This window comes from Magnolia sinica, chromosome 4, assembly GCF_029962835.1.
Source record: "Magnolia sinica isolate HGM2019 chromosome 4, MsV1, whole genome shotgun sequence".
Lineage (NCBI taxonomy): Eukaryota > Viridiplantae > Streptophyta > Magnoliopsida > Magnoliales > Magnoliaceae > Magnolia > Magnolia sinica.
The window spans coordinates 64,709,932-64,834,257 of record NC_080576.1 but is presented as its reverse complement, the minus strand read 5'-3'; the positions used below and the strand labels follow the sequence as shown (position 1 = coordinate 64,834,257).

The following is a 124,326-nucleotide window of genomic DNA, read 5'->3' as shown; positions in this document are numbered from 1 at the left end:
GATGCATGATTGTTCATCACCTCGTCTCATCGACTGCGCATAAACATCAAATCATGGTACAATCCTAAGGTCCACTCTAGACGGCATTTCCTGAAAATTGCATTGATTGCATGATGGGTGGTCTAAATTCAGTGAATTAATTTCAAAATATTAGTCAAATGGGGTCTATGCCCCACAATGAGGCCTGCAGTTTACACACTGTAGATTGTAGTAAATGTATGGATAACTTAAAAAATGTGATCAGCTGTCACCAGTGTCCAGTATCATGTTCAATTCATTCACCCCATGATTAAGGTCATTCAGCTAGTGGGACTTATTTTTTTGGATTTTAAAACTTTCAAAATTACTTTATTTTCAAAATGTTATTATCTTTTATAAATATTATTTTTATTCTTCTCACAAACGGTTCTTGCCTTGGTCTCTAGGCTTCTTAGTTGCCTTAGCTCTCACAAACTCAACTATGACTATCCCCCATATTTGTAAGTATCATTGAGAATAGGAAGACAAGTAAGATTTTTATTCTCTTTCCATCCATTTGGCACATTTGTTTTTTAAGGTGTTCGGGGTTGTTCTTCAATGATGCAAATTGTCACACAACAACAATCATCAACTGGACCCAAATTATCCTGGAAGCAGAATTGGCAGATCTCTTTTGTAATATGGAGTCGGCATGGGGTGATTTATTGTCGTTAAGGATGTCATCATCCCTGATTCAGGAAAGATTTTTGTCTCCTACGAACTCAATTTCTGAACAATTTAAGATGGTAAATCATTATAAGCATGACCTGTTCGATGAACCAAGAGCTCATTTGCCTAGACCTCTTTTATATGATACGATGAACTTCAAAACGCTTGAAAAAAATGGGTCTATTTTGTTTTGACAGTGATGAAGGTTGTGCATCCATCCCAAGAGAAAATAATGCAATGGCGGAGGTTTGACACAGAAAGAAGTGACAATAAAATATTTTCTGTTGCAATCACACTTTGAATGTGCTACGAGACTTTCCCTTCAACCTCTATTGTCTCTGTCTGGGCTCCAACAGCAAAGGCGTAGTGGAAAGCTTTAGAAAACACGTGAATATCTATTTTTTTTTTTAATGGTTGATTTTATATATATATATATATATATATATATATATATATATATATATATATATATATATATATATCAATGATCAAGAACATAGGATGCAAATTATTGTCAATCCATTGTGGCAAATGGAACCACTTTAGACAATTTTCTACAGTATTCGGTAATTTTAAAATTACTGCCATCTTGGAAAGATCACTGCAAGGCACTTAAATGTTGATCGAGTGCATTTAATCTAGTGCAACTTTCTTTCTTGATTAAACCAAGGTATGTTTTGGTCGACCATTCGACCATTGCACGTTGTGATGTGTTCGGTTAATCAAAGGTCCAGTTAGGTTGACCAAAGCACATGTTTTCTTTCTTGGTTCAACCGAGGTATGTTTCGATCGACAGTTGCAAGCTATGATGTGTTCAGTCAACCGAAGGTCCAATTGGGTTGATTGAAGCACATTGTGAAGTTTTCAGTCAATCGAAGGTCTAGTTGGGTCTACCGAACGTGCGCGTAAGTTTTTAGGTAAGTGTGTTTTATTTCATAGTTCTGCAAGGTAGTATATAAGTATGTTCGTAGACGCGATTAAGGTAATGCTAGATACGTTCCAGGGCAAAAATAAAAATAAATAAATAAATAAATAAATAAAATACGTTCCAGAGGCTAGCACGGATTTTCTAGGCTTTAAATAAGAAAGTTAGGGTTTTTACTGTAAGTTGTTTCATCTCTTGTATTTTTCTTATTACAGTAGATTGATCATCGCTTTGTGCCGTGATTTTTTCCTGCAAGGGTTTTTCACGTAAAATCTTTGTGCTCTATGTGTTTGCTTTTTTCTTTATTTCTCTATTGCGTGTTTGATTTTGTCTGAGGCTGCTTCCACGCCCATTAAGAGGTATCAAAACGTAGGTTCGGTTATAAGATTGAATCTGAAAACATGACATCAAGTAAATCGAATGTGAAGTGCGAGACAGAGAAGTTCGTAGAAAAAAATAATTTTGAATTATGGATATTAAAGATGAAAATTGTCCTACTTTAGCAAAGGCTGCATCATGCACTCCTTGGGAAAGTAAAACATCAAGAATCTATAAAGGAAGAGGGTTGGGATGAACTTGATCAGAGGGCGAATAGCACAATCCAATTGTACTTGGTCAATGAAATCATGTATAATGTCATTGATGAAACAACTACCACAAGTTTATTGGCAAAGTTGAAGAACATGTACATGATTAAATTGCTCACCTATCGTCTATATTTGAAGAGATAGTTCTATATTCCGAGGATGGCGGAAGGGTCGGATCTCTCTAAGCACATTAACATCTTCAATAAATTGATTTAGAAGTTGACATGCGTGGAGGCGAAGATCGATGAATAAAATAATGCCCTGATTTTGTTAATGTCTCTCTCAAAGTCGTACGAGTATCTTGTTGATACTTTATACTATGATAGGGATACCGTAATGTCCTAAATTTTAGGGGTCGAGTACACATTCGATCCCCAACATTCCAGTTGTCACTTTCATCCTATGGAAGAGTGGTTTCGTATTACAATCAAAATAACATCGAATCAGTTGTAAGGAGCCAAACAAAAGAGTGTATAAAAAGTCTAAAAGTAAAGTGAAATCACAGCAATCACACAAATATACATATAGTTAATCTAACAATAGAGTCCACTCAGTTGGGGACTCAATATACATGTCCAAAAGGTACAAAAAGTCTAATATCCCTATACAAATACTCCACCGATAGTACTACAGTGGGAACATGCCAGCCTACGCCTGCTCATTGGAGATCTGGAAATATGACATTTCCTCTATGGGATCCAAGTAAGCCTTGTCTAAGACGACGACCTCAATGGTACCTGCATCAATGATGTCTGGTTGGTGTTTTAAAACATCATTCTAGGAGAGTGAGTGATTAACTCAGCGTTCTCATTCTCCTAAGTTATACATAATATCAATACAATCAAGTTTAGGTAATGATTGCACAACATAGCAAAAAAGTTTCTAAACTAGTTAATTAGATGCATGTATGTTATGATATGTAAATACATGTTCTGGGAATAAAATAAGGGTCATTCGAACAATACTCCTATCTTTAACAGTTAACCAGGCACCCGATAATGCCCACACAATAAAATGAGGGTCGTTAGAATAGTACATTAGTCTTTAACAGACAACCAGGCACCCGATAATGCCCATGTCATATATGCATGCTTAACCCAACCTTTATTAGTCCATTTACATATAGTTGTATTGGCAAAGTTAGGATATATAACATTATATCACAAGTCAAATAGACCGAATCACGTTGCTCGTCGCCAGTGTACCTTACTCTAAATTAGGGTTTGTCATCCAAATATCAAATGTGAATAATCCTTCCAAAGGTACGGACTCGTCGCCCAAAGATATCAATATGGTAAGGGCTCGTCACCTCCATTGGTGCTCATTAGACACTATTTGGGGGGGGGGGGGGGGGGGGCTCGGCACCCAACATAGGTTGACAACTCGAACATAGTATCCCATAAAACCATGCCCAACCCATAAGACGAATTTTGCTAATGATTATAATTGTGACTTCAATTAAATATACATTATGGTATCCCAGATTCTATAGCATGTGGTACAACAATCAATGCATGAACGATCAGCTTCGTATTAGACTGATCCAATCGACCACAGGGAACTCCGGTAAAATCGACATTGGGTGTAAAAAAAAAAACCCGTGTAGTTCCATCTATTATCGATCATCCATGTTCCACCTTGGTTGACCGAATAAGCTTGTGATATCCAAACAAAGGCAGACCATCTACTTACTCAAACAATTTTCAGAGCTTAATTCACAACAATATTGATACACAACATCAAGTATATGGTTTCAAGCATAGAGAAGTTTAATATCACATCATAGTAAGTCAATTAGATATATGTGCAAACAACTTTATGAACAATCCAATCCAATCCATTTCACATAAATGCAACGTACAAGCAACATAGAAGGATTCCATATCAGAATTTTTTGTTATTCAAACATTTCAGTATGCATGTTATCAACCCAATAGCAATTAACATAAGAGTTATGATAATAAAGCAATTCTAGCATTTGTAACATATACAATCTCAACAAAATCATGAATTCACTAATTGAGGCAATCGATGGTTGATAAAAGGACACTTAGAAAGAATAGTCATCACCTTAGAAAGAGATTACTTGGTCTAATTGCACCTAGAGTTATGGATTTGGGAGAAGCCTAAATTCTCTAATTCAATTTTAAGAAATTTCAAGTAAGAATCAGAGAACTCATTAATTACTTCTTAATTGTAACATAAGATGAAAGCTTTCTTCTAATTTCTGATAGGAACTGAATAGATGAAGAATTAGATGACCCTAATGGTGTATGTCAACAAATCCTTCTCCTAGAACAAGAGCTCCCAATTTCAGCTCTCTCTCTCTCTCTTTCTCTCTCTCTCTCTCTCTCTCTCTCTCTCTCTCTCAATTAGGGTAAATTCGTATGGGGAGGGATTGCCTAAAGAAGGGTATTTATAGGCTCATTTTGGTATTTGGTGGCCCAAGAAACAAGGCTCAGGGTTAGTTAATACATAGGCGAGTTGATTTTTTACTCTACAAGCCTACTTTGGAGTATGCGGGTTGATCCATGCCATGGAACGGTTGCCCTAAGTGATGATCTACGCAAAGCTATGCTCGCCCCACAATTTGGGCACGTTGATCAACGGATATGGTTAAGAGATAGTTCGACAGTTGTTGATTGTCAATTAAGGTCACGGTTATAGGGATGTTCGTAGAATGGTAGTCAAGGTTGTTGCCCTTAATTTGATTGCAGACTAACAGTTTAAATGCCTCAACATTAGATAAATTCGGATGAGTGTACTAACTTTTTGACAATTTTTAGGAAACTTCTTATTTTCTTTTAAGGTTCTTCACATGACCCATGTGCTCACTAGTGGCTCCACGTTAAATGATTCGGCACGCTGTCTCAATTGTTTGGTCCACGTGGGATGTCAAGCCCACTAGGATAGATGTCTTTCTATAGCTTCAAGTTCAATAGCCACTAACGAGCAATATAGAGCTTGTTTGGTTAATTCGGTCATTTCTCAAGTGATTCGAGCGGTGAGATTACTTGTGCACATTGGGTAGGGTTTGGATTATCTAGGTTCACTGTTTGGCCTTTACGGGATTAGTGGAAATGATGATTGGGCCCTAATTACCCTAAACCATTGATGCTTATGCCAAAAGAGTAACTTGATTAATTTGATTTATATAAATGGAATAATCAATATATGATCCTTAACTATCTTAGTCTTACATAGATTTTCACTAAGTTATGGTTATCTTGATTACTCAGCAGTGGGTGGTCTAGATGTGGCCTTTAGATGATCAGATCATAATATTAAGCTCAAGATTTAAGTGATCGGTCATTTTTTATAGCTTCTTAAAGAAAATTAATTGAACTTGTAACAGTAACACCCGCGTATATGCTAGGATTAAGTATGGTGAATTTTACCGGGTGTTACAATCTTCCATTATATTTTCCATCCAACATGTTGAGAACGTCAACCAAATCTAAATGGATGGAAAATACAGAGATCAGCTTGATCCAAAACTTTTATGGCCCACAAGAAGTTCATAATGGTCATTCACCACTATTTCCATTAGTGTGGTCCACATGAAATTTGTATCTTCTTAGGTTTTTGAGATTTTTGGGATCACATCCTAAAATGATTTGAGAAAACAGATGGACGGCGTAGATATATAACAAATTCATTAATTTTCTAAACAAGAGGACTTAAATAGATGGATTGAGAAAACAAAGCTCATAAAAGGGATGTTTGGTAGTATCAAAAGACCAATTTTGGACTGGTCAATTTGGCACTAAGAACCCATTCATGGTTTATTAGAAATTGGTTTTCAAAAAATTTAAAAAGATAACAATAGCACATATATGCCATAAGTACCGTTATAAATGTTAACTTATTTGAGATAAACAACTATACAAACACAAACACATCAAAATGTGTAAACTAAATAAACATAATTTAAAATCTGACCATGTAAAATCAAAATAATTAACCTAATAATATATACTACATCTTTAGTCACATACAAACAATATTGGACCTAGTATTATCTACAACATACTAGTAATATACAACTAATATATACATACATACATACATATATACATAAATATATATATATATATATATATATATATATATATATATATATATATATATTTATAAGTTGTTTATTATTATTCACATTCGCAAATATATTCATCATTCAACCAACTATTAAAAATATTTATAAAAAATAAAATAAAATATATCCAACCAACTCTTTATAATAATTTGCAACTTAACCTGTTGGGAATCGTCATGCACCGTAAAGTCTTACAGTAGAGCATGTTCTGAGGAGTTATAAGTTGGACCTTTACGAAAAATATAAATGAAGTGATAAAAATATAAATTAATCAAGATTGATTTAAGGTTTTGAGAACTTATAATTCGTTAAAGATTTATAGGTTCACCAAAGAGGAAGGAATTAAACATGAACCTAAACATGATTAAATATCATTTTGGGTATGTTTGGATGCTTAGTTGGTGTGAATGGCAAACTGAACTAAATATATAGTAAATAGCCTAAATTGAATTGTAGCAGCATTGTCATCTTACCATGAAGGTCTTCTGATGAGAACCTCCAAAAAAAAATTTCATGTTTCCTTAGAGCCCATCTCCATCCAATTGTTTTACAACAACAACCTGCTCATAAAAGCACACATTCTCATTAGTAAAGTGCATGTTTTTCAAAATCTACATTGTATTTTGCATTGATGTTTAAGTTCAATTCTCGAGGATCGTATTCGCTTACCGAACTTAAAATTTGGCATGAGCAGATTTGTACTTTCAGTTATCCTACATAGAAGACAAATACATGCATCATCAAATACAGGTTCCGAAAGCTATCATCCTTGAAAGCTAAAGAAAGATCAGCTAACAACTGTGATAAACAAAGTTCAAACACTTACAAATTTGACTCAACTCAATGTCTAACAAGGTCATATCCACATGAATACACGCAAGCAAATTGAACACCTAATAGCAAGTTGCACTCCACCTATGTCTTACTGTCAAGTTGTCCTGATGGTAATGCATCCACACTATAAGAAGGGAATACAAGTATTTGTGGCTGCACTGATACAGTCTAATATGAACGGATGCCTATGTACCCAATAGTAGGTGGTTTGGGATCAAACCGCTGCATGTAAGTGCGAATTTTGTTTCCTAATTCTACATGGTAGTATGTAAGTATGTCCGTAGATGCGATTAAGGTAATGCTAGAGACGTTCTAGAGGCTAGTATGATTTTTTTAAGGTGTGAAGGAGAAAGCTATGGTTTTTATTGTAAGCTGTTCCATCTATTGTATTCTTCTGATTATGGTGGATTGATCGTTGCTTTATACAGTGATTTTTTTTCGCAAGGGTTTTCTACAAAAAATCTCTATCTTATAGGTGTTTGCTTGTTCTTTTTCTTTCTTCATTGCATGTTTGATTTTGTCTATGGTTGGTTCCATGTCCATTAAGGGGTATGAGTGCCCAACATTAAATACAAGCAAAAAATGATATTAATGAAACATCTTTGCAAAATTTTCAAGTTGGGTAATAGTCAGACTTGTCAATAAGAGATAATCCAAAATGATTTAAAAGACAAATGTAATTGAAGCTAACTTAAGTGGAAATCAAAATTTAATCATTTTTAAGTAAAAAAGGAAAAATGATCAAAACAATAACTAAATGAAAGAAAAGAAGAAAGTGACTAATTTTTGCTATGGTACATTGGCCATTTCAAGTGCCAAGTACTGGAAAAGATAAAAGGAGGCTAAAGCCAATGACCAAGACATAACTCAATTTAAGGGCAATGGTTCTTGCTAATGTGACTGAAGAGATCCTCATAAGAGTCATATCCCAAGTGAACATGGTAGGAAATGAAGGCAAATAGTGAATTGAAACCTACACCTATTTCCTCTAAGCGGATCAGGTTAGGAGCCTCAGAAAAGATTTAGTTGGCTAGGGCGTAGGATTCAGCATTGTCAACCCCAAGGTCATACTAGGATCAGGTCTATTTAATTAATGGGTCTTAACATGGGCAAGGGGTGCACCTAGAATCCTCCCGATTAGAGATACTAACCTTCACCCATGACCTACAAAAATATCGCAACATTCCACAGTCATCTAAAGCAAACCCATAAGTGGATGGCTTGGATCTTATGATATAGAAGATTTTATATTTTTCTAGGTACCAATATCGCTAATAAGAGATTAGTGCAACATCCTTGATTACTGAAATAAGGGTACAACCCATGGAGATGGGAGCAGAGCACTAGACCTAAAGAAAGCCTCTAGCTTCTGACGCCCAAGCACAATGCCGACTCTGTTTGATTTTAGCCATCTCCTCACAACATACCATTTCGTTAAGCTTCCTCTGTATCCAAATAATAACTATATAATCCCATTAGTCATATGATTAATGAAGAATTTAGTAGAGCCGTTGGTGTTAAGTTTATACGGAAGATGAAAGTGTAAAACTTTTTAAAACCTATTTTTAAGATATTAGTATCTACTTCCCATCTAGATGATATTAAATCTCCAAAACATGTAAACTAATGGTCGAGATTGTACCTATGATTGTCTACTTTCTGAGTGTATAGAAGCCTGATAGGAATCCTTGTGTATATGTTGGAAACCAAAATCAAAACAAAGTAAAAGAATTTTTTTTTAAAAAAAACCAAGCTCATTTCCTTAAAGTGTTATTTTTCCCCTCTCATCGGTATGAGATCGTTGTCAGGTTACTAGTGAACCGCTTTCAGCACACGATAAGTCTTGGTGGTTCTGCATGTAGCAATCATGAAGATATCATAGCAGGAACTAGGTAGCAGCTTTGTAATTCTAATAGGCTCTATGAATTGTGAAAAAACAAAGAACCCACTTACAAAGAGAGAATGGCAGAGATTCTAACAGTTCTGTATCTGAAGGAGCAATGGAAGAAGTGATTGTTATATATATATATATATATATATATATATATATATATATATATATATATATATATATATATATATATATATATATAAAACCTCAATTTATGCATTATTTTATAGATGATGAAAGGCCGTGTGTTTATGCAAAGAGGCATTTATGAAAAGATGGTTTTAAAATCATTCAAAATGGTCATGCCTTTTATAAAGCAATGCAACTTAACTCACATCAACTAAATCAACCGTTTCTCATGACCGAAAGACGCAACAAACAAATTTTACCGGGCGAATCTTTGAAATTATTGAATTCTGCTAGCTGATTGGCACAACGGTCTATATCTATTGGTTAATTTCTATTATGTCAATTTCTGTTAGTTGATCATTTAGCCAGCTAATCTTACGATAGACATACTGGCTAGGGTCAGTTTTGCTCACATGGGAGTGCCACTCACAGCACGATGCGCACGTGTGAAGTGCAAAGTGCACCACTAGTGCCTTTGCCATCACACTACCTCATAACACACTGCCCACTTGCATGCACATGCGTTCCAATGCGGAACGCAAGCTAGCTTTCTTCTCTCTCCAATCTCCAAGTAATATTACTAGAGAACTCAAAATTTATAAACCCTTCTAGTTCTTTCTCTCTAAGCAATGTGGGACTAAAGATTTTCAAAAGTTTTATTTTTCAAATAAGGTTTGGAGGGAAAAAATTTAAATATATTTGAATAAAGTTAGAGAAAAGTGCATGTACAAGAGCCTAGCATTTCTATTATCTAATATAACCAATCCCAATTGAGATAAATCTCAACATGTGTAAGATTTCTTCCTAACTTATTTCTAGTAAAAGGAAGCCTTCACACTCCCACACTCTAGCACTATATAGGTGTGAGATGAGAGTCATCCACAAGATAGACCCCACGTGTGATGGATGAGAGGAAAAGAGAAGATGCTCTCTCTCTCTCTCTCTCTCTCTCTCTCTCTCTTCTCCAAGCCTCACATAACTCTCCCTTCCATAGATAGGATTTACTTATAGGCATTTAGAATTTTCAGTAATGTTGGATAGTGGTTGTTTGACATAGTATTAAAGCGGAAGGTCCTGTGTTCGAATCCCGAAAGTAAAAAATATGTCACCGAGATATATTCTCCCACGAGGGCCATTTATGGTGTGAGTCGTGAATGTCCCTCCACATGGGTGTGAGTTGTGTCCCTTCTACCCTTGCTCAGTATGTTCTCGTGCAGAGTTCCACCTTACCCGTGTAGGGGAGTGTTAAAGTCCTTTGATGTGCATTGATACACCATCCTCTAACGGCTCGAGCTTTTAGAAAAAGTGGTCGTTTGACATGGTATCAAAGCGAAAGATCATGTGTTTGAATCCCGAAAGTAGCAAATATGCCACTGGAATATATTCTCCCATGGGGAGTTGTTTATGGCGTGAGTTATGTGTTCCTCCATGATGGTGTGAGTTGAGTATTCCTCCACCCTTGCCTAATATCTTCCCGTATGAAGTTCCACCCTACACATGCGGGGGAGTGTTAGGGCCGTTTATGGTGAAAGCACTAGTATGGTGCTCCACATCTTTATAAATTTTTTTATGTCTTACATCATCAAAATTTGTAATCTTACCTATCTAAGTGCCTAAAATTTTCTAAATCTATCAACTACATATAGTGGCTATTCCCATGCAAGCACAAGTGGTGGACCATTAGCAGATCCAATCATTGAATTCCATTAAGGTTGATCAAAACTCTTTAATGATAAAATCAATATATTTAATTGTTGAAAGATTGAGCGATCTTTTGAAACATTGGAAACTGTTAGCTAATTTTTAAAATATTGGATGCTCGAATCAACAAGATATATCCACATTAAAGTTCTGGGAAGAGTAGTGGATCCCATGTTGCTACATGTAAGGCTTTTACCTCATTCTAATGTGTGCACTTAACAACCCCCTTGTGTTAGCTAGTAATGTAACCCCAAAATATGTGCTAAGACCACAAAATTAGGACCATGGATTCTTTTTATAGCCTTAGGTCCATGGATTACTCAAAGAGAGCACTAGATCAAGTCAATCCAATTCAAGCATCCTCTTAGTTTAGAGGCTTGATTTGATCCACCAATGAGAACGTCTAATCAAGCTCAACAAAGGTACTCAAAAGCAAGTGAACAATCACACTTTCATGTAAAAAACAACAATAGCAATAAGATGTCCAATGGTAAATATTAATTCATTCCAACTTGTCATTGGTTTTGCAAATGATAACTACAAAACTAATTTTGGGTTATACAAATCCGATAAAGTGGTTATGGTATATAGGGTACTCGAAAACCATGGAAGTAACTCTTCTTAAGTCATGCTGGTCATTGGGCCCACTTATTCTTCTGCCATGAACCCAAGACAAAGATTCCCAAAGGAACTCCTATAACCCGCTACATATATTTAACAAATAATACACAATTGAAAAGCAAATGAATATTTTATTAAATTAAGTAGTTACATATAAACAAGATTTATCAATTAGGTCAACTAAGTCACTTTAATTCATTTAGTCATCTAAGTCAAGCTCTCAAGTTAGTTGCCTCTTTGTTGGTACCTATGGCTGACATTGGCTAGGAATTGGAGTTTGCACCAATAGACAAACAACCATGGGCTGCTACAAACGCTCCTTGCTCCAAAACTTGTTGAGGCCAAAGACCTGCAACAGACGTTGGTTGGCCACACAACTCTATAAACCTTTGGCTTTCTAAGGAAAACATGTATAATAAATTCTCACTTGCATTAAAGCCAATTGGACTTAATATATAACCCCATGTTGTACACATTGCTCTAAAAGACTTTTGTTGACAATACCCTTGTAAAATGATTCACAAGATTTTTTTGCAGATGCAAACTTGACAATATTTATTTGTTGAGTCCTCACCTGGTCTTGAACAATATAGTACTTTTTGTCTATATGCTTAACGATAACTAAAGGTTCAAATCGAAACATACTTTTTTATATGTATAAGAACAATATCTCTTTTCTAGCAATAATTTCTATATACTTATTTAACCAAGGGGGGGGGGGGGGGGTTAGATTTTTATCTCAAATAGATTTAGTTAAATTAATATAATAAAAATAGTCTTTTTAAAATCCATGCACTTGTAGCTTTTCATTGAGTTTATTCAAAATTGTTTACATTTTATTTTCCCTCTAAAACTTGATTTGTAAAAGTGAAACTCTTTGAAATTCTTTAATTCCACATTGTTTGGAGAGAAAAAGCTAAAGAGGTTTATAAGGTCTAGAGTTCTTTAGTATTCTTACTTGGATTTTGTAGAGAGAAGTAGGCTAGTTTGTGTGGAATACATAAGCAAAATTATGGGAAAATGTTAACATTTATTAGCTTATTTTTCAAAGAAAAATAGAGTACATTATAAAGAATTAATTGGTCAATTGGATATTTGAGAACGCGCTCACACGACATAGGCAATGAGGCTATAGAGGTGTTAGTGGCACACTTTGCATGTGCACATCGTATCATAAATGGTGCTCTCACGCGACCTACTATGAACCATTTCAATCCAAGGCAACTAGGCTAAGCCATCGTAAAATCAGCCATAGCGAGTTAGCCTATCAATAGATCAACCGTTGCAATTATCAATTGACAAAAATTAGCCGACAAAAAATAGATGTTGTGATAATTGACCAACCAAAATTGGTCGTTGAGATGATCGACCAACAAAAATTGATCATAACAATAATCGGATGTCAGAAACGGTCATTGCAAGAATCGGTTCGGTCAATGGTGAAGTCTCTTTATTCAAAATGAACAGATATAATTGTTTAAACAATTATTGAAATAACTATTCAGAAGCAACTTTTTGTGAAATCATATAACCCTTAATTCTCTATAAAAATTCAATGAAAATTGAGGATTAAACACATCTGCATTGCTCTTTGCAAAGATAGAAATCCTTCATTTATATTCTCTACCATTTTCTCTTTACAAGCACTTAAAGTGGGTTATCTATTCTAAAAAAATTTAATCTTTCAAAATAAAATAAAAAATTTCTGTAGCAGAGTTCTTGTTGTAATTTTCTCCGTAATTGCTGCATGCAGAACTATCAAGGCTTGTCATATCCTGAAAGCAGTTCACTAGCAATCTGACAACAATCTCATATCGACGAGAGGGGGGAAATAACGTTTAAATGCATCAGATGCATGCTACGAGCCTAATTTAAAGTTTGTTCTTTCTGTTTGTTTTATTTTGATTTCCTCTATATTGACTCAACACATTTTAGGTATTGGTGGTACCGAGCAGATAGATTGCACACTCTAGAAGCAATTTAATCACATAAAGGAATTTCATGAGTTACTTGAAGGATAGACAAAAAACACGTGTAAGAAGGAGAATAATTGATTAAAGGGCATGATCGTAACTGCGTTGTAATGCCCTAAAATTCGGGGGTCGAGCATAACTCAGCTCCCGTATTTCAAAACATCACTTATGCAACATATGTAATGATAGATATATGTTGTTAGTATAAGTGCATAAAACATGGAGTAGATTAAGCCAAACTGCAAACATAATCCAGGGATAGGTGAAATCTACTAGCGGAAGACTTAAAGAAATATATATGTATATCTATGTAAGTCCCTGAGATATGTATGCTCTGCCAGGTCATAATTATAAGTGTTTGTTTTCAAAATATGAGTATCAAAATGAAATCATCCATTACAAGGAAAACCCAGAATCCCCGTAGATCAGGACACGGTTCACATGAACCCGCCTGAGAACTGCATAAAAGAAAACGCATTCTCGTCATCCTCATACTCCTGCTCTGCCTCAAGGGTCGCATCATCATCTGCATCTAAGACAGAGTCTGGTTGGTGTTGAAACCCCGTCCCAGAATGTGGAAGTGAGTGATAAACTCAATGGAGCTATACAGTAAAAGTTAACATGTTATCAAATCAATCAAGCAGTAATGATAAGGCAATATAGTCAAACACATCCTAATTACTCTTGTTAATGTAAGGATGTATGTAGAAATGATGCATGCACTCGCCTGCACTCCCTTAGCATCTTCATCTTACGGTACGCATGACAACCTCCCGCAGTGCCCATGACACCAAAGCACATGCAATGCGGTGCATGAACATGATTACCAAGTTGTTATTAGTCCTTTTCATACAGCAGGATTGAGAAGCTAAGGTACCTTCCTCATATCAATTTCCAAACAGTGATCCATCCTAGGGTCGTCAGTCCTAGACAATCTCATACGATCATATGGTTTTAGGTCGCTGCAAAGGGCTCGTCACCAATCAATGCATGCCAATCATACCTTAGTTACTACCCTAAGGCTCGTCGCCTCAATGCAGTATTAAGGTATGCTCGAGGTCACACTACAAAGGGCCCGTCACCAATCAATGTAGGCCAACAGCACGAATATAGTGTCCCATACCACCATAATTGGCTCACGAGTCTGGTGTGCTCACTGGTTACTATGGGGAGGCTCGTCACCCCAGCTTAGGCCGACAGCTCTTCCACGGTGTCCCATACCACCATGCCCGGCTCATGAGTCTTAATAGATCAAGGTACAATGGTTAACGGGATTGCATTGGTAAGTTGGTACCCTAGATTCAAACAATAGCGTCCATACATGGTGTACATCTACCAGGACAATCGGGTTACTTGACGAGCTCGACTAGCACGAGCGCACATTGAATTAAACGACATAGAGTGCGCAAACACTTCGTGTGGCCAAACCACTACCGACAACCCTAATACGACTCGGCTTCGTCAAATACGTCCTACATGGCGAAAACAACCTTGGCCACGAACTCAAAGTTTGTTACCGATTCCCTGGACTATTTCATAGTCCCAAACACATTCAGGTATAACAGATATTCATACCAGTAATTCAGAACAGTAATGGATCAACAATTCTAATCATACAGTATGTGAGCATTTGATGAATATCAACTTAACATGGATATACACATAAGTAGTGCCTAAATTTAAACAACAAAGAATGTAAATTGCATGTAGGAAATCATACACATCAATAAGATAGTTGAGAATCTTTTCTCAATGCCCATAAATAGGATAATATATTACACACTTGATCATTCAGACATTTCTACAAATACTTAGACTACATATTCCAACATACATGACGTATGTTGGTGATAACACACAGTTGGACAATTCCTTTCGCCAAGGAGTTGATACACATACAACTAACGTAAATACACGACAATTAATCATGGCAAACACATGCTCGTATTTCAGACGTATACGATACTTTTACATACACAAGGAATACACAAATCTCAATATAACTCATATATATCAGGAACGCAATATAAACATCGCATTTGGCATGTGAAATTGCACCAACAACAATAATAAACCATTAACCAACATTGAAAGCCTTGAAAACCATAACCTGTACGAATACAGTCCTCACCTTAAACCAGAAAGTGCGCAACAGATCTGAGTCAGACGATAAGTCTTCATCAACGGCTACTAGATAACCTAAGGTATGGATAAAATGAGCTATATCAACACTTAGACTATTCTAAGCTCCAAACAGGTTAGGGTTTGATTGACTTACCCAAGAATGAACTTAGAATCGCCGCAATAACGATTCAGAAATGATGGTTTAGGGACGCAGAATAACAGGGAAGAATCTCAAGATGATTCACCAACTTCTCTCTCACTTTCTCTCTCTTTTCCTCTCTCTCTCTTAGCTAGGGTTTAGAAAATTCGTATGAAATTTGAGAGTGAGGGTTTAAAGTCTTTATATAGGCTAAAATTGATGAAAATAGCGCCAGGGCCAAGGTATACTTAGGTTATAACCAAATTGGGTCTATTTCGATCCAACGGAGTGCTTCTGGTGGTCCGTTTTCCACGTGCGGTCGGACTTAAGCTCACTGACCATGGATCTAGGTCAGGCTGAGTTTTTGTACCGATCGGATTTACAGATCGCTCATAGTGGACCAATCTCAATTCAACAGTCACCAAACTCGATTAGGTCCACCAGCACTATGACATGCCTGGGCCATCTTTCCTGATCCGAGGGTAAATTTGGGTCAGAATCCAATGGTTAGTTGCTTAAAATCGGCGCGCAAGCAACACGACTCAGATTTCATAAATTCAAATTTAATTTCTCACCTTTCTCACACTTTTTACTCCGGACTCAAGCAAATCGACTCAAGACATCATCTGGACTTGATTTTTGAGGTGATTGTCAAGCCCAACATGGTGATCATAATTGTCTAAGATCATCGCTATCAGACTTTCGATGCGCGGTTCAGGTCCGATACAAAGTTTTCAAGTACTCCCGAGAGCAACTGGATTTAGTGTTGAATCCTAGATTTCAGGGTAACATAGCGCTAACGATTCTATAGGTTTTGGATCTTGCAGATCAAATTTAAAGTGATTGATGTTAATTTCACAAGCAATCGATTTTAGCACTAGTTAACCCACATTAACTTCTAAAGAATTTGAGGTGATGCTCGGGTCTTTGCACGAAATTTTTCGGGTCATTACATGCGTAAGGAGTGATAATTTATCAAAAAAAAAATCCTCTTAAAATTCACAATTTTGAGGCTATGACATTTATAGACACCAAATTGGCAAATCGTCGGCCAACCACTGGCCGATGGTCACATGCACCCTTTGCACTGGCTAAATTTCCCTAATAGATACGACACGACAAATTCTTGCCAAGTGTCCATTGTCAACCAACTGCTAGTTGATGGTTTTTCCTTATAAATATGACCCTGGCCTTTTGTCCAGAAGAGGAGAAATACGTTGAGAGAGAGAGAGAGAAGCAAGCTTTGGGAGATTTTAATTGTTGTACAAGAGTTGCTTAGTCAACCTTTGTAGTCAGCATCGGCCGCAGCTGCTCTGTTGGTGAAAGCCAAAGCCAGTAAAATACTGAAGTCAATGAGTAAGGTTGGAATTTAGGGCATTCGGCTATCTCTTTTAATCGAAAAGAGTGTTCAATTTTTCATTTTCCTTCTCACATCTCAAAATCAAGTCGTATTCCACTCTATACATACCCTACACACTAACAACATCTACACCCACTTACATCTTTTTTCCTTCTTTTTTTTTAATATTTCGCATATCCGGGTCCTAAAAAACTTGTATAGTATGGCTTAATACTATATATACATTATTATTGCCTTTTCTTTTAAAAAAAAAAAAAAACTTTTTTTAAACCTTGCCTAACCTGGCCCTAGGGCTTATCATAGTATGACTTACCTTTATGATATTGGAAGTTACTATGAATTTTTCTAAAAAAATCGTACAATTTCGTAAAGTAGAGACCGCGTATTGCATGGATGGAAAATGGTACTTAACCCCTTCTTTTTCCATAACCAAAGCCCTTACTCAGAATCTATGTTACAAATCTGTCACACCCCAAACTCGAAAACTGGGCTCACAAAGTTTCCAATCGCCGAATCCGGTGTCGACAGCCTCCGTAGTACCCCATTCTCGGCTCCTAAAGCTTATACACCAGATTCCGATCCTGGGATCCTAAAATGAGGATTTTTCCAACGTACATTAATCTCGTAAGAAGCATAACCACAAGTATACCCAAATTACAAAAGCAACATCATCATCACATATCCACTAATAAAAACATTTGAATACAGTGCTGAAAGGAAAGACATATATAAAAAAATCAAAGCTCCAGAAGATTGCTGCACACTCCAAGCTCAACGCTGCTGCAACCTAACATCACCTGCACGCATCTATCGTGCATAAGCTTATAAAAAGCTTAGAGGGTGGTGTAAGTGTGTGCATAAGGTAAGTGCCAAGTATAAAATACAATGCCATAGTCATACAATATCAGAAATACTGGCAAGATTATGAATCATACAATGTTAGAGTACGCAATGCAAATCATAATGAGCCAAATATCATATACTAAGGAAGCAATGTAGATCAGCTATGCAATGCGGATCGACCATGTAAATGTGATGTGAATGAAATGCCCAAGCTGGAGTGTGAAGCCGGGATGATAATACGTAGTATCGTAGGCTATGAGGTCTAGCACAAGGGACTTCTATCCAAACCAGTCATATACCTAAATTTGGATAGTTAGACTCAATGTGGTAAACTCCTGATCTCAAGTTAGTCGCGCGCCCCAACTGAAATCCTGGCCATTGCGAAGGTACATGTAACAAATAGTTGCGCACCACCAGCCCGAGTAGATAGTGAATGAATGAGTATGCAACACCTGCTCAATAAGTCCACATATCAATACTATACATATCTGGGATCACGTTCGTTTTGGCACCCGCCATGCCATTTTTCAATATCGAGCAATCTAAGTTTCAGATCACCAAGAAAATTATATATTCCATCTTCATTTGTAACGTCTCGAAAAAATCCGTACAAGGACCCGAGTACCACCTCAGGCAGAAATCACCCAGGATCAAAACCTTTAGAAAATTAAGATTATGTTAGCAAGTGCTAAACTAGAGTGCTTATGAAATTAGCAGTAATCACTTTAAATATGATCTGCAAGACCAAAAACATGCAGAATCATTGATGCTACATTACCCTGAAATCTAGAATTCATCTCAAAATCCAGTTGCTCTCGGGAGCACACCGAAACTCCGTATCAGACCTAGACCGCACGTCGAAAGTCCGATTACCCTGAAACTATACAGTTAAGACCACATTACTGGATTTAACAACCTCCACGGAAATCAAGTCTTAATTGTGTCTAGAATTGCACAACTTGAGCCTGAAGCAAAGAGTGTGAGAAACGTGAAAATACTTAGAAATAAAATCCGAATTTAAGTAATCTGAGTCATGTCGCTTGCGGGCCAAATATAAGGATTCAGACCGTTAGAATCTAACCCAAATATACCCTCAGATCAGGAGAAATGTCCCACACATGTCGATGTACTTGTGGCCCTGATCGAGTGACCGTGACCATTGAACTAAAACTGGTCCGCCACGGCTGATCTGTAAATCCGATCAGGACAAAAACTCAGCCTGACCTAGATCCATGGTCAAAGAGCTTAAATCCGACCGCACATGGAAAAGGGGCCACCAGAAGTGCTCTGTTGGACCGGAATGGCTCATATTTGGATATAACCTAAGTATACCTTGGCCCTAGGGCCATTCCCATCAAACCTGGGCCTATATAAGGACCTTAAACAAACCTCTCTCATATGTCATACGAATTTGCAAACCCTAAGGGAAAGAAGAGAGAAAAGAGAAGAAGAAAGTGAGGAAGAGAGAGAGAGAGAGATAGAGGTTGGGATCTTTCCCTGATGCTCCACGTGCTTAGCCACCACTTCTGTGTTACTATACGGGCGATACCAATCCCGTTCTTAAGTAAGAAAATCTAACCCTAATCTGTTTTAGGGTTTCAGGTAGTGCAAGTTATGAAATAGCTAACCTAATTTATGTTATAGGTTGCCAATTTACCGTAGACAAAGACTTAGCTTTAAAACTGAGTTCGTTATAAGTCTACCGGCGAAAGGTGAGGACTATAAACGTATAGGTTATAATTTTCAAGGCTTTCAATGTCGGTTAATGGTTTATTATTGATGTGGGTGCAATTTCACATGCCAAATGCGTTGTCTGTATCGTGTTTCTTATATATATGAACTATATTGAGTTTAGTGTATTTCATGCATATGTAGAAAGTATCGTATACGTATGAAATTTGAACATGTGTTTGCCATGATTAATTGTCGTGTGTTTGTGCTAGTTGTATGTGTAAAACTCCTTGGCGAAAGGATTTGTCCTAATATGTGCTATCACCAACATACATCATGTATGTTAGAATATGTAGTCTAAGTGTTTGTAGAAATGTTTGAATGAACAAGTGTGTAATATATTGTAATTTATATGGGCGTTGAGAAGAGATTCTCAACTACCTTAACGATGTGTATGATTTCCTCCATGTAACTTACATTCTTTGAATGTTTTACTTAGACACTACTTGTGTGTGAATTCATGTTTAAGTTGAAATCTATCAAATGCTCACATGCTTGTATGGATGGAATTGTTGATTCATTACTATTCTGTTTTGCCTGTATGATTATCTGTTATAATTGAATGTGTTTGGGACTACGAAATAGTCCAGGCAATCGGTAACAGGTATTGAATAGGTGGCTGAGGTTGTCTTGTCACATAGGACGTGATCGATGAATCCGAGCCGTACTTAGGATGTCGGCAGTGGTTATGCCACACGGAGTGCTTACGCACTTCATGTCGATTAACTCAATGTGCGCTCGTACTAATCGAGCTCGTCGAGTAACCTGATTGACCCAATGTATGTTCACCATGTATGAACGCAACTACTTGAATCTAAGGTACCAAACTCACCACTGAAAATCCTTTTAAACCTTAGTACCTCGATCCGCTAAGACTTATGAGCCGGGCATAGTGGTATGGGACACCGTGGTCGAGCTGTTGGCCTATGCTGAGGTGACGAGCCTCCTCGTAGTGACCAGTAAGCAACCCAGACTCGTGAGCCGAATACGGTGGTATGAGACACTGTGTTCAAGTTGTCGGCCTACACTGATTTGGTGACGAGCCCTTTGTAGTGACCTCGAGCATATGCTAAGACTGCGTAGAGGTGACGAGCCCTTACGTAGCAACAAGAGTACACTAGGCCTGCACTGATAAGGTGAAGAGCCCTTTGCAGTGACCTAAAACTGTATCATCATATGAGATTTACTAGGACTGACGACCCTAGAATGGATCATTGTTTGGGAATTGATATAAGGGGGTACCTTAGCTTCCCAATCCTGCTGGATGAAAAGGACTAATAATAACTCGATAATCACGCTCATTACATCGCACTGTATGTGCCCCGGGTTGAAGAGCACAGAGGAAAGAAAGCATGCCGCGACCGTAAGATGGTGTCACATGAGGGAGTGTAGGCGAGGGCATGCATCATGCTTACATTTCATCCTTGCATTAATAAGAGTATCTAGGAATGTTTGATATGTCTGTTTTATCATTACTGCTTGATTGAATTGATAACATGTTAACCTTTGCTCTATGATCCCACTGAGTTGATCACTGACTCCCACGTTTTGGGACGGTGTTCTGAACACCCACCAGATTCTGTCTTAGTTGCAGATGATGATGTGACTTAGGAGGCGGAGCCCGATTACTATGATGATCAGGATGAGTTCTCGTATATGCAGTTCTCCGGGGGTTTCGCTTAGGCCATCCGGATCGACGGGGCTACAGGGTTTGGTTTTGTAATTGAAGTATTTTGTACTATTACATGTATATGATGACTCAGTGATGTATTTATACTCTGAAGACCGATCGTGATCTTTTTGGTTCATACACATTTATATACATTTTCCAGTCTTCCGCTTGCGTTATATGAATTGATCTGGAGTATGAATTACTGTTTTGGTATAATCTCACTCATGATTAATGCACTAACACAGACAACATTTAATCATCATTATTTATGTTGCATAAGTGATGCGTTAGAACTCGTGGATTGAATTTATGCTCGACCCCCGATTTTCAGGGCGTTACATAATATCGGGCTTAGCTCATCGATAGCGGACCCATTCCTCAAGCTGGTCAGACTCAGCCTAGCATTGCTTACTTCCTCAGGCGAGTAAGGCCACACCCTCTCCCAACCGACCATGACACAGTCGGAGACACGGCCTCCTGGTATTCGGCACTGAGGCGCTCATGTATACACTCAGTCTCGACGTTGGGGCGTCCTTTAGTACCAAGAGGGTTTCGAAATTTTCACCCAAAGCCATCTATGGCAGCCCAATGCTAGTAACAAATTTTTGGTGTCCTATCTAGCTATTCATAACATGTCTATAGAGGCTACGGCCCTGATGTCGCTAGGGCGTATAGTAATCACAACACATAATGCAAGATGCATGAGTCATACAATCCAGTCATGCATCAATCCTGCGTATACCGTACGCTCATGTGAGATAATCTCCGCCTATCATGGAGTCTCATAATAATCTGCCCAATGGCATGTGCAATGGTCAACCACATCTCAAAACAAACATGTAGATGATGTGTATGGGCATGTACATGATGTTATGCTGTCACATACTCATAATCGGTATCGACAATCGGCATCGATAATCGGCTTATACCATCGGCCTCGACAATCGGACTCAGCCTCCATAATCGGAATTGGCATCCACAATCGGAATTGGCCTCCACAATCGGACTTGGCCTCCACAATCGGAATCGGCCTCGACAATCGGAATCGGCCTCAACAATCGGAATCGGCCTCAATAATCAGAATCGGCCTCGACAATCGGAATCAGCCTCAACAATCAGAATCGACCTCGACAATCGGTCTCGACAATTGAAATCGGCCTCGACAATCGAAATCGACTTCGACAATTGGAATCGGCCTCGACATTCGGCCTAACAAAGGTCCTAAGGGAAGGTCATAATGAGGACATTTAACCATCATTGCCCATCAATGTAAATATTTAACCAACATTGCTCTCAAGGAGTGGCCCACATAGAGTCAAACATACAGTGGGCCCATGGCCTCACACAATGGCCTCATATACAATATAATGGGCCGTACAATTTCAATGGGCCTCATACAATCATAATGGGCCTTACACACAAGGGTCTCATACATCACAATGGACTGCGTCACATGGGCCTAGTACACATCACATGGGCCGCATCACATGGGCCTATAAATACATTGCATCGGGCCACTCAATGGGTCACACCAATGGGCCTCATATACATCAAGTGGGCTGCAACAATGGGCCGCACCAATGGGCCTCATAAACATCAAGTGGGCTGCAACAATGGGTCGCACCAATGGGCCTCATATACATCAAGTGGGCTGCAACAATTGGCCGCACCAATGGGGCCTCATATATATCAAGTGGGCCGCACCAATGGGGCCTCATATATATCAAGTGGGTCGCAACAATGGGCCGCACCAATGGGCCTCATATATATCAAGTGGGCTGCAATAATGGGCCACACCAATGAGCTTCATATATATCAAGTGTGCCACATCAATGGGCTGCACTAATGGGCCTTGTGTGCATCAAGTGGGCAGCATCAATGGGCCGCACCAATGGGCCTTGTGTGCATCAAGTGGGCCGCAACAATGGGCCTCATATGCATTAAGACGGGCCACAACAATGGGTCACAACCCATGGGCTTCAAATACACAATAGGTGGGCCCTACACATGGGCCTAATATACATCACAGGTGGGCCCTGCACATGAGCCTCATACACATCAAATGGGCCACAATACATGGGCCCTGAATACATTAAATTGGGCCGCACTATGTGGGCCTTAAACACATCACTATAGGCCTTGCCCATAGGCCACAGATTCAAGCAAGTAGGCTCCATCATATGGGCCTTAAAATAAGGCAGGTGGGCCCTATCACATGGGCCTCAAGTGGGCTTGGACCACACCAAAAATCATTTCAATAGTTGTAGGTGTAACATGTGTATCACTGTACACTATCATTCCATGGGGCAGATGGCCCACTAATGATGATTAGCATTGTCCAAACATTGTCTAGGTAAATCAGCACCATCCAAATATTTCCCATGTAAATCAGCACCATCCAATCATTGTCCAGCACCGTCCAGTACAATCTGGACGGTGTGGATGAATTAAATACATTAGGGTGGGTCCCACCCGTTGACAGGGAAAAACGGATGGACGTGTGAATAAACAACTCATCATTAAAGTGGGCCCTGCCCATCTAGAACATAGATGGACGGCGTGGCTAACAGATACATCACGATGTGGCCCACATGGCACTGTCCATTAGGCCTTGCAACGTCCAGATAGTTTGGACGGTGTGGATGAAACAAATACATCAAGGTGTGGCCCACGTGGCACCATCCAGATCATCTGGACGGTGTAGATACAAAATACATACATCATGAGGTGCCCACGTGGGTGCACAGTTTGAATATAAAACATACATCAAGGTCAGGGCCGTACATGGCAGATGGAGGGCGTGGATACCATATCTAAGGTGGGCCCCACCAGCAAATGGATGTGCGGTTGGGATATAACTCGTACCACATGATGGGGTCAATGTGGTTAGCTGACGGCAATACAACAGCTATATAGCTGCTGTAGGTACATCGTCCATCAGTTTCCATCAAAGGTGGGTCCCGCGTGGGACCCACCATAATGTTATATATATATATATATATATATATATATATATATATATATATATATATATATATATATATATATATATGTACGTATGTATGTATGTATGTATGTGTGTGTGTGTGTATATATATATATAATACATATTATCATATTATTATATTGATCCAAAACTTCTATGGTGTAAAGGGATTTCAATGGTGGACGTTCAATCCTCCACTGTCAGTGTAGTCCACCTGATAGATCTGCCTCATTTGGGATGGACAGTGCGGATGAAAGGCGGGTCCACGTTGGATGGACTGGATGTAAACATATAATCACAGTGTGGCCCAGATACATCAGGGCCCACCATCCCATACACATGGACGGTGTGGATCAGATCCATACATCAAGGTAGAGTCAACATGAGTGGATGGTCTAGATTATGAGACATACCTCACAATCAGATCCACAGGGCTACTGATGTCCATGCAGCAGGTTGGGTCCCATTGTCTAGACAGTGGACGGTGAGGATCAAGGTACCTATGTCAAGGTGGAGCCACATCCACCTGCTGGACAATGTGGGTGCAGCACCTACACCAGTGGGTCCCACGTCCAACAGATATTTGTGTTTCCACCTTCATCCAGGGACTACCAAAAATCCAGCAGCAAGGTGGGCCACGTATCAAAAAGGGGGAGAGAGAGAGAGAGAGAGAGAGAGAGAGAGAGAGAGAGATGGAGATCGGAATAGTGGAGGGGCCCCACCACCATGGGCCCCTCAATACAATGCATACATCAAGATGGGTCCCACCATGTGGGCCCTAAATTTTTTTTAAAAATGAGATCAAATACTATGAACACCCACCTTGATCTCCTCTTCCTTCTTCCACCAACGCATTCTAGAGCTCCAAGGGATGTGATTCAACGGTCGAGATGATCTTTGAAGGGTGGGATTGGGTGGTAGGAAGGTGGGCCACACAAGCTCTATCCATGGAGCTTGGAGCTTGGACGTGGGTTGCTTGCTTAAAGAATGGAGAAAATGAGAGAGAGAGAGGATGGATAGGTGTGAGTGATGGAGTGATGGGGAGAGGGATGGGTGAAGTGATGGAAAGTTGACTTTTTGGGGTTGCTTTTGTACTTTGGGATGGGATAGAGTAACGGGTTGAGTGATGGGTGTACTTTGACAAGGGAGGTGACTAATGTGATAGATTCTCTTGGGATTGTAACGCGCGGCGTTTTCCTGGAACTAAACGCGGGCCCATATCTCCTGGCCCATGTATCGCCTCGGCACGCGAGAGGCGGCGTCAGAATGGCAGCGACGGCGTTGTCATAAGGGTACAAGTTTCGAGTCGAACCGACTCTGATATACGAGACATGACTCAGGATCGCGCGTAAACGCCGATAACAGATCGCGGGTCGCCGGAATTCAACTGGGAGGACCGCAGAAGCCTACGGAACGGTACGGGCTAGGATATGGGTCTTACAACTCTCCCCACCTAATAAAAATTTCATCCTTAAAATTTACAGAACAGACAAGAGAAGAGAAAATATCATCAAGTATATATGTCAAGGCACAATCAATTTACAAAAGAATGAAGATAGCACTCTCTAATCTCAACCTCTCCCTCTCAGGATGCCTCATCAATGCTATGATGACCCCACTGATCCTCGGATCCTGTATCAGAAATGATTGAATGTGGAATACTATGCAACCTCATAATCTCAACGGTAGGGAGCTATATTAGAAAATCTCTAAGTAATTCGAACTTAGGGATTTAATCATTCTAAGTTCTCAACAATTATAAAGTGTAGGGTAGCTATCAGCAGATATGTGATGTTATCATCAGGTATTCCTAAATTATGCTCTGATACCATCTTCTGTCACGCCCCAAACTCAGAAACCGGGCTCACAAAGTTCTCGATTGCCGAATCCGGTGCTAATAACCTCCGTAGTACCCCATTCTCGACTCCCAACGCTTATACGCCATATTCCGATCCTGGGATCCTAAAAGGAGGATTTTTCCAATGTACATTAATCTCGTAAGAAGCATAACCACAAGAATATCCAAATCACAAAGGCAACATCATCATCACATATTCACTAATCTAAACATTTGAATACAGTGCTGAAAGGGAAATACATATATAAAAAATCAAAGCTCCAGAAGATGGCTGCACGCTCCATGCTCAACGCTGCTGCAACCTAACATCACATGCATGCATCTATCGTGCATAAGCTTATAAAAAGCTTAGAGGGTGGTGTAAGTGTGTGCACAAGGTAAGTGTCAAGTATACAATACAATACCATAATCATACAATATCAAAAATACTGACAAGATCATGAATTATACAATATCAGAGTACACAATGCAGATCATAATGAGCTAAATATCATATACTGAGGAAGCAATGTATATCATTTATGCAATGCGGATCGACTATGAAAATGCGATGCGAATGAAATGCCCAATCTGGAGTGTGAAGCCGGGATGATAGTACGTAGTATCGTAGGCTATGAGGACCACCACAAGGGACTTCTATTCAAAGCAGTCTCATACTTAAATTTGGATAGTCAGACTCAATGTGGTAAACTCCTAATCTCAGATTAGTCGCGCGCCCCAATCGAAATACTGGCCATTGCGAAGATACACGTAACAAATAGTTGCGCACCACCAGCTCGAGTGGATAGTGAATGAATAAATGAATGAGTATGCAACTCCTGCTCAATAAGTCCACATATCAGTACTATACATCTTTGGGATCATCATCGGGGTCTAGTACACTCTACGCCATCTGCCGCCCCATCAAGCGCACAACTGGGTAAGTGGAAAAAACCTCACTATCCGCCTACCAATATCGGGCCCAGCTCGTCGATAGCGGACCTATTTCACAAGCTGGTCAGACTCAGCCTAGCAATACCTACTCCCTCAGGTGGGTAAGGCCACACCCCCTCCCAACCGATAATAGATTGTAGGTCACCGGAATTTGATTGAGAGGACCGCGGAGGGCTACAGAACGGTACGGGCTAAGTTACGGGTCCTACAAAATCAATGCAAGAATCACTTGAGATAAGAATTCTTTAGATTTCTTGCTCTCTAAGCAATTATACGGGTCCTAGTCAACCATAAATTTTGAAGCCTTGTTCTGGCAAGTAGCAACTCTAATTCAAATGCATTTTTATCTTTGAGTCAACCCCACATTCAATCAAATTAAACCAGAACTGATAAACAGAAAATGTCAAGAAAATGAGCACTACATCCCTTGCATCTTCATGTGCGGGAAGGCATTCACGACATTATAAACGGTCAAGATGACTCAAAACTCCCAAATGTGTGAATATTCCAATGCGTGCACAATTTTTCAATTTGGGAATCTATTCAGTACACACAGGCAACTTTTGTACATATTGCCTCCACAATTAGTTTACATGGGGCGGAGACCTTTGGATAGGCAACGGACATGAAAAAGCATTTTGAAGAATATGGAAACTTGTACGAATTTCACTTGGAAAAACCTGACAATGGTTTAGATTTTACCCGTATATTATTTATAACATGGAGCAGCTTTTCGGTACTTATGCCCCGCTATTAATTCCCTTAAGGTAGGCCTTTGGATGTGTAACAGTCATGGAAAGACATAAAACGTAGCTATTGTCAGTCCAACGGTTTGGATTTTCCTGAAAGATAGCTAACAATCCCTTGATTTTAATAGCAAAAGCAACACGCTTGAATGTGCCTGTCGATTGGGTGTAGTGTGCTTCACTAGTACTAGGGCTATCAATAGGTACTCAGACGAATTAACAGATTAAATGAGCCCGAGTAAAATTTCTAGACCCATTTTAATAATCAGGCCGCATTTGGGTCTGTTTAGAAACACGATCCAATTGGGTCAGGTACCAGGTACCCAACAAGCCCAATGGTTATATAGATTATTTTTACAAGGATCCTTATTAAGAATCAATGATTATAACTTTCTGGGAGAAGATTAATTAGTAATTAATGGTATTAACTTTCTTATGGGAGACTAGTTAGAATTAATTAATGGGTTTTAATTTTTTACTGGGAGATAAATTAGGTGCAATTGAGTGTAACATTCTTATAAGGAGCTGTATTAGGAAGCATTTGCATTAGGAGAGGACTTTTGTCAGTTGATTACTATGCTAAAGGGATGCAAATTGCAGCTGGTTTTTATTTATTTATTATTTATTTACGACAACAGGGTGTCCTCATCCCTTTTTAAGGCAAGACTGATCCATGTGAATATATGCAGCAACAACAGCAGCAGCAAAAAAAAAAAAAAAAACCATTATTTGGGCCCTCTCATGTTAGGGAAGTGAGCCCAATAATCATCCAAATCCATAGCCCAAGTGGGTCACACACTACACGTGATGTTTATAAGCTATCCAACCTCAAAGATTAAGAGAAAAAATCAAAGATATTTCACAAGTAGCTCGTCTTGGATCACCCTCAATCTGTGGGCTCCCATCCTTACATGGGTGGATAGAGTGGATTTCACATGCATTATATTTTGGTAGCACACAACCCATAGATCTTTTGTTTGTGCGTTGTACGAAATTTGTGCCCACAGAAAGATTCGAAAGATTTTTCTTTCCATACAACTAACGCACTTAACAATCTCCAGACCGTCCATGTGGGAGTGTGATTTCATGCGTCAACAAAAGAAAGGTTCATGAGACCCAATGGGGTTACCCAATGGGAATCCCAGACTGACTGGATCTAGGTTTGGGATCTCAACTATGATAGTCGTGGGACACGCCTGATATGTGGGTATGGCATACCTAGACCCAACCTGAACCCGACCCATTGACAACCCCTAACTCTGTGCAACAAAGATTGTGGGGCTCACCATGATGAATGTATATGATCCACTGTGCATCTATTGAAGAACCTCATTCTAGGAGGTAAGGTTTAAAACAAGGTAGTTCTGACTGAGAGCAAATATAAAAGTATAATTAATAAGGATGCCTATGAGGCAATTTCCAGCAAGTTTTCTAATCTTAGGGCCTGATTGGAGTCATTACAAGGAAAGGAAAGGAAACAATGTGGAACTATGATATATACTTCTTGTTGTTTGTCAAGCTGGGTTTTTTTTTTTTTTTTTTTTTTTTTCAAAATTTATGGTAAACATTTCCTTTTTAAATAAAATAATAATAATAATAATCTTTGGTGAAAAAATAAAGAAATTTATTTTCCTACCTCTACCCATGAGACAGTCATTTTTCTATAATGAAAGGAAAATGAGTTTCTCAATGATCAAGCCCGAATGTGCCACCAATCTTCAATTGCCTCACATGTACCATATGTGTTAATGTACTAAATAAGTCACTTGTTTATTGTTGGTTATGCCCCACACATGCTAATACACATCCTGTCAATGCCCCACATGTGTTACCTTTCATCTTCTCTTGTGCCCCACATGCTAATGTGCCATCACACATGACACCATCCATCTTCTCTTGCACCTCCACATGTGCTAATGTGCCACATGTACCACCATTCATACTCTTGTGCCTCACTTGTGCTTTGCACTACACATGCGCCAATGTGCCACGAGTCGTTATTCATCATCAATAACTCCAACTATATCAATGTGCACTGGAGCTGACATCCAGCTTCAAGTGCTCACATGTCAAATGTGCCAATGTGTGTCTTGTGGCAAATGTGTCACCGTACAATTATAAGCACCTCACATGTATTGCACGTGTCACAATTCATCTTCAAGCGCCCACATATTTTTCGGATGCCACATGTACCACCACTATTCATCTTCAAGCATTCACGTGTGCCACATGTGCTAATTTGGCATATGTTAGTAACAACCTAGCACTTTTTTCTCAAGATTATTTTTCATTTTTTCACTATTTTGTTGCCCAAAAAAAAACTTAAAAATAGATTTTAAATTTCTAAAAATATCTTGTTGAAAAAAGAAACAAAAAAAACAATGTTTTCTTTCTAACAACTGGTCACAACCCCAAATATAGGGTCGTGATGTAGTAATAAGTCGGTTAGACCGAGGTCGAATCCACAGGGACTAAACTTGTACGTATTCTGAAAATAACTAGAACTAAAATTAAAAAAATATCTAAATTGAAATCTGAATAATTGAGAGTAATGGTGAATAATGTTGATTAAAACTTATGAATTTAAAGGTGGGAACCAAGGTGCTAAGGATTCACTTGTAGCTATCAAGATGCTACCTTACTTGATTCAAGGAACACAAGTGTAATTGGAGTCTTATTCTATCCAATTGAAAGATAAAGCAATTTAAATCAAATCTAAACTTTTCATTAACCTAATTCTCAATGAAGAATAATTGTAATGATTGAAAGGGATTCCATCACCCTATCATGCCCAGGAGACGATGGTGAACAACAGGTTTTACCAATCTCACAATCTCGAAACAGGAAAAGAAAATATCCAAAGCTATTACAACATTTATTGTAATTTGAGTCGCAATAAATAATGAAAAACTGAAAATATTATTTTAATATCAAATTAGAAATCAATGAGGTACAATAAGAACAAGAATCAAAACAAGATAATAATCCAAACACGTTACAAGCTTCACCTCTTCGCGTAGCTAAGAGGTTTAGCCAACCATAGATATGATTGAAACCAAATCTCTTAAATAAAGCATGAAAAATAAATTAGGAAAGAAGAAAAACTCTTCGACGGCTGCTTTGCCTTTGTGCTATGCTCTTCGAGACCTTTCCAAACCCTATAAGATTATTTGGAGCATCTTAGGGAGTCCTATTTATAGTTATAGAACTCTAATTTCGCATCGAGTTGGAAAAATCTAAAAACTGCCTTAAATTTACGCACTCTGTGCAGTTTTCCAAAATAAACTTCCAGAACTTTCATTTTCTATACTTAGATTTTAGAATATGTTTTTTTTCAGGACAATTTTCAGGAATATGTTTTTTTAAGACAATTTTTAGAGTTCTTTTTTTTTTTTTTTTTTTTCAACTTCAAATCTTCGATTCTCTTCATTTCTCACATGGTTTCCTTGAATATTTAACATGTGAATTCTTCATTAACAACTTCCAAATCTCTAAATCTTCATTTAGTAATCTTTTGAGCATAAATCTTCCTTTTGGCATCAATTTCATTTTAAGCTCTCAAAATCACCTCTCACATGAAAACATGCATAATTAGATCGATTAAGCATTGTCATGTTTATAAAACCAAGGTATAAATAGGGGAAAAATATGTAATATTTCACACTCAACAACAACTTGCTAAAAATGAGGTTTCCCAAGAAGCTCTATTTCCTCTCTTATGCTTTCCATGAATATAAGCAATTCATTGAAAAAAAGAAAAAGAAAAATGGAAATGAAGAACCATTTCCACGAAAATAATATTGTAATGTATGTGAAAACCTTTTACATGGGAATTGGTGGTAAACACCATTTCTCACTCTCTTTTTGTTGGAAAATCAACAAATTTATTCTCACCTCCTTATTAAAAGAAGCATTTTCCCCCGATAGAAGGAAAATGAATTTCTCAAGAGTTAAGCACACGTGCCACCACCAATCTCCAATCACCTCACATGTCACATATGTAAGTATTCCACCATCCGATCTTCTATTGTATCATATACGTGCCACTATGCCATGTGCCTGTTGTATTTTGTTTTAAAATAGCATTAAAATTTGAATTTTCAAATTTTCGGTAATTTTCCTCCAATTTTGAAAAGTTGTAGTATTTTTGTGTTGTGGGTTTTGTCCCACATCGGATTTGAAAAGATAAACTATCTTGTATATAAGATAGTATTTTTGCTTAGGGCTTGAGCCCCTTTCAGGGGGCATGTGAATTTGGTCCTGTGGGAGGGTTATGCCAATAGCTCTAATCTATGTCATTGACCACACACGCGTGCGCGCGCGCCGAGCCGAGCCGAGCCGTGCCGTGCCGTGCCGAGCCGAGTCCGAGTCCGAGTCCGAGTCCGTGTCCGTGTGCGTGTGCGCGTGCGCGACGGGACGGGACGGGACGGGCTGGGCTGGGCGTGGGCGCGGGTGCGGGTGCGGGTGCGGGTGCGGTGTGTGTATACTCACGTGGGTGTGTGTATGGGTACTCGCAGGACTGTATGTGTGGGAGTGTACTCGCACTTGCGCCTTTTCGTTTTAAACCAGAGAGATGCGTCCCTTCCGGTTGGTCGCACCTGTTGGGTTTAAACCCAACGGACCTAACCTTTTGTAAAGGGTGCTTATGCACCACTTCGGAGTCTATATAAAGACTACCGATTCCAGTTTTAATATACGAAAAATTCTTCTCTTATAAAACGCTCTCTGATATTCGGTTTTAAGCAATTTTCTACTGAGTTCATCGCTGAGTCAACTCAGCACTTTCGGATTAAACTGCAAGTGGTTCGAGCCCGTGTACAGTGAGTGCACCGTTGGGACCGGGTCATAGTCGTTGTATCCTGGAGGTCGATTGCTCTGGGAACCTGTTGCACTTGGGACGCAGTCCAAGGGGAGCAAATTCGATTTCAAGCCGAGTGACTCAGTCACGCCTCGACTCATTCAATAAGTTCTTCTTTCTCAAATTTTATTTTCCTTTTTTGGTTCTCGATTTTTAATAGTCTATTTAATTCAACTAAATATTCCAACAGTGCCTTCATCCATTTACACTTTGCCCCCACATGTACAGAGCACCTTGAATGTGTTGCATGTGCCAATTTTCCATCGTCCATCTTCTGTTATGTTGCCACCATCCATCTTCATTGGAATGTGCTGCATATGCCAGCTTTCCACTGTCCACCTTTTGTTGTGTCATACATGCTCCACTATATCACATGTGTCACCATCCATCTTTCATTTGTACCCCACCTATATCATGTACCATTGCCCATCTTCAGTCACTCTAATATACCACATGTGCCAATGTGCCTCTATGCACATGTGTCACCATCACCAACCCACAAGTGTCTAATGTGATAAGGTGTCGATTGTGTCACATGTGCCAACATACAACTTCAGGCACCCCACATGCATTATGTGGAATACCATTAAGCTTAAGCGCCTAGATGTGCCATCATTCGTCTTCAAGCATTTCATATGCGGTACATGTTAATCTAACGCATGCCAACAACCATAAAGAAATATTTTTATTTTACTAAGTAATAAATTAGAAAACAGGCTTAAATTCCTTTAAAAAAATTAAAAAAATAAAAAATCTTATTTAAAAACAAATATGGAAAACAAGTTTCATTTCTCACAATTTTCTGAAAGAAAGAAAGAAAAAAAAAAAAGTTTTCCAAAAACTATTGTTTGCTTTCCCACAATTTCCACAAGTCCAAACAAGCCCCTTTTTTTACACACGCACACCCATATCTACACCACGTGAGTACTAGATCCCATAATCCGGGTGTTGAAACAAAGTCCGTCTACCACTAAGCCATGGAGTTGACCCTGAGTCCAAATAAGCCCAAAAAGCAAAGCAAAATTTATAATATGAAGCATCATGAAAAGCTATTACATAAAGATTCAGGTTGATCTAGACCATTTAGAATGCTAGATACAATTGGACCTACAAGAAAAGAAAATTTATAATTGGAAACGTCATGAGAAAGTGGTCCTATCAACTAGATCTCTTACATCTGTCTACAATTTTAAAATAATAGATCTAATAATTAACAATTAATTTCAGAGGCCTGAGTTGGGAAGTTAGTTTGTAGATATGGGGCCCATGAGTCTAACCTGATGGACTGGACTGATCATGGATAGACCATTTCCTAAATATCCTCTCAATTGGGCAACTCTTAACCTTTCCCTTGTTGGCATACAAATACATGGTTAAAAAGAAATGGAAAAAAAAAGAGCATATTTGATGGAGAAAGGACCAAAAATTCCATGGCTAGGATCTTCCAATTTGAGAGATTCTGGGGGAATGGTCCCATGCATGTTGGGGGCCATCAGATCATAGGCTTGGATAGACAAATCATGGGCCCCAGACCTACAATTTAGGCTCTGACTTTCGGGAGAATGGTCCATCCATGATGGAGGCGTCAGATCAAAACCAGTGGCCCAACATCTACAATACAAGTTCTGAATAGGGAAGTTCCCCGTTCAGAATGAATAGGTAACTTGGCCTCTAAATTTTCATTAACAAAACCATCAATATTCAAATGGGGGATCATCAACAATCAAATAGTAAAATACACCACACCACAAAAATGATTCAATTTTCATCATTGATGGTAATGTAAGGTTGAACAAAAATTAAAAATCTATCATATCTACTTTACGAAGGTAAAATCCATCATATCTACTTTATCCGAATTTGCTTTGGCCAAAATTCAACATGGAGATTCTACATGAATTCACAGAAAACAAAAGGTTGAACAAAAATTAAAAATCAACAAAGATGAAACCTCTCCAATGCCACTTCTGTTAGGGTTTTATGAAAGATGGAAGGGGAAAACTTTTTCAAATCAACTTTCAAATGATTATGATCTACTTCCCATCTAGATAATATCAAATTTTCAAAACATGCAAACCAATGGCCATTATCATACATATGATGGTGTCATTTCTCAGAATGTAAAAGCCAATGCCGAACTTTCAACATAGGTCCCTTGATTTATCTCTAGTCGAAGGGATGCCTAGAAAGTCTTCTCACGCTCACACTACAAAGCTATAGGTGTGACATGAGACCCTCACTCCCTCTCCTTCCTCCTATCCAAGTCTAGATATAACAAGTTTTAGGAGTTAACGGTAGGGCCGTCGGTGGGCTGGGGGTTGGCTCGATGGGCATGGGTTTGGGCTTTTGAGAAACTAATCTTGAGTTGCCCAAACCCAATAAAGTAAAGTGGTTATGGCTTTTATGGTATGTGAGAACTCTCAATACACAACTCTCCCTTAGCCATGGTGGCTATTGTGTTCACTGCATTGTTTCCCCATGGACCCACAATAGAGATTCATGAACCCCCATAACCCACTAAACATGTTTAATGCATAAGTTTCACACATGATTAATGATAAAAACAAACGTGCATTTGTGTATTGGATCAATTAAGTGGCCATTTGGCTTTGCAGGGCACACACATGTCACACTTCATCCATTGATAACAGGGTAAGCAACCTCTACAAGGGAGATGGGATAAACCATTCAGTGTTCTGCATATGACTAACTCATTTATTCTAGCAAATGAAAGAAATAAAATGAATGAAATCGGAGAATCAGATGAAAAAAAAAAAAGTTTCTTTTGGAAAGTTGGTGAAAGGTTATACTCGAAAAAAACGCACATTTCTTTCGTAAATCCAAAATAATAATAATAATAAACAACCGAAAGTCTGCACATCCTAGTCATCAATGTCAAAACCATTCGTGCTTCCTTTCAGCTTTGCAAGCTTCCAACCTTTCTCTTCACTCGTCGAACTAAGGATGAGAGTTCATGCTTATTATTCTTCAATGATGTACCATCAGAATGGAAAAGCTCATGTTTCTTCAGTGACATGTCATCTGATGGCAATTGTACTTGTCTAGGTGGCTGCATCTCTTCTTCCTCTCTTGCTTCTTTATCATGGCCCTTTTGATTTTTCCTCAACTGCCTCATATAAGCAGCACTCCTGCAAATTCCAGACATGGTTTCTCAGTACAGATAAAGGTGGGAACAACTTTTAAATCATTATTTCCCCTTTTTTCACAAAGTTCTATAAAGCATTCAAGCAATAAAAGCACAAAAACCAATGTGAAGGATCAACTACAAACTGAAAACAGGACGTTTTGGTTTTTCTGCTGGTCCGGGTTAACACTCTTGTAGGATACCTTTTGAATTGTGGATCTGTCGGGTCCAAGGCAAAGAGAGGAGAAGTAAACATGGCAGAAAACCGTGGGTCATCGTAATCAATGGACGGTATGTTGTCCTCAGGTGGGATTTCCTTCCCCCTTTTCCCCTTTTTGCACTTTTTAGATTTGAGATTATATCCCTTCAGGTTGGGGTCAGTCCCCTGGTCATCAGCGAGCAATAATTCTAGCTCCGCTCTACTTGCTTCTTGCTCCTCTGCTTCAGGAGACGCCTTCCTTTCTTTCAGATGCTTTTTACCTACGGTTTTCTTATTGGACGAGTCCTTGCTACGTTTCTTGCCAACCTGCACATTGTCATCCGAAGATTCTTCTACAAAGAAATCATCGGGCTCATCTGGTACTTCCACATCAGAATCGCTGCTGTCATCATCCTCGGACGAGAACTTTGAACCTCCCTTCCTTGCTTTCTTCTTCTCACTTCTTTTTCTAAGGTACGCTTCCCATATGGTTTCTGACTTCTTGTCCTTCTGCTTTTCAAGAATGCGCTTGCTTATATCCTCCAAGCCAGTATTAAAAGTGACTTCCATATCGTTGTCCTTGTCATCATTGGCATCTGAACCATCACCAGACTGCACAAGAGCACGGTACAGATCCGCTTTTTTGGGCTTTTGGGATTTACCATCAGGCACAGCATCATCATTCTTACCATCCTCGTCACCATTGTCGCTACTTTCTCCATCATCAGAAGCCAAGAACTCCTTTAAGTCCATCTCAGCTAGCTGAACCAGGCACAAGCACAAACCAATATAAGTACACAAGCAGTACAAGTTCCAGACAAATGGAATTTAAAAAGGCCTTGATGAAAAAAAAAAAAGAGGCTCTAAGCAGGGGCTGTAGAAAGAAATGGACTTGGTGAATCAAACAGGCATATTGATTAGCACCAGAAGGTGAGAGATCGCAAAAGAGGAATCAGGTGGATCCCATAAGATTCTCGTGCAACTCTTACAGTGTGTTGGATGTACATCCAAATTATGGTTGACAGGATTCATTCTGAAAATCGGAGTTACAGATTATAACCTATAAACTAGAGTCCAGCAATTAACTTCAATGGTTGAAAGCAATTGAGATATTTATTGGAGGAAAACAGAAATTAGGTTATATAGAGGCAAATACCAGTACCTCCTATGACAGATCTTTCTTATAGCAATTGGAAATCAAATAATTTGCTTCTCATGTCTTGCCTTCTGAATTCTATGGAACCAGAAGTTGGTGAAGGTCTTTTCTTATTATATACTGCCCATGAGATTTGGCTGACTGCTCATGAATTACATACCGATTAGAAATATATGGCTCAGATTTATAATATTTACTAGGCGATTGAGACTTTAAGACGGGAAGCATTCAGTTTTTTTTTTTTTTGTTTTTTAATTTTTTAATTTTTTAATTTTTTTTTAATTTTTAAAATTTTTTTTATTATCATGCTAAGACGCACAATTTATAGTAGGAATTATCTTCCCTGAATGATCTCCAATTTGCTTGAAAAAAGAGGATATTCAAGTTTTTTTTTTTTTTTTTTTTTGAAGAATGACAACTTTATTAGAAAGCGGCAAAGCCAAAAGAAAGGAAAACAAAAAAGCAAACGAATAAAACAAGAAAGCTACACAGACTGCAGCCCAAACCACAGAGCTACATTAGAAAGGGCAGCAGAGAACACACTCCTGGAAGATCCACTTTTATCCCTAAAACACCTATTATTCCTTTCGACCCAAATAGCCCACAAACTTGCCAAAAAGAACATTCTCCATTTCTTCTTAGAAGCTACAACTAACCCAACTTCATGCCACTGGACAAATAGGTCTTATATGGATTCCGGAAATACCCAACAAACTCCACAATGCTCCAACACGCTGTACGAAAACTCCCTTGAAATCGGGCAATGAATGAATAAATGATTCACTGTTTCTTCCTCTCTCCACATGGCATGTGTTCACTATGGTAAGACCCTTTCTCCGCAGATTATCGATAGTAAGGATTTTCTTCCACCCCGCTAGCCAAGTGAACACCGACACCTTGGACGGAGCACCATATGACCAAATCAAAAACGTATGCACCCTTACCTGAGCTTTGGTTATTACCTGATAGGTGAGAATATAGAGATGGGACTGAAAAGTTCCCCATCTTCGGTAGGGACCAAAATATTGCATCTTTCTCAGCCGTGAGGGAAACTCCTGAGATTAGATGAAGCAACTCCAATAACTCATCCATCTCCTCCTCCGGAGATCTCTTCTACAATGAAGAACCCAAACACCCATATGAAAATCAAAAACAGGAAGCCACCGACTCCTCTAGATCTGAAGCCACTTGTGCTAACCTTGGGAATCGAGACAAAAAAGATGAGTCTCCTACCCAAATGTCCTTCCAAAATCTAACTTTTGACCCGTTTCCCACTTGAAAGCCCACTCCACTTAAAACATGACCCTTAAGGGTCATAATTGATCTCCATAATGACGGCCCTTTGTATATAGGAATGCACTTCGGCCACTACCCCCTAATTATGAACCAAAACTTCCTTCCATAGGCCCCCATAATCTACCCCAAACCTCCATACTCACTTTCCCAAAAGAGCATGATTCATAAATTCCAATTCCCTTATACCCAAACCTCCTTTGGGCGACAGACATCTGCCCACTTCATGAGATGAAATTTCTGCTTAGACTCCCCACCCTGCCATAAAAAGTTCCTATGGAGTCTCTCCAATACAGATAGCACTTCTTTAGGACACTTGAACAAGGAAATAAAATAAAATGGCATATTAGCTAGCGCCGTTTTGATGAGCAGGATTCTTCCACCCTAGGGATCTGCTCTTCCACGAAGATAATCTTCTTTGAAATCTTTCAACAACTGGATGCCATAGTGACTTGTTCAATCTTCCAATGCACAACGGAAGACCTAGACAAGAAGGGAATGATCCAGCCTTACAACCATGCAAACAAGCAAAGAATTCAACTTCTTCCTTGGCTAGATTGATACCTAGCAATTCAGATTTATGGAGATTAACTGGAAGACCCGAAATTGTTTTGAAGCAGAAAATTGCCTTTTTGAGGTTATCCGCCTGAACAACCTCCATGACACAAAATAATATAGTATCATCCGCAAACTGCAAGTGAGATATCTAAAAGTCCCCACCGCCACTTTGAAGCCACAAAATAAACTTTCTTGAACCCCTTTGGATAACATCCTGTTAAGTGCTTCCGCCGCCACCACAAAAAGAAAGGGAGAAAGCAGATCTCCTTGCCTAAGCCCCCTTGATGATTTAGAATAACTTTGTGGAGAGCCATTAATTAGAAAAGAGAAAGGCCAAGCATTCCTTAATCCAACTTCTCCACCTACCTCCACAGCCCATACGAATCAACAAATAGTATAGACATTCCCATTCCACATGGTCGTAAGCTTTCTCCAAGTCAAGCTTGCACACCACTCCCTTTTTATTTTACTTGTGCTGCGAATTGAAAACTTCATTAGCAATGAGAGAACTTTCCAAAATCTGCCTACCTTGGATAAAAGCCCACTGCTCTTTAGAAATCAAGCAACCCAGCACTGATTTGAATCTTGTTACCAGAATCTTTGCTAAGATCTTGTACGGAGAGGAGATGAGACTTATTGGCCGAAAATCCTTGATACATTCTGGCCCTTCCTTCTTTGGCACCAAGCGATAAAAGTCCCCCCCATTTCCGAGGCAAGCTTACCATTCTTTCCGCATTCACAACAGAAAGCCACCGAATCTGATCTAACAATATCCCAAAAAAATAATAATAATAATAAATAAAATAAAAAAATAAAATAAAAATAAAAATTGGAAGAATGCTAGTGGAAAGCCATTCGGACCCAGGGCCTTGTCCCTACCCAAACCTTTAATTGCAGCTTTGATCTCCTCCTCTGATAGTGACGCTTCCAAGCCTTCAGCCTCACCAGTGGATAGGATTGAGAACTACAACTGATCTAATTTTGGTCTTAGCAACCTCGGACTTGAAAGCAACTTTTTGTAGAAAGACACTACCGCTCCGCAAACCCGCTCCTTTGAACCAGAAACCTTCTTCCACCACTGATTCAATCCTGTTCGCCTGAGATCTAGAGCTGGCATAACCGTGGAAAAACTTGGTATTATCCCATTCCTTTAGCCATGATGCACACGAACGTTGCTTCCATTTTATTTCTTCTTCCTTTAAATAGTTTTTGTAATCTCTTCAGATTTTGTCCCTGTGCATTCTTTCTACGTCAGATAGTGCACCACCTTCCTCTTTAAGGTCCAACACGCTTGAATTTCTTCCAAGAAGTTATCCATCTTTGCTTCCCTATCTTGGAAAAATTCCTCTTTCCAACGTGCTATTTTACCTTTAAGTAGGCGTAATTTTTGAAATAAAACAAAACCCGGCTGACCTGATATGTCAAATGATTCCTGCCATTCTTTAATCAATTCCTTGAAGCCTTCTATTTCAAGCCATACCAATTCAAACCTAAATGGCCTTGGACCCCAACTTTCCATCTCTACTTCCAACAATCTCAGACAATGGTCGGATATGGGTTTCAGGAAACCCCTTTGAGAAGTCAGGGGATAATGATCGACCCAATTAGCCAACACCAGGACACAAATCTAATCCAAAAACGCCTGCATGCTTCGTGTTTGAGCCCCACCTGTCGACTTTTCATAAGTGTATCTCATAATGTTAAAATCTCCACCAATGCACCACGGAAGATCCCATTTGGTTCCAACCATATCCATCTCTGCCCAGAACTGCCACCTTTGAGATGGAAAATTTGATCCATAAACCGCTGAGAAGACCCATGAGAATCCAGTAGATCTGTCCTTCAATACCAAACTTAATGAGAAGTCACCTGCCCAGCTATCTTCCTTTCACCATAGTGACGAATTCCAGATGATTAGAATGCCTCCCACTGAACCAACCGCATCTTTTGCTAACCATTCTTTTGTTGAACCTCTCCAAACATCATTCACCATGCTCTGATCCATTTCAGAAATTTTAGTCTACTGAATTGCCATTATTTGTGCCTTAAACTTAGATCAGATTGCCTGAATATGCGCTCGCATTTGGGGACAGCCCATCCCCCTAACATTCCAAGATACAATCTTCATGGATTCACCCTATTACCCCTTCTCCCTATCTGATCCACCATAAGACCGGAAACAGTGTCATAATTAACTGAGCTTTCTAATCCCTTCAGCTCCCTTCGCCTCCTGGGTGATGCCATTGCTGCCGCTAGTCATGCTTCTCTTTCTTTCCGTGCCACCCTTTCATGAATCGTATGGAAAACTGCCACGTAATCCTCCTCACAATCCCCAAACGTCACACCCAGAAGTTTACTGACTTTCCCCAGCACCTCCCGTGTCCACTTCTTCCCTTGTGACACAGAAACATGTCCCAGATCCTGCTTACCTTCAACTACCATGGAATTTGGATTGTCGCCAGTCCTTATTGTATCGTCTACCACTTGGATTGGGGGTATAACCACTGCTTCTTCGAATAGATCGCTTGACTCTGCTACTGACATGAACTGACTGACAGATCTTGTAGAAACAATATTATCATTCCTTGGCTCTACTAAGATCATCTGCATTTCCAGTTGGATTCCGTAACCATCCACAACACCCTGACTCTCTGCTTGGAAGAAAGGCCTCTGTTTGTACAGCGAGAGCCCTGTTAGAGGCAGGTTCAGTTACTATCTGAATGTGAACGAGCTTTTCTTCATTCCCACGGGTTTCAGTGAAATGGGTTGGCCCATGTTTCCACGGGGGCCCATTTAAATCCTTCACATGTGTAATCTCCCAAAAGTGTGCTTTCTCTCCTCCTGCTACCCCTACAGACACATGACTTTTTGTGACGACATCTTCATATGGCTCGATACAAGTATAAACAGCTCCGTATTCGTTGATTGTTTACTCCGGATGTTGCGTCTCGATATATGGTTCGTCTTCATATGGCACTGTACGAGCCATGTCATCTTCACACTCGTTGAATCGACTTTCCGTATATTTTCCCTCAATATACAGTTCCGTATCTTCCTTTTCTCGCATGCGTACCCATCCTTCAGCCACGTGTTGCATTAGCGTTACATCTTGCGAGCGCCAATTTCTTATGACAGGAGAAGACAGCTTTTCTTGCCCCGCGTTGAGAGAAGGCTAGGCTCCTATTCTCTCTGGTGAAATGAAATCAGATTCATTAATGACTGTGCCATGCGTCAGCGTGACTTGCCACTTTTCAATGATCTTTCCTGCCTAGCTATTAATGCTGGCAGAATCAGAAGAGACCCTTTCGTCCTTTCTGACACTTGTCAAACTGCTACTGCATTCCTCATCACCACGCAGCTGCTGGCCAATAGAAGCTTGACAGATTTTCTCTAACATTTTCGGTGTCCTGCTGGAGTATTGTTCCCGTGCATCTTCTTCACCTGCTTCCAGGACCACCATGATTGAAGCTTGCTGATTCCTGCCTTGCTCCTCTGTATTTCCTTCCTGTCTGAGGTGAACTGTAATTTTCTCCTTCCCGATCTTTGTAGAAATCCTCTCCAGTGCCTCCACATACCTTTTTTCTTTATTTGGATCCTGGCATAGCACAGGTTTACACAGTCCTTCGATTGCAGATTGATTGCTACTACATTACCCACGCACTCGCCTATCTCCCTGAAAACTTCATCTTTCCAAAGTTCTAATGGAAGGTCCCATATCTGATACCAGATCTCCTCACATCCAAAGGTGGTCCACTCTTCCCAGCACTTGATACAGAGAACCTTCTCATCCAGCTGCCTCCTACATCACATAAGGCATGCATCGACTTCACTTTGAGAATAGAGAGAGATGTAAACAGCTTCCTCTCTCAGCATTTTTACCACCAAATCTTCTGGATCAACAGCACACTTAACTCGTAACCAGTCATCGATTTCCACCTCCGAACAGCCAGGCTTCACCGTAGCCACAAGGCAGTACTCAAAGGATTTCATAGATTCCTCTAGCACTTTCTCACTGATAACCACAAACCATGTTTCATCTCCACCCTCCACACCCCTTTCTCAGACTGCATCTGGGCTTCCCCCAAGCCATCCTCATCGGATTCCACTATGTTGGAGGCTCCCTTCAATATTGCCGAAGCTAAAGCAGCTGTTTTCGCTCTATCAGGGGACAAAGCGCCAGGGGCAGATGGTTTTACTATGGCATTTTTTCAATCGTTTTGGGATCTACTTCAATCAGACATTATGGAATTTCTTCAAGAGTTCTACACGAGGGGGAAGTTATCCAAGAGTCTTGGAGCATCTTTTATCTCTCTCATCCCAAAAGTTGCAGGTGCGTCATCTTTGTCGGATTTCAGGCCCATAAGCCTTGTTAGCAGTCCCTATAAAATTCTTGCCAGAATCCTGTCTTCAAGATTAAGTACTATCATGGGGAGCCTCATCTCTAAAAATCGAAATGCATTCGTTAAAGGGAGAAATATTATCGATGGGGCGCTGATTGCCAATGAATGTCTGCATTCCTCCCACAGGACCGGAAGAAAAACAATTTTTTATAAGCTCGACATCGAAAAGGCTTATGATCACGTCGAATGGGAGTTCTTGCAATACCTGATGAAGCGTATGGGATTTGAGGACAGATGGAGGAGATGGATCAGATCTTGCTTGGATTCGGCGCATTTCTCAATTCTCTTAAATGGCACTCCTCATGGTTTCTTTCCGGGCTCAAGAGGCCTTCGTCAGGGGGATCTTCTTTCCCCCCTCCTGTTCCTTCTGATAGGAGAGGCTTTTTCTCAAATGATTCTTAGAGGTCAGGCTGCGGGATTGTATAGAGGTGCTTTCGTTGCAGACTCTGTCCAACGGATAACTCACATTCAATTTGCTGATGACACTCTTATTATGATCGAGGCCGATGATTCTTCTGTTTCCAACCTTCATACAACTCTTCGTTGTTTTGAGGCAGTTTCTGGCCTTAAGATTAATTTGGCTAAATCTAAGTTGTATGGAATTAATTTGTCGGACCAGGCCCTAGTTGAGCACACGATTAATTTGGGATGTTCGTCGGCCTCCTTCCCCACTACATTTGTCGGTCTTCCCCTCTCTGTTGGTTCCCCACCCTTGGAGATGTGGGACAAAATTGTGGCCAAAATTCAAAAGAAGCTTGCTACGTGGCAATGCAGTTATCTGCCGTTAGGCGGCTCACGTTAATTAAAGCGGCGCTATCCAATCTCCCTATCTACTATATGTCCCTCTTCAGATGTCCGGCTTCTGTTCTAAATCGAATCGATGTGCTTAGGAGGGATTTCCTATGGTGCGGCAAGGAACATCACAAAAAACTCCATTTAATGGACTGGAAGGAGGTCTGTTCACAGTATAAGAATGGGGGTGCTAACATAAAGAATCTCAAGATTATGAACGAGGCTCTTCTTGGCAAGTGGATTTGGCGTCTGGGAAATGAATCGGAAGCATTGTGGAATATCATTGTTAAAGGAAAATACGGATCCTCTGTAGGTGGTTAGTGGACCAAATCTACTTCCTCCTATAGAGCTTCATTCATTTGGAAAGGCATCCTGCGTCACAAAGATAAGGTTCTTTCTCACATAGGATTCAGTTTGGGGAACGGAGTGAGAATCCGGTTCTGGGAAGATCAGTGGATAGGCGATAGCACCTTGAAAAGCAGATTTCCGGGGATTTTCGGTATTGCGGCCAACAAAGAAAGTTACATTGCCAGTAACTTCTCCTTCTTACCGACCTGTGGGGGATGGGAAATTAATTGTGTTAGGAATCTAAGGGATTGGGAGGTTGACGAATATGTAGACCTTCTTCAATGTCTGTCCTTTATTTCTCCGGATATCTCCTCCCCTGATAAGTTGATTTGGAATCGCCATAGGTCTGGCAATTTTTTTGTTAAATCGTTATATGAGGCCCTGCTCCACTCTCCTGCCTCCACTTCTCAGATCAGTCCTTTAGTCTGGAAATATGCAGCCCCTCCCAAGTTCATCTGCTTCGGATGGCTCGCTGTTAGGAATTGGATCCTCACAATCGACAACCTCAGGAAGCGGGGGATGCAGATCGTCAATATATACCGCTGTTGCATGCGTAGTGAAGAGACAGTCGATCATCTGCTCGTTCATTGCCCCTTCATTAGTCTTATATTCTAGGACTTTGGCCTAGATTCAACTTCACGGGTTGCTGTCGGAGCTCTGCTGCGTCTCTGCTTGGTGTGTGGCATGGCCACAAAATTGGCAAAGTGAAATCCAGAATTTGGAGATTGGCGATTATTGCAATTTGGTGGGCTGTGTGGAAGGAAAGGAATGATAGAGTCTTTAACGACTCGCAAACTACGCCTAAATCTGTGGGATCCCATGCTAAGAAGTTGATAGTTGACTGGGTGACCAATGTTATGGGTTTAAAAGATTTCAATTTTCTTTTCTTGGGCTTCTAATGTTGCTTTCTGGCTGCTACCTCAGCAGTCCTTTTGTGTGCTTTTCCTTTTTTAATAAAATTTCTTCGTTGCTTTCAAAAAAAAAAAAAGAAAAAAAAGCCATCCTCCTTACCATACCTAAATCCTTCCGAGACTGCATCCTTATATGATTTCCTGCTCTACGATCCCGATCCCAATCCCGAATTCCTTGTTGCAGGGTTTGGAGCTGGCTTCGCAGCAGCTTTCTTCTTAAAGCCCGATAGATTGATGTTGGCGATATTCTTGTTTTTGAACCCCTTATGTTTTGCGATCATTTCCTTGTTTCTCCTCTCCAGTCCATATCACACCCACTGCACACCCAATGTCCTACCTCTAAATCTCTCCATTCAACATGTATACAGCTCTTTCCACCCCTTCATCTGTCTCCATTCTCACAAAAGCAAAACCACAACGATCTGAAGTGTTGTGGTCTGTAGGAATCACCACCTCCATCACCTTACCAGCTCTTCCAAAAACCTTCTCGAAGTGATAGCCCAGCCATCCATCTGGGAAACCCGCCACATACAATGTTGGATACCCCGACCAGTCCTTCGAGATCGCAATTCCTTTCCCTTTCTGGGCCCTTTTCCTACCTGTAACCTCTGTCCAATCTTCCTGGTTCTGGTCTTTTTCTTCTGCTATCTGCTCTGCTGTTACCTTTTCACCTGGTCCTAATCTTCCTTCGTTAGCTGGTTCTGAAGTAGAACCATTGTTCTCACCTGAATCTCCAACTCCACAAGTTGGTTTTTTCCTCCACTCCATCTCCAAGTTCATGGAAGTATTTATTCACATTTTAACAGGTCTTAGTTCTGATTTTGAACTTGTGCAGGCTCATATTCTTGGTTCACCTATGCATCCTTCCCTGAGTGTTTATGCTTTAGTCTTAAGAGATGAGAGGTATAATGTAGCTATGGGACCAGCTACGGTTGAAAAATCTGCCTTTGTTACTGGGTTTAAAATTTTTTATAATGCTAGTGCTCGAAGAGGTAGAGATATTGGACGATGGGATAGAGATGTGGGCCGTGGTGTTAGTCGTGGTTGTGATGCAGACTGCATACTCATTATGGTCGATATGGCCATACTGTTGATTATCGTTGGGTTCATCATGGTAAACCACCTCAAGGTCGTTCTGCTAATTCAGTCACTACGATTAATAAAGACTTTCCAAGTACTATTGGTAAAGTGGCTCCATTTATAAAGTCACCCATAGTTCAACTAGTAGATGATGTAGTCCATCTCTCAAAAAGTGAGTATGATGCTTTACTCAAGGGCAACACCCAAAATAAGTCCTCTCCACATCTTTGGCTCAGAAAGGTAATTCCTCTACTACTCTTCACACTGCTTCTTAGTCCAACCCTTGGATAATTGATTTAGGGGCTACTAATTATATGACAGGTACATAAGTGTCTTTTTCATTGTTTACCTCGTGTGAAGTTAGCAGATGGTACCTTGACATCTATTAAGGAACATGGTACTGTTTCAGCTTCAGCATTACTCTCCTTATCTCTTGTCTAATTGGTGCCTAATATTGCTTCTAATCTGTTATCTGTTATCTGTGAGTCAGATTACAAAGGATCTAAATCATAGTGTGAATTTTTTCCTAATCATTATGTCTTTTAGGATTTGAAGAAGAATAAGTTGCTCGGAGGTGGATTTGAAAAGGATGGGTTATCCATTCTTCATTTGGATTCTTTAAGTCAGTTTAGGGAGTGTTTTATGATAATTAAAAAAGAAAAAGATCTTTATCTTTGACATTGTCGTTTTGGTCATCCTTTTCAATCCTAAAGTCTTTGTTGTGTTAGCCAATTAAGTCTAATGATATTAAAAAATTTCAAATGTGGGGCATGTATTTTGGTTAAACATCATAAGTCTTTTATCCCTCTATTGAAAGAAAGTCATATATATATATATATATATATATATATAAATTCATTAGTTCATTCTGATACACGGGGTCGATTCTAATTAATTATAATGGATTTAAATACTTTGCCTCTAACATTGATGATGCTTCTCTTATGACATGGATTTATTTGATTAAAAAAAAATAGAGATCAAATTGGTTAAATTTTCAAAGTGTTTCATACTTGGGTTAAAAATCAATTTAATACAAATAGTAAAACCCTCCATACCGATAATACAAAAGAATATCATTCTCATTTTAGTCTTATCTTCAGAAGCATGGTATAAATTCTCAAACCACCCATGCAAATACCCCACAACATGAAATTCCTAAAAGGAAGAATAGACATCTTTTAGAAATTACCATGCTCTTCTCACTGGTATATCCGTTCCCAAGTATCTTTGGTCTGATGTTGTCATTACTGCCTATCATTTGATTAATCATTTGCCCACTATAGTTCTTACAAGTCAATTCCCTAATTCAATATTTCTCAACACTACTTTATTCTTAAAATTCCATTACAAGTCTTTGGGTATGTTTGTCATGTTTACAATATGGATCCTCATCGAAATAAATTGTTAGATGGGGCTATAAAATGTGTTTTCTTGGGATATTTAACTTTTAACGTTACATATTTTTCAAAAGATCACAGAGAAAACCAGTCACTGGTTCTTCCCACACCTATTCTCGACTTCAATCCAATTCTTTATGTTCCTGTTAACGGTTGGGTATGGGCCTACAGCCCTCTTGGTTTTGGTTATGGGCCTACGGTCCACAAGTTTCTTAGTGTTTTTAAGTATTGGGATATGTTGAACATAAAGTTTATTGTATAGGAGTATTTTTGTCATATTTGCTTTTATTACTTTAACATAAGAGAAAAGAGGGTGGAGACACATAACCCTAACTCATTCTTCTCTTCCTTCATCTTTCTTCTCTCTTCTCTCGTCTTTTTTCATTCTTTCTCCCCTTTTTCATCTCTATACCAATCTAAAATTCTAAAGGCATGTGCTCCTACTGATAATGTTACAGATAAAGTGGTTCCTCATTCTCAGGCAGCAAAACCAGATTTGAAGGTATATGAAAGAAGGAATTTTCAGACATCGGTCTTCCCACTGTCCACCACAGGGTAAAGCTCCTTTGAATTTAGGTACTGATAATCTTCCTAACCCTCCTTCCTTATTTTACTATGGCTTTAAGTAGGGTCATCTTGGTCATTGAAAGGCTAAAAGGAAAATAAATGAAGAAATTAAAAATAAACACTAGTACATTAAGCTATTATGCATGTGACCATGGAGTCCTACATGTGTGCTCATGCAGGCCACATGTGGGACATACAGGACTCACATGTGTGAATTGCGATCAAGTTAATCCACACATACTCAACTCAAGTTTTGACTTATGGACTAGATATAAAGGTTTGAGAAGGAGCCATGGGTGTCCCGATGTATTTTTTTTGTTTAGTTTTGTTTTTAAGCTTTTACTGCCACTCTTTTCATTCTGTTTTCTCCGTGTAGACTGTAAATGAATAGAAATGTTTTCAACCATGTTGTCACAAAGTTACCACATTCTTACAACGGTGATATGGATGCCAATTTGTGTTTAGCTGTTCAAGCATGCCTTCTGGAAAACTATACTTATATAACAACTACATTGTACACATCTTGTGACTGCACTGTCACTCCATATTTGGGTGAAGTTCTTCATCTCATGCCCCCTTTCATATTACAACCGATTCTGATAGCGATTTTCAAGCAATGAACCCTTGGGTAGGTGGTCATTGTCCTTAACAGAGATTCCAAACAATACCAGGATAATTTCGATAGTTTGATATCTTTTGGATCAAATCAAATATTGTGTTTTGCGCAGAAAATGTTGCCCAGAGCATCATTCAAAAGAACAAAGTGAATATTGCAAAAAATAAAATAAAAAAGCCCATGAAATGCTTTTTAGTTTGAGATAGTAGGAAAAGGCATAATAAAGGATGGAAAGGTTTCAACTACGCAGCCTATTTACTATGTCCAGACGAAATTTCAGCAATGCTTATAAATTTATGATAAACCACCTAGCGTAAATCACCAGTGCATTTAATTTAACCAATATAAATCAAACCAACCTGTTCAGAATTGAATTTCCGTTTCAAGATCTTACGATTTGGCTCATCTTCATCCCAGGAAAGCTGAATTTTACTGTGTTGCAATGCAGCAGTATGGAAATCCAAAGCCTCATAGTTTGTAGGTGCCTGAATAAAAAACATTATATTTGAATGGTTTATAGGTAAAAGCATAAGAACTAAATTACCAAAAATTGGCTTTCATAAACAAGTCACACACTAAATGATGATGATGACACTGAATGATTGCTTAACTAGTTGCTAGGTTAGCATCAGTCATAGGCACTATACATATTTGTGAATACAACATCTTTAAAGTTAACAGGCAATGGAATGCAGGTAGCGGATAGGTGATGGAAGTTCTACCAGTTTTTGGCACAACATTTGGTGCAGAGATGCACACGTTGAGGACAGTCTTCACTCACCTTTTTCTATTGCCAACATTCAAAGATGCCAAAGTGGAGTGCTATGAAAGGTTGGGGGACCATACAATTAGGGGCCTAATGATGGGGACATCACGCGCACACGCACGCCCCCCTACGCACGTATGCAAGGAGGAGGACCCCACCGTCGATCTGGATCAATGACGACATCCAGGGAGGACCTCCTAGTTAGAGGACTGCGTTTTGGTCCCTTGGAGTGGACCCTATCATCATGTGAATCCCACCATGGGTTCTCATGATCGTGACCCACTATTCTAAATGATCTAGTACTTTGAATTTTGGTTATTTTTGTTATTAGGAACATCATGGACGGTTTAGATTGCTTTGATTAGTTGTTATTTGTGGTTACTTCATCTCTAAGTAATAGGTTACGCACATGGCGCGAGTTTTGAGGTATAGGGTTTTATTATAAATAGACACCCCTTGTAGGTTTTTTTTCATTGAATATTTTTTTTTTCAAAGATAACGGGATTATATTAAAGGAAAAAAGGAAATACAATGAGAAACTGCTGAGATAGCAGCAAAACTAGAAATCTAGAAACAAAAGATCATAGTCCTTAAGACAATTAACTAAGACAGCCCATTCGACAATCAGCCTTTCGGCCCTATCCCAAATAACTTGAACCAAGGAGAGCTTATTGTTAAAACATCTATCGTTTCTTTCCTCCCAAACTGACCACCAAATTGCAAGAAGCGCCATTCTCCAAACCCGAGTTCTGCATTTACCCAACTTAAAACCGTGCCAAGACGACATCATATTGAGGGAGGAGTTCGGGAGATGGCCGCTGATATTAAATCTTCTGAATAATTCCACCCAAATCCGAGAGATGAACCGGCAATAAATCAGGAGGTGATCAATGGATTCTTCATCTTGCATGCAGCAGAGGCAAATGTTCACCATTTGCATGCCTCTTTTCCAAAGATTATCAACTGTGAGGATCTGCTTTCTCCCAACCAACCAGTCGAAACAAATGAATTTAGGGGGAGCTGGATATTTCCAGATAAAAGGGGTCGTGGGGCCTGCTGAGACGGACAAAGGGGTAAGGAGAGAGTAGAGCGATTTCACCGAAAATGTACTGGTTTTGTCCTTAGCCCAGATCGGTCTATCGGGAGCAAAGGGATCAGGGATCGCCTAAGAGATCAGATCGAGCAACCCCACAAATTCTTCCACTTCCCGGTCATGGAAATTCCTGATGCACTTCACGATCCAAACGAAACTGGAATTAGAGGTTTCATAATAGCTAGCGACCGGGATGTTCTTCGTTGGACTCAAATTGTAAATGTTCGGAAATTTGTTTTTGAGGGACTCCTCACCCACCCAAATATCCTCCCAGAATCTTATATCAGCACCGTTGCCAAGATCAAATCTGATGTTATTAATAACCGCCTTCTTGGATCTCAAGATCCCTTTCCAAATGAACGAGGCCCTATATGACGTGGAATCCTTGGTCCACTAACCACCAGGGGAAGTACTGTACTTGCCTTTGATGATGGAATTTCAAAGGGCATTATTATCGGTGGCCAGTCTCCATGTCCGTTTACCAAGTAGGGCGAGATTCATGATCTTTAGGTTTCTGATACTAGCATCCCCCTCCTAAAAATGTTTGCAAACTTCATGCCAGTCCAGAAGGTGTGATTTCTTCTGCAAGTCTTTTCCGCACCAAAGAAAGTCATGACGAAGCCTGTCTATCTGAATCAGAACTGAAGGAGGGCAATGAAATAAGGACATGAAATAAACTGGCAGATTAGATAGGGCCGACTTGATGAGTGTGAGGCGACCACCCATAGATAAGTATTGGCATTTCCACCTGGCTAAGTATTTCTGGAATTTGTAGACAATTCTTTTCCACATTTTCTTCGGCGGAGGACCAATGGAAAGGGGGAGGCCCACAAACATGGAGGGGGAAGAGGGCTGCTAGACACCCCAGGATCTTGGCACAGGAGGACAGCTCTGAATCTGAGATGTTGACACCATAAATTTTTTATTTAGAGAGGTTAACTCTCAGCCCTGAGACAACCTCAAAACAGATAAGGGTTGTGCGCAAGTTGTCGATGCAGGATGGGACCACTTCAGAGAAGATGAGCATGTCGTCTGCAAATTGAACGTGGGAAATAGGAGCTGGGACACCCGTCATAGAAACCCCTTTAAGGATCCCAACCTCTTGACCCCGAGATAGCATCTGCGATAGGGCCTCACCCACTAAAAGAAAGAGGAGAGGAGATAAAGGGTCGCCTTGACGAATCCCTCTCGAGCTTTTAAAGAAACCATGCGGGGAACCGTTAATGAGAATAGAAAGGTGGGCTGATCCTAAGCATGCCTTGATCCAGCCTCTCCATCTCTCTCCAAATCCCATGCGACCCATCATGTACTGAAGGCCCACTCCATATGATCGTAAGCCTTTTCAATATCCAGCTTACAAAAAATGCTTTTCAAACCGGTTTTGTGGCACGAATGCAGGCATTCATTTGCGATCAAGGTGTAATCAATAATTTGTCTACCCTTGATGAACGCATGCTGATACTTGGAGATAAGCTTTCCTATAACTTTCGAGAGTCTGATAGACAGAATTTTAGCCAGGATTTTGTAAGGCCCCCCGATCAAGCTGATAGGCCTAAAGTCGGAAAAGGAGCTCACACCTGCTATCTTGGGGATTAGCGTAATGAAGGAAGCGCCTAGGCCTTTTAAGACGGGCCTCCGTTCTGACATTAGGAGAGAGTTGCTCACCAAGGACATATACACTCTTGAACAGATGTATCAAGTAGTGTTGGAGGTCGAGCAATACCTCAAAACACTTGTGGAAAGGCGGTTTGAGCCTCGCGATTTTGGCACTAAGGTCAACCCTTCTGGGGCTAAGCCTAGCACTGGATATCAATACAAGCCTTCCGGTAGTGTTCAGTCTGGGCCCAAGGATGATAAGGGTAAAGGAGTTGTTGGGTCTAGATCGCACAAAAGTGATGCGACTAGGTGTTTTAGATGTCCAGGGTTTGGTCACTTTGCCCACCAATGTGGCACGAGAGAGGGCGCCAAGGTGTTCCTTATTGACATGCAAGTAGAAGTAGTGCACCCAAAAAGTAATGGTGAGGAAGAAGAATATGAGCCAGCAGAAACCCCTAGTGATGAGGAAGAGAGAGGGCAAGAGTCTGCGACTCTTGCAGTTGTGCATCGCGCCTTTACACAAGCAAAGAATGCCGATAATTGGCGCCGCAACATGACCCTCTATACTCACGCAAAATGTCGTGATAAGAGCTGCAAGATGATCGTGGATAGTGGTAGTTGTACCAACGTGGCATCAACTGGCACTGTGAGCTGTTTGGGCTTGAAGCCCATCCTCAACCCTATAGTGTCATGGGTTGATGAAACTTTCAGTCCAGTCTTGCACCATTGTCTTGTTCCTATTTAGTTTGGATCATATAAAGCCACGTTTTGGTGTGATGTTGTTCCTAGGAAGCTTATTGATCTTATCCATATGTCCCCGTCCCATAAGTCATCAGAGTCTACAGAGTCCTTTGCACATCACATTCATTCATTGCATCAAGAAATCAGGCAAAAGATCAATACTAGTAATGAACATTACAAAATTTCTGCTGACCAACATAAACGATTTAAGGAATTCAATGTAGAGGACTGTGATGGTCCGCATCAGGCCAAAGTGATACCCTCAGGGAGCCGTTCATAAATTACACGCGTAGCACTGCACCTTTCAAAATTATAAAACAAAACAGTCTCAATGCGTATGTGGTAGATCTTCCACCTCCCATGGGAATTAGTTCCACATTCAATGTGTAGGATCTAGTTGCATTTCAGGGGACCACTGATACATTGTCCAGCCTTGCACCAAACCATCCTGATTCCCCAGACATTTTCCTTGATTCAAGGCATCTTCCCAGCCTCTACCTCTCATATCTACCATTCCCACACCCAAATATGAGATAGAGGATATTCTGGACCATCAGATAGTATCAACGTCAGACGACGGATTTTAAAAGTTCCTAGTCAAGTGGAAGTCACGCCCAACTTCAGACAGTGCTTAGCTCACTGAGGAGCTTCAGAGACTTGATCCTGACATCTTGGAGCGGTTCAGGAGTTTTGTTTCACTGGTGGCGAAATCTTCGCAGCCAGGGAGAGTTGATGGGGACATCATGCGCACGCGCACGCCCCCCACCCTACGCACGTACTCAAGGAGGAGGAAGGCCCCATTATCGATTTGTATTGACGACGACATCTATGGAGGACCTCTTAGTTAGGAGGTCGTGCTATGGAGCATTGGAGTGAACCCGATCATCATAGGGATTCCACCATTGGATCTCATGATCGTGGCCCACTACCCTAGATGATCTAGGATTTTGAGTTTTGGTAATTATCGTTATTAGAAACATTATGAACGATTTTGATTGCGTTGATTAGTTGTTACTAAGTAATAGTATGTGCATATGGTGCGGCTTTTGAGGTTTAGGGTTTTCTTATAAATAGGCAACCCCATGTAGGTTTTTTTTTATTGAAGTTTATAAATAAAATTCTGCATTTTTTTCTCCTCTATTCCTCTGAATTGAAGAAGATAATTGGGTGTGAAACCCTCCCTTCCTCAAAGGGCCAACTACCGTGGTGCAAAGCCACAACCATCCCAAATCGTCCCACCTCTTACACCCCACATCTATCATCTCCCACAGCCTTCCCATCTTCAGATTTATCTTTTCTCTACACCCAAATTCTCCTCTACAACATATTTTCATATTCTGGCCCACCAAGGGGCCGAAACTTCGGCGGAGCACCACGCACATACCGAACCACAGATCGACGTGAAACTTGGCGTGAGGGTGGACCTCCTCTGGCCGACCAACGCCTAGCTGGCCGTTTCCAGTTTCGTGGGGCCCACACACGTGCGGATAGGAACCCACGCACGTGCGTCTGAGCTGGGCTATTGTCCACACGTGTGGACTGTCTCAGGTTATTCTCTCCCCTATTTCACTCCTCTCTTACCTTAAATCCTTAACCCTAACCCTAGATAATCCCAAATTCCAAGTTTTTTCCAACTTTTGCAAACCCTAGACTTTCCCCGAATTGAAACATAGTGAATCTCTTGAATTGGGGAACTATCCTTTGCAAGAGTGGATGAATCTTACACTCTGTTAGGCATTGTTTGGTTTATAAGTTTATTTGATCCGGCCCTAAACGTGTGTAGGCTTGGACCCCCATAGATTCCCCTTATTGAATGTTTGATCGTATGTGGGACGTGGAATTTTGTGATTGTTTAAAATTGGTATGATCTAAAGCTTGAGATCTTGCATATCATATTTAATTTCATGTCCTACATCAAACATCTTAGAAGAGATGCTCCGGTGCTCCCATTGCTAGGGCTGTCAACAAGTTGGGTTCTGGACAAGTATATATGGACCTGAACAAGGGAGTCAATTTCTGGACCTATGGGCTTTTGGTCTAGATACCATATTTGACGTCCCTGGCAGAACTCCAATCAAGTTTGGGCATCCGTTGAGTGCCCGAATGACTCAGGTTTCAATAAAACTTTGGGAATGGGTGGCAAATGGGTATCCGAATAGCTCATAGTTCAATAATACTTTGGGAATTCCAAAAAAAAAAAACCAATAAAAGCTTTCCTCTTAGAATAAAGGATGCAATTCATCTCCCTCTCCCTCTCCCTCTCCTTGTGTATATTTCTGTCATATAAGTGTGTGTGTGCAACTGTAAAGATGGAAATATTCACATGGCAATATTACCAACACAGACAGTCTTTTGGTGTGGATGCCATCCAACCCATCCATCAGGTCCATGCCTGACCCCAATCCCAAAATTCAGATAAATCCAACCATCAGGTGGGCCACACCATAGTGAATAATGGGAGGGGATGCCACATTACTACAAACTCTAACATTCCATGTCGGGCACACTGTGGTATGCGTAGGGTTGGAATGGGAAGCTCGTGTTCATTGCTTGATGCACCCTCTTTTGCAAGCATATCAGCTGCCCCATTTGCTTCCCTCCACACGTGCTGGAAAGAGGATAATCTCTAAAAAATCCAATACTTCACTGATCATGCTTTGAAATTTTCACGACAATGGCCTCTCAAAACCCATCTTATAATGTTTTAGAATCCCATTATATCAACACAGGCCACAGGCCATAATTTCTGACCAGCTTAGTCGCATGCAACAAAGCTACAACTTCCACGTGGGAGTCATGAATCCCCACCAGGCTAGAGAATTCCACCAGACTTTTACGATCGTGGTTGGTTATGCATCCCCCTATTTCCGCAAAGCCTGGATTACCAAAGGAGCATCTGTCAAAATTGGCCTTGAACTGACCAAACTAGGGAGCAGACCACAAAGAGTTAAAGCCCGCCTTGTCCAGATTCCACTTAATGGCCCCAGTCCACTCACATTCAAAGAGGAGAGTAGGTACCACCAACAACTTACAAATCCCAACTGCAACTCTAGCTAGATTTGATTGGCTATCCCTGAAGATTCTGTAATTCCTCTCCAACCAAATGCCCCATGCTGTTGCAGGAATTACCATCCTCTAGATTTTTCCATCGTCCTGGGAGAGAGATATACAGTCTCCAATAACACGAGAAGCCCAGAAAAAGAAGAAATCTCCTTGAGATTTCGCCAGAAGGTTGGCCCCCAGACCGCTTACCATTGAGCTGCAATGACAAACAGATCGGCAAATCTTTCCCCCAGCAATGAGTCTCCACACAAGTCCTGCCAGAATCTAAACATTGGCTCCCATACCACCAGCAACAGGGCCTGACTCGCACAAATTTGATGCACCCATGACAACCCCCTCTGAACCACTGAACCTTTGGTCCTAGTAGCAATACGAATGTCTCAACCTTTAGTCCTCCTTGCCAATTGACAAATCTGAATGGATATAGCGCAATAGGCTACATCTAGGGTTTCTAGTGAGGATATAAGGTTGATAAAGAGGCTAAATTGTTCTTGGGGGTTTAGGCGATGGGTTTGTTAAAGGAATATGGCTAGTATCTTGGCTTTTCCTAATGGTTTAATGGTTTGATATGAATGTAGAACTAATTCTTCTTTTTTCTTTTCTTTCTTTTCTTCTTCTTCTTCTCTCTCTTTTTTTTTTTTTTTTTTGGTGATGGACAGACAAGATATTGGGTTTGGAAGGAGAGTAGAGGCTAAGGTTTTGTAATGGGGAACAAAATGGTGATTAGGGTTCTAATTTCTAAAGGGTAGGGGCAGTTACTGAGGTTTTAAGAGGGAAAAGATGGTCGCTAACGTTTTGGATGGAATATGTGTGTGCGTGCGCATCCCGGTCTCCTATGGCATTGCTCAGCTCGCAGGAGACCATCCATGTGAGCAAAGGGTTGGGCAGCTCATCTGGGCTCCAACATGATGTGTTTCTGAAATCCCCTCTGACCATCCGGTGCATCCCCCCGTGTTAGGCCTATGATGCAGGACATGGAAATTAAATATGATATGCAAGATTTCAGACTTCAGATCATACTAATTTACAAACAATCATAAAAATTCTACATGCCACATAAAGTCAAGCATTCAACAAGGGGAATCTACGAGGGTCCAAGCCTACACATGTTAGGGTTGAATCAATAAAAAATTATAGACCAAACAATGCTCAAAGGATAGTAGATTCATCCACACATGCAAAGGATTATTTTCCAATCCAAGGGATTCTCACGTTTCAATTCGGAAAAACTTAGAGTTTCAAAAGTGGAATAGAACTTGAGGATTTGAGATGATCTAGGGTTAGGGTTATGGAAACAAGGCGAACGATGAGTGAAATAGAGGCGAGAGGGAACCTGTGATCAGCCCGCACCTGTGGATAGCAAACCGGCCTGACGCACGTGCGCGGATGCGGCCTGCACGTGTGTACAGCAAACCAGCCTGACGTACGCTCATAAATGGCAGCCTGCACGTGTGTGGGGCCCACGAATCTGGAATCGGCCAGCTAGGGCTTGGTCGGCCAGGGATGGGCCACCTTCCCTCCAAATTTCAGGTCAAACGGATGATCGGTTTGAACACGGTGCTCCGCTAAAGTCTCAGCCCTCCTGCAGGGCCGAATTCTGGAACTTTATTGTAGGGGATAGATTAGCTGTAAACGTGGGTGGATTTGATGAGGGAGTGACTGTAGGATATGAGAAATATGGAGGGTAGGAGATGGGGCAATTTGGGATGGGTGTGGCTTTGCACCACAGTAGTTATCCCTTCAAAGAATGGAGGGTTTCGCACCCAATTAGGTTTCCACAACTCAAAGAATTAGAAAAGCAGAAAAACGCATAATTTTATTAATCATCTTCAATGAAAAAAACCCTACAAGGGATTGCCTATTTATAAGAAAAACGTATACCCCAGAAGCCACGCCATGTATGTATACTATTACTTAAAGACGAAGTAATAAAAAATAACAACTAATCAATGCAATTTAAACCGTTCATGATGTTCCTAATAACGGTAATAAGCAAAACTCAAAAGTCCTAGGTCACCTAGGGTAGTAGGCCACAATTATGAGATCCAATGATGGGATCTACATGATGATCGGGTCCACCACAAGAAACCAAAACAGTCCTCTAACTAGGAGGCCCTCAATGGATGTCGTCATCGATCCAGATCGAAGGCCGGGCCCTCCTCTTTGCGTACGTGCGCAAGGGGGCGTGCGTGTGCGCGAGATGTCCCCATCAACTCTCCCCGGCTGCAAAGATTTCGCCACTGGTGAAACAAAACTCCTGAACCGATCCAAGATGTCAGAATCAAGTATCTAAAACTCCTCCTCAGTGAGCCACGTACTATCTAAAGATGGGCGTAACTTCCACTTGACCAGGAACTTTTAAAATCCGCTGTCTGACGTCGATATTATCTGATGGTCCAGAATATTCTCTTTCTCCTCTCTGGGTGTGGGAAGGGTAGGTATGGGAGGTAGAGGCTGGGAAGATGGGTCGAGAGGGGGCCATGGATCAAGGGAAAAGTCTGGAGAATCAGGATGGTTAGGTGACAGGCTGGATAATATATCAGTGATCCCCTGAAATGCAACTAGATCCTCCACATTGAATGTGGAACTAATTCCCATGGAAGGTGGAAGCTCTATCACATACGCATTGAGATCGTTTCGTTTTATAATTTTAAATGGTCCAGCGCTACGCGCATATAATTTACGAATGGCTCCCTGAGGGTACCACTCTGGCCTGATGTGGATCGTCATAGTCTCCTACATTGAATTCTTTGAATCGTTTATGTTGGTCAGCAGAAATTTTGTAATGTTCATTACTAGTATTGATCTTTCGCCTGATTTCTTGATGTAATGAATGAATGTGATGTGCAAAGGATTCTGCGGACTCTGCTAGCCTATGGGCCAAGGACATAGGGACAAGATCAATAGGCTTCCTAGGTTTATAACCAGTAACGACTTCAAAAGGACTTAACCTATGGATCTATTAACAGAACTATTAAATGCAAACTCGACGATAGGTAGTGCAGTATCCCACGTCCTGGTGTGCTCTCCCACTAAACACCTGAGCAAATTTCTCAGACTCCTATTGACTACCTCAGACAGGTTTGGTAGAGTCGCCCTAGGGACTAAATCAATGGCGTGTCGTATATCCCTCATAGGGGGAAGCTCATCTGGTAGATCATCGGGAAAGACATCACGAAACTCATCCACTACCGGAATGGCCTCAGTGGATAACTCTGCACTAGCCTCTGGTGCACTTTCCCTAGCCACAAGGGAGTACACCATCGAGTCCGACTCAGTCTCTCGCTCAAAGTCTTTGGTATTTAGAATAGGGAGAGGCTTAGACTTGGACTTCGATTCCTCAACCAACCTTAAGTGATAAGAGAAAGTGAGGTATTTTTCCTTAAGAGTTTCTTTCGTTTCTCCTCAATGGACTATTAAGGGTTCCCTCAACCTCTCTTTCGCTCCACAGTAGCCCAAAACCTCTTTGCTTGGCCCACAAACTTCATCTTGGCAAATCGGACTAGACGAGCATCCAACATGTCGTACCACTCAAAATAGTAATTCATATTCGTCAATCAATCTAGAAAAGCTTTAGGGCCCAAGTGGCCATTAAATGTAGGGGCCTCTACTCTAACTCCCTTGAGGAGTTGCGCATCTGGGTCATAATGATCATGATACCCCTCGCGGGGTGGGTGCATGGGTGCGCACCCATGTCTATTTTTTTGGCCACCCCCATTCCCTTGTCTATCCTCCTGACCACCTGCCTGAAATTGGGCATCTTCTCCAATGGCGGGGTTTGCCCAGGCGGAGGTCTCTAGTTGGGTAACACGCACATTAAGCCAATCCCAGCGTTGGTCAATACGTTGTTCCAAGCGCCTACCCAAAGACTCAAACTGTTAGGTTATGTTTGTCCATTGACTCTTGTAATTGCTCCATGTTTAGTGCAGGGTGCAACCCAAAACTGCGACCAGTACGTGTGAGCATACAACCACCCAATCAACTCAAAGGTCCTCTAATGCAACTATATGCGTCTAAATGGGACTAAATGCTCCTATAGGACTCTATATGAGGGAAACTACGCAACGCTCCTAAAATTCCAACAACGTAACTGTCCAAACAGTTTGTTAACACAAAATTCAGCAATGAAAATTGGAGAATTTCTGACAATAGAAAATTCAACAGTCTATGTTGTGAATGATGGGTCCTAAACAACCCTATATGATGAAATTTAATGTAAAATAAACACCAGTAGACTAAACCCTAAACATGCAATGCAATCCCCTATGAAAAACCTAAGCTTTGAAACCAAATTTGATGCAGGACATGGAAATTAAATATAATATGCAAGATTTCAGTTTCAGACTTTAGATCATACTAATTTAGAAACAATCACAAAAATTCTACATTCCACATAAAGTCAAGCATTCAACAAGGGGAATCTATGAGGGTCCAAGCCTACATATGTTAGGGTTGAATTAATTAAAAATTATAGACCAAACAATGCTCAAAGGATAGTAGATTCATCTACACATGCAAAGGATTATTTCCCAATCCAAGGGATTCTCACGTTTCAATTCGGAAAAACCTAGGGTTTCAAAAGTGGAATAGAACTTGGAGATTTGAAATGATCTAGGGTTAGGGTTATGGAAACAAGGTGAAAGAGGAATGAAATAGAGACGAGAGGGAACCTGTGATCAGCCCGCACATGTGGACAGTAAACCGGCCTAACACACATGCGTGGATGGCAGCTCGTACGTGTGTGGGGCCCACGAATCTGGAATCGGCTAGCTAGGGCCTGGTCGGCCAGGGATGGGCCACCTTCCCTCTAAATTTCAGGTCAAACGGATGATCGGTTTGAACAGTGCTCCGCCGAAGTTTCAGCCCTCCTACAGGGCCAAATTCTGAAAATCTGTTATAGGGGATAGATTAGCTGCAAACGTGGGTGAATTTGATGAGGGAATGACTGTAGGAGATGAGGAATATAGATGGTAGGAGATGGGGGCGATTTGGGATGGGTGTGGCTTCGCACCACGGTAGTTAGTCCTTCGAAGAAGGGAGGGTTTCGCACCCAATTAGGTTTCCACAACTTAGAGAATTAGAAAAGCAGGAAAACACAAAATTTTATTAATCATCTCCAATGAAAAAAACCTTACAAGGGGTTGCCTATTTATAAGAAAAACCTATACGCCAAAAGCCGCGTCATGTGCGCATACTATTACTTAAAGACGAAGTAATAAAAAATAACAATTAATCAATGTAATCTAAACCGTTCATGATGTTCCTAATAACGATAATAAGCAAAACTCAAAGTCCTAAGTCATCTAGGGTAGTGGGTCACGATCATGAGATCCACATGATGATCGGGTCCACCCCAAGGAACCAAAACACAATCCTCTAACTAGGAGGCCCTCCATGGATGTCATCATCGATCCAGATCGAAGGTGGGGGCCTCCTTGCGTACGTGCATAAGGGGGGCGTGCGTGTGCGTGAGATGTCCCCATCAGCCTAGGGCTCAAAAATTAGGTGAATCTCTTATTCAGGTGGGCCACACCCAAGAAAACAGTTGAGAGGCGGACACTCACCCTTGGTTTTTTATGAGACCCCCTATAATGTGTACATGAAATCCACACCAACCATTACATGTGTCATCCCACGTTAGGTTGAAGGCCAAAAATCAAACCGACTTGTGACTCAAGTGGCCACGCCAAACAAAATAGTTGGGAGAGATGCTCACCCTTGATTTTTTACAAGGCCCATGTGATGAGTATGTGAAATCAACTCCAACCATTAGATGTCACACCAAAAGTTAGGCTTGAGGACCAAAAGTAAGGGCCCATCCGTGATTCAGGTAGATCACACCAAGGAAAACAAGAGTGGATTTCAAAAACATATCACAATGAAACATTAGAAAATGATGAAAGGAATGAAGAGGAAGAACATATGATAGGATGATATCACAACACACGCCTGCCACAAATCAAATGCACAAGAAGTGGTCTCTCTCTCTCAAAGTAATCTCAACAATATAACCCTAAGAGAGTTACACCACCCCTTTTCCTAAATTAATAAATTCAGGTTACAATCCACTTTTACCAAAATAAAAAATTTTAAAAAAATGGAGTTACATGCCCAAAAAGTACTTTAAATAGCTTGAAAAAAAACCAACGAAGATTAGAGTAACATAAGCTGCCTTAGCATTCTCTATTAGCTTGAGTGTCTCTTATCATTTATTTTTAAAGCGTAGAACATCAACAAATAGCTAACACTAACTCCTTCCCCCACGTGGATCCCATGTTAGGCTCACACGTGCGACCATGCATGACCCCCAGTCCCACACTGTTGGAATAAAAGTCCAATAGTATGTCTTCAATGCAAAAAAAAAAAACTATATGATCAGAATAGCATAAGCCATGCTAAATTGATGAACAAAAAGGAACTAGATACAGTGAGGACGTGTAGCTCCCAAAGTGATTGTTGGCAAAGATCCACTCCAATTTCCAATAGATAGCTAAATATGAGCAGCTAAGGATGAAATCTAACTGTGAAAAATTCCAACCCAAACCCATCATGCCAATGCACACCTATGTGCATCGAACAAGTGAGCTCATATAAAAGCTCACAAGGATAGACACCAAATCCTGTGTGGATCACAGAAGTGACCTCCAGTTCCATGATCAATTTCAAAGTATAACTATGTGGAAAGCAGTACATGCCGTGACTGTCACCCTACCCATAACTCCCCACAAAAAACGCTCACAACTATTTATGCACACATGTACATGCTTGCACATTTATGCCTACATTAACATCAGATAACATGACCGCTTTTAATGTTGGGAGAAATACCTCTGTAGCAATGTCACGAGGAGAATGCTTAAGTTCCATTGAATCAGGAATAAACCGCAAATCCAACATATTTGATGACCTTTCAAGCTCAACTCCATCACAAGTTTTGTAAAGGTGATCTGCAGTAGCACTTGAGTCGCATTCCACAACTGCAAAGTAGTACCTGTAAGTATCAAAACAGACAGAAGACACCACTCGATAAATGTGTTTGAGCACCCGCATGGAGCAAAATCATTTCTTGTCTATAAAAGATCTTTATGTTACATTTCATAGGCAACTACCAGTATTATGAAGCGAAATCATTAGTAGGCTGGAAAGGAATAAGAAGAAATGCAAGAGAGCTTCTCAGTCAGTCACCTTAGTGTATTCAGCTCATATTGACGCCACATTTCTTCGTCATCATCATCATCATTGTCATCGTCATCATCATCGTCATCGTCATCGTCATCATTTTGCTTTTTGTAGCTCTCAAAGAGGGCAGTGGGTCCATGTACTGCTTCCACTTCCATACATTTAAGCCCAAACTCTGTTGGATAGATGGCCACCGACAAAATCTGCCCATCTTTTGGGAGATATGAGCCCAATAATACATAGAGATCAACAGCCTGCAGAAAACGGTAATGTTCTCAGCCAAAACCATTCAACTATAATAAACTCTTGCAACTGTTCTCTGTGGATCACAAACTTTGAATGCTCTCCTCAGCGCACAATTAATTTCTTTTTAGAGATAACAACAATTTATTAAAAAGCTCACAAAACACGAGAAAAGAATACAGCCCAGGAAGAAACACCAAAAACAACTAAAGAGCAGGCAACCGAAGTTGCCTATCCATTTCCCGCCCAGTCTTAAAGGAGGCCTTTGATTTTACAAATAACCTCAAAAGGCCATAAAAGCATTAAACAAATACAAACAATTTGCCAACACATGAATCCATCAACAGTGTTCATAGAAGTCATAACAACAACCATGAGTGTATGTTATAGTAGCCCAACATACATTTTTATAAAATTTAAAAAAAAAAAATTAAAAAAAATTTAAAAAAAAAAAAAAAAAAACAAAACAAAACAAAACAAAGAACTGCAGCAGCCACTGCACAACCTCAAGCAGGAAATAGGTATATGTCACTAGATGAAAAGAAAGTGTATTACATAACAGTGTCAGCTGGCGTATCCACCTGCTTGCTGGATGATTGGGATGAATGTATGTGCTGCCAGGTGGTTCCAAGGTTCTTACTATATATCAATTGAATGTATGTGCCAACTGTATATCAGCTGTCCCATGAATGTACATGCTATATATCAACTGTATATCAGCTTTCCCTTCCCTATTCGTCTCCAATATCCCAGAAGATTGGGATGAATACATGCTATCCCGTATCTTTCGCAAGGTGAGGACTGTTAAGGAGATTGTACTCCCTGGGGAAAAAAAAAAGAAAGGGGGACTGCAGAGGAGAGGCCTTGCCTTCGTTTGGGTTGAATCGTTGGAAGAGGCTTCATCAGCCATTTCCCAACTGCATCAGAAAGGTTTCAACAGACACTGAATTTCAGTCCAGATGGCAAAATTAGGGCCAATTCAGGAACCCTCAGGTCAAATGAGGATTTCCCAGAACCCCTCCATCCCAGAAGCTGCTACGTTTTCAAAGGCCCCCTCCTCCCGTATCCCTGAACAGTCCTTCAAAGAGGTGCTAACAGAAGACTTCCGGCAGAACAGGCAATCCACAGACCCTCCCGATGCCACACCCCCAGCCCTTCCTGGTGGTTCAGAACATATCTGGAACGTTAGCTCTATCTCTGGACAGGAGATTGTGGTCGATCGATCTTTGGTCCTTGAAGCGGAGGCTGCCTATAATAGCAGCCTAGTTATCACTTGCCAGGGGGAGACCTCAATGGCGGACGTTACTGTTTGGCTGGAATTCTTCGGCCACCTTAGATCAGGAGATTATAGCCTCATGCCCTTGAGAATGTCTGAGCTTCTTCTCAACCTCAAGCCAGAAACCAATCTGGATTTCATTTGTCAAGCAAAAGCTCAGTACAGGGAAGGTCCAGTGATCTGTATTTGCAAATGGGAGGAATTCTCCTAGTTCGGCTCTACTACCAATTGGTATCACTTTAAAAGAGTTCCTTTAGAACTACGAAACCTAGAGTTCCTTCTCGCAGTTGGATCATGTGTCGGAGACGTCATCCAGTTCGACCCTGCAACAGAATTGGGCTAGGAGCTCTGCTTTACTCGCATTCAAATCAGAAACAAGAAATCCTGCTGGATTGTTTCTGAAATTCTGGTCGTGGTGGGGGAAGACAAGTTTTTTATTTCAGTCTTGCCAGAATCAGATGATTGTTTCCCAACAGGAATCCATGGAGGAGCTGATGGGGTGGTGAACTTCCAGAGAGAGGCAGGCTTCTGTTCCAATTGTGCCCGGTGAAGTGAGAGCAGGTTTCCTCCGGTGCTCCGGCAGAGTACCAACGACTCTCATGGAGCCATGCGATGAACGTAGCCCAGCATCCGATGGCTACAATCAATCACCAGCTCCTGAGTCGGGTAGTTTTGCATCGATGCAGGACCCACCGGATTCAGCCCCGGAACCAGTTCAAGGCCCGGATGCCAGTCTCCTTCAGGTGTTTCCCTGCGATTAACCTTCCTACTCATCTAAAGACCCATCCCCAGTCCTGGCTCCAGAGGGAGTCTTTAGTGGCTAAATATCGGATTGAAGAGGGGTGGTTCACTAAACCCACCACCCTTTACAAAGCTTCCAACATTTGGAAGGCTATAATGGGAACCAAAGTGTCCTTCTATGAAGGCCCAACCATTGGTCTGGGCAATAGTAAAAGGATTAAATTATGGTAGGATAGATGGATTTTAGACACAACCCTGGCTGATGCCTTCCCTAATCTAGCCAGGATTTCCTCCAACCTATCTTATATTCATGATTATTTCTCTCCTGTTGGAACAGGAGCTTGGTGCCCTCCGTGCAAAAGAGCCCTCACTGAACCAGAATCTAAAGCATTCCTTCATCCTCTCCTCCTTCAGGGAATTCAACCTTCTCCAGACTTGGATGACGGCTTTTCCTGGGCGCTAGCTCCCTCCAGTGTGTTTACAGTAAGTCCTTTATAAATCCTTCTCCAGCTCTTCTCTGAACCAAGCCCTGGATTTCCCTTCTTTTAGCACTATCAGGCCCCCTAAAAGGTTGCAGCCTTCATCTAGTTCCTGGCTAGAGGGAGAGTGCTAGCCCTAGACAATCTGCAAAGTCGTGGGTTGTACCTTCCTAATGTCTGCCCTTTCTGCAGCAAAGATGTGAGTCCATCCTGCATATTTTCCGTCACTGTAGCTACACTACCAATATCTGGGTTGTTGCCTACAACATCTTCTCTATCTCTTGGGTTATGCCAAGCACCATCCGCCAATTCCTCCATGCCCGGCACACTGCCTTCTTCAACAAAGACACTACTTCAGTTTGGCGGTTGACCGGCATGGCAGCCCTTTGGGGCATATGGAGAGAGCAAAATGTGCAAAGCTTCTAGAATGGGTCCTCCCCCGCTGCCTTTGTTTCTCAGCATATCCTTTGGGAGGCTAAGGAATGGTCCATCTCCCCCTCATAGACATATCCAGTCTTTTAGCATTCCTGTGGATATGTTTCTGCGTTTTGAGGCTTTCAGTCTTTTGGCTCCTTTGTCTTAGCTCGAGTTGTGTAGGTGTTTCCTAGGTTTCTTTATTTTTCTTTTGTTTGCTTGTTGTTCTTCTGTTCTATTTTCCTTTTGCCTTTTTGGGTTGTCTTTGTTTTTTTTTTTCCCCTCTCTCTCTCTCTCTCTCTCTCTCTCTCTCTCTCTCTCTCTCAATGAATTTCTCAGTGTTAAAAAAATAAAAATAAAAAAATCCTATCTCTTCATCCAACAAATCCCTGCAGCACGAGGGAGACCACATGATGGAACCATTGCACACAGCATAGCATTGATCCAAGTCAGGAGGTGTTAGAAGCATGGTTTTCAATGTTGTTTGATAAGACTCAATATCATCCAATTCCTATCAATTCTGGACCGAATAACAAGTCACTATACCAATACAGGACCGAAACCAACCAAAACGGGGAGCGTTGTGCAGGTTTCGTTCCCTGGTGAATCACACCCCAAAACTGCTACTCAGATTCATGGTTAGAAGTTCAGCTGACTAAACCAAACCAAGGCAAATACAAGTAAATTTTGGAAATTGCATTTTTATAGTTTGCCTACGAGTGATTCTCATGCATATTTATTAACCCCAGTTGTAAAGCATTTTCGTTGAAGGGTGAGCTCCCAGTACCTTGTCCCCTTTCCATGATTGCCATCCAGGGAGATTAGTATTACTCGAGGCCTATGTTACCCAGTTTGACTTCAAAATACATAAAAGTATTTGTATCTCATCCTGTCCCGCACTATAATCTTACATGTAAAATCTGCACTACCATCATATCAAGCGGAAGACTGGTTTTCCGGACTCCTGGTTTTAGACGTTATCCAATATAGGAAAGGACAGTGTTAGATAGATGGTCTGAAAGAGAAATGGATTGGACTCTGGTGAATTGAGGGAAGAAATTCTCTAAAGCTTGAGGTGATGGATCTCGAAAAGGCAGTTTCTTTGTCCCCAATCTCTCCTTCGACAAAAAATCATTGCCGTCCAAGTAGCAAAGTTTGGAAAGGGAAGCAGAAAGGATCAAAAGAGAAATTCTGGTGGCCAATGTTTCAATTTGAAGCCGACTAGCAAAAGAGAAATTCACCATCTCCCAAAATCACAAATCAGAGAGGCAATGCAGTGGGGAGGATGAGAAATCAGTGGCAGTCACTACCACCATTCCAGAGCCCAGACTGCAATGAAGGACATTCCAAAAGGGCAAAATACATCATGAAGGCACCCTTGGAGTCATACACAAAGGTCTGAGACTGAAAGTGAGCAGGCCCAATTGGGCCATGAGTGAATCCTTGTTCACTAATCAATGGGGCACATGTGATCATGATGCATGTGATCAGATCACACATGTCCAGAGACGGACCCACATGCATGAGTAGCATCTACTGATACAGGAAATGAAAGTTACAACTAACGCACCTTCTGTGGGCAGATGGTGATGCATGCTGTCAGATCACTTGTATGTCCAGAGTAGGACCCACTTTTATCACATGTGAGTGGCATCCATCGATAGAGGAAATGGGAGCTACTACTAATGAACCTTCTGTAGCCTGTCTATAAAAACAACCCATATGCAAGGTATTTGGGTAGCTTGGAGAAGATAACTTCACGATTTAGAATCTTTAAAAAAGTTGTTAAGTTTCCTATTTTAGAACTTCATATGATAATCTTCAAATGCCTGATTGTTTAATTGGAAAACCTTGGAAAATAAATTGTTTTTCACTGATTTAGCATCTTACCTTGTTTGAGAAACAAAGAAACTGGAGAAAATTATTTCCCATTTCCACAGTTTGACTCCAAACCGAGGAATATAAACTGCTCAAAAAATAGTTGTAATTCGACCATTCTCCAGGGTTTGAAAAGAAATTACCAATGGATGGGCCTTTTATGCACCTACACCGAATAAGCAGCGTAATGTGGCCCTCAACAAAACACCCTCAATACCAAGGAAGCGTTCTACTACCTCAGTTCCACCAGTAACTCCATGCTCAATGCACTATGGTCAACTTACGGCCATTGCAATCTAATGATAATCACTCTACCTTCTGATTTTTAAGTACTTGCACTTCCCCTTCGATCTCATCGCCAAAAGGGTTTTGATGGACATGCATGCAGATCGGGTGGTCAATAATGGCTGCGTTATTTTCATGGGTGATTTTGGGATGAATGTCCATCTTCTCAACCATTGACTGGATGGTTAGGATAACCGATCAAAGTCATTCTTAAGAGGGATGAGCAATTGAAGGGGGGGCCATCATGGACTGTGTATATCAATGATCAAAACTTCTCAATTATAATTCATATGGATCTTGTTTCCTTAGTCATCATTCGAATGTTTAGAATCATCTAATCGAAGTGACTTTTAAGAGGGATGAGCAATTGATGTTGGGTCCCACATGGACTATCCAAATTATGTATAAGAGGAATGGGTAATTCAAAGGTGGGCCCACATCGTGGACAACGGTTAGATGTTTCTATGGTATAATTAATATGGACCATCAGCTATTGATCTGATGGTTTGAATCATCCAATCAAAGTGATCTTTTAGGAGGGATAGATAATAAAAGGTTGGCCCACTAGATGAACAGTCTAGATCATGGATAGGACCTCTTATAGTACAATATGGATTGTCCAGTTCCCTAGCATTGACTGTATGGTTAGGACATCATATTGGAGTGAATTTTTAGAGGTGCAATCAGAGGTGATCCCCACATGATGGGCGGTCAAGATTAATGATTGAACATTTCTCTCTCTCCTTTTCTTTTTTTTTTCTTTTTTTTTTTTTTTTTTTAATGAACATCTCTCTATCCATTCATTGAACATTTAGAATTATCCCATGATGAATGGCTTAGATCCATTATTAGACCATTTTATATCATATTTGATTTCAACCATTAATTCTGATGAGATTTTTTTTTTTTTTTGAGATAACAACAATTTATTGAAAAGCCCACCGAAAGGTAGGAAAAGAATACAAAGCTACACAAACACTGCTAAATGGGCAAAGAAAGAACAGCCATAGGAGTATCATGAGGGAGTGTTGGTGTCCCGTATCCGTTACGATACGGCCGTATCGGCTGATACGTAACGGTAACGGCTGACACCGTTACGTGATACAGGGTCGAAATGGCCATTACAGAATTCCGTGACTGTAACGGCCGTTATGGGCCATAACGGCCGTTACGGACCGTAACAGAAAAAAAAAAAATAATAATAATAATAATAATAAACTTACCTTTTTCGTTTCTTTTCTTCTTCTTCTTCTTCTCTTTCTTCTTCTCTTTCTGCTTCTTCTTCTTCTTCTTCTTCTTCTTCCTCTTCTCGGACAGCTGCGGCTATGGCTGCGGCTGCGGCTCTTCTTCTTCTTCTTCTTCTCTCTCTCTCTCTCTCTCTCTCTCTCTCTCTCTCTCTCTCTCTCTCTCTCTGTTCTTTCCCTCTTTCCCTCTTTTTTCTTCTCTCTTCTTTCCCTCTTTTTTCTTTTCGGTTTCCCTCTCTCTCCTTTTTTTTTTTTCCACAGGTGTACCACACAGCTTAGCTGCTGTAATAGGTACGTGTCACGCTAAGACGAGCGCTAACAGTCCTCGAGCTCCGAGTTGTACGAATGGTTCAAAGGAGATCAAAGTTACATGGGCTCCACAGCAATGTATTTATTATATCTACACCGTTCATCTATTTTTAAATATCATTTTAGAGCATTAGCCAAAAAATGAATCGTATCCAAAGATCATCTGGACCACACCAAAAATAGCAGTGAGATGATGATTTTCACCGTTAAAAAATTCGTAGGTCCACCGTAACGTTTATTTTCCATCCAATTTGTTCAAAAGGTCAAAATGACCTGAATGAAGAGGAAAAACAAATTTCATATTGATCCAAAAGTTCTGTCATCCCAAAAAGGGTTTCAATGGTAGACGTTCAATCCCCCACTGCTTTTTGCAGTGTGGTCCACTTGATAATTAGATCTGTATTATTTTTCGTGTCAAGCCTTAAGACGAGCTCGTCAAATGAATGGACGGTTTAGATATAACATATACCTCATGATTAGACCCACAGGACTTGCTTGCGTCAAATGAATGGACTGGTACACGTTACGCAGCACGTTGCACAATTTAATAAAATTGTATACGTGCACATGGGCCCCACCATGCTGTATGTATTTTATCCATGCCGTCCATCCATTTTGCCACATCATTTTAGATTATGATTCAAAAAATTAGTAAGATCCAAATCTCAGGCGGACCACAGCATAGGAAACAGTGGTTATAGAATGCTCACCATTAAAAATTTCTTAGGGTCCACTATAATCTTTATTTTCCATCTAACCTGTTAATAGGGTCACACTAACGTGGATGAAGCGAAAACACACATGTCAGCTTGATCTAAAACTTTTGTAGCCCCGATAAATTTTTAATGATAGTCGTTTAATTATTATTGTTTCTTATGGTGCGGTCCACCTGAGCTTTGGATCTGCCTCATTTTTGGGCTCATGCCCTAAAATTATTTGGCAAAATGGATGGATGGTGTGGATATAATACATTCATCACGAGTGGGGTTCAAAAAACTTTGACACTCGTGTGCTACACTTCACAATCTGAGTCATACCTAATTCGGGCCCTTAAAAAATTGTACATGAGACATGTACTAACTTAAAATTTACCAATTAAATTATGGACTGTAATTGCTAACTCAAAATACCAAAATCAAATTGTTTGAATAGTTTTAATTGTTAATTTGTGGATGCTTATTTTTTAAAATAGGGCCTTTTGGTTTTTTTTCATGATTCACTATCCAATAAATGTCCACCAATTCACAAGTGGGATAATGCCAATAAATTGCATGAATTTGAGGCTGATTTGGGGCATGGATTGGTCCTCCAAGTCCGCCCCAAATTGGCAACGCGATCTACCTGAATTTAATTTCATTTTTTAAAAGAACTATTGGGAGAAATGATATCAAATTGTTAAGTATATAAATTAGATATTTAGAAAATTAAATATATGAATTTTGTAGTCAAATTCAGGTTATCTGGTTCATAAATTCATCAGACAGTCCGATACAACTTCTCACCAAAGAGTGGACCGTTACACCACCATAAACATGTTCCAATTTATAAATGAATGCATATTTGGAATGCTTAGAATATTCCGGATTTAATCCATATTTTTTTGGCAAAAAAAAAAAAAATTTGCACCGTTACGGGCCGTTACGCCCCCGTATCGCCGTTATGCCCCCATATCCGTATCGGTTTCGGAGGGCACCGTTACGCTAACCGATACCGATACGGGACACCTTGCCCAACACCTAACGGGACCAATGACAACCCTATCGTTTGGCACCATGGATTTGATCGTTTGAAATCCAAGGTGAAAGCTTGGATTGCATCTAGAATCCTTCAAAGAGTTGCATGTATAACATGTGTGTCACTAGGCTATTAGTCTATTGGGCACATGGCCCACTAATGATATCCCAAAACAATCAGATTATCAATCGCATCACTATAATTACTTTAATACGATGATTTGTGCCGTCCAAACATTGTCCATGTAAATCAACAGTTAAAAATCGTTGGTTAGTCACTCGGATGTGATCTTATGCTTGTGGCCCATCCGAGACTTGGCATTTCATCATTTTCGGGCAAAGTATATATTTCAACGAGCTTATTACAACCATTGTGTTAAACATTACATACATACACTAATTAGAGATATTAAAGTTGATTTAGTAATTAAATTCAAACCCTTGTAAATATACTATGCATAGCTACTTTTGGATTACAGGGGATTCTCAATCTAGGGGGTCTCAAATCCAAGGGGTTTCGAATCCAGGCGGTTTCAAATCCAAGGGATTCCGAATTGAGGGGGTTCCAAATCCACGCTCCCAAACAGGCCACAATAACCACATCCCCCGAGGATCTTCCAGCCTTAAAACACTGCTCATTCCTCTCTTTCCAAATAACCCAAAAGAGAGCCAAGATAAGGAGCCTCCAGATCTTTTTCCCCGCCTTCCCACCACCCCCACCATGCCATGCCCACATGAGATTCTCCACCAATTCTGGCATTACCCACATCATCTTAGCCTCTTGAAGGAAGAAATCCCACACTTACCGAATTGATGAGAATTGATTGGATGTTTGAATAATTCAATCCTAATTGATTTCGACCATTAATTTTGATGAGAATTGATTGGATTTTTGAATAGTCCCATCCTAATTGATTTCAAAGACTTGGAAGCTCTCTCCTAAAATGTAAATTTGATTAACCCAACCAAAAAAAAAAAAATCTAGAAAATCATGAATTTGACAAGAAAAAACCCAAACAACAAATTTACAAATTAATCAACATCCAACTTCATGAAGATACCAATTAAAGAACTTTGAAATTCATGAATCGACTAATTTCACGCACCCAAACAGGCCCTCAGCTAATTTTTCTGTAAACAGCCAGCATACTGGCGGGTTCACCATTCTTTGTCTGCTGATAAATTGCTCAGTTAATGTCTGTGTGGAAGAATACTGCATGGTGTCTGGTTCAGAATGTTGTCTGTTAATACATGGTTCAGCGTGCCATGGCTAAGTGGACTGCTAACGTCAAATCATTAATATATATATATATATGATCATACATGGTTCAGCTACCGTCCCCTGTTCACAACTCAAACTGCAATGCAATTTGCTGCTATTGAGTGAACCAGGACATTACTGCTTCAACTGCAATTTACTCTTCTTTTTTTTCATGCATATTGAATAGACCTATCAACTGCAACATACTTGTACTTGATAGTTACACAATTGTTGTCTGTGTTGCATATTGAGTAGACCTATCAACTGCAAGAGACTTCGTACTTAATAGTCACCCAATTGGTAGCCTTTGTGTTGGGAATGAGTGAGTCTTTGTTGGAAGAAGTGAGTCTTTGTGATGGCAAGGAGTTCCCAGTTGCTAGATGATTTCCTTTTTTCAAGAAAAGTCGCATAATTTAAATAAAGAATCTCAATACAATCAAATCAAATTCAGTTGTGAGTTTATTTTGAGCATGGCAATGACACAGAACCAAAGTAAGACCTATGAACACAAGGAAATTCTTGCACCAAATTAAAAACATACTGTAATTCAATTGTATATAGCATATATGAAAATTGGTGTTGTCATAGTTGTCCAAGAAAAAAGCTTTAGACTAGCTGCTTGATAATATAAGCATAATTCAAAAGGAGCTATAAAATATCAGAACTTAAAACAAGCACATACCTTGACATGTTTCCAATCCAAATTGACAATTGCCAATCTGTGAGTTTCACATTCGATTATCGGTATATCTTCCTGTTTCCACATATTGAACAGACAAAGTGAGGTAAATAACAAAAACATAATGCAAAAGAATAATAAACATAGCATGAAAAGGACTTGCACCAACCATTCTTCTCAGTATGAAAGGCTTAGATGTCAAGACCATTAAGTTGTAGAAAACATGTGGGCTCACTACTACAAAGCCACAACTACTTATATTTATTTAATTAGTTATTAATGTTACCCATCCTTGTTGAAAATACGCGGTCATTAAAAAGCTAAACACGTGAGGAATAAGATCTTTTCTTAAGGATAGGAATAAGATTTCTTAATACAGATAACAAGAAAACTGAAGACCATCCATGCTTTATGGGACTATAGTTACATGAGTGTGAAGCAAAGCGGCAACAAATTCAGGTGCATGAGCGAAGGCGGAAGCACTAGTACGAGTATGAAGCGTGGTTCGAAGCAGCAGCAGTGCCTATTTCGAAGAATCCTGCAACTAAGTATGACACAGATTGTTGGCAGTTAAGGAACAACATGTTACATAGGATGAACATAGCTAAAACAAGGATGCTGAGATGGATGAGTGGCAAGAGGAAGGATAGAATTAGAAATGAATGCATTCAATGAAACTTAGGAGTTGAACCAATATGGGATAAGACAAGGGAAAATAAATTTACATGGTTTAGCCATGTGCAATAGAAACCTAGAAAGAAGATTTACATGGTTTAGCCATGTGAAACAGAGACCAAGAACTGCCCTGGTTATTAGGATTTTGGGACTTAGGAGTGACTAGTGAATTGGTTCAAGATGAAGGCTCTAACAGGGCAAAGGGCAAGGTGGACATGGGTGGTGATAGTAAGAAAAGACTTGAAGACATATGGTTTAACTAATGATATGGTCCTTGGTGAAGTAGAATGGCAGAACAAGATTCTTGTAGCCAACCCCAATTAGTTGGATAAGACTTGGATGATGACGATGATGATATTAAGGAAAAACCTCGAAATAGAAATACATCAATGAGGATTAGTTCTCTACAAGGATCTCGGTCCTCAAAGCCTCCTCTTTCACAAGGCAATAAGCGGACCACAAGACTCCTTTGAGACTACAATAAACTAAAGTGTTAAACGTAGCTGTTAGGACCTTAATTTCCTTATAATCTAAACTCATCTTTCACCACTCTAACAGCTTGTTTGAACCCCCAACTCAACACCTTAAAAGAAGAACCTTCCACAAGAGTCGAACTTTGAAAAGCATTAGATGTGATTCAAAGCCCTTAGTGGAGGGTTGCTCTAGTTTCATGGACGTCATCATTCCTTGCTCTCCCAAAATAAAGCCAAATTACATAACCTAAGAAGGGGAGTTAATGAGTTACGAATTCAATGAGGATTTGAAAAACAAAAGAAAACCATAATGCAATAAGGAAATTACCAAAATGCCCTTGAATCACATCACAACCATATGGTTACTACGAAATTGGTTATTGCAATTATTGATTAAAAAATGTTTTATTGCAATGAGAAATAAGAGTTTTTTTTTTTTTCCATAGCACTATTTCCTTTATCCTTGACCCTAGAGAAACTAATTCCACGGTGAACAATCCAGCTAAATTCAGTGTAGTGAGGCCCGCTTTGTTTTTCTAGGAGTCTTATTCATTATCTTAACAAATAGAGCCCTTCTGGATACGAGTATATGAACATTGACAAGCAAGAGTATGTTAGTAGAAACGACAAAACGAATGAGAGTGAACATAGCTTGAGTTCAAGAGATCAAGTGGAATTGAGGCAGAAGCAGAAACAGTTATAAATATAACCATTGGTATATAAGAAAGGACAATAATAGAAATGGGATTGGGATGGTGGTAGATAAAGATATAAAGGATAAAGTTGTAGATTGTAAGAGAGTAAGTAAAAGAATTTATTTTAAATTTTTGTATTAGGAAAGGAGATAATCAATGTCATCAATGCATATGCGTTGAAGGGAGGGTTTGAGGATAGAATCAAGAGACAATTCTGGGAAGATATTGGATGGATTAATGCAAGAATTTCTGAACAAAGAGAGGCAGTTGGAGGAGAAAACTTAAATGGTCATGTAGGAAAAGGAAGTATAGAATATGATAGGCGACACAGAGGATGTGGCTTTGGGAAAAATGAGATCGAGGAAGTTATCCTTGACTTCACTATGGTGTACAATTTAGCTTTAGCAAACACATAGTTCAAAAGGAGATATGCCCATTTAATAACTGTCAAAAGTGGATCATAAATAAGCCAAATAGATTTTTTATTTATTTTTATTTTTTTTCTACTTAGAAAGACAAAACAATCAATATGCAAATTGCAAGGACTGCAAGGTGATAATTGGAGAGAGTTTGGCCATGCAACATAGGTTAATGGTTATGTTTACATTAAGAGATAGAAGAAATGATGAAATTAATAGGTGTCCAAAAACTAGGTGGTATAATTGAAAGGGAAAGAGAGCAATGTTATTCATAAATAAATTGATGGAAGAAGGAAATTAGAATGTCAAGGAAGAACTAATGATAACAATGTTAAGAGCAATTTTACATTGTTATCATTGAATACCGGAAGAGGGTTGAGCCAGTCTCCTTATGGCTAGACGAGCATTACATGAGACCCACTTGACCCAATTCACATTTCTAACTACATTGAAGACCCCACATGTATGTTCGAGCATCTTTGAATACCTGCACTGGGAAGATGCACGTGGACTATATATAGGAGCTTGATGGAGACATCGGACCATTGGATCGAGTAGACAAGATGATCAGACCATTGGATCATCATAATTGGACATCTCAATCATGGACCCCCTTTGGCCATGAAATAGTTTAGTTGTTTAGATTGTTTACATGCTTCATTATTTTTTGTATAGCTTATATTTGTATTAAGATTAAGAAGTTAGGAATAACTTTTAATTTATTAAGCATCTTTATGTTAAGAATCTTATCTGAGAGTGTCTTTTTCATAAAAGGTCTTTTCTGAGACTATAAAAGATAAATGGGTGTGTTTGAAGCCCTAATGCCATTATTTTGGAAAAAAAAAAAAAAAAGCTTCATGTTTTCTCTTTGATGCGGGACAAATAACCACTTGCTATAAAAGCTCAAACTGATAGAGCATGGCAAATTAATCCACTTATCTCATAGCCTAGGCCCCACATCCATGGGTTAGGTCCTCAGCCAAACCCTCCTCATGGGCCCCAAATCATATGGGTTCCACCTTACACGAGCCACCCGCCTCACACAGACCGCCCACCTCAAGTGTGTCCGCGCATCCCACAAGCCACCCCACTCAAGCTTGGTGTGAAAATGCCCCTGCATTAATCACCCCCAATGGGGAGTCTCGAACACAAGACCTCCCGCTCTGATACCAATTTGATGCATGACAATTAACCACTTGCTCTAAAAGCTTGAACCGATAGAGCATGGCGAGTTAATCCTTTTATCTCATAGCCCAGGCCCCACATCCATGGGTTAGGTCCTCGGTCGAACCCTCCTCGTGGGCCCCAAATCACATGGGTTCCACCCCATCGTGGGCGCCAAATCACATGGATTCCACCTTATACGAGCCACCTAACTCACACGGGTTGTCCACCTTATGTGCCCCCGCACCCCACAAGCCACCCCAATCAAGCCCAGTGTGAAAATGCCCCTGCATTAATCACCCCCGGTAAGGAGTCTCAAACACGAGACCTCCCGTTCTAATACCAATTTGATGCAGGACAATTAACAACTTGCTCTAAAAGCTCGAACTGATAGAGCATGGCGAATTAATCCCTTTATCTCATGCCCAGGTCCCACATCCATGGGTTAGGTCATCGGTCGAACCCTCCTCGTGGGCCCTAAACCACATGGGTTTCATCCCCTCATGAACCCCAAATCACATGGGTTTCGCCTCACATGGGCCGCCCACCCTGAGTGTACCCCCGCATCCCACAGGCCATCCTACTCGAGCCAGGTGTGAAAATGCCCCTACATTACTCTTTTTCATGTGATTTGAAGAATAGTCCATGTGATTTGGAGCTTGGGTGTGGTGTGATTCCATTCTCCATTCAACGGAGGTGTCAGGCTTCCATCTATCATATTCTCTATTCATTTCTATCCAAAAAGAAGTATTTTTTCAAAAATTTCATCTCTCTTCTTCCCTTCTTATCCAAAACCATCTAAATCATCTTTTTCTTCAACTTTTCATCATCCAACTTCAACCCTAACCGAAATCAACCATTGAGGACCCCAAAATCCTAGCCAACGACCTACACATGTGATCATATGGGCATATGTGCGAGCCCCTAGGTTAACCATACGAACAACCCCCTAATCACTTGATTTCTCCTTGCTTCCCCCATCAAAACCCTTTGGTTCCCCATCCCTAACTCTACCTATAAACCCTAACCCAAGATTCTCTAATTCCATAATTTTCCCAAATTCCCAAACCTTAAATCTCTAATTTCCTTAATTTACCCAAAATCCCTAAGTTCCCTTCATCCAAAACCTTAATTCTCCTCTTCCAATACCTAAATCCATCAATCCCCTTAACCAATTCACCCAATTTAACCCTAATTTCATCCTTTCCCCAAATTCTAAAAAACTCTAATTTAAAAATTCTCAATTCCTATGAATCCTAATATTCCAAATTTCATATTTTCCCCTTCCAAACCCTAATCCTAGAACCTACAAGTTAGCCCCTTGAGTGTGGAACGTGTCTACGTTAAATTGTAAGTTTTATCCTTCCATTGGGCCTAGTTTTCTTTAATTGATTTATGTGATTTCTTAGCATGCGGGCATGTGATTTAGCTTAAATCAAATTTTATTTCCTATTGTTTACTCTTAATTACGTGGTTGATCAGCATCTTTTGTTAATTGAATTACTTTATGGACTTTCATAATCTCCATGTTACATGCTAGCATTAAATCATGTGTCCTGGATCACAAGTGTTACACACAATTCCGATCCGAGAAATAGAAGGGAAAGATTTAAAATTCCTTTGTCTCATAAGTCACATATTCCAACATGTCCTCACCACTGAGGCCTACATGAGTTTTTGAGTGTTTCAATGATCAGGACCATCCATGTTGTGTATGGTATCAATATGTCCACCTGGGTTATCCCACCATCAATGTTGGACACTAAAAAAATAGGCCAATCCAAACCATCATGTTGGATGGCACACATAGATGGGCCCTATACAAGTGATATCACATAAGCAATTGAATAAGCAGATACATAGGTGAAATTTTAACATGGAGGTAAATAAAATTTTACATGCAAATGAATAACCTGCAAAAATAAGCCTATTTTATTGTACAAGAACCAGCCTCTTTGGGCAAAATTTCTGCACTTGTTGAAACTTTTGGCTACTTTTGGCTAGATCGTGACAACACATCTATAACATGTATAGAGAGTCATGGTTCTACACGTCTGTAACATGTATAGAGAGCCATGGTTCTATGCTGCATCTTGCCCAAATGGCCCACCAGCAGTCACATCTAACAATTCAATAAGTAGGGTCCATGGTTCTACAATCTAACCCAAACAGGAATTTAATATAACTTATTTACTTATTTTTAAAATAAATTAAATAACTTACGTATTTTATAATTAATATATGACATGCCAAGTTGTATCATCCAAACACCGGATAGTGCCATCCACAGGTCTTGTAGCGATAGTGAGTGTCATTGCCAAATGCCAGATGTTCATTATCATCATAAGAGTAAGCATCATAAAATAAACATATCCAAATGACTCTATCCACATAGCTCTATGACGCATGCCAAATGGGCCCTTGGACAATTGATGAAGAAATATAGGAAGAGGCGAAAGTATCTCCACATGGTCTTTATTGACTTATAGAAGGTTTATGATAGGGTCCCTAAAGAGTTAATCCGGTGGATATTAGGAAAGGAGTTCTAAGAGGATATATTAACATGATTAAGGACATTATGAGTAAGTGGTAACAAACGTGCGGAACACTAATAGAGAGATAAGTGAACTTCCAATTACCGTAGGCTCACCATGGGTCGGCATTGAGCCTGTACCTTTTCACATTAGTTATGGACGAGTTAACGACGCATTTGCAAATGACATAGTTTTGATCGACAAGACAATGGTGAGCGTAAACACATAGATTTATCGAGGGGTGCTTTAGATTCTAAAGGATCTAAAATTAGTTGGACTAAAACAAAATATTTGGAGTACAATTTTAGTATTAAAAAAAAAAAAAAAAAAGGAGTGGAAACGATGAATTGGATAAGATTGTTGACCAAGAAGATTCCAAAATGACCACTTACAATATCTTAGGTCAAAAATTCATGAGGGGAAAGATTGAGAAAGATGTTTCCTGTAGAATTCAAGTAGGGTGGAAGAAATGAGACGTGTTTCTGGAGTTTTATGTGATTGACATGTACCACTCAAAACTAAAAGAGAAATTTTGTGGGATAGCTATAAGACCAGCCATGCTTTATGGGACAGAATGTTGGGCAGTTAACTTAAGGAAAAACATGCTCTGTATGCAGGCGGCGAAATCAGTCAACCAATTGTTTATCCATTGCCTTTTCTCCTATAAGATGTGACCATATTTTCTAGCTTCTTTCAATATGACCTGGGTTATGGCGGAAACTCTAACAAGCTACTATGGACCTTGCATGGTGGAGTGAGTGAGCATCTCAGGTCTATATGGCATCTCATTCTCCCGGCCGTTTGGGGGGCCATCTGGGGCAAGCATAATAGGCATTGCCTCCATGATAGTTCTAGACCGAAGGAAGCAGTTATAGCAGCAGCTAAGGGGTTGTTGCTAGATTGGGCTTCTATGTTAAATGATGTGAAGGATTTTGATTTCTCAGCTCTCTTTGTGATGTAGCTTTGTGCTCTTTTCTGCTGTATTCTTTACCTGTTCGCTGGCTTTTTAATAAAGATGTCATTACCTTTCAAAAAAAAAAAAAGATGAGTGTAGCTGAAACAAATATGTTGAAATGGATGAGTGGCAAGACAAGGATAGAATTAGATACAAATGCATTCAAGAGAACTCAGGAGTAGCATAAATAGGTAATAAGATGAGGCTACGTAGACTTAGATGGTCTAGTCATGTGCGATAAAGACCAAGAACTATGCTGGTTAGGAGGAGTGAGTTGGTTCAAGTTGAAGGCTCTAAAAAGGCATGGGGAATAATTGATGATATTATTGAAAAAGACCAAAGTCACGGTATTTATTTCACTCAAGATTGGGTCTCTTTGCCAGGTGTTCTGCTCGTGGCTACAGGCGATATTCACATTTGGCATATACCTGCCCTGACTGAGATTTTTGGGGATGATTCCGTACTACAGTTTGGCATGGGTGGAGATAGCAATAAAAGACTTGATGACTTAAGTTATGGCCTTTGATAGATTGGAATAGCGGAACAGGATTCATGCAGTCGACCCAATTATTTGGCACAAGGCTTAGATGATGATGGATGGTGGTGATGATGAATAACGACCGTCTATGAAAATACACATCCAGTGTAAGGACACAACAGGCATTTTCATATATGCCACGGGTTTTGTACTCAACATTTGAAGCAAAATGTTTGGAATAAGCAACAAATGAGCAATTTTAGGATATCGATCACAAACAGAAGAAAGGAAGTAGAGAAAGGATACACTGAAAGTCACCTTAAAAACATTTGAAGGGTCCACCTCAACAGACGCATTGCCGTGGCCATTATCGTCACCGTCATCATCACTGTCGCCTTTGTTAGATGAGGAAGCATTAACATCCTCATCGTCAAATGACGGTTCTGATTCGCTCGATGAGGAAACACGGGCACTTCCATCAACATCGTCATCTTCCTCAGCGTCTTCACGGTGGTAGTAGTGGTGGAGAGGGTGGTTTTGGGGTTTGAGCTTCTTACGCTTCCCACGCTTGTCCAGAGGAGCTGAGGAGGAGAAGGCCTCGTCAGAAAAGATGCGGCTGAAGCGAGAATCGAGGGAGACTTTGGAATGGTGCTTGGGGACGCGCTGGAACCGAGGGTCGGAATGGACGGCTGAGAAACGGGCGTCGGTGATGACGTTGCTGATGCCACGCTCAGTGAGCTTATCCTGCACCCAAACACCTCCCTCTGCCTTCCCTTTCTCCTTCTTCTCCTTCTTCTTCTTCTTCTTCTTCCTGCTGATGTTGATATCACAGTCGGTGGGCTTATCCTGCGCACCCCCACTTCGCTGCTCCTCTTGCCTATTCTTCTTCAACTTCTTCTTCTTCTTGCTGATGTTGATGCGACGATCATTGGGCTTATCCTGCGCACCATCACCTCCATCCTCTTCTTTATTCTTTTTCTTCTTCTCTACCATGATCGACCTGGACTCCAGCTACCGCTGCTGCTGCTTATGTTCCGTCTTTTTCTTCCGAGCTGTTTTAGGGGACGCGGATTTTCCGCAGCGGGATGTTGCAAGGGATTCCTGCAGCCCCAAGCTCTGTGGGGCCCACCGTGATGTGTGTTACATCCACGCGGTTCATCCGTTTCCCTAACTCATTTCTAAGGCCACTTTGTTAACGCTGAAATTTTGTACTTAACGCGGAATTTAGAATATATTCCATGTTTAGTGGTGTTTGTTAACGCACGATAAAAAATTTTAAAAAAAAAAAAAAAAAAAAAAAAAAACAACGGCGCTTCGCGATTTTACATTGGAATTTTCGGGTGATGAGAGTCCTTTTATGTTGAAATTTGGAATCTAGCTTAACCAGGAGAATGCACCCGTGATTATTATTTTTTAAGCTAAAATTATCCCATGTGGAAGAGATTTTCTCCTCGTACACATCAACTTTTAACATGGGGCACTTCTCTAAGCTCATCATAGTGTATGTGCTTCATCCATTTTTAAAAATCATTTCATGAGAGGATCATGAATCTCAGGTGGACCACATCATAGGAAAACAATAGTGATTTGATATCCACCAGTAAAGTTCTCCTAAGGCCCAATGTACTGTTTATTTGACATCTAATCTGTTGATTAGATTATAGAGACCCAAATGAATGGAAAAAATAAAGATTAGCTTGATCCAAAACTTTTATGGCCCTCAAAAAGTTTTTAATAGTCGACGGTCATTCAACACTATTTTCCTATAATGTGGTCTACTTGAGTTTGGGATATACCTTATTTTTGGTCTCATACCATAAAATGATCTAAAAACATAGATGGACAACATGGATGAAACACATACATCATGGTGAGGCCCACATAGCACCAACCACCAGCCATGGGCAGGTGGCAGGGGAATAGCCAATTTGTTTGTGCAGATTGAGTAGTTAGACTCACCACTGAAGTAATGCTGCCAAGTTATGTGGCTCCACCATGATGTATGTTTTATATTCATGTCGTCCATCCATTTAGAAATATAATTTTAGGTAAACGTCTATAGAATAAATCAAATCCAAAGCTCCAGTGGACCTCACCATAGAAAACAGTGGGGAGAGCGATGCCCACCGTAAAAAACTTAAATAAGCCACAAAAGTTTTTGATCAAGCTGATATTTGTTTTTCCCCTTTTTTTCATGTATATGTTAACTTGTGAACTGGTTGTATTTCAAATAAAAATCACAGTGAGCCTTAGGAAGGTTTCTACGGTAGGCATCAATCTCCCCACCGTTTGTTGTGGTGGGGTCAACTACCTATTTGGATCTGCTTCATTATTTATCTCATGCCCTAAAATTAGACCTCCAAATATATGGAAGGTGTAGATAAAGCACATACATCATAGTGAGGCCCACATACATCATAGTGGCCCACAAAACTTGGCGACTTCACTTCGGTAGCAAATCTCGCTATTCAATGTTTCGGTAGCTAATCCGTGTCCCACCGTTTTGTGAGGTCATTTAAGTATGTATGATTAAAATTAAAGTTTATAAAATACTTAAGTATTATATAGAAGAGGAAACAATGGACATACAGTGAGCATCATTGAAGCATTTTTATGGCTATAAAAGTTTTGTATCAAGCTATATTTCAAGTGCTTTCACTTCATCTTGTTAGGAATGATCTTATAAACAGTTTGGATAGCATATAAACATCAAGGTGGGCCTTATTTGAATGTTTTGTTGCTACTAGTACTCAACCCTACACGAAGCATAGTGACAATCTTTCCACTGAGAATAATTGAGGGCGTTATGAATAATGATATTTTAGTTTTTTATTAAATATTTTAGTTTATTTGAATTAAATATAATGATTTTATTTTCATTTAATAAAAAATAATTTCTTTATAATTTAAAACATTTCTAAACGGAAGATAGAGGCAAATGTGTTTAATTAACATATTTCAAATATTTAAGATGTTTGTTAATAAACTAATTATTTCAAATTCAGTACTTAATTTTCAGACTTTAGCCATAATTATCAAATAAATTTTTTGACTTAAGATTTCTGGTTCATGGTTCAGATGTCAGATTCGGTCTTTAGGCTTCAGATTTAACAAACGGGGCATTAGTGTACAAATGAACGCCGCGGGTAGCAACGGGGATAAGGCGCGGATTGGTTACTACCCACGGTCATGTCAGGAGTTATGTGAGCCCACCGTGATCTATATGTTTTATCCATGCCGTTCATCTATTTTAATTGATCATGTTAGTGCATTAGCCCAAAGTGGAGTCGGATTGAAGGCCCAAGTGAAGCACACGGCATGAACCAGTGGGGATTTAAAGCCTACCACTGAAAACTCCCTAGGGTCGCAGAAGTTTTGGATCAAGCTGATTTTCATATTTTCCTTTTGTACAGGTCCACGTGACCTCATGAACATGTTATATCGTAAATAAACATCACAATGGTTTTTAGGATGTTCCAAAGGTTCAATCTCCACTGATTAATGCAGTGTGGTCTACTTGAGCCTTTCACATGCATCCTTTTTGTGGCGGTCGTTTAATCTACCAATCCTAGCCCAGCCCATTGACAGGCCCAATCAAGATAGATTAAAAAAGTGGATCAAATATATAAATTATGGTGGCCTCCACTGAGCTGCTGATATGACCGTCCATCACTAGTTATGTCCTGTGGTAGCAGTACCCCCATCCCCACCTGTGGGGATAATGATTCCCACCGTTGAAACCTTACTAGGGCCCACAGTGAAGCTTATTAGCCAACCAATCGTTGGTAAGGTGATTCCCACATCAGATGAGTGTAAAACACTGGGTCCAAAAATTGTGTGACTCCAAAGGAGCCTTCAATGGTGGTCGTTTAATACGCTGCTTCTTATGGTAAGGTACATCTTGAGCTTTGTGTCGGCCTCGTTTCGACTCATAACCTAGCCAAATGGATTGATCAAGTGGATATAACACACACATCAAAGTGGACCCTACATCCTCTTCATCCATCCGCTGAGGCTTAAAAGGATGCGAGCCCAAAAAATAAGGCAGGACCAAAAAGTAAAATTGGGAATTGAATGCGGATCATTCAAGGGAGCAGGTTAGGTGTGGCCGAGACTCACTCAAGACGGTGCACCCCGCCTTCACCCAAGATGGTGCCACTCTTACTAGGGGCCAACTAAATGTGTGCATTCTATATCCATACTGTCCATCCATTTTGTCATATCATTTTAGTGCATGAGCTAAAAAATGAAGTAGATCAAATTCTTAGGTGGATCGTACCAAAGGAGACAATGGTGAATATTGACCATTTATAAGCTACAAAGTTTTAAATAAAATTGATATATATATATATATATATATATATATATATATATATATATATATATATATATATATATATATATATATACTTACTTCGTCTAGGTTAATGTAAACTTATCAACGGGTTGGATGGCAAATGAACATTACAGTGGGCCTTAGGAAGTTTTTAATGATAGGTTATTCAATCACAGATGTTTTTGTATTTTTAGCTCTTGCACTAAAATAATTTGGCAAAATAGATGGATGGCAGGTATATAAAATAAATACATCAACATCCGCCCTATAATAATGGGGCCAGGCCTATAATAATGGGGCCAGGCTTCACCCAATCTAGTCCACCATTTGGTTCCAAGGAAGTTTTGGAGAGTATGTTATTTATGTGTGTTTTCCTTACATCTTGACAGATCTTCTTATGAATGGCTTGGATGGCATGTCAACATCAGCGTGGCCCAAGATGGTGTCAATGGTCATGGTTCCATCCTTACTTTTCTAGTGGTGTGGCTCAATTAAGTTTTGAATTTGCCTCATTTTTTGCCTGACATCCTCAAACAATCTAGTCAATCTGATGGACGGAGCGGATGACTCATGGTAGTGAGCCCCAACGTTTCAGGGAGAGAGGTGCAGTGTGACACTCTTAAATAAGTAGATGCTTATAGGTGTTAGGTTTTGAACTGCGGAATCACACAGAGATGGATCTAAAATAGCAATCCAAGAGCACCAAGCAAACACAAGAGAACACAAAGATTTAATGTGGAAAACCCTTTCGAGAAAAAAACTACGGCACAAAGCAACAAATCTTAACTATGAAAGCAAAAATTACACAGAGGAAAGACTTACCAGACTTCAGCAATCCTGAAATCTCTCCCTTGCTCCACCATTTTAGAGACCCTAGAACTCTTTTAGAAAGCTTTAGAATCCTTAAGAATACCTCCCAATCCCATTTACACCCATATATATAGTTTTCGAAAGAATCCCAAACAAAATCGAAAAGAATCATAAACGAAATCGGAAACAAATCCTGCACTTTCGCAGTTGCGCGAAAAATTTGCGCAAAATCTGATTAGATTTAAGACATTAAATACAACAATCTCTACCATGTCTTCAATCTTCATACATGTAGCTCCTTGTCATATTCTCTTATCTCTGCCTCGCATTATAACTTCATCAATGCTTTTCGTGCACACTCCGTCCTCATATTACACCATCACCAAGCCCAAAGAAGTTGCATAGAACTTGAACTTCTCTGTGGGAACAACCTTGGTGAGCATGTCTACTGAATTCACGCTGGTGTGAATCTTCTCCAAAGTTACGCCTCCATCCTTAAGCACATGTTGGATAAAATGGTGATGAACATCAATGTGTTTAGTATGAGAGTGATAAACAAATTTTTTATCCAAATTGATAGCGCTCTCGCTATCACAATTAACCGGCATAGCCTCCTGCTGAAGTCCTAACTGATTTATCATGCCTCTTAACCAAACACCTTCCTTAAACGCTTCTGTCACTGCCATATATTCTGCTTCGATCGTGGAAAGTACCACTACGGACTGAAGCTTCGACATCCAACTAATTACTCCACCCGTTAGCACAAACGAGTATCTTGAAGTTGACTTTCTAGAATCTAAACTGCCTACGTAGTTTGAATCCACATACCCTACCAACTTTACTCATGTCTTCTTAAAAGTTAAGATGTAGTCTTTTTTACATCGAATGTATCAAAGTAGTTATTTCATCGCTTTCCAATATTGTTTGCCGGGGTTTGACATATATTTACTCACAACACTGACTGCCTATGAAATACCTGGTTTCGTATAGATCATGACATACATTAAACTGCCAAGTACATTTGAATAAGACATATGAGACATAACCTACTTTTCCTCATTTGATTTAGGACATTGTTCTGAGGAAAGTTTGAAGTGAATCATGTGGGGAACGCTCACTGGCTATGCCTAGTCTATCCCATGCTTGATCAGCACCTTTTCAAGGTATTCTGTCTGTAATACCCAAAGCCTGCTCCTCTTCCTGTCTCTATGAATATCTATACCGAAAACCTTTTTTGCAGCCCCCAGATCTTTTATCTCGAATGTCCCTCATAACTAAGTCTTTACTACGTTGATTTCAGACATATCATGACAGACGATTACAATATCATCAACATACAATACTAGGATGATGAATTTGTCATTACTCAGTATCTTGTAATAGACACAGTAATTGTATTCACTCCGAGAAAATTTATGACTCAACATGAAATAATCAAATTTTTTATACCACTGCCTAGGCGACTGTTTCAGGCCGTACAACAACCTCATTAACTTGCAAACCTTTTTATCTACCTCTTTAACTTCGTAGCCCTTTGGTTGCTTCATGTATATTTGTTCTTCCAACTCCTCGTGCAGGAATGTAGTCTTAACATCCATTTGTTTCAACTCGAGATAGTATTGGGCAACCAGCGCTAACACGAATCTGATAGATACTTGCTTAACCACCTGCGCGAATATCTTTGTGAAGCCGATTCCTTCTCTTTGATCATACCCCTTCGCTACCAGCCTCGCTTTATATCTGGCCTTTTTCCTTTTGAATAACCACTTATATCTGATTGCTTTTCAGCCTACTAGAAGCTCCACCAGCTCCCATGTGTTATTTTTGTACAACGAGTTCATCTCATCGTCCATAGCTACCTTTCACTTTTCTGCATCAGGCTCATTAAGAGCCTCCTGAATAGTAAACTAGTCCCCCTCATATGTAATGAGGGCATATACAATATTAGAGTCATCCCTGTATCTTGCCGGTTACCTGCAATCACGCTGTGGGTTTCTTCTCATAGGTGGCTGCTCCACCTTCTCCTGTAACTCTGTCTACGCATCTGTCTCTGTCTGAGTATCATCTGTGTCAATCTAGACGTCTACGATCAACCTTTCTGGTTCCTCTTACTCCTCTTGATCATTCTTGTGGAATAAGGAGCTTTCATCAAATCTGACCTCACAACTAGTGATAACCTTGCGTGTGACCTTGTCGAATAACCTGTAACCTTTCACACCAACACCATATCCAATAAAGATGTACTTTTGGCTCTATGGTGTAGCTTATCTCTCTTAACTAACGGTACATGAGAGTAAGCCTTACACCAAATATGTACAAATCTGAGTAGTCCATCTTATGACCACTCTATACTTCCTTTGTGATATTACATTCAATTACCGTAGAAGGAGACTGATTCACGAAATAGCAAGCCATGTTAACGGCCTCTGTCTATTTGTCCTTGCCCAATGCAGCTGTAAACACTGGAAATCGGCACCCACATTGATTTATATATTTTATTTTGGTGGTTGGGGTGATTAGGCTGATTCATGGATGTTGGAGTCGCCACTAGCCAATAAATCTTAGAATCCCGCGTTGGCTAGAACCCGCGGAATACATAAGGTTGTAGAAATTCGAAGACTTTCCTACCTTAGATTGACTCCTGATCTACGATCCGGGATTCCGGGTAAGGGACCTCGTTTACAAAGAGGGAATGTGTTAGGCACCCTCTCTGCCCGTACAAATGTACGGTCTCTACTTAGTGCGGCAAAACAATCTCAAGGGATGATGAATGCTAGGGACGAGATAGGACTAGGCATACACGCAGATTTCTGATGCGGTAAGATCCAAGATTTCGGCAAGCCACAAAGCATATGTTCAACAGCGTGTCTAGAAAGTGGATGAAATGATGCTTATGCAAAAAAAAAGGTAAAAAAAAGTTGACTAGGTCACTAGGAATTTCTGATGTGATAGGATCCGTAGTACGGCAAGTCACAGAGCATACGTTCACTAGAGATCTAGAGAAGCAAGGGGGTTGAGAAGGGAATAGATGTCATGATGGTGAGTACTTGTATGAGATGATTTGATCTTTGGCTTGAACTTAAATAGGCTAAAACATGGACTGAACCATGACCAATTTGAGCTAGGCTTAGGGATTGAAAAGTTTAAGAGGTAGGGCTAGGGGGTGGCTAAAAGATCAGAACTTGGAGGTTTGGGAGCTCCATCCCTTTCCTTCCCTCTCTTCCTCTCTCTCTCTCTCTCTCTCTCTCTCTCTCTCTCCCTCCCTCCCTCTTGGATGGGGATGTGTTGTTGTTGGGTGTGGAAATGAGAAGAGGAGAGGACTATTTATAGCCCTCTCTAATGACTCTATGGTAAATAGGGGGTGGGTAGGGTTAAAATGATGTAATGGAGGCTTGTGATTGGCTAAGGAGAGAGGAGCGCCACGTGACGTGCTCCCATTGGCTCTTGAGGTTGGTAAAATGGTAAATAGTGAAGGTGGGGGGGGGGGGGGGGGGGATTAAAACCAGGAGAAAGTTGACTTTCGGATGCTGGGACGGCTGTCTTTAGAAGATCACACGGGGGCCGCGAGTGGTGGTACTTTGAGTATCACCGGCGGTAGTCAAACTATCGCTGGCGGTAGTTGGACTACCGTCCGGTCCAGGCTCAAGCGTGTGGGCCTCATTTGGTGCATTGGTTCATCTGATAGTCCATTTTTTAGGCTTTTAGAGTTCAAATAGGTGGGTTTGGGGTTCGAGTAATGGCTTAGGTCAGGATCTAGGGCGTAGGTAGGGGCTGTATATGGATTGAACAGTTTGGATTAGGGCTTCGGGTTGCGGATTGGGGGTTTGAGGTTTGGGTCAGGGTTTTGGGTGCAGATATAGTCATGGTTCTTGATCTGTCTTAGCCTCTTCAAGTTGTCAGCCTGGGTGTCTACAGATGCCCCTCTTTGGCCGAGGTTGCGAGCAACCAAGTGCTAAAGCGAGTGGACACCCCACCCTTTTGGTCAGAAATGATAACAACTCGGATCTGTCGTTTGCCATTGTATCATTGTCAGTTAATTGTCTGGAAAAGAGATGACTTGCACATATTATGAGGGTTGAGAAAAATGTTGTGATTGTCTCTTGCGCATTCGTCGTGGCTTTACGGGTCACCAATCACAACCCTTTCATGTTAGATTGTTGATAGCATTGGAGAGTAAGTCTGAAAAGTAAGGGCCTCTGTGCATTCGTCGTGGCTTTATGAGGATTCCCGTACTGTTTGGTCTGCCGTTTCCTTTGCTATGTAATCACCCTAGGAATATTCGGTCTGTTTGATCGTCAAAGTGGTTAGCTGCCCCGCGCGTTGGTGCGGCCTTACGGGGAACTCACCACACCGACTTGGACTCGATTAAATTTTATGAACATCCCGGACTAGGTATGTGTAGGTAATCTTTTGTCATGCAGTCTGCTGATTCTGATACTTTGGTTACAATGGATTGTTGTCACTTCGAGTTTGATTATTCTTTCCAGAGATAGATCTAATCATTTTTACTAGCATCTGTACGACTGTCTAAATATAGAAATCAGGCCAATTGTACATGTATCATGTACATATTCGATCATTCTTCGGGGAAATCGGAAGTGATTGAATCTTATTTAGCTATTTGTACTAAACACAACTGGAGAATATGGAAGATTCCTCAGTATACTGCGCGCTGCGTGCGTTTTTGAAAACTTTTGTTTAAAAATTATCCTCTTTAGAGCTAGACTCCCTGGGACTTTGTTGGAAATTGGAAGATATCCGTTTGATTTTGCGGGTGGGCGTCATCGTTCAGTTTTTATTTGTAATAAATTGCCAGATGGCCTGCACTAATAAATTAATGGGGCTAAAGTTCGAAATTTTTTTTTTGGGGATTTTGAAAAATCCGTCCGATCTCGTGGATGGTCGTGATCGTCTGGTTTTTATTGTACGGTCTGGATCGAATAGCCAGATGGCCTCCACTAATAAATTAATGGGGCAATTGGGGAACATGGGTCTGATTTGGACATGTCTGCTTAGGACCATGGGCCTTGAAATCGGGCTTGTGAAGTGGGCCTTGCTTTGGATATGTGGGCCTAGGAAATGGTCTTGAAAACATGGGCCTTGAACCATGGGCCTTTGAACAATGGGCTTGGTGGGCTTTTAACATGTGGGCCTTGTGGGTTTTGAAATGTGAACCTCTGGGGCTTTGAAATGTGAGCTTATGGGTCTTTGAAATGTGGGCCTCTAGGGGCTTTGAACTTGTGGGCCTTGTGAGCTTTAAAACGTGGGCCTTTAGAGATTTGAACTTGTGGGCCTTATGGGTTTTGAAATGTTGGCCTTTGGGGCTTTGAAATGTGGGCATCTAGGGCTTTGACTTTGACTTTGTGGATCCCTGACTTTGTTGGCTGCTTGTCCTGTATATGCATGAAGCTTTTGTTTTTGTTTTTGTTTTTGTTTTTGTTTTTGTTTTTTTTTTTTTTTTGTTTTTGTTTTTTTTTTGTGAAGAAAGGAAAGCGATGTATAGAAAGACTTTTTTTGAAAGGACTGAAAATTTTTGTTTGTCCCAAATTTATCGATGTTTGCTTGTGTCTGAACTTGTGCTTGGATGGTGGAATCAGATCATTGAACTCAGCCCATGTCGAATCCGTTATTCTGAGTTGTTTACCAAGGATCTCTGTTCCATGAGAGTAGCGTATATTAGGATCATGTCCCTTAAATTTGTGCAGAATTTGACAGAATTTTGATCCAGGACTTATCTTTTCCTTGTGCTTCTTCACTTTGCTCGTTGCCTTGGCTTCTTTTGTACTTGCATTTTTTATTTTTTCTTTTCTTTTCTTATAGCCATTTTTGCTCGTAGTGCCTTTTTAGGTTTTCACCACAACAGGCTTTCTCGTCATTTTTGCCCGTGGCGCCCTTTCGGATTTTCATCATGTCCCGAGTTTTTGCTCTTGCCTGCTCCTTGACAGCTATGCTCTTTTTACCCTTGGTGCCTTTTCAGGTTTTCGCCAAGTCCAATGTTTTTACTCGAGGCACCCTTTCGGGTTTTCACCTCGCTCGTTTCGCTTAGACATGTTATTTTCCTTTTGATTTTATTTTTCTTTTAAAGTAACAGAGGTGGGAGGCTTGACTCTATTCATTGCCGGCCGACTGGTGAGTTGCCTGACTTTGTCTTCAACCATGATCGTGAAGTTGTTAACATTAGGTTAAACTATCCTGAGGGGAAACGGGCTAGTGACTTGTGTTCTCACTCATTGGGTTTGACCTTTTCTTTTTCTCTTTTTTTTCATCATTCTTTTTTTTTGGATTGCGCACTTTATTCGTCCATTTTTGTTTCTTTATTCTTTTTCTCTCTCTTTTTTTTTTTGCTAGGACCCTTTATTTTTTGGAACACTTATTGGAGGGAGGGAATGATGATGGAATGTACCTCAAGATGCTAACCTCTTGTCGTTTGACTTTAGCTTTACGATTGTGGTTGTTGACATAGTTAGGTAGGATTACCCATGATAGATATTCACGTTGTCGGCGTTGATGAGCTCTGGAAGATCTTTGCTCCTAATGATGGTGAGACGAAGGGCACCTCCCGGAAGAACCTCGCGGATGATCAGTGGACCGTCTCAGGATGGCTTGGAGTTGCCCCCTGGATCTAGTAGGTGCAATGATAAGATGTGCATTGTTACCATGTTGCTAACCTTTCTTTCAGACTTGTTTGTCGTTGGTCCTAGCGATCGTTGTGTGCTTTATGTCTTCGAGATGTAGTTGGTTACATCGAGTTTACCACCAATCATTTTCCTTGACTTCTTGTTTCATTCGTATCCATAATGTAGGATATTGTTGCCACTTGCTTTTGTCTAATACGAGAATGTGTTCATGACCATTGGATGCCTTTGGGTTCATTCTTTCGATGATGTCCACACCCCATAATGAAGAAGGGTTAGAGTGTTGTCAGGTTATTATAAAGATTTGAAGTATGCACATGGATCCGTTATGCAAGCTTTGAATACTTGAAGCACTTCCCAACATGTTGTAATAACTTATCTCCATCGTTCATCAGTAGGACTCCATCGTGGACTTCAGACATGATCTTAACAGCTTTGCTTGATGGGCTTGACTTCAGGCTTCGTAGCAGATGGTGTATGACTAGCTCTTCATTTGATATGGGTAAGACTTCATAGGAGAACCCAAAGTTAGATAGCCTCGGGTCTCAGGAATTCTGTCATTGTCTACTTGTATTCAGGAGGCGAGGATCTCTTGATGCGTACTGTTCTAGGGAGCTCAAGGGATCCCAAGTTCACAATTTCAAAATTGTTCGTAACGACATTGGCCTTTGCTTCGAACTTTCAGAAGGAATCCTCTAGCTCGAGAATCAGATCATCATTTTCCCCATCATGGGCTTTGTTCAAACCCAAGAGTTTGAAGTCTAACTCTAGATTGAAATCATATGAGTCGACTTTAAACTCGGGTGTTGTAACAGATGCATTTGGCACATTATTGCTTGTGAGTTTTGAAAGATTTTCTATTATTTTTGTGTTTTGAGAAATTTCTGTTGTTTTTGAATTTTGACAAATATATAATTTTTGGCATTTTGACAAGTATTTAAATTTTTTTGGCATTTTGAAAATATCTAATGTCTTTTGGCTTTTAGGAATTTTCTGATTTTTTTAAGATTTTTTTAAAAAGAAAGACGGCGATGTGAACCAGGGATTGCCTGATTCTGTTCGAGGAGCCAAATACTATTTTCTTTTATTATACCGTCTTGGGGATCGTGAACCAACTATTGCCCTGTAATCCCTCCCCTCAGGAGGCAGGGCCAGATGGATCAGTAGGTGGGCCCTCATCATTGTACCCAAACGTCACGATGAATTCGGGATTGGGCTTTGAGTTGGTGTTGGATGTCACTTTTCTCATCTCTTCTCCGATGTATTGTAAGTCTTTGGATTCTCCCTGTTCAGGTAGGATCAAGACTGTGGTCCAGTCAATCAGGGGCAATTCTTGCCCCTTGCTTGAGTCATTTTCAAATAGCTCAGTTAGGCTCGTTTCGCTCATTTGATCCTCCACGGTAGATCTCGGCCTGCCTACCAAATAGATGATCCCTTCTCTGATGGATTTGATTGAAGTGTGGATGAAGGGATCATCATCCTCTTGCTAACCTTCCTCTCCCTCGATACATCTATGCTTTGTTATCTCACCCATAGGAGGCAGATATTCCAGTTCTCTCATACCTGCATTCTCTTGATATTCAAGCTGATAATAAAAATGTCGGTGCTCAACTGAAGGGAAGACATAGTTTGATCCGATGGGACATGCAAGAGGTATGCAATTCACAGTCTCGAACTCAAGACTATAGTACGAGATATCCTCATTGGAGCATTGTATGTCTGTGATCGGAATATCTAGCTCTCAACGGTTGACTGCTTCTATCGGAAAGATTTGTTCAGGATCATCCAGAATGGTCAGCGCCTTGTCTCTGAAAATGTACTTGGCCTTTTGGTGAAGAATTGAAGAAAGAGCCTTAACTCTGTGGATCCAAGACCGATTAGGGAGGAGATGAAATGAAGCTGTGATGTCAAAGACCTGAAAAGTGATGGTTGATGCTTTGGGAGTAATCAAGATCTCGACGTTAATCTCTTCCTCGACCTTTCTCCTAGAGGCGGGAACCATTCGTCCTAGACTCTTCTCTTGAAGGATTGAAGACTGAGTAGAGCTAAGCAAATCCCTTTGAGCCGCAGAATGTCCTTCCTGGAAAGTCACCGCATGATTGAAGCTGGGCCCTGATTTTATTAGGGCATGCGGTATGTTGATCGAGGAAGGGACATTTTCTTGGATTGTGATGGTTGAAGTAGGGGGCGGATAGGCAGGTGGTGCCCCTTGCAAGATGGAAGATATATGGACTGAATTGACTAGGCATGCCTCTTATAGACTTGGGGCCATGGAGATTAGACTGGATGGGTGTGCCCCTTGTAGACTTGGGGGCACGAAGATTGGACTGGATGGAGATGCCCCTTGCATATTTAAGAGCGAAGAGATTGGACTGGCAGAGTGTGCCCCTTGTGCACTTAGGGGCATGAAGACAAGACCGGCTGGAGATGCCCCTTGCATATTTAAGAGTGAAGAGATTGGACTAGCAGGGTGTGCCCCTTGTAAACTTGGGGGGTATTGTTGTTGGGCTGGAAATGATTGAATGGATGCATTGAACTGGATTGATCGAGGGTGGCTCTCCTTGACTGATATTGTTAGTAGGGGTTCTTGATGAGCTGGGGCATACTTGATACGGTGGCAGAAAATTCTGGAGGATGTTGGCCTGAGCCGTAGTGTTAGCCTGCAGGGTGATCGCAATCTCTGGCTTTAGATCAAATCCTGGACCGCGTGTTTCAAAGCGAAACAGTGGTCAGTAAGATGGCCAGGAGACTGATAAAATGCGCAGTACTGGTTTTCATTATAGCTTAGGGGCAAGGGATTTGGCGGAGGTCGGGGTTGGAGAGGTGTTAGAAGTTGCTTTTGTACCAACATAGACATAACCTGACTGTATGTTTGTGCCAAAGGAGTGAACTTCCTGCCCAGCATTGCTTGCTTGTACGGGTTTTGCTCATTTCCCCTAGGCGGTTGCTGTTGTTGTTGCCATTGTTTATCTTGATGAGCGAATTGAGTGCCTTGGGTAGATGCGACAAAATTGTCTTCTTCTGTTGGATGGAGGTCAGGAACACTTTTGTTACCATTCTCATATACAGTAGACCTTCCTTCCACTATCCGTTGTACTGGGGAGGTCCGATCCAGCTTCGACTTGTTCCCCGGCGCAGATGAGTTGGGTAAAGTTGGCATATGGATACGAGACGAGGTATTCAGAGATACTCAGGTTTGTCGAGTGGATGATCATGTAGATTTGCTCATCATCATTAATGGGTATTTTCATTCTAGCGGCTATTGCCCACCATTGTTGTGAGACCCGTATCCAATCTCGTACTGTTCTGTATACCTTCGCGGTCTTCCCGGTCGAATTTCGGCGACCCGCGATCTGTTATTGGTGTTTGCGCACATTCTTAAGTCGTGTCCCGTATATCAGAGTCAGCTCGACTCGAAACTTGTACCATTGCGATCGCGTCGTCGCCGCGGTTCCGACGCCGCATATTATGCGCCAAGACGATACCTGGGCCAGGAGATGTAGGCCCGCGTTCGGTTTGATGAAAACGCCGCGTGTTGCAAATCCGTAGAGAATCCATCACATCAATCACATCACTTGTCAAAGTACACCCATTACTCTGTCCCATCCCCAAGTACAAAAGCAACCCTTAAAAGTCAACTCTCTCCCTTACACTAAGTACACCCATCTATCCCTCTCTCCCATCACTCATCTCCCATCATTTCTCTTTCTTTCGTTCTCTCTCTCATTTTTCCTCTCAAGCAACCCATGTCCAAGCTCTCCATGAGAGAGCTAGTGTGGCCCACCTTTTTACCCCCATCTCTACCATTCAAAGTCCATCTTAACTGTCAGAATTGTTTCCTTGAAGCTCTAGAGACTATAGGCGGAAGAAGGAAGAGAAGATCAAAGGTGGGTGTTTCTTTCCCCCCTCTTTCTCTCTTTCATTATTTTGGTGTGATGATATGGCCATGTGGCCACTCGGACGTACCCCACCTTAATGTATGTCTTATCCAACCGTCCAAACCATGTGGGCCCTACCTAAATGAGGATGAAAAAAAACATTAATATCAGATTGAACAAGTGGGCCACATCAATGGGCCTTACATACACCTTAGGTGGGCCCTGCTCTTGGGCCTCAAATACATAACATGTGGGCCCTACACATGAGTCTTATACACATCAAATGAGCCACGTATCTGAGCCTTGAACACATTCAATGGGCCACGCGTCATGGGCCCAATACATATCACAATGGGCCTTGCATCAATGGGCCGCACTAATGGGCCTCGTACTCATCAAGTGGGTTGCACCAATTGGTTGCACAAATGCATAATAGGTAGGCCCTGCACATGCAGCAGATGAGCCCACCCGATGGTTAGTGTGGATATAGAATGCATACATCTAGTGGGTCATACAATGTAAGTGTCATAGTTTATAGCCCTTTGTGTTGTTAAATTTGTGGTGCCAAAGACACTGTTGTGAAGCTTGCATTTGTAAAGAACAAAGCTCTACTGAAGATCAACTTAGTTTGACAAGTACTGTTCACAACTCAAAATCTCAAGAAGCTTTTAAGTTCAATCTCAAGATCTCAAAAAGCTCTCAAGTTTAAACGACATCAAGACTTCAAGCTCCATTACTTTCAAAGGTCACTCGTCTCTAAAGTTTCAATGTCCTTACTTCATTATTGAGGTATGACTGACCTTAGGTTGACCTTTAGAGTATGCCATTTTGGATACATAATTCATTTGTTTTATATAAGTGAGTTTGGTCTGTTATAAGACTAGTCCTAGACTTTGTTCGACTAGTCCTAGCACTACTTCGACCTGTCTAAACATTTCCTGGATCAGTCGTAAGTTTGTTACAAAAATTGAAAATTTTCTGTTAGGCTTCGACTAGTCCTGGGGACTGTTCGACCAGTCGTAGACCTACGACTCAAAGAACAGCGTTGAAATTCGGCCACCTACGACCAGTCGAAGGGATCCTATGACCAGTCGAAGGAGACCTACGACTAGTCGTGAAACTGCCAAATCTTATCGTGCCCAAATTTTCAAATATCTGTTGGTTCTATGACTAGTCGTAGAGGTCCTTAGACCAGTCAAAGACATGATTTGTTCACCTATAAATAGAGCACGAATCTCAGAATAAAAAAAGTAAATCAAGTTAATTTAATTCGGTCTTCTAAGAGATAAGTTGGTGCTCCATATAAGCTAAGTGTGCATATTTAATATTCTCTTTCTTTAGCTTTATTAATTGATTTTGTTTCTTGCATTCCAATCTACTCTGAAAAGAGGAATTGTTATTTTTCCTTTTTCTGGAATCAAAATCAATTATAGCTATCCCTTTTGTTTTAATTTAAAATCTATTAGAACCTAGAACCATTATAAAGTGAGTATTGGACATTGAACTTTGACATTCAAATCTCTACTCTGACTTGGTTCTTCTGGGCTGCTACAACGAAGGAGAAAATCAGGTATTTTACAATTTGTGTAATTTACTTTGTTTGGTTTTATTTGAGGTTGAGCCAGAAAAATCTCAAAGTTGTTGGTTATCTGAGGAGAGCCAGAAAACTCAGAAGTGAGGGTTTTTGAATTGTGTAAGCCCTTTGAAAAAGACACAATTGTGAAGGTTTTGGGTGAACCTGTGAAAACCTATTTGATAGTGAATGCTAATATCCCCTGTGTGAGGATATTAGGAGTGGAGTAGCATTCTGTGTGGTTGTTGTTTAACAGTTGGTGAACACACAGGCGAACCACTATAATTCTTTGTGTTGTGGATGTGTGATTTATATTTCCTATCTTTTATCATTCTGAATTGTTGAATGTACGTGTGAATATGAATGTTGTAATCATTTCATTTCAAGTAAAGTGGGGAATGTTGTAATAATTTAGATTTACATTCCAGCATTATATTTTTGCTATCTCTTTATTACGTTGAGCTTCAGTTTCTCTATTTGTTCTAGAAATAAGGTTGTCCTACCATAAACTTTGGTTTTTGGTGTAAGGTTGTCCCTAGAACAATTTTTGTTTAAATTTCTCTATTTTAAGTTGCTTTCCATTCCTATACTGTGATTGGTGTATAGTGCTATCTATTTTTTGGTTCATATTCCACTGTATTTATTTTTAATTTGGCATAGTCCTATTCACCTCCCCCCCCCCTAGAACATATAGCTTGGCCATTTGACACAACCCACGGATGGTGCGGATAAAACATACATCGAGGCCGGCCCCATATGACCTGGATGGTTGGGATGGAACATATGAGGTGTGGGCTCTACTCATGGCTCCAAATACATTTCAATGGGCCTTATCCCATGGGCTCTGAATACATCTCAATGAGCCTCAACCCATGGGCTCTGAATACATCTCAATGGGCCTCAACCCATGGGCTCCAAACACATCTCAATGGGCCTCAACTCATGGGTCCCGAAACATCTCAATGGGCCTCATCAAATGAACGACATCGATATACAATACATACAGCATGGTGGCTGCAAAAATGGACGGCATGGATATACAATGTATACAACACGACGAGCCGCACGAATGGACGACATGGATATACAATGTATACAACACGGCGAGCCGCACAAATGGATGGCATAGATACATAATACATACATCACGGCGGGCCACATATACGGTCCTAATATACGTCACCAAGGGCCATGACCCATGGGCCTCATCATAAATCACAATGGGCTACGACCCATGGGCCTCAACACACATCAAGTGGGCCTGTATGAGTGTCCCACCCAAAAGCCTTAACTTCAAGTACTCTTTTTTTTTTTAAATACATCCGCTATCTGTTCACACTGCACCGCACGTCCAGCATCCAGGGACACTGGACGGACGGCGTGGGTATATATATCATCAAGGTGGGTCCCACGTGTGGGGACCACAGCTGGTGGGTCCCACGTGGATGTGGCCCACTTGATCAATCTGATATTAATGTTTTTTTCATCCTCATTTAGGTAGGGCCCACATGGTTTGGACGGTTGGATAAGACATACATTAAGGTGGGGTATGTCCGAGTGGGCCACACGGCCACATCATCACACCAAAATAATGAAAGAGAGAGAGAGAGGGGGGGAAAGAAGCACCCACCTTTGATCTTCTCTTCCTTCTTGCACCTATAGTCTCTAGAGCTCTAAGGAAACGATTCCGACGGTTGAGATGGACTTTGAATGGTAGAGATGGGGGGTAGAAAGGTGGGCCATACTAGCTCTCTCATGGGGAGCTTGGACGTGGGTTGCTTGGGAGGAAAAATGAGAGAGAGAATGAAAGAGAGAAATGATGGGAGATGAGTGATGGGAGAGAGGGATGGATGGGTGTACTTGTGTAAGGGAGAGAGTTGACTTTTAAGAGTTATTTTTGTACTTGGGGATGGGATAGAGTAATGGGTGTACTTTGACAAGTGATGTGATTGATGTGATGGATTCTCTACAGATTTGCAACATGTGACGTTTTCATCAAACCGAACGCGGGCCTTCATCTCTTGGCCCAGGTATCGCCTTGGCGCGTATTATGCGATGTCGAAACCACGGCGATGGTGCGGTCACAATGGTACAAGTTTCGAGTCGAGCCGACTCTGATATATGAGACACAACTCAGGATTGCGCGCAAACACTGATAACAGATCGCGGGTCGTCGAAATTCGACTGGGAAGACTGCGGAGGTATACGGAATGGTACGGAACTGGATACGGGTCTCACAACTCTCCCCACCTAAAAAAAAATTTCCCTCAAAATTTACTATCACGCTAGACAAAGTAAGGAAAGAATAAGCATCGTCATATAATAATCAATGCCATACAAGGCATAATCAATGTATAAACAAATGGAGATAGTGCTCTATAATCGCAGCCTCGCGCTCCTAAGACATCTCCTCAACAAAATGGTGACCTTTACTGAACTGCCGATCCCAAATCAGGAATGATCGAAACGAGAATATTATGCAGCCTCATAATCTCAATTGTAGGGATCTATATAAGAAAATCTTTAAATTATTCGAACTCGGGGATCTAACCATTCTAGGTTCTTGACAATCATAGAGTGCAAGGTAGCTATTAGCAGATATATAATGTTATCCTTAGGTATTCCTAAGTTATGCTCTGATACCAACTTCTGTCATACTCCAAACTCGGAAACCGGGCTCACAAAATTTCCGATCGCCGAATCCGGCGCCGACAGCCTCCATAGTACCCCAGTCGTGGCTCTTGACATCTATACACCAGGTTTCGATCCTGGGATCCTACAAGGAGGATTTCAAACATGATTTTGATTCAGTATAAGCATAACCATAAGTATAACCCAAGAACAATAACCACAAGAACACCATCACAAATCCACTATGATTAAAAACTTTGAATACAGTACGTATGAAGGGAAATACAAGATAATGATAATAATAGAAACTCTAAAAGCTCGGCTGCACACTCCAACTATGACAAGGTGACGCCAGGACGCAGCCATATCCTTGTCGCAGTTGGAGTGTACAGCCGAGCTTTTGGAGTTTCTGTTATTATCATTATCTTGTATTTCCCTTCATACGCACTGTATTCAAAGTTTTTGATCATAGTGGATATTGTGATGGTGTTCTTGTGGTTATTGTTTGTGGGTTATGCTTATGGTTATGCTTATACTGAATCAAAATCATGCTTGAAATCCTCCTTGTAGGATCCCAGGATCGGTACCTGGTGTATAGATGTTGGGAGCCGAGAATGGGGTACTACGGAGGCTGTTAGCGCCGGATTCAGCGATCAAAAATTTTATGAGCTCAGTTTTCGAGTTTGGGGCATGACAGTCTCATCTGCTGCATGTGCAGGGCCTACCTATTGTGCATTTGTGTGGCCAATTGGTGCAACCCACTTGATGTGGACGAGGCCCATTAATGCGGCCTATTAATGCAATGCCCATTGTGATATGTATTGGGCCAATGACGCGTAGCCCATTTGATGTTTTCAAGGCTCAGATATGTGGCCCATTTGATGCGTATAAGACCAATGTGTAGGGCCCACCTGAGGTGTATGTAAGGCCCATTGATGTGGCCTACTTGTTGTATTTGAGGCCCATGGGTTGTGGCCCATTATGGTGTACTAGGGCTCATGGGTCGTGGCCCATTGAGGTGTATACTCGGCTCATACATCGTGGCCCATTGAGATGTATTTCCAACTGAAATGGCCAAGCTATATGTCCTAGAGGGGGGTGAATAAGACTATGCCAAATTTAAAATAAATACAGCGGAAATAAAGAAAGAGAGATAACCAAATGAATAAATCAATACATAATGTTGAATGCAATCTCAAAATATTGATTGTTCTAAGGACAACCATGCACCATAAAAATGGCAGGGCAACCTTACAAGAACAAATAGAGAAACTGAAGCTCAAACTAATAAAGAGATAACAAGAGATAAATTGCAGAAATATAAATCTAAACTATTACAACATTCCCCACTGAGCTTGAAATAAAATGATTACAACATTCACATCCACATATACATCCCACAAATGAATAATTAAAGATATGAAATATAAACCACACAACCACAAAACACAAGGGATTATAGTGGTTCGCCTGTGTGTACACAAACTATTTATAAATAGTCACACAGCTACTCCACTCCTAATATCCTCACACAGGGGATATCAGCGTTCACTATCAAAGATAGGTTTTCCAGGTTCACCTAAAACCTTCACAATTGTGTCTTTCTCTGTGGGCTTACACAATTAAAAAAACCCCTCTTCTGAGTTTTTCTGGCTCTCCTCAGATAACCAACAACTTTGAGATTTTTCTAGCTTATCCCAAAAGAAAACCAAATGAAAGTAAATTACATAAATGTAAAATACCTGAATTTCTCCTTCGTTGTAGTAGCCCAGAAGAACTAAGTCGGAGTAGAGATTTGAATGTCAAAGTTCAATGTCCAATACTCACTTTATAATGGTTCTAGGTTCTAATAGATTTTAAATTAAACCAAATGGGGCTAGCTCTAATTGATTTTGATTCTAGAAAAAGGAAAAATGAAACTTTCTCTTTTTCAGGTCAGATTGGAATACAAGAAACAAAATTAATTTTAAAAGCTAAAGAAAGAGAATATTAAACATGCACACTTAGCCTAAATGGAACACAGACTTATCTCTTAGAAGGCCGAATTAAATTAGCTTGAATTTCATATTTTATTCTGAGATTCGTGCTCTATTTATAGGTAAGCAAATCACGTCTTCGACTGGTCTAAAGATCTCTACGACTAGTCGTAGAACTAACAAATATTTAAAAATTCAGGCTCGATAAGATCTCGCGGTTTCACGACTGGTTATAGGTGGTCTACGACTGGTCGTAGGTCTCCTTCGACTGGTCGTAGGTTGCTCACGACTAGTCGAAGCTAGCTGAATTTCAACACTGTACTTTGAGTCGTAGGATTACGACTGGTCAAAGAAATAGTCGACACTGTTCATACGACTAGTCGAACAGTCCCTAAGACTAGTCGAAGCCTAACAGAAAATTTCTGAAATTTGCAACAAACTTACGACTGATCCAGAAAATTCTTAGACAGGTCGAAGCAGTGCTAGGACTAGTCGAACAAAGTCCAGGACTAGTCTTAGAACAGACTAAACTCACTTATATAAAACATATGAATTATGTATCCAAAATGGCCTACTCTAAAGGTCAACCTAAGGTCAGTCATACCTCAATAGTGAAGTAAGGACATTAAAACTTAGAGACAAGTGACGTTTGGAAGTAATGAAGCTTGAAGTCTTAATGTAGCTCAAACTTGAAAGCTTCTTAAGATCTTGCATTATCCTTGTCTTAAATTAAGTCGAACAATCTCACTTTCTCGAGTCTTGACTTGTGAACTGTGCTTGTCAATCAAAGCTGATCTTGAGTAGAGCTTTGTTCTTCACATATGCAAGCTTCATAACAGTATCTTTCGCACCAAAAATTTGACAACAAAAAGGGGCTATAAACTATAACACTTGCAATCTCCCCCTTTGTCAAATTAGTGACAAAACACACTTCCAAGATATGTTACATAATGCAGAATATCTGATTAAAGAATCATGCACTAGTTGTTATCAACCGGCATACTAACATGATCCTGCAAACCCGTAAATCAATATTCAACATAGCATACAGTCCACCCCTGCACATACTCCCCCTGAGTAACATACATTAAAAACGCAATGCTACTCCCTCCTCAATGCTACTCCCTCCTCATAACATAATCGTTAGACACATCCATATCCATTCTCCCCCTTTTTTATCATAATAGGACAAAGGAAGCACAGAACAGACGATTGAGGAGAAAAGAAGTAAAGAGATATATGAGAGGTAACATGACAAGATATGAGTAACCAGCATAAACAACCCACATAATTCATAAACTGAGCTAAGTCAAAGATAACTACAATCTCAAAACTAGTTAAGCTAGCGTAAGAGTAATAAAGTTATAACAGACTAGTAAACTTAAAAGAACTAATTTGAACCAGATGAAGGAGCAGGGATGGAAGGATCAAGTTGATGCATGCCCTTGTTTAAGCGCCTAAGATATTTGCGCATATACTTGAATTATAAATCATGGGTAACAGACATGTTTTCCATCTTAACATTCATATTCTCAACCTTATCTTCCAATGCACGCAGACGTGCATCAAACTCAGAAGGCTCATAATCTGGATTATTTGCAAAATCAGATTAGTCAAAAATATCATCCATGTTAATATTATCAGGAGAAAGATCACTAGCTTCTTCCTCATGTTCAACTTCAGCATTGCCAACACCAGTACATTGGCCAGGAAGGAAATCAGGCTTCATCTTGTTGATATTAGAATTGTTAAACATCAGATGATGGATAGGGGTCTCTCCAACTGGCATATCGACTAACATATGCGTAGCCAACACAATCATTAAATAACCAAAAAGAATGTCACTGTGACTTGGATGGAGTCGAAACTGAATAATGGAGTGACAAATCAAGGATGGTAGACAAACATGAGCACCATGTCAACAACATGAAAAACACGAACCATGAAGGAAGTCAATTCATATTTATTACCTGATCGAGGATACAAGTTAGACACAAATTTTGTGAAGAACTCTGTATTTGGGTAACAGATACTTTGAGGGAAGCACATTCCCTTTATTTGTCCATTGAACATCTAAATTGCATAAATCTCTAATGAGCATACATTTTTTAGTTACTGAGGGTTTTTCAGATAAGTTATGGATAGGAATGCCCTCATTATTCACAGGAATTTCCATAAGAGCTGAAATCAAATGACGATCGACGTCAAATGGTCCTTCTCTTGTGGCTATCTTAAAAGTTAAATTTTTCAATGAAAAAGCACTTATGCATGCGAACATGGACTGGGTAATGGACCGGTATGCTGGCCCACTCCAATGCAATAAGTTATCCCAACCTACAGCTTGGAGCATAGGAAGGATATCAAAAGGAGTAACATGATTAATATCAACAGGATGTTCAACAATAATGTTACGCAATCTGATGTCCCGAACATAAGATGGATCGTCCTCGGGAGCCCGAAGATGACGCTCAGTGATAGGGGCCGATCTGGAAGAAGAAGATGGACCACGGGATGATGTCTTTCTCTCTCTAGATGCCATTTGCAACAAGGATTTCAAGAAAATAAAGAGTTGTAAAGGATTGAGAAGAGGATTTTCTCAAATCAGATTTTACAAAAGAAATACCCCAAATCTCAACAAAATTTGAAATAGATAACTTCAAGAGTAAAATAGAAGTAATTTAGACACAAATCTACAAGAAAAATGCAAATGGAGCACTAACATGAAGATTTTGAAGGAAGGGTTCGAATAGTCGGGCGTCGGCTTGTTGGAGAGCGAAGAAGAAATGAAGAAGATGAAGCGTTTTCCCCAATTTTAAGTGATTCACGCGATTCACGATTGGTCGTGGATATACACGACTGGTCGTAACACGACTGGTCGTGTATACTCACGACTGGTTGAGTACCGGCCAAAAATCTGATTTCCAGCATTATATACAAAAATTAAAATCTAATCAAGCAATTATATACAATATGATGCAAATAGGCATAAATACTCATTTTAAAATGCATATGCCAAGATCAAATTTTATTTTGTTAAACCTGCTTTTGTCAAGCGGTTTAGTAAAAATGTCAGCACATTGATTCTCGGTAGGGATATATTCCAAAGATATAACCTTTTCTTATGCTAATTCTCGAATATAATGAAATCTAATGTCAATGTGTTTAGTACAAGAATCCTGAATTGGATTTTTTGAAATATTTGTGGCACTAGAATTATCACAATATAATAACATAGAATCCTGTTTAATTCCATAATCACTTAGCATACGTTTCATCCAAACAAGCTGTGTACACGCATTACCAGTTGCGATATATTCAGCTTCAGCTGTTGAAAGTGATATAGAACTTTGTTTCTTGTTAAACTAAGAAACTAAACAGTTTCCAATATAAAAACAACCACCACTGGTTGATTTTCTATCATCAAGATTACCAGCCCAGTCAGCATCCGAGTACCCAGCTAATTGAACACTAGTCTCATGTGGATACCATAGACCGAGATTAACAGTACTTGCGACATATCGTATAATTCGCTTGACAGTAGTCAAGTGCGACTCTTTAGGATCAGACTAATATCTAGCGCAAATACCAACACTTAGAGCGATATCAGGTCTACTAGCAGTTAAATATAGTAAACTACCAATCATACTCCGATATAATTTCGGAACCAGATTTTTACCTGTAGAATCTTTTAAGAGTTTCAAAGTTGTACTCATAGGAATATCAAAATTCTTACCATTCTCAAATCCAAATCTCTTAATTAAATTCATAGCATATTTAGATTGAGAAATGAACATTCCATCAGGTTTTTATTTTACTTGCAACCCAAGGAAATAATTCAATTCCTCAACCATGCTCATTTCAAACTGAGATTTCATTAAATCTGCAAACTCAATAGTCATGTCAGTACAGGTAGATCCATAAATGATATCATCAATATAAATCTGTACTATTAAAATATGATCATTATATTTTTTAATAAACAGAGTCTTATCAACACATCCCATTTGAAAATTATGGCTTAATAGAAACTTTGTTAGTTTCTCGTACCATGCCTTAGGAGCTTGTTTTAAACCATAAAGTGCCTTTTTAAGGCGATACACATGATCAACATTTTTGGGGTCTTCAAAACCCATCGGTTGTTCAACATAGACTTCCTTATGCAGATCGTCATTTAAAAATGCACTTTTCACATCCATTTGGTAAATCTTAAACTTTTTGAAACACACAATGGATATAAAGAGTCTAATTGATTCAAGACATACTACTGTTGTGAAGGTTTCATCATAATCAATACCTTCAATTTGAGTGTAACCTTGTACCACTAGCCTAGCCTTATTTTTAATTATATTACCAAGCTCATCAGACTTATTTTTGAAAATCCATTTGGTTCCAATGATGTGTTTATCTTTAGGTCTAGGTACAAGATACCAAACATCATTTCTCACAAATTGGTTAAGTTCTTCTTGCATCGCAACAATCCAGTTTTCATCAGCAAGAGCTTCTTTTACGTTAGATGGTTCTATCCAGGATGTAAAACATACGTAATTACATATATCCTCAAGTTTTCTACGAGTACGAACACCAGTGAGAGGGTTTCTAAGAATCTGTGTAGTTGGATGATCTTTAACAGTCTTCAGTTCAGAATCAGTCTGATTAGATGAAGTATCAGATTTATAAATTGCTAGAACTTCATCATTATCTGAACTTGAGACTGGTGTGTTTAAGTGATCATCAATGACTACATTGATAGACTCTTGAATCACACTGGTCCTTTTGTTCAGAACTCTATAAGCTCGACTGTTAAAGAGTATCCTAAAAAGATTCCTTCATCACTCTTCATATCGAACTTTCTCAGATATTCACGATCTCGTAAAATATAACACTTGCTACTAAAAACTCGAAAGTATTTGACAGTAGGCTTTTTATCGAACCACATTTCGTAAGCCGTTTTATTATTACATTTACTAGTGTAAACCCGGTTAATGATATAGCAAGCTGTATTGACTGCTTCAGCCCAAAGATTCTTAGAGAGCTTCATACTATTCAACATGACATTAGCCATTTCTTGAAGCATTCTATTTTTCCTTTCAACTATACCATTTTATTATGGAGTTTTGGGCGCTGAGAATTCATGTAATATTCCCTGGTCGCTACAGAACTTCTCAAAATCGCTATTCTCAAATTCAGATCCATGATCACTGCGAATCTTACTGACTTGAGAACCTTTTTCAGTTTGAATCCTTTTGAGAACATTTTTTACTTCTTCAAGGGTTTCTGATTTGTCCCTTAAGAAGACAACTCATGTATATCTGGTAAAGTCATCTACTATTACCAAGATATATCTTTTGTCACCTCGACTTTCTGTCCTGGTAGGTCCTGCAAGATCCATATGGAGAAGCTCGAGTGGTCTAGGTGTGGTATTGGAATTCACCTTTTTGTGTGAGTTCTTCATTTGTTTGCCAATATGGCATTCACCACATATTTTATCTAATTTTTGTAGTTTGGGTAGACCTCTTATAAGTTCCCGTTTGCTCAATCTATATAGATTTTGGTAGTGTACATGTCCAAGACGTTTGTGCCACAAATTAGTCTCATCTGTATGGACCATGTAACACGATTGATTAGATGAGCTGGATTCGCTAACAATATAGCAGTTTTTAGACGTTCTACGTCCAGTTAGTATTACTGAACCCTTGTTGTTTAGAATCTCATAGCTTTGATTAGAAAACCGTACACTATGGTTATTATCACAAATTTGAGATATGCTTAGAAGATTATGTTTCAGTCCTTCAATATACAAAATATTTTTAAACAAAGGAAGGTTATAGAGTTGAACCGTACCTTGGCCCATAATCTTGCAGTTGCTGCCATCACTAAATGTGACTAAACCATTAGTCATGTCTTTGAAATCGGTGAATAAACCTTTATCACCAGTCATATGCCTTGAGCATCCGCTGTTTAGGTACCACTTAGAATGGCTTATTGCTTTAAAAGCAGTGTGAGCAACCAAACAAGTGACCTTTGGAACCAATTTCATAACCATTTTGGATTTAGGTGGATAGTTGGTCTTCTTTCGTTTGTAAGAATTATAAGTATGACCTATTGAGTTAGACTTTAGAAGCTCCTTAAGTAAACCAACTATCTTTTCAGCCAAAAGATTTTGATTTTGCTTTTTATAGTTGATATAATTACTTTTAGATTTTTGAAAAGATTTAGAGATTTTAGAAAATATTTGATCTTTCCCTTTTGAGTTTAAGGTCTCGCCCTTTACAAACATTGGAGGAGTATTCTTTGGCTTAGGAGAAACATTCTTATTATTATCCAGACCAGATCGATCACCACATTTTCTCGATCTTGATAAGAGTTTTTCTAATTTAGGATCACCTTGGGCATATTTTCAGGTTTCCTTTAAACTCAAGAGAGAGGAGACTTCATGTTTTAGTTGTTCGTTTTCAGATTTAAGATTTTCAATCTGGGAGGTTTTAAAATCCAAATCACATTTTGTCTTTTCAAAACAGTTTGAAATGTGGGACTTTTCTAAAGCAAGAGATTCATAAATTTCTTTAAGTTTAGAAAATTTCTCTTTTTGAAGTTTCAATTTCACAGTAATTTTACAACTTTTCTTGTATAGGGCATTATATGCATCTTAAAGATCATCTTCATTTTCACATTCACTATTCAGATTTTCTTCACTAGTCGAGTCATCATTATCTGAAAAAGTGAATTTGGCTAGAGTTATAAGGGCTTTAACATTACAACCTGACTCAATTTCAGAATCTTCTGATTCAGGGGAGGCTTCAGAATCAGAGGACTTGTATTAAGTAGCCATCATACTTTTCTTTTTTGACTTGCCCTTATTGGGACATTTGTTAGCCAAATGCCCATACTTATGTTAGTTGTAACATTGACTGTCTTTTAATGATTTTCTTGATTTAGGTTTAGGTTTCTTTTTATCAAATGCCTTTTGAAGATCAATCCTCTTTTTACTTTTAAAAATTTTATAAAACCTTTTTGCCAAAAGAGCCATATCATCTTCAGAGTTTTCTAAATCAGAGTTTAAATCATTTTCTTGAAAATCATTTGTAGAAGTTTTTAAGGCAATAGATTTACCTTTTGAAGCTTTAAAGGTTAACTCATAAGTTTGTAATGAGCCAACTAATTCCTCAACCTTCATATTGTCCGTATCACGAAGTTCCTGGATTGCGGTTACTTTAGAATTGAACCGTTCAGGAAGTGAGCGTAGTATTTTAGCACAAATCTTTCTTTCAGGGATTTTATCACCTAGACCCCATATAGAGTTTACAATGTCATTCAATCTAGTATAGAAGTCCATGAACATTTCATTTTCTTCCACACATATTTCCTCAAATTTAGTTGGGAGGATTTGTATCTTAGATTTCTTGACAATTGAAGTACCCTCGTGTGTCATTTTCAATATATCCCAAGCTTATTTTGCAGAATCACAGGATATAATTCTTTTGAATTCATCTGGTGATAGTGCACATGTAATTACATTTAGTGCTTTAACATTTGCACTACTCTCATTTTTCTGAAGTGTGGTCCAAGAGAAATATGGTGTAACTTTCATAGATTTTGAACCATTAATCCCGGTTACTTCAGTGGTAGGGGGATCCATTCATTCACTGTGGATAGCCACACACTTTCATCCATGGATTTGAGGAAGATCCTCATCCTGGCATTCCAATAAGCATAATTGGTGCCATCGAAAGGTGGAGGCCTAGTGACTGAAAGGCTATCAAAATTTGACATCTTATATAAAGCTTAGATCGTTAGTTGAGGAATTAAATCCAAATAAGAAAGAGAGCTATTAGGCTCTGATACCACTTGAAATGGCTAAGCTATATGTCCTAGAGAGGGGGGGGGGGGGGGGGGGAGTGAATAGGACTATGCCAAATTTAAAATAAATACAGCGAAAATAAAGAAAGAAAAATAGCCAAATAAATAAATCAATACACAATACTGAATGCAATCTCAAAATATTGATTGTTCTAAGGACAACTATGTACCATAAAAATGGCAGGACAACCTTACTAGAACAAATAGAGAAACTGAAGCTCAAACTAATAAAGAGATAGCAAGAGATAAATTGCAGAAATATAAATCTAAACTATTACAACATTCCCCACTGAGCTTGAAATAAAATGATTACAACATTCACATCCACATATACATCCCACAATAAATAATTAAAGATATGAAATATAAACCACAACCACAAAACATAAGGGATTATAATGGTATGCCTGTGTGTACACCAACTGTTAATAAACAACCACACAGCTACTCCACTCCTAATATCCTCACACAAGGGATATCAGCGTTCACTATTAAAGATAGGTTTTTCAGGTTCACCTAAAACCTTCACAATTGTGTCTTTCTCTGTGGGCTTACATAATTAAAAAAACCCTCTTCTGAGTTTTCCTAGCTCTTCTCAGATAACCAATACAATGAGATTTTTCTGACAAATCCCAAAAGAAAACCAAATGAAAGTAAATTACATAAATGTAAAATACCTAAATTTCTCCTTCGTTGTAGCAGCCCAGAAGAACTAAGCCGGAGTAGAGATTTGAATGTCAAAGTTCAATGTCCAATACTCACTTTATAATGGTTCTAGGTTCTAATAGATTTTAAATTAAACCAAATGGGGCTAGCTCTAATTGATTTTGATTCCAGAAAAAGGAAAAATGAAACTTCCTCTTTTTCAGAACAGAGGGGAATACAAGAAACAAAATCAATTTTAAAAGCTAAAGAAAGAGAATATTAAACATGCACACTTAGCTTAAATGGAGCACAAACTTATCTCTTAGAAGGCTAAATTAAATTAGCTTGAATTTCATATTTTATTCTGAGATTTGTGCTTTATTTATAGGTGAGCAAATCATGTCTTCAACTGGTCTAAAGATCTCTACGACTAGTCGTAGAACCAACAGATATTTGAAAATTCAAGCACGATAAGATCTCGCAGTTTCACGACTGGTCGTAGGTGGTCTACGACTAGTCCTAGGTCTCCTTCGACTGGTTGTAGGTTGCTCACGACTAGTCGAAGCTAGCCAAATTTTAACACTGTACTTTGAGTCGTAGGAGTACGACTGGTCGAAGAAATAGTCGACACTGTTCATACGACTAGTCGAACAATCCCTAAGACTAGTCGAAGCCTAACAGAAAATTTTCAAAATTTACAACAAACTTACGAATAATCCAAAAAATTCTTAGACAGGTTGAAGTAGTGCTAGGATTAGTCGAACAAAGTCTTAGACTAGTCTTAGAACAGACTAAATTCACTTATATAAAACATATGAATTATGTATCCAAAATGGCCTACTCTAAAGGTCAACCTAAGGTCAGTCATACCTTAATAGTGAAGTAAGGACATTGAAACTTAGAGACGAGTGACCTTTGAAAGTAATAAAGGTTGAAGTCTTGATGTAGCTCAAACTTGAAAGCTTCTTAAGATCTTGCATTATCCTTATCTTGAATTAAGTTGAACAGTCTCACTTTCTCAAGTCTTGACTTGTGAATAGTTCTTGTCAATCAAAGCTGATCTTGAGTAGAGCTTTGTTCTTCACATATGCAAGCTTCATAACAATGTCTTTGGCACCACAAATTTGACAACAAAAAGGGGCTATAAACTACAACACTTACACTGACCCATTTAGTGAGGCCCATTGTGATATATTCCTGCTCACATGATGAGGCCCATTGGGATGTGTTTCTGGCCCATATGATGCGGCCCATAATGATGTGCATTAGGTCCATGTGATGCGACCCACTTGATTTATGAAACCATTATGTGAGGCCATGGGCCCAATATATGTTTGGCCCTATGTGGGCCACTCGTTGGGAGCAATGTTGGTTAGATATCCACATTGATGGGCAATGATGGTTAGATGTCCACATTGTGACCTTCTCTTAGGCCTAGTTCGACCGATTATGTAGGCCGATTATGTAGGCCGATTTCGATTTGTCAAGGCCGATTTCGATTTGTTAAGGCTAATTGTAGAGGCCAATTCCATTTTGTCGAGGCCGATTGTATAGGTCGATTTTGATTGTTGAGGCTAAGTATCGAGGCTGATTCCGGGTGTTAATTTCAATTGCTAAAGCCGATTGCCAAGACCTATATGATATACATGCGACCTGTAGTTAAGGCCATTGTGATGTATTCATGGCCTATGGGCAAGGCCCATTGTGATATGTATTAGGCCCATGATGCATGACCCATTTGATGTATTCAGGACCCATGTGTAAGGCCCAATGTCATGTATTTGAAGCCCATGGGCAAGGCCCATTGTGATGTATTCGTGGCCTATGGGCAAGACCCATTTTGATATGTATTAGGCCCATGAGTAGGGCCCACCTGTTGTGTATATGTGGCCCTTGAGTAATGCCCATTGTGTTGTATATTTGGCCCTTGTGTGAGGCCATATGTCCACTATATGTTAGACTCTATATGGGTCATTCCTTGAGGGCAATGTTGGTTAAATGTCCACATTGTCGAGGTCGATTGTTGATGTTGGTTAATGATACCGATTATGAGTATGTGACAGCATAGCATCATGATACATGCCCATACGCATCATCTGAATATTTGTTATGAGATGTGGTTGATCATTGCATATGTCATTAAGCATGTTGTTATGAGACTCCCTGATAGGCGAAGGTTATCTCACATGAGCGCACTGTATGATCAAGATTAATGCATAACGGATTGTATGATTTATGCATCTTACATTATGATTACTATACACCCTAGCGACATTAGGGTCGTAGCCTCCACAGGCATATCGTGGATGGTCAGACGGGACACCGAAAATTTATTCTAGCTTCGGGCTGCCATAGATGGCCCTAGATGAAAATTTCTAAATCCTCTTGGTACCAGAGGACACCCCAATGTTGAGACCGAGTAGATACATGAGTGCTCGAGTACCGAATACCAGGAGGCCGCGTCCCCCACTGTGTCGTGGTCGGTTGGGAGGGGTGTGGCCTTACCCGCCTGAGGGTAGGGGGCATTGCTAGGCTAAGTTTGACTAGCTCTTGAATGGGTTCGCAATCGACGTGCCGGATAGGTATTGATAGACTATTGGCCAGGCGGATAGTGAAGTTTCTTACGCTCACTTAGACTGTGCTGCTGGGAGAGGGGCAGTGCCATTTAGAGTGTACTAGACCCCGGTAATGATCCCAGAGAGGAACTGTACTGATATGTGGACTTATTGAGCAGGAGTTGCATACTCATTCATTCATTCATTCACTATCCACTGGGGCTAGTGGTGCGCAACTATTTGTTACATGTACCTTCGTAATAGCCAGGATTTTGATTGGGGCGCGTGATTAATATGAGATCAGGAGTTTACCACATTGAGTCTGACTATCCAAATTTAGGTATGGGACTGGTTTGGATAGGAGTCCTTTGTAATAGACCCCATAGCCTGCGATACCACGTACTATCATCCCGACTTCACACTCTAGCGTGGTCATTCCATTCTCATCGCATATTGCATTACATCCGTGGCATATGACATTTTGGGTTACTGTGTTTCTACATTTATATGGTCTAGATACGACTGACGCTATTCGTGAACTCATCAAAAATTGCATATTACATTGCATCCTCAGCATTTGATGTTTGGCTCTTTATGACTCCTCATTTCCATAACTGTCCTGTAACACCCTGTACTTTCCAGTACTCGGGTGTTACCATATAACTAAGCTTAGCATAAATACAAGCCAGGCCTAAGTAAACACTTATGTTCATCCTAGTTTAAATTTGATTGTTGAAAAACAGTCTGCACCTATATACTTAATGTACATAAAATATTATGAAAATAATATTATATTCACTAAGCATGATGGATAATAATTTTTCGGAATATAATTGAATTATAAATATCAACGTAGTATTAAATATTTTTTAAAAAAAAACTATGAGATGTTTTAATAAGATGGTATATTATGTAACAATGAGATTTTAAAAGAGATAACGTACAATTTTCAATCCATACATGTGTAATAGGATATTGTATATTGGGAATTATATATTAATAAATACGTGATTAATAGCATGCAAATAGTAGCATGTTAATATTAGAATTTATATTTATAAGTATATATATGTAAGAGTTTTTAATTATTTTAATTACAAGAAAATCCATATTAACATTGGTATTAGTTAACAATGCACGATGAAAGCCTTAAATGGACCCTTAAACTCTTTTAACCGTTGACGATTGATATGGGGTAAATCTGACCACCATAACAATTATAATCATCCGTTAAAGGTCAAGATCTGGTTGGCATGGCCCACCTGGGTCTCACCATCGACCTGAAATAGGCCAGGGTCCCTATGAAGGGTTCCCAATGCAAATGAAAGGAGTAGATCATGGTAATCACATTTCAGCGGACCCCTACACAATGCATGTACACAAAGGGTCCTTGGGCACGAGGTGTACTAAACCCAATGCTCGGTCAAACTAGCTCTGACCGAGCATTTTACAAATATCTTCCGCTCTCTGTTTCAAACCGACCCACTTCAAGCGTGTAAGTGGGCCACCACAACCGTTTTCCGAGCATTATAAACCGTTCAAATCTTTCATAGGACCCACACGAACAAAACGGTATAGCCGTTTGATCATTGGTAAGCGGCGAAGGGAGATTGAATGCCACCGTCCATCCCGGCCAAGAAATCGCCCGACCAAGAGCCTGTGGTAAGAAGGAAGAGGGGACCGCCCTTCCTCTTTGGGAAGGACGAATCTCAGCCGTCCAAGTGGGAGAGTAATCTCAGCCGTTCTCTCTCTCTCCCTCTATCTATAAGAAGGATCTTGTAGCCTTAGGAATTTATACGAAGAGGGAAGAAAAGAGAGAGTATAAGAAAGAGAAAAATAGGGAGTTCGTTCCTCCCATTGAAGATCGAGTGCAGGGTCGGCACCCACCCACCTCAAGTGATCCATCTTCCCTCTATTTATTTTTATTTCTTCATGGTTTCAATACATTGTAGGAGATGCTCATCTGGACTGGAACCAAGCCCGAGCAATGGCAGGGTTCGGACCAGCCATAGCGATATTGGGTCAGGCAGAACAATGGCCGTTTGAGGCCACACTTCAGGCCTTAGGACGAGTCTGTTTTAAGCTCTCCGTAGAGCTTCGAAACTAGCTCAGAGGGCAAGCAGATCAATGGAAATAGATTGACTGTTGAGACTGTTGTTGGGTCCCTGTTTTGGGCTAGGACTGAGCCAACGAATGGCCCTGTTCCAGGCTGAAATCTGACCCAACCGGAGCCTCTATTTCGGGCTGAGATCCAGCCAAACAATGACTGGGATCGAAGCCAAACCAAAGCTCTGTTTGGAGCTAGTAGCACGTGTTGCAAATGGGCCATGCAACGGCTCTGTTCGGGAGCCGAAACCGACCGAGAAATGGTTGGGTTTCAGTCAGGCAACGGACCTAAAATGGTGACCGTATGCCAGGCTAAGGTCGAGTAGTGTGAAGCTCTGCTTTGTGTTGGAGACAAGCCAATCAATGGCTGCCTTCCAAACTAAGAAGTTGGGCTGCTCATGGGCCCTGCATAAATGCAGGTGGGCCTCACCCAAAATGACAGTGGGCTGCACCAACCAGGGGCCCTATGTTGACTGTAGGCCCCACCAATGTACTGATGGCTTGCACTGGTCATAGACCCACCCTGAGGTCAGGATCCACCTCAACCATCCATCAAGGGCATTGCAAAGATCCCTGGGCTGGACGTCCCTAAAAAAGCCCACCTGTGAAGTGCATAAGTGGTGTGCATGCACCAGAACGTGGAAGCAGAGGACGCCGAACGCTCCTCTGCCAATGCAAAAAGTTGAGATCTCATCAGCTATGATGAGTCTGGGAAATCCGAATGGTCCACATGAAGCAGCACCTCATAAAACCCCTTGGTTTCAAATTTTACTTTAAACCGAAACTTCGGTGGGCCGCAAGGAATGAAAACAGTTTCTTCCTTTAAATTGAAATTATTCTTGCTATGGCCCACCAGAATCTTGGGTCATTGTGAAAACTCACGCCCTGAGGTTTCTTGGGATTCTACATCTTATGGACCATTCAGATTTGACACCCATGTTTACGCAGTACCCACACGTGAAGTGAATTGGCTGTGCATGCATGCGCCAGGGAGTGAAGATACGTAAGTTCACGTAAGCCACTGCAAAATTTTGAGATCTCCCCATGGCTGATGAATCTGGAAAATCTGAATGGTCCACTTGGAGCAGAACCTCATAAAACCCCCTGGTTCCCATTTTTACGTTGAACCGAAACTTAGGTGGGCCATGGTTAATGCAAACAGTTTCTTCCCTTGAAAGTGCATTTATCTTTACTATGGCCCACCAGAATCTTAGATTAGGATGAAAATTTACCTCCCAGGGTTTCTTGGGATTCCACATCTTATGGACCGTTCGGATTCAGAACCCATGTCACAAGTGTGAAGGAACGCACGTATATTTATATTTGCATGGTGAGTCTTACATGTGTGGGACCCACTTCTGTGCACGCTGGATACAGACCGTCTCGTGGTCTGAATGTGGTGTGCCTGGACACACATCCACACCGTCCACATAGAACTCGTGAGATACATGTATAATACACACATATATGTACGTACGTACTGTAGGTTTCAATATCAAATACATAACGGATATAGGGATACATTGTGTGATGCATATGTACTGTATACAGTGTGTACATGTATACCACGTGAGATGTTATGTATGTGGTGTATACATTATATGCCATCGATACATACCTCGGATATATAAGGTATGTATATATATATATATGTATATATATGCTATGTGCTACGTATGTAATGTATACATGTATACTGCATGATGCAAATATATTGTACATAATGTATACACAGATATACTATGGGATGTATATAGTGGGCAAGCTCATCTATATGGCAGTGGGCCACATATGGGGGTCCCTCCATGATATAAATGCTTATCTGCCCGTCTTGAAATGGACCCCACCAACTAGGTAACTGTATCTTGTGCCCACTTATTGGGACAAGTATTATTAGGCTTGTACCCTCCCAAATAAAACACCAAACCATCATGATTTGGGCCATTCGACCAACTAGGGCGTCTTAGAATCTTAGAACTTATTAGCTAATGCAAGGGATTTCTCTAGGAATCTGTTCAAGTGACGCAGAGACGCTAGCTTCTCGAGAGGGCTCACACCAAAGGATGCCCTACAACTTGTCTGGTGATGATTCTTCCCTTTGAGCTTTCCATCTTCTCATTAGCTTAAGTTATAGTTGTTATTTAAATTCATAATTAATATCTCTCTTTATAATCACATGTGTTAGCTAGTGAAAATTGAATTGTTGTATTATATGCTTTATGATTATCCTGTATAACTGTTCATGCTTGTGGATTGCTTATGGAACTTAAACTGGTACATTAGTGGGAAATTCCCACATATGAATGTACACCCATACTTGGGATGTAACTTGACAAGTTGTGATCGTAATAGACCTTCGACTTGGTGGTTATTGAGTGGTGGTCTAGATGGACCATTGATGTGGGCCTACCATCCAAGGTTGTTGTGTCCAATGGCTTTCAAGGATGGTCTTTTATCGCACAGTTCTGATACTCGCCCTATGTGGCTTACTTTGATATCGCCCTATGTGGCTTTGTTCTAGTATTTCCCTATATGGGTTCGATGTTTTATTCTATGCAACCATGCGATGGTAAGCCCCATATATTGTAATGTGATTGGTCACTAGTCGATGGGGTTCCATTAAACATCCTAAGGTGGTAGTCTCATGGGCCGGGGATGGTGGCAATGGGACACTATGCCCGAGCCGTCGGCCTACGCTGGGCCATGTGCTCCCCGTAGTGACCTTTGAGCTTACCTAAATTGGCTGGTTGTAAATGGATTAATAATGACTTAGCTAATCATGCATACATGGCATATTTCGATGACTTGGATCACTCTGCCCTGCGATTACGCTGAATGTTGCGCTTATGACCAGTCATTCGATGACGATATTAACTTGGATCACTTTGCCCTGCGATTACGCTGAATGTTACGCTTATGACCAGTCATTCGTTGATGATATTGACTCGGATTATCATGCCCCGCGATTACGCTGAATGTTGCGCTGATGACCAATCTTATCCCTGGGTGACGACCCCAATGTCCGTCCGGATGTTTTTCCCGGGACATTGCCTGTCTGGATGTTTTACCCGGGGCACAGACCGTCTGGATGTTTTACCCGGGTCGATCATTACATTCATGCATCCATGCATCTAACAAGACTGCATTTACTCTGTTTTGGTTGTTTGTATGTTTTATACTATTTCTTACCTAATGCGGCGGTGTGTAATCTTGAGGGGAATTCACACTGAGTTGGCCACTCATCCATCAAATATAAAACCGTACAGGTAGTACAGGTGGCTTAAGTGATTTGCATGTTCAGACTTGATAAGGAGTAGGGTACGATCACCAGGAATGCTTGACTGTATGCTTGGAGGAGCTGTGTGATCTTGTGGCTTATATTTATATGCTTTCTATTATTTCTCATGTATTAGATCATGTAATTCTTTTATTTGTGGAGACAGTGATTTGTATAAGTCATTATGGGCATATTTGAATGATAATGAAATTTTCCTTTATGTCAATTTGTCCACACTACGCTCATTTGCTCACTCTGATGAAAGAAAAAATATATATACTCGAATTTGACCATCCTTTAAGGTTAACACTCGGGTTTTTAGGAAACGGGTCGTGTACTCGGGTCCTGAAAAGTCGGGGCGTTACATGTCCTATATTGCGTATTCTGATATTGATTGACTCATGGACTTGTCCGTATTTCCACTTACTCTGTTATCATATGATTTATGATCTTGTCAGTATTTCTGTTTACTCTGATAATTCCTGCTCTTGTCAGTACCTCTGCTTACTCTGATAATTCATGATCTTGTTAGTATTTCTGCTTATTCCGATATTGTACGATTTATGGATTACCAGTAATTTCGGCACTGTATGATAATGACATTGTATTGAATATTTGGCACTTACCTTGTGCACACACTTACACCACCCTCTGAGCTTTTTATAAGTTTATGCACGATAGATGCGTGCAGGTGATGTTAGGTTGCAGCAGTGTTAAGCTTGGAGCGTGCAGCGGTCTTCTGGAGCTTGATTTTTAATTTTATGTATTTTTCTTTCAGCATTGTACTTAAATGATTATATTAGTAGATATGTGATGATGATATTGCCTATGTGAATTGGATAATCTTGTGGTTATGCTTATTACGAGTTAAATGTGCATAAAACAAAACCTCCTTGTAGGATCGCAGGATCGGAATCTGGTATATGAACGCTCGAATGGGGTATTACGGAGGCTGTCGGCACCGGATTTGATGATCGGGATTCTTGTGAATCAAAATTTCAGGTTTGGGGCGTGACAATCGTCCAACGTAAGTTAACAGTGATTCATCATTCCTCTGTCTTAAGGCAGCAAGATCCGCTCTTTTGGGTGCTATATTAAGATTGTACATAAAATGATCAATGAAAGCTTGGGAACGTTGTTCCCAAGTTTTAATTCGATGGTTTTTAATGATGTGTACCAATCTAATGCATCGCCTTTTAAAGATTTTTAAAACAAACGGATCAATGCTCCATCATTACCTGCAATAGTATTAAGCTCTCCACAGAATGCTCTTAAATGGTCCATAGGACACCCCGTACCATCATACCTTTTGAATTTTGGTACCTCAAAGTTTTGAGGTATCGTTACATTGGGGAAGGGACAAAGATCCCTGAATTTGGTGGATTGGAGATCCACCCCCTGCTGCTTTCATAGCTTCCTTTACATATCTTGTAATTGCTCTCAGAGCTCTTCAATTTCGGAGGGACTGGTCAATAGGGGTTTTGCCCCTTGGAATTGATTGGATCTCCTATCGGGAGGAAGATGTGTGGGAGGGTTGCTCCTGTTTGTATGTTGGGCTGATTTAGGCTGTGTTGCCTTCATGTTTGGTATGGTGCCTGGTACTAAGCGAAGCAATAGCTCCTGCAATGTTTTGAGATTTTGGGCCATCTCATTTATGGCTGCAGTAGCTGGCAAATCTGTTGGAGTTACCGGAGGTGTCGGCACAGGTGCTGGTATCGGTGTCGATGCTGATGCTTCAGGAGCTGGTAGAGCTACCGGCTCTTCTTCATAGGTAGCCGTAGCTGCATGGGATCGAGTGGTCGTGGTTAGGATTGATGCCCAAAAGAGTGTAAGCTAAAGATGTTTTTCTATTTTTGTGAATACAGTGATGAATTTCCCTTGAGATTGGAATACCACATGTTTTCGAGTCGAGTCTCAGCTAGTGTGCTCTAACAAAATCCCCAATGGAGTCGTCATTCTGTAGACACTGGAAATCGGCGCCCACATTGATTTATATATATTTTGTTTTGGTGGTGGGGGTGATTAGGCTGATTCGTGGATGTTTGAGTCGCCACTAACCAATAAATCTTAGAATCCCGTAGTTGGCTAAAACCCGCGGAATACGTAAGGTTGGAGAAATCCGAAGATCTCCTACCTTAGATTGACTCCTAATCTGCGATCCAGGATTCCGGGTAAGGGACCTCGTTTACAAAGAAGGAAGGTGTTAAGCACCTTCTCTGCCCGTACAAATGTACGGTCTCTACTTAGTGTGGTAAAATAATCTTAAGGGATGATGAATGCTAGGGATGAGATAGGATTAGGCACACACACAGATTTCTGATGTGGCAAGATCTGATATTTCGGCAAGCTACAGAGCATACGTCCAACAACGTGTTTAGAAAGTGGATGAAATGATGTTTATGTAAAAAAAGGTAAAGAAAAGTGGACTAGGTCACTAGGAATTTCTGATGTGACAGGATCCGTAGTACGGCAAGTCCCTTTTTGGGCTTTTGGAGTTCAAATAGGTGGGTTTGGGGTTCGAGTAATGGCTCAGGTCAGGATCTAGGGTGTAGGTTAGGGCTGTATATGGATTGAACGGTTTGGATTAGGGCTTCGGGTTATGGATTAGGGGTTTGAGGTTTGGGTCAAGGTTTTGGGTGCAAATATAGTTGTGGTTCTTGAACTGTCTTAGCCCCTTCAAGTTGTCAGCCTGGGTGGGGTGTCTACAACATCATTACTTAACATGCATCCGACCCTCTCCAAAAGAGTCTGATTCGTCTGATTAGCCACACCATTTTATTCGGGCGTGTGGCGCATTGTGTTGTGTCTGATAATCCCTTCATCCATGCAATATTCATTAAACTCAGTGAAAGTAAATTCTTTACCATTGTCAGTCCTTAAAACCTTTATTTTTTGCTCTAATTATTTTTCCACTATTGCCTTCCAATGTTTGAATATGGTAAAAACTTCAGATTTACTTTTCATGAAGCAAATTCAAACTTTCCTGAAGTAGTCGTTAATGAATGAAACAAACTATGACTAACCCCAATGGAAACCTCTGGAGATAGCCCCCATACGTTAAAGTGCACATTATCAAGCACTCCCTTACATACATGTTTTCAATATTTAAAAGATAATCTAGATTATTTATCATATATAAAATTCTTGTATATATCTAAATCAGAATTTTTAAAAGTTGGAATCTAACAACGATCAGATAGTACCTTCATGCCCTGCTTGCTTGTGTGGCCCAGATGAGCATGTCATATATGTACAAACGTGAAATCTGTAATAGCCGCTACCGCTCCACCTGCTGAAGAGTTCTCGATCAACTTGTAAAGGTTTCAGTGCCTTTGCACTCTCATAACTGCTCGCCATTTAGCTTTTTCATGGCCTTCCCTTGAAGGGCTGAGATAGTGGTGTTGACACTCAAGGTTTTATTTACAGTGCACATTATGTCCCTGAATGACTTATATGATGTCGAAAGAGAATTCAATAACATTATGTCCCTGAATGACTTATATAACCGCTCCACATGCTTTTTTTTCATCCGGAATTGAAGATTTTGAAATCCCAATCTAGGTTTCCAAACTTTGTTTGGACACGGCTTGTATCCTAACACTGTTGCCGACATCCATGGGTTGTATTAGCTACGGTGGCCGTCATGGATATAAGGGTTCCCTTGCCGCCTTAAACTGGTAAAAAACATTAAAGGAACCTTTGGGTTATTGGAAAGGGGATCTAGGATGGGGCTTACCTTTTAGCATTCCACCCCGTAACCATTGAATCCATCTACTTTCCAACCATAAGAATCATTTCATAGCTTGCCAATTTCATAGAAGGTTATCGTAACGTACAAAATGGGAATATTTTGATCCTGAGAGTGGTTTGCAACATGAACGACCGCAATCACTAAACATGGCATGCATAGAGGATGATTGCGATAATTTAGCATTGTTTGCATAGTGGACAACAACATCGTAAACATAGTGGACAACCATGATCTCTTAAAGTGAAGTGTATACATCCATGATAGCTTTTATGATATAAGCAGGTGTTGTATGAAGACATCTAAGTATTGAGCCTTCTTAGGTGTGAACGCACACCACATAAAAGTTTAAATTTGTTGGAGTTCACGCATGGCTGTTACACGTGGGCAAGAAGTTGCTCCATCTCTATGACATTTGTCTTCTCATGCAGCTATTCAGCTATTGAAATTACAACCATTGATGAGGCTTGTCATTGACTCTGGACATGATGAACGACCCTTCATGTGATGCTGATTTGTCCCACTAATAAACAATTTTAGATATTCTGTATTGCATTGTTGATGATCGAGAAGGAAGCTTCATTGTTGATGGTAGAGAGGGGTGTTGGTGTGAAGTAGACATGGACTCTGGTCATTCACAGTGGGGATGAATGTTGCTATTAGATAGTGAAGATCAACGAGATCAACGCTGGTGTGCAGAGCGCTGCCATGAAAGGGAACTGGCCAGATGAAAGGCATACCCATTGTTGATGCAGTTTTCCAGTGGA

At 40.2% G+C, this 124,326-nt stretch overlaps 1 protein-coding gene and 1 long non-coding RNA gene across 2 annotated transcripts; both read right to left on the bottom strand.

Moving 5' to 3' along the window:
- Positions 1 to 35,460: 35,460 nt before the first annotated feature.
- LOC131243173 (pre-rRNA-processing protein ESF1) lies at positions 35,461 to 82,638 on the bottom strand. Its single transcript, XM_058242321.1, has 7 exons — positions 81,851 to 82,638; positions 74,143 to 74,214; positions 63,604 to 63,851; positions 63,247 to 63,409; positions 49,519 to 49,644; positions 36,043 to 36,800; positions 35,461 to 35,843 (listed from the first exon to the last, which is right to left on the bottom strand). Exons 1-7 carry the CDS (start codon positions 82,523 to 82,525, stop codon positions 35,612 to 35,614), a joined length of 2,274 nt encoding a protein of 757 aa, XP_058098304.1. The 5' UTR covers positions 82,526 to 82,638; the 3' UTR covers positions 35,461 to 35,611.
- Positions 82,639 to 93,026: 10,388 nt separating this feature from the next.
- Positions 93,027 to 93,468, bottom strand: LOC131244524 (uncharacterized). Its single transcript, XR_009170355.1, has 2 exons — positions 93,335 to 93,468; positions 93,027 to 93,234 (listed from the first exon to the last, which is right to left on the bottom strand). It is a non-coding gene; the product is annotated as an uncharacterized LOC131244524 (long non-coding RNA).
- Positions 93,469 to 124,326: the final 30,858 nt, after the last annotated feature.

What these genes read in the sequence shown, in the direction of transcription:
- LOC131243173 (XM_058242321.1), bottom strand. Translation starts at nt 82,525, where the DNA reads ATGGTAGAGAAGAAGAAAAAGAATAAAGAAGAGGATGGAGGTGATGGT. An exon ending in TGGATTGGAAACATGTCAAG is followed by an intron (nt 63,852 to 74,142) that starts GTATGTGCTTGT and finishes CGTTTTCTGCAG; the next exon opens with GCTGTTGATCTCTATGTATT. An exon ending in TATGAGCTGAATACACTAAG is followed by an intron (nt 63,410 to 63,603) that starts GTGACTGACTGA and finishes TGATACTTACAG; the next exon opens with GTACTACTTTGCAGTTGTGG.